Source organism: Podarcis filfolensis, assembly GCF_964270895.1.
Source record: "Podarcis filfolensis genome assembly, chromosome: 7".
In the NCBI taxonomy this organism is placed as follows: Eukaryota; Metazoa; Chordata; class Lepidosauria; order Squamata; family Lacertidae; genus Podarcis; species Podarcis filfolensis.
The window spans coordinates 26,967,483-27,111,661 of record NC_139603.1 but is presented as its reverse complement, the minus strand read 5'-3'; the positions used below and the strand labels follow the sequence as shown (position 1 = coordinate 27,111,661).

Sequence of the window (144,179 nt, the reverse complement as noted above, 5' to 3'; positions counted from 1 at the left end):
TTAAAATAAAATCAACATCCCTGTGCACTGTACTTCTTTCAGGCACAAATAGAACACCACAGCATGAATCGCCACACTTTTGCCACGACAACTGCCTTGCGGGGGAAAAATATGACACCTTCAACTAAAGCCTAAAATGACAGAGACAAAGAGATTGACTCATGCTGGCAGATGGTTTAGATTTGTATTTGCAACCATGAAAAGGTTGTAATAATTCAGTTTGTGTGTTTTGTGCTGTCATCTTGAATGAGTTTGCTACTTCTTTTTTGCACTTGCACTTTTTGACTTTGCTCCAGAGTAGTTCTTCCTTGCTCTCTCCTCCTTCAGTGAGGAGGTTGCCACAGCCTTTACAGGGGCGGTTTTGTTTGTGAATGAGAGAGCAATTTAGCCTTTTGTAATTACCACTTTGTGCAGGATAAGGACGAATCATGAGGACGCAAAATCAAACACACAGGCTGAAATTGGTACTTCCAAAACAACTGAGGATGTAATGGATCGATGTCGGAGGAAGAGAGCAAGAGTGCAGTAGACCTGGGATAACATTTAACCTAATCATGCACTGGGGCTCCATTTCTAGAATTTCCCCCCACCACATGGTGGGAGTGCCACTAGTGAAAAAATACTGTTTGTCAGTCTTCAACCAATAGTGGCTCCTGCCACCAACTGAAGACCAAAGCAACAGCAGCTTCTGTCTCACTTTCACAGAATGCAAGATCAATAACGCGAAGACCAGCCCTATGAATGTCCACTCAGGAGCTGCTCAAATTGAACTGAGTGAGACTTAGTCTCAAGTACAGACCTAAAGGACTGAAGAAGAAGAAGAGTTTGGATTTGATATCCCGCTTTATCACTACCCTAAGGAGTCTCAAAGCGGCTAACATTCTCCTTTCCCTCCCTCCCCCACAACAAACACTCTGTGAGGTGAGTGGGGCTGAGAGACTTCAAAGAAGTGTGACTGGCCCAAGATCACCCAGCAGCTGCATGTGGAGGAGCGGAGACGCGAACCCAGTTCCCCAGATTACGAGTCCACCGCTCTTAACCACTACACCACAGTGCAGCGTTCATGGTTACTTAAGACTCACTTCTGAATATACAGTGGTACCTCGGGTTACATACGCTTCAGGTTACATACGCTTCAGGTTACAGATTCCACTAACCCAGAAATAGTAACCTCGGGCTAAGAACTTTACTTCAGGATGAGAACAGAAATCGCGTGGCGGCAGCAGGAGACCCCATTAGCTAAAGTGGTACCTCAGGTTAAGAACAGTTTCAGGTTAAGAACAGACCTCTAGAACGAATTAAGTTCTTAACCCAAGGTACCACTGTACAAGCAATCAGATTGATTTAGGACATACGCAGGAGGAGAAATATTTTAATCCAGTACTGCAGTGTGCGCCCAGTAAGGTTTTATTCAGAAGCTCTACCTTCCAACAGCATTACTGAAACATCTGCTGAAGAATAAGAGAGCTGTCATCTCAACCTCTCTGGCTCCTGCAATGTGCTGGGAATGTCTGTGCCAGCTCTACTGCCTTTGCGCACAGAGCCTCCTTCTGTGTCCCTTACCTTTCCCTCCCTCAAAGATCAGGCCACAGAATGCTTTGTTTCCCTATTGAGCTTTGTGCAGAAAGAAAAAAGCCACCCAGTGCGGCAGACATGGGGAAAGAATGAAGCCTGTTGATAACGGAGGAGGCATGTGGGGCTCTTCTGATCGGCTGTCTGGTCTAGTGGATTGCATCTGAGCTGTGCCCTTCAGTTTGACACCCCGCTGGGCCATGCGCCTTCCCCCAGATCATGGTGAGCAGGGGGCCCTCCAGAAAGTCCTCTTTAATGCACATTCATTATGATTTGTGCTCATTATGTTGTCAAGGCGGCCATATTGAGCAAGCTTGTTTTCTCCTGCTCTGGAGGGTAATTTATTATTATTATTATTATTATTATTATTATTATTATTAATTTATTTATACCCCGCCCATCTGGCTGAGTTTCCCCAGCCACTCTGGGCGGCTCCCAATTGAGTGATAAAAACAACACAGCATTAAATATTAAAAACTTCCCTAAACTGGGCTGCCCTCAGATGTCTTTTAAAAATAAGATAGCTGCTTATTTCCTTGATATCTGTTGGGAGGGCGTTCCACAGGGCGGGCACCACTACTGAGAAGGCCCTCTCTGTCTGGTTCCCTGTAACCTCACTTCTCGCAATGAGGGAACCACCAGAAGGCCCTCAGCGCTGGATCTCAGTGTCCAGGCTGAACGATGGGGGTAGAGACGCTCCTTCAGGTATACAGGACTGAGGCCGTTTAGGACTTTCAAGGTCAGCACCAATACTTTGAATTGTGCTCGGAAACATACTGGGAGCCAATGCAGATCTCTCAGGACTGGTGTTATGTGGTCCCAGTGGCCACTCCCAGTCACCAGTCTAGCTACTGCATTCTGGATTAATTGCAATTTCTGGCTCACCTTCAAAGGTAGCCCCACGTAGAGCGCATTGCAGTAGTCCAAGCGGGTAGGACTTGAACCAACGGCTTCATGTTACAAGAAAGGAGATTCTGACTAAACATCAGGGAAGAACTTTCAGACAGGAAGAGCTGTACGACAGTTGAATTGTCTCCCTTGGGCACTGGCGGAGGAAGGGGGTGGGGTGAGCGGTCTGCTCCGGGTACCATCCCAGGTGGGGTGCCATCGCGCCTGCCCCCCGGACATGCACCGTGCACCACTGGGACGTGTGCCAGGCACCACGCCCCGCGAGCAGCACACCGTGCCCTGCGGGCAGCATGCCAACCACGCCCCTGCCTGTTCTCTGCTCCCAGTGCCAGATCATGCAGCTCTGCCACTGCCCTCAGGAGGTCATGGACTCTCCTTCCTTGGAGATTTTTAAGCAGAGGTTGGATGGCCATCTGTCATGGAAGCTTTAGCTGAGATTCCTGAGTTGCAGGGGGTTGGACTAGATGACCGTTGGGGTCCCTTCCAATTCTACAATTCTATGATTCTATTATATGTGGTTCTGTCTACAATGCTATTTCAGCCTGCAGAAGTTGCAGGCCAGTCATACGGCTTCTTTTCCAATCATTGCTTATCTTGTAACTGCCTACTGAAATCATGTAATTTTCTCAGGGGTGCGTATGCATGCACTACAGCAGGGGTCAGCAAACTTACCATGCCTTGGGCCGGTGTCTCCAGCGCCGATTGCGCAGCGGGCCAGAGGGCAGGGGAGCGTGTGCCCATATGTGTGCACATACGCTATTTCCAGCGCACTTCCAGGTCAGAGGAGCACCGGAAATAGCTTGTGCGCATGTGCATGGGCCTTCTCCGACCTGGATGTGCACCAGAAATAACACTTGTGCATGCGCAAATAATGCTTGCGCATGCGCACAAGCTATTTCTGATGCTCCTCCGACCCAGAAGTGGGCAGCTGCGCAGCACAGCACTGGTAACAGTGGGCAGCGGGGGTCGCTGCGGGCCTTAGTTTGGGGACCCCTGCACTACATCACATCCGGACAGCCTTTCCGGACAGCAGTAGTATGGTAACATTGGAACTGCATTGCATCTCCAACCAACAAGACAAAGAATCAATAAAACAGAATGAATCCACCACTAATGCACTATTATTGCATCAATAATAGTAAACCTCTACTCTGGAGGGACCCAAAGCTTGATTTGTTTGCAGAGAGATTAGATGAGCTCGGCTTTTTAACGAGCATTCTTCCTGATTTCTTTGTGAGGAGATCAGATGGCATTGTGTCAAGCAACTGCAGTTCCACACTGTCCAGGGCATTTCCCTGTCACTTTCCTTACAGCAAAAATAAAAATAAAAATCTTTGGGGGAAGCAAGAGTGCTTTGCTGCAGCTCCAGTTCAGTCTGCTTGAATTGTGTAGCCTGGGTTTGTCCAAAATAGGGAGAGTCTGGAAGCATGATGGCATGCTGCAGGGAAAACCCGAGGAAAACACCAGCCTGGAGCGGTGCCAAGTTACAGGCTCAGCTCTAGCTCCTGCAATTTGCCGCGTTCAGCTTTCTAAGCTGCCTGCGACAAACTTGAGCAGATGAAAACAATATAGATGGTGGGTCAAATTACACATGACACATAGCCGTGCAATTCCCTTCCCCCCTCCAAACACTTTTTATAAAACACTTTTTATGAACTTTGAAGAATGGGATTGAGAGTGGGAAGTGACTAGAGGAAGGAGTTTAATTCTTCCTGTTATTTGGCTGCTCAAAATGTCCCACTCCCCATTTTCCTACCCCTGCAAGGTGGGGGGAGATACAGCCAGAGGGCAGGAAAGTTGCTTGCATGCTTATTAAATTTTGTGTAGACATGAGGTGGGAAGGAAAAGTATGAGGCGACCCCTTTCCCTTAGTGTCTCATTATGCTCTCAACAGCAGCCTCCAGGACTGCTTTGCAGTTTTAAAAAACTTGGGAAGACTCACACGACTCAGCACCCCACAAGTAGCTTTAATTGCAAAATTCAATGTATGCCAGATTAATGTATCTATACCAGCCTGGTGGTGGCTTCTGGCTGTTTTGGAATACGACTCCCATCAGTCTGTCCAAAACATCTGGTGGGTACCGTATTGGAGAAGGCTGAATTATGATTCATGACATCTCTGCCTGTTCAGATTCAATGAACAATAAATAACTGTTGGCTATTGGTCTTTGGAAACTTAGACTGTACTAAAATATAACATTTAACCACATTACCTGAAATTGGTTTGGGAATTAATATTACTGAGATGCCTAGCGAAATATTTTCTAAATGTGCATATGGCTTCTTCTTCTTTTATTTGCATGTATGCTCATCTTAGAATATAATATTGCTTCTTGACTTAAAAGTATTCAATATCCATCCTGATTCACTTGCACAAAACTTAGTGCTGGATCGACTATGCCTGGTATTTCCTGAGCATTTGTTTACAGGGCACTTATCTGACACTGAGCAATCATCTTGATTTGCTCGCAGGGCATTTATATAACTTTTTGTTGATCTTTCATTCATCCCATACTTTTAAATGCATTTCCCCACCACTTTCTGAACCAGAAAAAGTATGCTTTGTTTGTTTTAAGTGGGTTTATTCTGCTAGGTGACAGAGCACTTCAATCCACTTTAAATGTGCAAACCTGAAGGTCTGGTATGTGCTTGATTCCATCCAGCAAAATACAGACAGCTTGGAGGCACTGCCAAACTACTCTGATTTCAGAAAGAGGGAGAAGAAACACATCCTGTTTCCATGGCTTAGGCCCTTAGCCTATGCAACAGCAGCCAGACAAGTATGGTTAGTGTAACCCACAGAACAGGATCCCTACATTTACAGCTGATGCATCCCCCCAAAATTCATAGATGCTTAGAACTGTAGTGTTGGAAGGGATCACCTCGTAGTCCAAACTCCTTGCAATGCAGGAATATGTAGGTGGCCCATGTTTGGATTGAACACACGACCTTGGCGTTATCAGCACCCTGCTCTAATCAACTGAGCTAACCCCATAATACTTCCCATAGGAAATCAAAATGCTTGTTTACAAAGCTGTTGTACCACCAACCTTACTGCATGCTTGTGAAACATGGACCACTTATAAATACCATCTCCAACTCCTCGAAAGATTCCATCAATGGTGTCTCCAAACATTTTTACACATCACTTGGGAAGACAGACAAACTAATGCCAGTGTATTGGAAAAAGCAAATATCACCAGTGTCGAAGCAATGATTCTTCAACATTAACTTCGTTGGACCGGTCATGTTGTGCGGATACCTGATTATTGTCTTCCAAAGCAACTACTTTATTCCGAACTTATAAATGGAAAGCATAAAGCTGGTGATCAACAAAAGAGGTTTAAAGACTGTCTCAAGGCAAATCTAAAAAAATGTAGTATAAACACCGACAACTGGGAAACACTGGCCTGTGAGCGCTCCAATTGGAGAACAGCCTTTACCGAAGGTGTCATGGGCTTTGAAGACACTTGAATGCAGGACGAAAGGAAGAAACGTGCTAAGAGGAAGGCACGCTTGACAAATCCACACCGTGATCAGCTCCTGCCCGGAAACCAATGTCCCCACTGTGGAAGGACATGTGGGTCCAGAATTGGCCTCCACAGTCACTTAAGGACTTACTGTTAAGACTGTGTTCATGGAAGACAATCTTACTCGGCTACGAGTAATCGCCAAAGAAGAAGAACTTCCCAAGTTGCCAGTTGTGTGCTACCATGCTGAACCAGAAGCATAGGATGCCAGGTCTTAGTTATCTCTTTTTGCTCTCCAGGATCCAACCTTGGAACTTGCTGAGGCAGAGGTTTCAGGGTGTCAGAGCAATGGGAGTTTTTTGGTACCTGTCATTAGACACTGCTTTGTCAGCACCGCCGTTTTCCTGCTCTGCTGACTCTTACTCCTATTATTAGATATCTTTTTCTACCCGGCGTCCTTTCAGAGAGAAATATCAAAGAGGTATTTGTCTCCCTGGGGTGTATAGCATATCTTGTTGTTGTACCACAGACAGTTGGCTAAGTTCACAGCCTCAGCAGAATTGTACAATTACACTGACTCTTAAGTTAATTTATCTGAAGCCTCGTTGAAATTAACAGGGCACTGGGCAAGTCAATCATCATGACTTCACCTAAATCCCATTGGAACTAAGGGCAACTAAGTCTGGATCCAACCCAAAGGTTTGTGTTTTTTTGTCCCGTCCCCCCAAGTTTCAAAAAGAAAAAACTATTTTTTTACACACACACACACACACACACACACACACAAAACCAGACTTGTTTACATTAAACCATAGTCCATTTCAGTACATTTATGGGGTTCTCTAAACCCCTGGACTTCCCTCCCCCCCTCCCAGGTTCCAAAATTTATCTTCCTTTTTAAACTGCATCTGATTGCATTTATCCAAATTATTGTACTTCAGTCTTATCCTTTGCTATTATAAATTACAAGCGCTATGTCAATCCTGCTAACGTTTTTAAGATTTTTACAGTGTTCTTTAATATACTCTATAAAATTATGCCATTCTCTATTAAATTTGTTATCCTCTTGGTGCCTGATCTTCCTGGCCAGCCTTGCCATCTCCGCATAGTCCATCATCTTCATTATCCATTCTTCTTTTGATGGGGCTCTTTCTTCTTTCCATCCCTGGGCAAATGGATCCAACCCAAAGTTAATACTCTGCTCTTCTCCCTCTGCCCAAAGTTTTGAACTCTGCATAAGAAGCAAAATTAGTTTCTGGCAACTCTTAACTTTCAGCAACCTGTGGTTGCAAACAAAATACTGAGTTGGTGCCTCCCAAATTCTGGATGGCTGCACCACCGTTTGCTGTATTTTCTCTCTCCCAAGGGGCAGAGAATACTGCAAAGAGGCAGTGGCATGAGAAGGCAAAACTGTAGAAAGGGCATCAAGCCCCTTGACGGTTGTCTTGAATTCAATTTAGTCTGCATTTAAAGGCAAACCTACCTAGATTGCATTTTCCAAAACAATGTACAAACCAAAACACAGCCCCCCTTTGAAATCTGCACTTCTCCGAGATTTGTAATGCAGTCCTCCAGCTGAGTAATGCGTACAAAAATGCATATACTAGGGTAGAGTGTGCTACACTTGACACTAATTATTTTTGCTTACAGTCTTACTGACAGCAACCCTGACACTCTCATGGCAACAACTTCTAAAGAACTTCATGCCGTGGATAGATTGCTGAAACCGGGTTCATCTTCTCCGTCGCTATCGCTAGGGAAGAGATCAGGAAATTGCACAGGTGTCTTTCTTTGAGATGAAGGGCTATTGGCAAATCCACACCATGATCACCTGCTGCCCAGAAACCAATGTCCCCACTGTGGAAGGAAGTGTGGATCCAGAATTGGCCTCCACCGTCACTTATGGACTCATTGTTAAAACTGTGTTTATGGAAGACAATCTTACTCGGCTACAAGAGATCTCCAAAGAAGAAGCAGCAGGTGGGAGGACTTTGGTAATCTTTCAGAATATGGTGCCCTTCGTGAGGGCAAAATTTGGCACCCCCAAATGGATCTTCTCAATCATGTATCTTCTCAGTTTTGCACCCCCTTGGCTCAGCACCCTGTCCAGGGGAACGGCCCTCCATCAGGTGCTGAGTATTATTGTGTCAGGGACATGGGTGGCGCTGTGGGTTAAACCACAGAGCCTAGGACTTGCCGATCAGAAGGTCGGTGGTTCGAATCCCCGCGACAGAGTGAGCTCCCGTTGCTCGGTCCCTGCTCCTGCCCACCTAGCAGTTTGAAAGCACGTCAAAGTGCAAGTAGATTAATAGGTACCGGTGCAGCAGGAAGGTAAACGGCGTTTCCGTGTGCTGCTCTGGTTCGCCAGAAGCAGCTTAGTTATGCTGGCCACATGACCCGGAAGCTGTACGCCAGATCCCTTGGCCTATAAAGCGAGATGAGCGCTGCAAGCCCAGAGTCAGCCACGACTGGACCTAATGGTCAGGGGTCCCTTTACCTTTACCTTACTATTGTGTCAGGGACTGGCTGGATGAGGAAGAGTGGTGAGAGCCGTCTGCCCAAGAGGGCACAGAAGACAACAACTTAGATCCCGGATCCTGGTGGTGGGACACAGAACAGCAGTCTGCAGAAGAGATGAGCTGGGAGATGCTAGAAGCAGAGGGTTTGAGCGATCAAGAGTCAGGAGTAGGGGGCCTTTCCCGGACATTGTTAAAGGTTGAGAGTCACAGTGTGAATGCAGATTCAGACAGAGAGGAGTCAGAGTTTGCCCTGGCTACCCAGCAGCAGGCCAGTCCCAGTCCTGCTGGCTCTCCTCCCCCTCTGTCACCCCACTCGAGGAGAGTCCTGCACATTGCTGAGCCAGACAGGCCCAGAGGAGGAGCTCACCACTTCGACACAGCCTTCATCTGCTTCGGGAGATCCGCTTCGAGAGATCTGCTTCATCTGCTTCGAGAGATCCAGAGTGAAAGAGTATAGGGGAAGGGGAAGAGCTAGTAGCTTCAGCAGTGTCTCAGCTGGCTTAAGACGGACCAGAGAACTCTCCTGTGTTATTTTCTGTGAATAAAGAGCTAACTGCGTTCTGTGCCATGTGTGCATGTGTGTGTGTGCCTGCCCTGTGGTTGTCCTGGCTTGCTTGACAGCTCCTTGACATACTGGCATGAGTGGGACCTGTTTCCAAAGCTTGCTGCAGTGCCCACAGGGTGGTTCACAATGCAAATGCAGAGGAAAGGATTAATTGTTTATTGCTGAATAAAGACAAAAATTATGACATAATTGCAAGTGATGCAATTAGCATATTGCTCAGTTAGGCCGTGTGCATGTGTGCATGTGTGTTGCCCTGACTAAACTCCTGGTTCCCAGCTTACTTCTGGCAGCTGGCCAGGGTTTCCCCTTGGCACTGTTCTGCCACCCTATTCTTCGGCAGGCATAAACCACACCTGACCTACATTACGTCCCTGCCTATTAGGCTGGTTCAGCTGCCTAGCTGGGCTGGGAACAGCAGCAGGAGATGACAGGAAGAACAGGAATTCTGCAGATAGGAGATCTGCCTGGCCCTGGACAGAATGATACAAGTATGCAGCAGCTGTTGTACAAGACTTCACTTTGCAAATGTGCCATATGGATCTTAACAGGGTGTAGGTTCCTGGCGTAACAGCTGGCTAAACTCTCTGTCATTTAAGCTGCAGTAGGATAGAGCACTTCCCCTCCCTCCTGCTCCATGGCTTTGTACACAAGTACCTCTAAAGCACATTTGCAACTAACTAACCCCAGTTTGTTAAAGGTTGCTGGGAATTGTAACTCTGTGAGGGGTAAAATTCTTTGAGGGAAGGAATGTGCTTTGAATGTGCTTTAGAGGTATACCATGTACACAGCCAGATCGTGAAGCTGAGGCTCCAATACTTTGGCCACCTCATGAGAAGAGAAGACTCCCTGGAAAAGACCCTGCTGTTGGGAAAGATTGAGGGCACAAGGAGAAGGGGACGACAGAGGACGAGAAGGTTGGACAGTGTTCTCGAAGCTACGAACATGAGTTTGACCAAACTGTGGGAGGCAGTGGAAGACAGGAGTGCCTGGCGTGCTCTGGTCCATGGGGTCACGAAGAGTCGGACACGACTAAACAACTAAACAACAACAGCATGTACACAGTCCTTCTCTGAAAGCTATGCAGACTTTCTCTACCCTCTTAATCCTTTCACATTTGACCAGAATGTCTTGCAAGCCACTTGCTGCTGCTCAGAGGTCACCATCTCCCTGGTCAGCTCAGGACTATTATTATGGAACAGTGTTCCCCAGCATCAAGGTTTCATCTGTTGTGTGTTGCCTTCACAATGTATTAGCGATTCATGTTCCATAGACATAAAACTCTGTGTGTCTTTCCGTTGTGTGCCTAATTAAGGTGTCCGTAACACCCTGTGCTTTCAGCAGAGTTGGTTCCACTTTTGTGTTCCTTGTATTCTTTGCTTCCTTTGTATTGTTCCAGCCAGTTGCTCGGAACATTTCAGCAGGCTGCCACTGTTTACCTTCACTTGCATCCCTTGTTTATATTACATTCTCAGACTGTTCCCTTCATTGTGCCATTTGAATACCACAACACCCAACTGTTCACGTTATTGTCTTCACAATTACATTTTCAGCATTGCTCTGTGCATGCAGGTGCAGACCTCCCCTCCCTCTCTTGCTGTGTATTTATTTGAACAGCGATGATCGAAAGAGCAGGGCTCAATCCTGTGTACAGTAACCAAAGTAAACGGGAATGTAGGGCTCCCTGCTGCTATGCAATTCTCTGACAGAGCCCTATGGCGAAAGGAACAGCTGCATCTGCCTCTCTTGCTTCTTTAAAATTCTCTACAGCTGACAATGTGAAAAATTGCACTTTTTAAAATCGAAAAGGTAGAAGATCGTTGGCCGTATCCTGTAGCAGTCCCAGCACAGATGAAAGAAGCTAATACTTCTTTCTTATACTTAACGTATGCTTCTTTTTTCCATTTTTTAAAATTAATTTTCCAAATTTATATCAAACATAAAAGAAAAACATTACAATATAAAACAAACAAACATTTATCCTAACTGTTAAAATCCCAATTTTATTATCATTGTTGGGTGACTTCCTCAAATCCCCCTAGCTGAATTTCCATGTAAGTCATTGTAGCAGTTTTCCAATACTTCTTTCAGATGAAATAAACTTAGTCAATTAACATCTTTCTTTCTTTTCATATTATCCTGTATCCATAATATTATACAATTTAACATATTTAACTCCTAGGCCAATTTGGTACTTACAAATAATTCTACTTATCTTATCTTAGCATGTTTAACTAAATAATCCTTAAATTTCTTCCATTCTTCTTGGTGCTCCTCCTCTTTCTGTTCGCAGATTTTTCAAGTCAGGTCGGCCAGCTCCAGAAAGTCCATCATCTTCATCTGCCATTCCTCCACTGTAGGCATTTTTTGTAGTTTCCAATTTTTGGCTAACAAAATTCTTGCTGCAGTTGTGGCATACAAAAACAATCTAACGTCTTTCTTGGGCAATTCCAAACCAATTATTCCAAGTAGAAAGGCCTCTGTTTTTTTTATAAATGTATATTTCAACATCTTTTTCAGCTCGTTATAAATCTTTTCCCAGAAGTCTTTCACCTTGGGACACGTCCACCACATATGATAAAATACTTTACTTATACTTCTTGATCTAGCCTAGAGTAGATCTATTGTCTACTCTGACTGTAGTGAATTTTCAGAGCTAAAGCTGAGAAAGTCTCTGGTGACTGGCGGGGAGGGGCGATGCTGTGTACCTGACCTCCCAGCAGTGGGGTAAAATGGCAGCCCTGTTTGGGCACAATGTCAGGGACACTGGATTGGCTCAGCCAGTGCATCTGCACAGCAGTGACATCCCCACTGCGTGACCCCTCTCCTTCCTGGTAAATAGCAGAGACTCTGCTGTTGGGAGGTCAGGTGTGTGGTGCAACTACTGGTTCCAATCCTTTTAACTGGGGTTGAACTTGAAACCTTCTGCACTCAAGGCACCTGCTCCAACACTGAACTACTGTCCTCCCCCAGTGAATGACCATTGGCTTTGCGTGATGATGTGTTTCCAGTAGACCTCTTCCTCTGCATGGGTCTATTTGAGCCAATGGGTTTGCCTGTTTGTACGCTGCCAGAAAAGTTGCAATGGCCTATCTGTTTATCTGCTCCTGGTCCTGATCACCTGCCCCAACAGAAATGATGCACTGAAATAGGCTGTTATGTCATATTGGTGCACTGACCCTTCACCAGCTTACGAAGGTGCAAGATCAGGCCTTAACCTTTAGAAATAAGAAGCGGTGAAGGTTTTGAACCCAGAGAGACTACTCACGAATGTTCACAATCATTAAAGGAATGGTTCAATGCCATAAGAAACAAAGAGTTTTTCATTTAATAAGAGCCGTTTGGCTGCACAAGCGTGCTTGCTGGGCATTCAGTTCTTCAGTCATGCTTCAGAATGTAAAATCCCTACTGGATCAGACCAATGCACCATCTATTATACTAAAGCACCCTCATTTCCACGGTGGCCAGTACAACGCCAGAAGAAACCCATAAGCAGAACATGAAGGAAACACAACCCTCTTGTGTTCAGCCCAACAACAGAATACACTTGTAAATAAATGGAACACCTAGACCTGGGTCTAGGATATTTTTAAATGAAAATTAGCTGACTTAGTTCTTCAGCAGAGCTGTGGATAAGGCTGAAGATGGGGGGGGGGGCCAAGAAAGAAAAGGCAGTGACTAATGGAAATGTCAAATGAACAAGAATATTAGCTGATAATCCTTTCTGTCTGTCCTAATCTTGTGTTCTTTCTGCTCTCCTGATTTTGGCCTGAGCAACTCCTCCCCATTAAGTGTAAAGCGAAGCCAAGATGGCTTTGAGTAAAATGAGAAGAGAAAGGTCATGTGGTGTCATTATTTTTTCGAACCGCTTTCTGCCGCACAGTTCCCTATGCAGGGCAGAACTTCTGAAAGCGGCTGCGTTTGATGTCCATTCAATAGCCACGTTGCCCAAGCCACCAACAGCTCGATATGCAAAATGTCCATAAAAGAGATTGAATCTCTTCCTTCCCCCTTCCTTTGCCCTGCTTCTGATTCACCTCTTCTCAAGTGTTTTGCTCTTTCACCATCACGCAGGAAGTCTCTACCCATCAGAGCTGTTCTGCAACAGAGTAGAAGTAAAAAAATAAAAAAGCTGTGCTTCTTTGAGGTTCTTGTCTTTGTTGTAAGGCTCCATTTTGAAAACATCCGCTGCCATCAGAACGGAGATTGTAGAAAGGGGCCTCTCCTGAGATGTCTCCTCTGACTCCCAGTCTCTTCTGTGAAATTTACAGAAGGGATTTTGTGGCTAGCATATTTTATATATATATATATTCAGAGGAGGAAATTTCTGGAGCCTGGGTCTGAATTTGATCTTCCAAACTGTTCATTGCCTCCCTGCATTTGTGCAATCCAGCTTGAAATAAATTAAAATTAAACTGCGAGATACCCTGCTGGAGAAACAAGATTCCATGCTTCTGGAAGCGAGAGCATTCTGAGCAATTCAAAGACTACTCTGTGTGTGTGTTTCCTTTCAGTCAGTGAAAAACTCGTTGGCTGAGGAGTGATGAAAAATTGGACAGCTCTCTGAGGGAAGAACCCCTACGATTTCCATTTCCTTTCTGACTAAATTAGGTAAGATTAAACGGCTATCATTGCTTGGAGTTAGTCTGCCACTTTTGCAGAGCGAAAAGATTTGGATTGAAATGTTAATTTGCTGCAGATAGGAGCTTTCTAATCAGCATCAAACTATTGTAATGCTAGGGGTAGATGCATTAATTGGGTGTTTGTCTATATGCATGGCTGAAAGCGCACGCCTGAGGTCACAAAGTTAGGATTTTAGAATATCAAAAGCATGTTGATCATATTAATGGAAAAATGAGTGATTGATATATACATATATATGCACCACCTGTGTCCGTTATCATTTAAGGGACTCTCTGGTCCAAGTCCAGATCTTTGTGAAAATGCCCTTTCAAATTCAGGACAACAACACCTGAAGAGCCATAGGTTTTCCCCACCCCTGCTCTAACCACTACACCACTGGCCTGAGGCTCTGCTTGCATGTGGATGCACCAGCTTGCCTCTTCAAGAGGCAAAGTGGACCCTCAGATCCTCAGGGAGTGGGGCATTTACATTTGCACAGTGCTCAAAAATTTGTACCAGCTCAAGGGAGAATGTGAAATGAAAATAAATGCCACAGGGTAATGAAAAGACTGGCACACAGATCTAGGCATGAACTGTGGAAATCAGCAGCAAATTATAGAAGAAACTGTACAAGCTCTTTTAAGGAACATTTCCTTTGTTTGCTTTCAGTAGCTGTTGACTTTCTTTCACCCAAAGCTATGCACACACACCTTCTCCCTTCCTCTCCCAAGGTGAACTTTGTACTTTCCTTGATTGTCATAATGATGGGTGAAATTATCCTCTACTCTGTTAGAATGCTAGCAGAACAATTCGCTAGGCAATTCCCACGTGAGTAAGGGCATACTAAAGCTGGCTGGTGTAATCCAGGCTGGTGATCCAGGTGATCCCTCCCAAGAACAAAGGGAAATTGTCCCAGACAGTGAGTGAGAACAGAACAAGGTGCAGTGCCTCCAGCTCACAGGCCAAATCTGGCCCAGTATGAAGTGAAGGACATGAGGCAGGAGTTGATAATGCAGGTAAGCTGCGCACAGGTGAGCTGCAAGCAAGCTGCCGGCCAGCTCTGTGGAGGCTCCTTTTATTGACACAATATGCAAGCCCAGATACATTTTGGGCTGTGACCTTTACACATCTTCCAGTCCCGAGATCATGGGGTGGTACAAAGCTATTTTGGCACCTGTTTGCACCACGTCATTTTCCCCTTGCACAGTGTATGATGAAAGAGACAAAGGTCTCAGAGACAAAGGTTACAGACAGGACACCGCAGACTACTGAGACCGCAAAGGTCAGACAGAGGGCAAGATGTTCAGACAGCTGTGGCTTTATCTGTGAGGGGGAGTGTGCCCCGCACCCCAAGGTCACGCGTGCAGGCAGCTGAGGTTGCCTGCGGGTGGGGAGTGTGCTCCGCACCCAGCGATCATTCCTACACCAGTATAGTCCCAATTTATCTGCACATTTCCCGCAAACTACTGCTCTATAACTGATGTCATACATGGTGTCAGGTAAGGGGCAGGTAGAGATATGTCTGAAAGTTCACCATAGGGAACTCAATCACATGGATGTTCCCTGCAGAAAGCAGGACTGAAGTCACACTGCGAAGAAGGCTCCAAGATGCCACCTGAAGGAGTTCACATCAGCTACCTACATTGCAGAGCTGGCCCAGAGGAACCCCTGTCTTGCTAGCCTTGCTGTCATGTATGAAAACTATACTGTATAGCAGGAGTGGAGAAATTTTTTGGCCTGGCTGGGTGGATCACACTGTGGGCCAACTTTGAAAGATGGGCAGGGTGGCCTACCTGTCAGTCATCAGAGGTGACTGACAGCTGTCAAGGTTGACCCATGTGGTGGGATGGTGAGAAAGTTCAAAGGGCTTGCTGAGCCTAATCACAGCTCTTCACAAACTCCCAACAAGCAGCTTTGCAAGCCCTGTAGTCTAAAACAACAACCCAACTTAAACACACATACACACACAATGCTCTTCAAATACTTCTTCAAGCCTTGATTCCTCAGCAAAGCTTTTTGCAATCCACTCTGCCTCAACTTTCCACTGACAACTTATCCTCTGATCCACTGTGGTAAAGAGATGGGAAGATAGGTGTTCAGGTTGCAGAAGAATACAGTGGTACCTCGGGTTAAGAACTTAATTCATTCTGGAGGTCTGCTGTTAACCTGAAACTGTTCTTAACCTGAAGCACCACTTTAGCTAATGGGGCCTCCTGCTGCTGCCGTGCTGCCACTGTGCGATTTCTGTTCTCATCCTGAAGCAAAGTTCTTAACCTGAGGTACCTTTTCTGGGTTAGCAGAATCTGTAACCTGAAGCATCTGTAACCTGAGGTACCACTGTACTGAGCTGCCAAATGACTGAACAGGTTTGCAATGGAAAATGCGGCATCTCCCTGTATGATGTTGCTGACAAAGTGGGACTCTATGAGAGATGTGCTAGGTCTTTTCAGGTGCTATTGCTCGATGGCCTGCCAAGATCACTTCCAGCTTTATAGTGCTTCTTAGATGAGATGGCCATAATGCAAAGTACAACGCTAGATTTTTAAAAATTTTATTAATTCTATTCGTCAAGGCTAGGTTAGTTCACAGATTCCTCTGGAAACTCCAGGTCCACAGCTACTCCTTAGCAAGCAGACTACAGCTGGATCAAAATGCCAGGGCACTTGAGCTGGCACAGGAAAGCAACTGAGCCAGACATTTCTGCGACTGAGATAAGTGATAATAGAAAGGTTCGTCTAATTAAATTTCTGCTTGAGATTGCAAGGATAAGAGCACAGGAACCTAACTTATTGGGGCATTCCTTCATCAGGTTGCAAAGGTTGGGGTTATTTTGACTTGGGGTAAATTGATATCTGCCCCTATTAGCAGCTAGTTTTGCATACGTAGAGAAAGAAAGAGGGAGGGAGGGTGAGTTAAACAGCCCTGCCCTTAAAAATGAATCTGCTAAATCCCATTTCCATAGAGGCAACTCTTCCAACCCCTTTTATTTCTGCTAATGTATTTAGGGGGCCAAATAAGAAATGTGGCCCAGGGTCTCGCAGTTGCTGATCCTAGTAATATGTGAACATGCCTTACAGTTTTTAGGCAAAGGTAAAGGGACTCCTGACCATTTAGCATGACTAAGCCACTTCTGGCGAACCAGAGCAGTGCACGGAAATGCTGTTTACCTTCCCACTGGAGCAGTACCTATTTATCTACCTGCACTTTGACGTGCTTTTGAACTGCTAGGTTGGCAGGAGCAGGGACCGAGAGATGGGAGCTCACCCCGTTACAGGGATTCGAACCGCCAACCTTCTGATCGGCAAGTCCTAGGCTCTGTGGTTTAACCCAGAGTGCCACCTGCATCCCTTACAGTTTTTAGGAAGCTTTTAATCCCCAGCCACCGCCACCCCTTATTTTGATTGATTGATTGATTGATTGATTGATTGGACTAGAACATAGACCAGTCCCTAATACATTGAAGCCTTTACTGAGCTAATCACCCAAAGGCGATTTTTATTTTTATTCGAACCTGCCAGCTGCCCTGGGAATCCCAGTCTCGTAGTTCCACCTCTGCTTCACTGCAGCATGAAACTGCAGTGTCTTCATCCCCAGATTTCTCAACCTTAAACTGCTGAACAAAACTGGCACAGGAGGAGAAGGAAAACGAGGCAGCTCATGTCATTATCAGGGCACGGCGTAGGTAAGAAATTATGCACATGACACGTCTGCTGCTTTGCTCAAGTTTCTGCACAGCAGGGCAGAGTCGAAGCCAGCCATGCCCGATGTGTGATTTAGGAAGGTTGTAAGGGAAATGAATGAGTGTGGCAATCTGCTTCCCATACAGATTAGGATGCTGAGCGCTGGCTGGTCTCCCAGTGCACACAGACACAAAGCAGGGCTCTTCTCGCTGCAGCCAATCAGGAGGCTCTCCTGTCCTGGGTTGCTGGGTAGCACTAACCATTCAAAAGCTGAATGATTTGGACTGGGAGGCAGGGATTGGCACTGTATTTTCCTGGCTGGCACAAAATAGGTTCTACTGCAGCACTTTCTCATTCATCCAAGACCTTAGATGCATTTCCCGCTTCCTTTGGGTAGAAACACAGTATTATGAGAGTGGGGTGTTGAAAAACTAAATTTTGACAGAGGATGCATATTATTATTTTTCCCGCAGCAGTAGCAGCCCCAGAGGACTTCAGACTGGAAGTTGGTAACATTAGCAGAATGTTGGATAACAAGCAGCAAGTGGGGTGGGGGGTGGGATGGTGGGGGACCAGGGGGAATTTTGGAGTGAAGAGAACAGCCCATCTCTTCCTAGAAACTGCAGGAAGCTCTTTACGAACTGCAGCTTCTCCGACTGCCACCAATATTTCTTCTCAGATTGCTGAAACTCAGGAAGCTTTTAACAGCAGCAGTGGAGTGGGGTGGGATGTGGGGCGTAATGAAGCTTTTCTCATCACTGCGTTTCCCTGCCAGGAAAAGTCTCACCTCCTTTGTTGTAAAGGGTAAAGGGACCCCTGACCATTAGGTCCAGTCGTGACCAACTCTGGGGTTGCGGCGCTCATCTCGCTTTATTGGCCGAGGGAGCCGGTGTACAGCTTCCGGGTCATGTGTCCAGCATGACTAAGCTGCTTCTGGCGAACCAGAGCAGTGCACGGAAATGCCGTTTACCTTCCCTCCAGAGTGGTACCTATTTATCTACTTGCACTCTGAAGTACATTTGAACTGCTAGGTTGGCAGGAGCAGGGACCAAGCAACGGGAGCTCACCCCGTCGCGGGGATTCGAACCGCCAACCTTCTGATCAGCAAGTTCTAGGCTCTGTGGTTTAACCCACAGCGCCACCCACATCCCTCTCCTTTGTTGTACAATTTGGTAAAGAAAGAAACTGAACCCCTATCTGTAAAATGGGAGCAATTCTGGGAGGAAAACAATGGAAATTTTGTAGAGGACTTGCTGCAATAAGGAAGTGTATTATGCTGAGTGATCTATATAGTGATTCCCCACCCCCCTCTTTTGCAAGTAGTTAAAAGAGCAGTGACAAGCATGCTGAAGGAAATCCCAGGAGCTGCCAGCTTCTAAACTGGACCCTGTAGCCATCCTCTTAACATCACTTTGATTTGCAATGAATGAGTCAGTGGTCATTATTCAGTGCCATGTTACGAAAGGCTTTGCCTGCTTATTTCTGTATAAAAAGTACAGCTCTCCGGGTAGGAATAATTGCCTCTTATAAGTTGTTTCTGCAAAGCTCAAGAAGTCTTGCAAATGGCCTTTCATTGGGGGTGAAACTCCATTTGTCTAGTGAAATCCATAGCTGCCAACATTTATTGATTTTTTAAAATTGTGGTGTATATGTGGTGCCCATGACAGGTTCTCCAGTTTGCAAATGTGTCTTCAAAAGGTTGGCTGCCTTTGCTTTACAAGTCCTTATAAAACAAAAATAAAAACCCAAAACTGTATGTGTATATAAGTACCGTAATCAATCATAAACCCAGAATCCTTTATCTTTCCACACTATCCTGAATTACCTGTTGGAACTGCCCTGTTTTATTATATATCCCAGAGTTCGCAGGCCAGCTTGCAGGTGTAACCAGTTTATGGTTGAGAGAGTGGCTATGTTCCTATGCCTTCCATCGGGCACAACCATCTCTAAAATGAGGGGTGAGGATTCAGTCAGTGAAGACATGCTGAGTTATTACTACTCCCCCCCACCAGAAAAAATAATAATCCAGGGCTCCCGTAAACATCCATATGATGTTCCCCCAATATGAAGATGCATTGAAGGCTGAAATCCTAGCAGTTATCTGTCTATTTCTTATACTTCTGTTAAACGTGGGATGTGGGTGGTGCTGTGGGTTAAACCACAGAGCCTAGGACTTGCCGATCAGAAGGTCAGCGGTTCCAATCCCCCCAATGGAGTGAGCTCCTGTTGCTCGGTCCCTGCTCCTGCCCACCTAGCAGTTCGAAAGCATGTCAAAGTGCAAGTAGATAAATAGGTACCACTCCAGCGGGAAGGTAAACGGCATTCCCATGCACTGCTCTGGTTTGCCAGAAGTGGCTTAGTCATGCTGGCCACATGACCCGGAAGCTGTACGCCGGCTCCCTCGGCCAATAAAGCGAGATGAGCACCGCAACCCCAGAGTCGGCCATGACTGGACCTAATGGTCAGGGGTCCCTTTACCTTTACCTTTTACTGTAAAAGAGAGGGGTACCCTGGAGCTGTCCACCTGAAGTTTTTCTTGCAACCTACTACCCCTTCAGCACTGTAGGCTAGGAAAGGCTTCATTTACCATGTTTCTACTTTTCACACATCTGTTAAAAACACAAGGGCTCTACCTGGGAAAAAATATATGTTGGCGTTCATCCCTGGCAGCTGTGCACAAACAACTCCCCCATTTTCCTTCCTGCCCAGTTAGCCTTTCCCACCCATTGCAGTGCCTCCATGCTAACAAGAAGCATGGGCTTCCATGGAATAATTAGATTGCAGATTGGGAAAGTGTTGCTGCAAAAGACCCGGTGCTCTTCCTTAAGGGAAACCTAAGCTGTGGCAACAACCACAGTTGGGTTCCTTTGCTGGCCCATTTTATTATATAAGGCTCAGTGAAAAGTTCTCTTTGCCACCAATTACTCTATAATGTGGCCACCAGAAGAATTTTTTAAAAAAGTATACTCTATTTAATACTACAACAAAAACTAGTATGGAGAAAATAAAGTAAAATAAAATGCTAAGTAAGGAACCCCCATCATTCTGCCCAGACACTGTGATCCAGCGCCGAGGGCCTTCTGGTGGTTCCCTCACCACGAGAAGCCAAGTTACAGGGAACCAGGCAGAGGGCCTTCTCGGTAGTGGCACCCGCCCTGTGGAACGCCCTCCCACCAGATGTCAAAGAGAAGAACAACTACCAGACTTTTAGAAGACATCTGAAGACAGCCCTGTTTAGGGAAGCTTTTAATGTTTAACAGACAATTGTATTTTAATACTTTCTTGGAAGCCACCCAGAGTGGCTGGGGAAACCCAGCCAGATGGGCAGGGTATAAATAATAAATTGTTGTTGTTGTTGTTGTTGTTGTTATTATTATGAAGACTTGGTAATTCAAAAGAGAGATAAATGGTCTGTGTATACCCGATAGGTAAGAACAACTGATTGTTTTGTAGGCTGCTATGCAAAATTTTGCAACTAATGCTGTAATCTCTGGTTTTCTGTCTTCTAGATGTAAACTGGACTTTGAAGATATATTTACTTAGCAGAAAAGCCGGTGACCTAAAGAAATGTGTCCAACAGCAGTGACAATGCCTGTGAATCATCTTCCAAATGCACCAAGCATAGCACTATGCATTTAGTAACAATATTGATATACTGAACAGATAGATACCTTGCCTTTCCTAGCAGCTAAAGGGGGCTAACAATAATCATGCCGTAGAAAGATAATAAAGATTCGGGTTTTTTTACTCATTGGCATTAGACGGTTAAAAATCTTCTGTGCTAATTCCCCCCTATTCATGTATCTAACCTACAGTAAATTCAGAATGTTTCCTGATTCATATCACCACAACACTCTGTGCCATGTTTTTTTTTTATTCCTATCCACTATGTTCCTATGCCAACGGTCTGACCTTGCTTACTCAACCAACGGCAGATTTATAAGTACGTACAGTATTGCAGAATTATGGGACCATGCCACTGGCTGTGCGGGGGGTGGGGTGGGGGAGCAAGTTATTTGTATACAATTTTTAACTGAGAGGATACCTTTGAAAAATGATTGCAAATAATGAATTGCCATAGTTGAGTCTTAGCAATTTAATTTGTTGTGTTTTTCCACTCTTCATTTCTCCTAGTTCCTGATTAAAGTCAGTGGAGGCTGGTCCATTAAGTCAATCAGGTCCTAGCCCTACCAAGTGAAATGCCAAGCAGTTTATAGATGATAGACAGATAGATAGATAGATGATAGATAGATATAGATAGATAGACAGACAGATAGATAGATGATAGATGATAGATAGAGATAGATAGAGATAGATAGAGATAGATAGTATTAAGTATTGGTGAAGGCAGATTTCAGGAATAGACTTCAATCTTTGTTCAACCTCAGAAATCTAGCTAGACTAGCTTATCAAGCAAAAAAAAAAGTGACTGGTAGGAATTAAACACTTAGATATTCATATTATCAGTAGACTACAAAGTGCATGGCAGCTTCTTTTTTTAAGGAACTGCTCCTGTGCCTTTAATGATAACCTAATCATGCGGGTGGTGCTGTAGGTTAAACCACAGAGCCTAGGGCTTGCCAATCAGAAGGTCGGCGGTTTGAATCCCCGCAACGGGGTGAGCTCCCGTTGCTCAGTCCCTGCTCCTGCCAACCTAGCAGTTCGAAAGCACATCAAAGTGCAAGTAGATAAATAGGTACCGCTCCGGCGGGAAGGTAAATGGCATTTCCGTGCGCTGCTCTGGTTCGCCAGAAGTTGCTTAGTCATGCTGGCCACATGACCCGGAAGCTGTACGCCGGCTCCCTCGGCCAATAAAGCGAGATGAGCACCGCAACCCCAGAGTCATCCGCAACTGGACCTAAGGACAAGGGTCCCTTTACCTTTAATCATGCAGCAGTTTGGGAGGCATCCCCCCCCCAAGTAGACAAGTGGGGGGGAGTGTCAGCAGTCAAATTTCAGCGAGTCTGGCTGCTGTTAAACGCACAGAAGCAAGTTGTATGATGATGATGAGAAAAAGTTTATCACCTACCCTTCACAAAAGGTCCCAGGGCAGCTTAGATCACAATAAAAAAGTAAAATGCAGTACATAAATAATGACGCACTTAGGAAACACCAATGGCACAGCCAGTAAAATCATTAACAGAGGATGAACAGTGATCAAATATTTATAAAAGTCTGGATAAAAAAAGGCTTCTTTTTAACTGTCTTCTGAATATCCACAAAGTTGGAGCCAAGAGGCACACATCCAGAGGCAGGGGGAGGGAGGAAGAAAACACAGGTGATCCAACAGGAATCCAGCGTTTGTCCACAGACAGCTTTCCGAGTCATGTGGCCAGCATGACTAAACCGTTTCTGGCACAACGGGACACCGTGACGGAAGCCAGAGCACAAGGAAACGCCATTTACCTTCCCGCTGCAGCGGTACCTATTTATCTACTTGCACTGGTGTGCTTTCGAACTGCTACATTAGCAAAAGCTGAGACAGAGCAACAGGAGCTCACCCCGTCATGGGGATTCGAACCACCAACCTTCCGATCGGCAAGCCCAAGAGGTTTAGACCACAGCGCCACCCACTCCAAAAGAAGTTAAAAAGTAATCACACGGTTGTAGTGTGTGGCATTTGAGCATTGTGTTTATTCCATCCTCCTCCTGGTAGTGTGTTGGCAAACAAATGAAGGGTATTCACCAATTGTGGGGGGAAATGCTGCAATCTAAATAATAAAAATACCTGAACCTGCAGAAGGGCCATAGCTCAGTGGCAAAGCATGTGCTTTGAATTCGGAAGGTCCCAGGTTCCAATGTGTGGTACCTTCAGGTAGGGCTGAGCATGTCTTCTATCTGAACCCATGAAGAGATGTTGCCAATCAGTGTGGACAATATGTACCAATCTAGCTGGGCCTGGGGTTCAACTCAGTTCAAGGCAGTTTCCTGTGAATATGAAAGAGCATAGAGCATAACACTCATTGCTGCCAGTTAAAGGAATCGCTGCAGTCACTGCTGGGTGGGCATGGAGTGGACGGTGAGGGTAAAAAACATAAATTAACAGATACAACAAGATAAAAGAAATAGCAGAAGGACGGTTGAGTGTTTAAATCTTGCTTCAAGTGGCTTTGCATTCCAAGGAGATAATAATTCAGAAGACATCTGAAGGCAGCCCTGTTTAGGGAAGCTTTTATTGTTCGATGCATTACTGTATTTTAATATTTTGTTGGAAGCCAGATGGTCGGGGTATAAATAAATTATTATTATTATTATTATTATTTGGTTGGCAGCCCACACAATGACAACTTTCTTTGAACCTTTCAATTAATAGCTCATTCTGAAAGCATCACTTTGCGATCAGTTGGCTAAAGTGAAGCAGAAGCAAAAGGAGGGCAGAACAATGGCTGCTTATCACTCATGGGGGGAGTCACAATGTGTTTATTGACTTACGTGGCAACAATATGCAGCAGAAAGCCATCCTTGCAGGGAATGAAAAGGGCACACATACACACACAATCTTATCCTACTGCTGATGTCTCCCACCAGGAAAAATGTGAGTTGATACTGCAATTTGTAATTAATACAATGGTACATTTCTGAGTTCATAAACTTTTGAGTTTTTTTATAGGGGAAAGTGGGAAGCTGAAATGCTAACTGAAAGGTTGGCACGTCAAGGCATTCCTCTTGACAACTGTAGAGGTCAAGGATTTGATAATGGCTTCAATACATCAGAGGAAATAAAAGGTGTTCGTGTCAAAAAACTAATTTGCTGTGTATGCTCCATGTGCTTCCCATTCACTAAATCTTCTGGGAGTTATTACTGCAGTAGCCTGCGTGAGCCGACATTTTGTGTTTTTCAGTCCTGGCCCTGTGTGTTGGAAGATTGTAACAGATAAGATATGTGGCTCATTCCATTCTCAGTCTGACACATGCTAAAGCTGCCTGTCCACTAACACACGGTCTTCCAGGTATTCTGGAAGCACTAGTGCATGCTTTTGAAGTAAATATGACACACTAATCTTAATCACAAGCAACTGTAGTCTTTGTGATGGTGAGCCCAACCTCCGGAGATAAGCATTGCTTCAGCTGATGTCAGGAGGCTGGCCCCACCCACCACATGGGCTGCTATTACCTGCGAGTAAGGTAGGACCTTGGCAACGTTGAGGTTTCGTGGACACACTAGAGAAAACACTGGATTGGTTGCCGCTGATAACATATGTAAGCACCGAAAAGTTAATTTTCAAACCTTTTATTGTCTAAGTTCTGGTCCAAAGTTCTTTCAAGCATTATATATGACAGGTACAAACTTTTACAAACCAGAAGAATATTTCTCGAATCAGAGTAAACTCACACTGCTGGTATTGTTGAAGAATGAAAACAACTCAGAGATTGATGGCCCCAAATTCTGCAGGAAACATGTCTTGCAGCAGAGGTTATTGGGGGCTTTGGCACAATTTCCAAAGAAAAGAAGTAAGAAATAGCCTGAGGAGTCATGTTCTGCCACTACCCCTGAAAATGAACAAGAATCTTAATTCAGAAAGAATATTTCTGAAGCAACTTTGAACAATTCTACCTTTGACTTAGAGCAAAGATTTAAAGGAACAAAGGACAGTTGCTTTATATTCTGTTGAGCCCTAAAAAAAAAAAAAATATGCTGGAGCCTGAGGAATTAGAAGAACCTACAGATCACTCAGGAAAAAATTCCTTGTGAAATGTTTCACCTGAAAAAGATGAAATCTTCCCAAAGTTTACTTTTGAAAAGGAATGTGAACTGCCACCATTTATCTTATTTAATGAGATTTACAAAAACGACTGTAACTAAGTTTCATTGAAGCCTGCATAGCCTTATGGATTTTTTGCACACTGTCTGTGATGGTGGCAGAAACTGAACAAAATTTCAGCAGGCTAGCACTCATGCAATGAAATTTGGGTTTGTTTAAAGGGATGTGTTTAAAGCAGGAGAGGCTTAGCCACCATAAACAGGAACTGAGCAGGAAAAGCAAACAGCCTCTCGTGTATTGTGTATTTATGGGGAGATATTTACTGAGACCTTTTGCACATGCCATAGCAGGTACCAGCAGGACCACTGGCACCCATGGATGCCATGTTGGTCACCCCTGACTTAACATGATGACTGAAATGATTTGGCATGATGACTGGGAGTGGTGGGCAAACTAATCCAAAACCATTGTATGAAGTGGGTTTGCAAAACATGGTTTCTGCTAATGGTGGTTTGCTGTAGGTGTCTACAGTCCTACATTCACTTACCTGGGAGAAACTCCCACTGAGCTCAAAGGGTCATAGTTTTGAACAGATATGTATAGGATCACACAGGAAATTGACAAACCATAGTTATGGCTATTATTACATTGTCAGTTTACAACCTTGCTGAGAGGGTGTAAATCAAAAGTAGAGAAGTACTTCGCAACTATGTATGGCTTTTGTACATTTGGAAACTCAAATCATGATTAACACAAATTAGGGTTCAACATGATGTCATAATACAGCTATTGATTTCACCAGAGATATTCAAACTACCGTATTTTTCACTCTATGAGACGCACCAGACCATAAGACACACCTAGTTTTTGGAGGAGGAAAACAAGAAAAAAAACATTCTGAATCTCAGAAGCCAGAACAGCAAGAGGGATCGCTGCGCAGCAAAAGCAGCGATCCCTCTTGCTGTTCTGGCTTCTGGGATAGCTGCGCAGCCTGCATTCGCTCCATAAGATGCACACACATTTCCCCTTACTTTTTAGGAGGGAAAAAGTGAGTCTTATAGAGCAGAAAATACAGTATGTTGCCTCTTATTATTACTAATGAGGAACAGACAGACCTTTACGCTGAGAACCAAATGATCTGCTAGCTCATGATACCAATTGTAAGTAAAGTTTAAACTTTATTCAGTTTTGATGCAGGGCGATGGAAGCAGGCAAGTCTATATGCACACCAGCTCACAATTGTGAGCCCCAAACTCTTTGGCTTCAGTTGAACTAATTTTCTCTTCATTTTGATTTGTATACTTACCTAATTGACACTCAAGTTGCTAAGACATGTTCTGCTTGGCAAATGCTTGTAGATGTAATGCCATGCGGCAAAGTTCACAATTGTGTTAGATAATTTACCGTGATCTAAGAGTTTGCATTTTAGTGCATAAAGAACGAGATGAAGGTAAGGTTGAACTTTTAACATTGATTTTTGAAAGATTGATTTCTTAACCACAATGCTCTATTGGATAGCACTTTTGTTTGTGGGAAAGAAATTACAGTTCTTATGTTTTATGCATGTGTAATTAATCTAAAATAGTTTTACTTTCAGAGAATTTTGTATGGGAATAGTTTAATCTGTTTTTCTAGGGTGAAAAGGGAAATAAGTTAGATAAAGCATTCGAGTCCAGAATATTGTCCTCTGTGATACAGGCAAAGCAAAATATTGTTTCAGTGTCATCATCCCTCTCTTACAATATTTCAGAACGAGTGAGAATCAGAACAAATGGGACCTATAACAGTGTATCCTCTCTACAGTCGTCTATTCAAAATAGGGCATCCCACCCCCACCATAAACGGGAGTTTGTGATTTCTCTAACTCTGAGCTTATTTCAGCCCCAAAAGAATTTGCTCCCCTCGCCATTGCCTATGCAGTTAAAACCCATCCGCATTATACTCATATTGCAGGGGCAGCAGCTGTGGCTCAGAGCACATGGGCTATACCAGCCATGTAAAGTAACCCTATACTATTGTAACCATTTTACTGGGAAGAAGTAATAGTAGTATAGTGGTACCTCGGGTTACATACGCTTCAGGTTACATACGCTTCAGGTTACATACGCTTCAGGTTACATACGCTTCAGGTTACAGACTCTGCTAACCTGGAAATAGGGGACTTTGCTTCAGGATGAGAACAGAAATTGTGCTCCGGCGGCGCGGCAGCAGCAGGAGGCCCCATTAGCTAAAGTGGTGCTTCAGGTTAAGAACAGTTTCAGGTTAAGAACAGACCCCCGGAACGAATTAAGTACTTAACCAGAGGTACCACTGTATAGGCCAGCTCTGAAGTTTAGTCCTGTGAAATATACTTGGAGTCGAGAATGGATTTCATGCTCTTTATTCAGCTCATAGTAGTGAGGAATGAAAGTTCCCCCATAATAGCTGTTTTATATACATTATTTACACAATGGGCTGCACGTGATAGGCTAATTCCGGGATTCTCCTGTAGGCCAATCAGGTTGCAGATTCACTTCCACCTGGAGCTGGATTGGGTGGCTCCTGCGGACCAATCATACTGTTGCATTGTCCTAGGACCAATCAGACTGCTGCATTTTGGATCCTATTCAACTCAGTACATAACATCCTGTGTTGTTTATCCTGGGGTGTGGGTGTGTGCACTTTAGGGAAATTGGGGAGGGGTGGCTGTGAAGCTTATTGTTGCAGCAATGCAAGTGACAACAGGTCGAAAGAACTGAGCCTTTCAGCTGCTGATGGAGCAAGATTGTCTAGATGCCAAGTCTATGGATGAACAGCTGTTCATACCTGTTGAGAAACATTGGAGAGCTACACCTGCAATATTAGCTTCTCAGCAGCTAGGGCCACCCAGGCCCCATGGCCCATCAATCACCAGATCCACCTGACATGATGGACCAGTTATCTGCTGCTAGGAACATATTGTTGCACACCACCTGAATCTCTGTGCGGTGCAAGATTACAGGGGTTCCAGGCGCTTACCCAGGGTTCATGTTTCCTTTGGAATGAGGTACAGCAGAGGTGTCTTCAGGATATATGGTGTATTTACATATATATATACAACTTGAGCCTATGATGGAGGGGTTCACAGCATTAACACCCCAAGAGGATATTGCTTCTGCCTGGATTCAAATCAGAGATGCATCGCTCTGTCTTTCTCGCTTCCCAGCCTGCTACATGCAGCTTTTAGCCTGCTGGCTCACATAACTCAAACTCTCCACTCCGGTGGTTTTTCTAACTACCAATCATTTGAGGGAGCCCATTTGCTATCTGGCATAGATCCACTTCCTTTGCTCCCTTAATGGCCCATTACCTAGGCTATCACCTCACCAGGAAGCTATTCCAGGAAGTTGAATCCTTCCTTATATTTTAACACTTGCTGGATCCAAGGATTAGTAGGGTCTTAGCATACAGTCTACTCTCCCCCCCCCCGCCCCAACTCATAACACTATGTATGCTTGTTTTTTGGTAGTAATTACTTCGTCTTCCAACTCCCGGGGGGGGGGCAGGGTGGAATCCTGCTGCCACCAATGCTTCTGTGAAAATGTACATATGAATGCACTGTTATGATCTGGAGTCTTTTACTTTATTTCTGTTCCAATGCTATTTTTGTACCTTTTTTAATAAAAGAAATTCATTGTTATTCTCATGTTTCTATTCTCAGCTTCCCTGAAAGGGTTTTTTTTTTTTTTTTGGTTAATCTAAACAATGAAACATTGCAAGAAACAAAAAAAAAAAATACATTGTACCAAATCCTCTGGCGGTTCTGTGTTTTAAGTGGCATGCTCCTTCATATGTTCTGGTCTTGCTGTATGGAGCAGAGAGATCGAACCAATTCCATTTTCATTGTAATAACCTGTCCCAGGAGAATGCAGACTCTCAACGTAGCATATATGTGCCATATAAAATATGAGCTGCAGGTTTGGTTATGGTTGTTTGTTTTAACTGATGCAGTGGAACAGCAGAGGAACTGACATACACCCACTAACAAATCATCTACTACTGTTTTATGAGGGTTGGCATACTGAAACAAACAGTTTCATAGTCTAATTATATCCTCCCTCAAGGAATAAACCTACAGGATAGGATCACATCTATTGGCCCTTGTGACAGCATGGCGAAATTAGCCATCAATTCAGAAGGGCATAGGAGTTGGGACATTGCAGCTGGGCCAGTATGATTATGCAGAACAAGGCTCAGAAATAAATAATAAGGTGCAAAGCGTGAGACGGGTACAGGTATGCCAACATTCATCACAAATCTTAACCGTGTATTGTCAGCATCACAATCCCTCTTCAGTGTGGATCCCTCCATTATCCACAGATACTCCCTGTAGAAATGTAATGCAAAGGGAGGTAGACTCACATAGGCAAATGGGTTCCATATATTTGCCGTGCTAGAAAAGCACAATGTTGACAAATCCTCCATTAGTCAACAACTCCAAGCACAGAGTGAAGGACAGGGTAAGGCTGGACTACAGAATCACAACTGCATCCTGGCTCAATACCACGTCGTATTGGCATTACCAGTGATGTCATGGACATAGCCTGATGCAGTCACCCTAAATTTCAAAAAAGTCTATGTATCAAGATGCACAGTGTGAGACTGAAAACTTATGCTCCCGCATAATATAAAGCAAGACATAAAAGAGAAAATGACAGAACGTTAGCAACGGAAAATAGGTCGCATGCACAAGAATCTAGGCTGGGAACAGGGTTTGTAGTTCTTTAACAGTAGTAACCTTTTTTCCTGATAATGATTTGTAATCTTTTTAGACTTGTGTGCATGTGGTTTTGTATATTTCTACTTTTCAAAAAAAACAAATAAATAAACTGCGGACAGGGAAACATTAAGCATGCAACAAAAACAAAGTAAAAAAATAAGCTCTGAGGACATCAGACTCAGAGAAGAGATACAAGGGTTTTGAAATAAGCACACGTTGAGATATAGACGGAGTACAAGAACAAAGACAAGTAAAAAGAGGTGGGGGGAGAGGTAGGCTAGCCCAGAAAATCCAACATGTCCAAATCAGTTATCTTAGACCTAGAGTTAAGTCCACCAAGAACAGGGTTGCTTATGTGAAACTTTAGAAAGTAAGTGGCCACAAAATGCCCCTTGGGAAGACTTGAGACAACGTGTTGTGGGTGGGAGAGTGGTGACATCAGCACTAAGTCCCTTTCCAGAAATTTCCAAATCCGCCCCCCCAAAAAACGCAATTGGGGCAGCCCACAACAGTAGCAGTCAGGGATACGATCATGGCTGAACTTTGGGGAGCAGAGGTCCAGGGCCACCCTAGTAGGCAGGATGAGAAGGGGAATCTTCAAGCACGGCAGGGCTGTCTGTCTAGCTAGCTAGCTAGTGAAGAAGCACACATTACTATCTAAAGCATCATAATTGCTACTTTTCTAACTGCACCACTGGTTATAGCCTCACACAGATTTCTGTTAGTCAGTCACTAGCACATGTATGCTAAACCTGATTCAGATGTGACTTACGTTAACTAAACTGGTGCTACTTAAAAGTGGTACAGTGGTACCTTGGGTTAAGTACTTAATTCATTCTGGAGGTCTGTTCTTAACCTGAAACTGTTCTTAACCTGAAGCACCACTTTAGCTAATGGGGCTTCCTGCTGCCGCCACACCGCCAGAGCACGATTTCTGTTCTCCTCCTGAAGCAAAGTTCTTAACCCGAGATACTATTTCTGGGTTAGCGGAGTCTGTAACCTGAAGCGTATGTAACCTGAAGCATCTGTAACCCGAGGTACCACTGTACAGCAACCACTAAGAAAGAAAGCCTCAAGCCCCAATTTACAAAAACAAGGGGAGAAGAGGAACAGCAAAACCAGTCAATCTTACAAGCAGCACAAACTTGGGGCCAGTGCTCTTCAGGAATTAGGTGATCACTTGACCTTTTCAAAACTGGCCCAACCAGTTAATTAATAAACTTTCAGCAGGAAGTGGGTGAGGTGCACCTGCCAAGGTTGGTTTTCCAAAGCAGAGCCTCAGGCTACAGCCACACTATCCATTCAAAGCACACAGCTTCCCCCCAAAGATCCTGGGAACTGTGGGTTGTTAAGGGTGCTGAGAATTGTAGCTCTGCGTATGTGTGTGAAAACTACATTTCCCAGGCTTCTTTGGGGGGGAAGCCATGTTCTTAAAATGTTTGGTGCTGATAAAAAAAAACCTCAGACTGTGCCACAATCCTAGTATGCGCGCTGACTTACCTGAGAGCGAGTTCCACTTATTACAGTGGGAATTACTTCAGAGTAATAGGATTGCAGTGCCAGTGACATTTGTACAGCACAATCCTCTGTGTGTCCACTTGGAAGCAAAGTGGCTTAAACTAGTCAGAGGTTTGCTGTGGAATCGGTGCTGCTCGTGCACACAAGTTTCTCACACTGTTCACATGACATAATTGTCACCAAAAAGCCACTTTGTACTTAGAAAAGTAGAAGTTAACACAGATTTCCCTTTGGGATTGAAAATAAGTGGCATTAGCAACAAAGTTAATAAGAATATGCAAAAATGAATTGATAATGGATGAAAATACAGAGTTATAATATGGTAAGATACAGAGTTAAGATAAACGAAAGAGGGTAAGGATTTGCTGATTTGATTATTTAAATGGGAATACAAAAAGGGGAGGTGTGAGGAGGCCAAGGAAATAAGCTAATGAGTTCAAAGTTACAAAAAATGGATTTGTTTTTAATTCTTTTTTAGCTATTTGTCTTTTGTATTTTGTATTTTTATTCCTCTTTTTTCTTTTTCATGTATTTTTCTATGTTCTCTTTTTTGTATCTTTTTCTTTTTATATGACCTTTTTCATTTTGTAAACTTATGTTTTTGTAAAACTTCAATAAATATCTTTTAAAAAAAACCCACAGATTTCCCTTTGCAGTGGAAAATCCATTTAAAGTAAAAACAAAAGCCTGTTTTGCATGCATGTTCACTGCTGTCATAGAAGCTCTCTCTCTTTCTCCTTTTCTTTTGGTGGACAGTTTATCATGTGTGTGATGATGCTTTGGGAGGTAGTCCCTGTTGGTTCACCCTTGCTTCTGTTTGCTCCTCACCTGAGCAGGACTAAGCCGTTTTTGCTTCCAGCAGCCCAAACAATACAGCTACAGTAGTTCTTTAATCGTATGATGCAGCACAAATGAGCATCTGCTGGTTTATTATTTTCCTTACGGGAGATGAGGTTTCCCAGAAAATAATGGTAGAAAGAATTGTAAAAAGAGATGTGGCCATATTAGTACATCTTGCATAAATAGCACCTGACTCGAAGATACTAATTAGATTTGTAAAAAAAATTAAATTAAATTAAAAACCACATTTCTGTGCCTTGCCTCTAAATGGTGCAAGGCAGTCAGGTTGTTATATCTTAATTCAAACATGTCAGGGCCTTTTGAAAAAAAAATAAATGCTCATCTAAGAACAATCAGGATACACACCAAACACAATGCCTCTGATTTCCATTGGGCTTCCCTTATAATCTATCCACAGCCCCGTTCTAACTGAAAGCACCTGAGATACCAGCAATATCAGCCACAGAACAAAAGGTTAGACTTGCACTGCGGTAATATTACGTTGGCACTGCAGGCAGGCAGGCAGCTAGGCTGGTGCAAAGGTACAGGGCTGGGTGCTGCAGGACAGCTCACGTCTGTTCTCAGACGTACTGAATTCAATGGGATTTACTCGAGGTTGACTGAGCGTGCGCAGGACTGCAGCTTAAGACAGGAGAACACCCCTCTCTATATTCTCACAGGAGACTCCGCTCGGTTCTCCGGCTGGGACATACGCAGAGACGCTCAGCGGGTAAACAGACGCTGGGTTTGCGTTGGCTGCGACCTACACGACCTATTCCCCCACGCCCCACGAGAAGTCCCCTCGCGAACCGCCCGCCCGCCCGCCCACCCCTCCCCCGGGCGCTCGCGCCAAGGCTGCCCGCCACTTCTGGGGCGCAATTCGCGCCGCTCGCTCCCTCAGGGGTCGAGGGGGCGGGGCCGTCCCGGGCGTCCCCTGCAGGGGGAGCCGGGTGGTCGCGTCGGGTTAGTCCCGCGGCAGCGGCGGCGGCGGCAGCAGCAGGTGCTGCGGCGGAGCAGCCCTCGTTACCTTTACCTCAGGGAGAGGCGGAGCCGTAGGCGGGCTGTGGGTCAGGGGGCTGGGCTTTCAGGTTGCGAGGCGAGCGCTGGAAGAAAGGGCGAGACGAGCGAGGCCTCCCCACTCACCCCACCCCCTTCCCGAGAAAGGGAAGCCGGCCGCCTCCTGAGGAGAGCTGAGGCGACGCGCCACCGAAGAAGGAGAAGGCGCCGCCGCCGCCGCCGCCGCTGCGCAAGGGATTCGTCTCCTTCGGACCCTCCTCGCCGGGCGAGGGGGAAAACGCCGCCCCCCGGGCCGAAGGAGCCTGATGTGCGGCAACCGGGGCTGGCGAGAGCCCGCGAGGAGCCAGGCGCCGGGTCCTTCCGCGAGCTGCAGCCGCAGTGACCTGAAAGGGACCTTTTAACAAATAATAGTTCGGATAACCCTGGGCTCCAGGCCGCCCAGCAGAGTCTTGGTGGCCGGCGTGTGTGTGTGTAGGGAGGAGGTCGACGGAGACGCGCGAAGGTTATCTGGGGAGGAAAGAAAGGCGGGCTGGGAGTGGCGGAGGATGGGCGCGCCTTGACGCGCGGGGAGGCAAAGGCGGGAGAGACCACCGCCGCCGTCTCCGCGGCGAACCGGACCCCTATGTGCGTGTTGGCGGAGACTCCTGACGGGAAAGCCGCCTCCTCGGATCGCGCCGATCGCCACAGGTTTGCCGGCCATTGGATCGCAGCCGTCGCCGGTACGCGCGGCGCGCCGCCGCCTCCACCAGCAGCAACAGCACCGGCCCCGATCTTCTCTATGTGAGCTTCTCCGGATGGCGATAGACCGGCGACGAGAGGAGGGCGGCGGAGGTGGAGGAGGAGGAGGGCGGCAGCTACCCGAGGAGAACGGCTCTTTGCCGGCCGGGGAGGCGGACCCTGCGGCTGCTGCTGCGGCGACGGCCGCCCCTCCTGCCGGGGGTCTGGCGGCGGAGATCCAGAGCCTGCCTCCGCCTCCTTCCGGGTCGTGCAACCCGCTGCTCTTGGATTACGATGGCTCGGTGCTGCCTCTCCTGGGCGGGCTGGGCGGCGGGCACCAGAAGACCCTCATCCTGCTCACCTGGATCCCGGCCCTGTTCATCGGCTTCAGCCAGTTCTCGGACAGCTTCCTCCTGGTGCAGCCTGTCTCTTGGTGCAAGGGCACGGATGGGCAGGGCAACTGGACGGGGCACCCGCACCTGCCCGCTGCTGCTCGGGGCCTCGCCACCAGCCCCAGCTACAACCACAGCAGCAGCTACAGCAGGGGGATGCTGGCGGCGCCAGAACTGCCCACCCCCGAGGGGAAGAACGACAGTTACTGTGACTGTAGCGAGAGGTATCACCGGATCTCGGCTGGCCTTCAGCAGAACATAGTCAGCAAGGTAAGCACTCATAATGTACATGCAGACGTCTGAAGCTGCCTTAAACTGCCCAGTGGCAGCTGGGTCAGGACTGAGACGTTTGTTCGTCCCAGCCCTGGCACCTGTGACCCTTTTAACTGGGAGTGAACCTGGCACCTGCTGCATGCAGTCTCTTTGCCCTGCAACTGAGCTGTGCGCTGGAATGAGGCAAGAGGGTACAGTTTCAATTGCAGAACTGCAAAGGACTCCGAAGAGGGCATCTGGTGCAGGGATCAGTTTATGCCCAGGTCTCAGTCCCTGAGTTGTGTTGTCATGCAAAGCCACCTGGTTTAGATTGCAAAAAGTTGCCTTCTGCGTGGAGGAGGCAATGTTTGGGCCAATGAGTGTCCAACAGCATGCAAAGTATGTAGTCCAGCCCCTCTGCTGAAATGCCAGCCCTAGTGGGCATGCCAAATAACTGTGTGGCGCTGGGGAGAAGGACTTGTAAATGTTATGCTACTTGGGGAGAAGGCGTTTTGGCAGTATCTTGTGTGGCCAACGCTGCCTTCTAAACTGGCCTTTGAATATGGGAAGCAATGAAGGGGAAAGGACCTCAGATCAGATGTCCGGTCTCTCTCTTTCAATGCAGCTCATCTCTTTGTGCTGAGGATTGAAGTTCTTTGATAGTGTGTGTGAGAGTGTGGTGGAGATGATGTTGGGGTTGAGCAGCAGCGTGAATCAAGTGGAACCCATGAGTATAAACTTATTCTGAAGGGTGTGTTGTAAGGGTTGGAATGCAGGAATATCTTTCCCTAGTGCATTCAGTGATGTCATGTAAGGACATCCCAGGGGTATCGTCTGGTCTTGCTAGAGAAAAAGCAGGCCTAATCTTTATTGTCTCCAGACCATAAAAAGGTAAAGGTAAAGGTACCCCTGCCCGTTCGGGCCAGTCTTGCCAGACTCTAGGGTTGTGTGCTCATCTCACTCTATAGGCCGGGAGCCAGCGCTGTCCGCAGACACTTCCGGGTCATGTGGCCAGCGTAACAAGCTGCATCTGGCGAGCCAGCGCAGCACACGGAACGCCGTTTACCTTCCCGTTAGTAAGCGGTCCCTATTTATCTACTTGCACCCGGGGGGGCTTTCAAACTGCTAAGTTGGCAGGCGCTGGGACCGAACGATGGGAGCGCACCCCGCCGCGGGGATTCGAACCGCCGACCATGCGATCGGCAAGTCCTAGGCGCTGAGGTTTTACCCACAGTGCCACCCACGTCCCCTCCAGACCATAAGATACTGCATTTGTTTTCATGGTCCTTTACAACTCCCAGTGACCCAATTTTAATACAAGTGGTTACAACACTCTGCTTTTGAACAGCAACTGTGTTGGGTAAATGTTTTGCCCCCTGTGATAAAGTGTCTGTATTCTTACCCTCTGAATCACATGCTACTGAAACATTCTTTTGCACTGCCTGTACAAGTGTGTCTAGATGTGGATTCCATTGTGTACATTTCTCAGTCAGGAGCTGCGGCCGTTGCTGACACCCATGATATTTCTGTAATGAATTACTCACAACAAATAGAGCATCCCTATACAGTAATGTGACTTGAGGCATTTGCCAGTGGGAGGCAAGTTGGAACAAGGTTAGCTTACAATGTGAGGCAATTCAGTCCAGTAGGTCTTTCTTATGAGTAAATCTGCTTAGGATTGTACTATATTGAGACAACTTGCTATCCACAGTGTATGATAAGAAAGCACTGGAGCTTTAGGGGTACTAAAATAACTCTTTTCTAGTTATGGCTGTAGCTATATTTGCATGTAACACTAAACCATAGTTGGGTTTGTGCACTTATACTCTCACCCCCTTATCTTCTGATGTGCTCATGTGAAGAAAATTGGAAGCTTTCACTTCTATTTTCAGCTAAATATGATAACTCATTCTCCCCAAATCTGGATAAACTGTGGTTAGTGTTATCTAGTTTCACTGCTCTATAGTCAACTTCAAACCATGGTTACTGATTCTGGCTTCTTTTGCTAACCACCATTTCTTTCTTTCTTTTTTAATTAAAGTAATTTTCCAATATTTACCCAATATTACCACAGTTTTGTCAATTATACAGATTCCAATTAACATCAAAATAATTTCAGTTAATTCAAAATTTATACAATTTAATCAAAGTGGTTTCCCGCACTCCTTGATCAGTGTTTTTTGTCCAGTTCTTATATGGCTGCGGTTCATATTTTTTTATTAACATCTGATTACATTTCAGTTGGTATATTAATCATTAAGATAACAGCTGCATTTTTAGCAATTACTATGTGTGTTAATGCCTTATCTATCTTTCCAAAGGATTTCAAATGAGGTGCTCTAATCATTTTCCTTTTCTCTGTGTGTTTCCGTCTGAATATGTTCAGTTATAAAGTCCTTGGCCTTTGTCTGCTGTCCAGTTCTTAAAATTCCTCCAGTTGCTGTTGTCTTTCAGCGTAGCTGGGATGGGGCTATAATCCTGGAGAATCCTCAAAATATCTCATTAGCTCCCTCCCATCATGCTCTCATCTCACTGCTTGGTGCTTCCAGACAAGAACATACTCCAACAGTCCACTCTTTCTCACTACTCAGTCAACATCTAGAAATTCCCACAGCCTGAGAAAAAGGCATCCAACTTCTGCCGCAAGGGATCATTTCTATTCTAGACATAACAAGAAACCACCATTAGTTTAAAAGTGAGCTGAAAACTTCCAATCTCTTTGTGGCTGTGGCAGAGCGAGGATGGGGGAAGCTCATGCATTTAACACTAAACCATGGCTTGGCGGTGTGTGCAAGTCAGGCCTATCATCTGAAAATTGCTAGGCGCTGTGAGAACTCCTCTGCAGTATGCACACATTTCTTTTGTATTTCTGTTTTTATTTCTTTTTGTCTTACATTTATATACCACTTGATTCCCCCAAGGAGTTCAAGGTGGTGTTTATAGTTCTCCCCTACTCACTTTCTCTTCACAACAACCCTGTGAAGCAAGTCAAGCTGAGAGACAGTGACTGGCCCAAGGTTACCCAGTGAGGTTCATGGCTGAGTGGGAATTCAAACCTTGGTCTTCCGGGTTGTAATCAAACACTCTAACCGTTGCACCACACTGGCCCTAGTCGAACAGGTGTTGCAGCATTTCTAAAACAATACCAAAAACCTGTTTATCAGAGCTGGAATGAGGATTAATGTTCTACACACCATGAGCAATAACTTCTCTTTCAATGACTTCTGTAACTCTCTGAGGCTGTAAGCTGGTGCTTTCGATGGTAGTATGTCCCACTGGACTCTATGCGGCTTACTAATAAGTAGACTTCTGCAGGATTACACTGTGAATAAAATATCCTATTCTCTCATTTAAATGTATGTTAAACAGGTTGCTGTTTCATAAAGGTCACCAGCTGTAAAGCTCTGAGGTGAATAAACTGAAATTATCAGATGCATCATTCCCTCTAACTTGGCTGGTTCTGTATGTAATTATGTAATCAAATGGGGTTTGTCCAAAAACAGGATGGGAGCTTTTGCATACTTGGAGAACTCATTGGAAGTGCATTACTTTTTGTGTTTGCCAAAGACCTATGCTGAGTGACTTTCAGGACATACAGAATAGTTCATGGTGCCTGAACCATGAATTATTGAAGGTGTTAGTTTTGGGGGTGGGGTTGAGATGAGGCCTGCTTGAACCCCTAATAGTTTACAATATCCTGGAGGAGGGGACTAGGTTCTGAGGGATGACATGATATTATGGCCACTTTCAAGAAGGGGTTGAAGAAAAGGACATCTTTTTCATTTCCACTTTCCAGAAACCTCACCCGACCTCTATAGCAAATTTTTCAGGGTCATAGCTGGTGCCTGGTCCTTCTACAGCAGATGGAAGTTTCAGGAAGGTGTGAAAGAAAGCTTTCCCCTTCTCTCCCATCTCGCTTCCTCCCACCCCACCCCACCCACACCCGCTCCTAGCCCTGAACAGCATTGCATGGTTCCTGTTGTAGGATGACTGGACAGGAAGAGCATTATTGCCAAGGCTGGAGGATACGCTGCAAGATTTTGTTGCAGATCCCCACTTGTATTTTCCATATTTACTAATTAGTGTGGGTGCCGGATCGCCCTTTGCCTTTGCAGACAACTCATTTGCCCTAATAATAGGTTTGGAGGGTACTTACCTACTGCCTTCCCAGTGTTACTGTAGTAAACAACTGCAGTGTAAAATGAAACTGTTACATCATCATCATCATGGTAGTTCCCTTAATCCCAAACACCCAAAGCTCAGCAAAACTCATTCCTCCTGGAAACTCTGCGTTCGGATTAACTGTGCTGTGAACTAGGTATGCAGTAATCAAGTGACTACGGTCTTGCTTTCTCTTGCCACCGACACTGGCTGAAAACCGTTTCAGCTTCCCTTTAAAGCCTGTGAAGGGTCCATCATACCTGCTTTTAAAACAAAGGGTGTGTGTGGAAATGTGTGCATTGAGTAAGGCATCTTGATGTTGTTACAGCCGCAATGTTTCCAAATGCTGTAATTGGCAGACGCCACATTCCTGCTAATCCTGCTAAACACTTTGCTAAACCAAGTAATGATGCTGTTGTCTCCATTGGCTAAACCATTAAAAAATCACAGATGTGGTGCTTGCCAGCACAGTCATGGCAGAAAAAGATGGTTCCTTATTGACTCTTATACTTATTATAAGGGGTCCCCTCAAAGCCTTCATCAAATCACTGGTCACCTCTCTGTACACAGGTGTAAGAACATAAGAGCCTGCTGGATCAGGCCAAAGCTCTATCTACTCCAGCATCCATATTACAGGGTTGTAGCCAACCAAGTCATACTCATAGTAGACTCGTTGAAATTAATAGATAGGTAATAATAACAATAATAATAAATCTCATCCCGGGGGGCAGAGTGAGGAAATGGCGCCTAGACATTCTCTTGTGGTGACCATAACCTAGTTTAAGGTGCCATTAGGCAATTAGCTTACATATCTGAGTTTCTAGCACTGTGTGGATAAGACAATCCTAAAGTAGCTTAACAAATACCCTGACTTGATATAAGACAGCTTTCTATGTTCTTAGCTTTTATAGCAAGGGTGAGGTGGTTGGGGGCACAAGCAGTTTTAGAAGATCCCTCTGTTCTGAGATCTTCCCTATCATCCTAATCCCAGATAAGGCTCTCTGACTGTGGTTACACTTTCTCCTTTGTCATCCCTCACCTATTTTAGGACTGCACCCAGGCATTCAGAACAGGTTCTTGAAGATGAGCCCTCCCACAAATTAAATTGTCACCTGCAGTCATTAGGGATTGAGCATGATTAAGAAACACACCAAGTTACTTTGTAGAACTCAAACAAATACATAGAAAAAGAGCTGACAATATGGTTTGGAACTGTCAATGGGTTTATTTAATCACAGGTCCAGGTTGAAGTCCTGACACTGCGTTATAACTCAAAGCTTGTAATGCGATGTGGCAGTAAATCTCTTGCTCTAGATTAATCTTGTCTGTATTTCTTTAAAGAAACATTTAATTGTGTTTGGAATTACTTCTGAAACGTCATACCTTCCCTTCGGCATTATATTCTTGGCCGAGGTAATGTGCTCATGGGGCATTGAAGGTCCTGGCTGTTGAGCTACGCCTTTGGTTTGTAACCCGCTTTGATCAGTATTAGAAAATGAGATGTATAAGCTAATTGCCAAATGGGCACCTTAAACTTAGGTTATGGTCACCACAACGAAATGTTCTAGGCACTTTATTTCTTCTTGTTATTTGGATTTCATCTTTATACCACTTTATATTTTAAAGGCAACACCTCAAAGCAGTTTACAACACAATAAAACAAAATACAGAATAAAACAAATTCAAGCTTCAAGGAAAATAAGTGACATTTTGCTTTTCCTATATGAAATATACTTGGAGTCGAGTGTGGATTTCATGCTCTTTATTCAGCTCATAGTAGTGAGGAATGAAAGTTCCCCCAAAATATCTGCTTTATATACATTATTTACATAATGGGTCGCACATGATTGGCTAATTCTGGGATTCTCCTGTAGGCCAATCAGGTTGCGGATTCACTTCCACCTGGAGCTGGATTGGGTGGCTCCTGTGGACCAATCATACTGCTGCATTGTTCTAGGACCAATCAGACTGCAGCATTCTGAATCCTATTGTTCTAGGACCAATCAGACTTCTGCTTTTTGGATCCTATTCAACTCAGTACATAACACTATATTTATTTATCTACTTAATTTATATAACTTATTTACCTACTTAATTTATATAGCAGAAGTACTCTTGGAAGCCACTTAAGTCACAGCCACTTATGCTACCTCACAGGGTCGTTGTAGAGATTAGCAGGTGGGATATAATTGCAGTAATAAGCTCTTCTGCTTACCTGCTTAAGAAGGCTGGAGAGGGTAGCCAGATGGAGATGTCAGTCAATTGGACCCATGCCAGTAGCAAAACACATTTAGTGCCTGTCTAATTTCTAACACTGAGATTCATTTGAATGAAAAGTGACATAGAAAAGCAATAAATCAAATCAACTCTCAGAGACAAATTGTGTATTCATTAGAGCTAGCTATCCCACACAGGATTGTGGATTGATATCTTAGAGCAATGTAGAGGAAAGAGATGCTGTTATTTCTTCACTAGGAGTGAAATAGAATGACATAGGAAATATAACTGTGAAGAGATAGCAATCCATTGCTGTTGCTGTTCTACTTCTCAAGTCCAAATGTCTAGTGAGCCTAAGCTGTAGTCTATATACACTTAGCTGGGAGTATGTCCCATTCAGTTCAGTAGGAGATACTTCTGAGTGATGTATAGAACTCCAGTGTGAGACCCACTGGGCATTATTATTACAGCCATGTATTTAAGCATTACCCTGGTCAAGGTAAAGGGACCCCTGACCATTCGGTCCAGTCGTGACCGACTCTGGGGTTGCGGTGCTCATCTCGCTTTATTGGCTAAGGGAGCTGGCGTACAGCTTCCGGGTCATGTGGCCAGCATGACTAAGACGCTTCTGGCGAACCAGAGCAGCGCACGGAAGCACCGTTTACCTTTCCTCCGGAATGGTACCTATTTATCTACTTACACTTTGATGTGCTTTCGAACTACTAGGTTGGCAGGAGCAGGCACCGAGCAACAGGAGCTCACCCCACCGTGGGGATTCAAACCACCAACCTTCTGATTGGCAAGTCCTGGGCTCTGTGGTTTAACCCACAGTAGCCATAGGCAAAAGAGAACTTGTATGAGTGAGTAGGGTGGTGGAGGAGCGATGGCACAATCTGGCCCTCTTCTGTGCCCAGCATAGAAACCAAGCTGCCTGCCTGAGGAGGAGATGTAGTGATCTTCTTCAGGAGGGATGTAGCTCTCTGTCCCATATCTTCCAGGAATCAGTAGACTAGTGAACTTTACTTTTGCAGGCAGGCAACATTTTTTATTTTTGCTTATTTATAGGGCCTTATTAGATCACCAACAACAACTCTTAACATCCGTGTATCCCATTAATGTCCTTCATCAAATGAACTACTGTATGGATCGTTGAGGTCCTAGTACCGTTCAGTGGGGTTAAATATATCAATCTATATTTTACAGGGTTGAAAATAATTTGGCATTGGGTACAGAAAGAAGATCTCTTCCTGCAGAACTTGCTGTCAGTCAGGGCAGCTGTTTAGAAGAATTGCACTTAAAAACAACAATAACCCGAAGAAGAATTGCATTAAAACAACAACAACCCCAAAATCCACTATTAAACATTTATTGAGTTCCAAGAGTACACTGGTTATTTCACAGATCATAGAATGACATGGTTCCTATCCAGTGGGTTTACAATCTGAGCAACTACTCTATCATGATTGCAAGACGGTGGTCGTCTTCTTCCTTCCCATAAATATTTATGGGAGAATAGGGGATTCTAATTAATTTAGAGCAACGGCATCCATTACTGCAAAATTACAGTTTTATCCTATGCAAAGTAGGATTATAGATTAAGCAAATGGCTAATGACCATGATGATAACAAGTCATATCTGTGTTGCTTTTTTTTAAACAAAAGATTCTAAGAATTTTCCAGGTTTTACATGTATATGTTTATTGGCATGACAATAAGATGTATCAGTCTGAAGACATGGATTTACTGAGCCCCCCTGAACACTTTGTTTTACCGTATTTGGTTCATTTCAGTCTTATTGACAGCGGGGAGCTACATGAAAGTTCATTTTATTTCAAGGGTGCTTACAGAGCTGGCACTAACTCTTTCAGGACCAAGTGCATATCAAAATATGTAATCTGTCATGCTTTCCATAGCACACATTCTAATGACTCAGTCCACAACTCAATTAAGCCACAGTCCTGGGAATTAAACCTGTTTGCAGCACTCTGCTGACTACATTTATTTGAAAGTCTCATTTATTACATTCTTTTCAGTCTTTTTTTTTTAAGCTAACATATAGTGCAATGGTCCTCAAACTTTAAACCTGCAGAGGACTCTGGCCATGTAGATTAGCTGGCCAAAGAAACCTTGTGTATTATTGCAGAGGATTCTGGGGTGTGTTCTACAGCAGTGCTGTTCAATCTTGGGTCCCCGGATGTTATTGAACTACAACTCCCATCAGCCTTGGCCATTGACTAAGCTGACTGGTGATGATGAGAGCTGTAGTTCTCCAACAATGGGGAACCCAAGGTGGAAGAATGCTGTTCAACAGCATTCTCAGTTTATGTAGGACAGTGGCAAGACAATAGTGAGCTTCACAGGTGTGAATGAGCCTTGGAACCCACCCAATATTTTCCGGTAGTTATACCTTGCAGGAGAAGAAAAGCAGCGATGGAAGAAGCTTTTGTTCAGGAGATTACTGGAGGAGTAATGTGAGAGCATTACCAAGCATGCTTAAGATAATAGCCCTAGTTATGTGGAAGTACATAGGTAGACAGAAATAAAACAGAATCCAGCATATGGTTCTCTTGAACAAGCCATCTTGAAGCTAATGGGAGATGGCCAACTTCTGTTCACTGAAATCACGTTTTGCATAGAGCAGGTGTTCATTCAGTCGCCTCCATTAGAGTAAAGAGAAGAAGAAGAGTTTGGATTTGATATCCCGCTTTATCACTGCCCGAAGGAGTCTCAAAGCGGCTAACATTCTCCTTCTCAGATAGCATAGTGTATCTTACATCAACCCTGTGACATAGGCCAGTTCTACCATCACTCCTGTTTGTGAGTGATTTGGGAGCCTCCCCCCACAACAGATGCTTAGCTGAGATTTGGACCAGAGACTTGGACCAACATGTAACCTCTAATGTATAACCAGTTCTAGTTCAGATAGAACCATCTCCTTGTGTAAGTCTTGTTTCAGTGATTGGGAGTATGGAACCAATTGAGTGATAGTTTTGTCAGCACATTCAAGAACTGATAAGTCTTTTGGGCCAGTCACAGTCACTGTATATTTCAGGTTTCATGACTCCTAGAATCGTAGGATTGGAAGGGACTGCAGGGTTCATGAGCATGAGTTTAAGAGTCTCATGCTCTACCAACTGAGTTATCATTTCTATCTTGGCTTCTGAAAATTAGCTATGAATACCAAAGGAAAATTAAAGTAGATATCCCATGTACGCTTTGGAGTGATTCGAATTCCTATGAGTTCACTGAGACCTACTTATGAGTAGACATACCAGATGGTTGTGCTGTAAAATGGCTTAAACTTGTCTGTCCCAGGATTACACAAAGCAGAAATCTCATAATTGGATTTCTCAAGTTATTAGACCCTAACTAGCCTGAAAGAACCAATTCTCACCCAGTTTTACTAAAGCTTCCCCTTTCTGGTCCCCTGGAAGCAATATGTTACTCATCACAGGTCACCAGGCAGCTAGCCATTTCAAAACCTGGACTGACTAGATAGGGCTATACCCATGATGGAGAGCTACCTACGGATCCAGTTAATTCTGCACCTTCCACTGTTGCAGGAACATTGTTTGCTTGTCAGGGTACAAACATTTAGTGCAATCAAATGTTTAATGTTTTGTCTTTGTACCGGAATGTGCCCAGGCAACTGCTCAGAAAGCATTTAATTTCTGTGTAATTCAGTGGTCAGTCTTTTCCTCCTTCCTTTAATGAGGTCAGATTGTAAATATAGTGCTGGGTGATACAGCAGTATGGGGTTTTTTTTAAGTGCAGTGTATGCGATGCAGCAATTATCACCCGTCTTCTTAAAATAGCCTTTTCTATTTCAGCTTGCACTTTGTATAAAGGTTTTGAGGAAAGACAGCAATTTTATCTCTTCCAAAACGTTCCTAAATAGGATCTAAATTTAGAAAATGTTGGAGTAAATGCCATTTTTTGGTCTTCAGCTTGTCCTTTTACCCTCATTTCTGGCTGCTTGGCTATAGCCTTTTGAAACAGTACTCTGTTCGCCCCCACTCCCCCCAGTACAGTACATATGAACTCAATAATCATTTGTTGCAGGAGATTAAGGAATTTTAATACAAATGCAGCACTTCTGTTTTGGAAAAATCACATTTTTCTAGCACTCAAAAGTATATTTATACTATGCCAGGGGTCAGCAAACTTTTTCAGCAGGGGGCTGGTCCACTGTCCCTCAGACCTTGTGGGGGGCCAGAATCTATTTTTTTTGGGGGGGGGGGAATGAATGAATTCCTATGCCCCACAAATAACCCAGAGATGCATTTTACATAAAATCACACATTCTACTCCTGTAAAAACACGCTGATTCCCAGACTGTCCGCAGGCCAGATTTAGAAGGTGATTGGGCCACATCTGGCCCCCGGGTCTTAGTTTGTCTACCCATGTACTATGCTAACCTGTTGTCCTTTACGCCCCAATAACAATCAAATGTTTATTGTTTTCAGCCAACGCTTAAAGAAAGGACAAACTGTTAAAAATAATAATCACAACCTCAGAAGAAGAAAAAGTGACAGGTTAAAAGCAGGCAACCATAGCAGGTCAAGGAGATATTACAGCATTCAGATATATCACCACCTGTTCAGTAATGGATTGGTTAGACCCCTTGTGGAAGATATTTAAAAGCGGTCCCCAATGATCGACTAGGGACTACCTCATGGGGGGGGGTAATTTATGCATTTTCTGACCCCTTGAAAGAATTTGCAGTTTAAAAACAGCAGTAACACATGGGAGACTGTTTCAGGCTTTAAATTATTACAAGAACAGCACCTATCCTTGAAGGAAACTTTTGCAAAACTGCCACCTAGGATCTTGGAGGGTAAAATTATTCTTATCTGGGATGGCTTGAAAAGACGACTAGACAAATTCACAGAGAATAAGGCTAGCAAAGGCTACTAGCCACAAAGGATATATGCCACCTCTGTGGTTGAAGGCAGCAGTGCTTCTGAATACCAGTTGCTTGAAAACCGAGGAAGGGAGAATACTCTTATATTTGAGTTTTCCATAGGCTTCTGGTTGGCCACTGAGAAGATGGTGCTGGACTAGAAGGGTCATTATCCTGAGCCAGCAGCCTCCGTGTTCTTAAAACTCTATAAAGCATGCCAGCAAGACTGTTCTTCTGTACTTGGGTATTGGCAGCTGTGTAGCAACCCCCTCCAGCACCTGGGGCAGATCAAATTTTTTTTTTAAGGACAGCCACTGATTTTAGAGGCGGGAAGTGGCTCCACCCCCCTGCAGCGCCCGAAACACCCAGCAACTGCCATACTGCCCTCAAGCTCTCCTGCTGCCCAGGATCCCAACCCTTGATGCACAACAGCCACTGTGCTGCAGTACAGACCCCTGTGGTGCCCTACAGCCCCCACCACAGTGTGGAAGGTGCCCCTGCCCCACTCCTGGCTAGCTACACTGCTCGGTATTGGGTAGATATGGTTGACATTTATTAGAGGCCAGCCAAGCCAGGCCCAGCAAGTGCAGTGAACATGGCCCAGATTGCACACCTAGCATGAGTTCTGTGGGCTGTATAAATGTTGCAGGTCAAGTGGAATAGTGCCTATGAAACGACTTCCACAGAAAAAAGAAGATCCTCAGTCCCACTGCTGTTTTTTCAACTTGGGGTTTGTTTTTTTGCATTTGAAGGTTGAGCACGATTCTGCACAGGAGAACTTGGATAATACTCAAAGCAAGCCCCAGCATGCTCACTGTACCCTGCCCAGGGACAGTAGTTCTACCCATGCCATTTTGGGTTGGCTTTACCTTTTTCCAAAAATAAATAAATAATCTAGTTATTTGAAGGCTCTGCTTTTTCTTTTGTTTTAAAATCCCATTATTTGAAGGCTCTTGCTTTCTGTTTTTTTTAAAATGTATATTAAAAAAAAACCAGTTATTTGAATGCTCTCCATCTGCCATACCTGTATTCACTGTTTTGTTTTGTTGTTTGTTTTGTTGTTTAAAAAGCAGCCAGTGGTGTTTTATCTGCCACTTCAAACATTAAGCCTTCCCCCACTCCATTGTGTAGGGATAGGATATTGTGTTACTGGAGCTGGAGGCATGCCAGGAAGAGAATGGAGACAATTATACTTATTTTTTTAAAAAAAATGACTGGAAGGACTTTTTTTCCTCTTTTGTTTGCTTGCTTCACTCCATTATGTGTTCCGTCCTTGGCACAATTGTTCTCTGCTGCACACAAAATTGTTCCTTCCTTTCCCCCCCTGCGCGAAACTGCATGGTTAATTAAACTTGTTAGTTTTCTGATTTCCAAAATATATCTGCAGTGAGCCTTGCTATATGCAGTTGGGAACTAAGAGAAGGGCTGGGAGAAAACTCTGATAAAAACTTGTTCCTATGGAGGAGAGGCTGCTTGCCACCCAATGGTGGATCACAGGGTCATTTCTGGTAGGCAGCCAATGACTTGCTGATTGCTAGGATTCTTATAAAGGCTGCTCATTTATTAGTTACATTAGGTAAGGTAAAAACTAAAAGACCCCTGGATGGTTAAGTCCAGTCAAAGGCGACTATGGGGTTGTGGTGCTCGTTTCAGGTCAAGGGAGCTGGATTTGTCCACAGACAGCTTTCTAGGTCATGTGGCCAGCATGACTAAACCGCTTCTGGTGCAATGGGGCACTGTGATGGAAACCAGAGAGCATGAAAACGCCATTTACCTTCCTGCCACAGTGGTACCTATTTATCTACTTGCACTGGCATGCTTTTGAACTGCTAGGTTAGCAGGAATTGGGACAGAGCAATGGGAGCTCACCCCGCCACACGGATTCAAACCGCTGACCTTCTGATGAGCAAGCTCAGTAGGCTCAGTGGTTTAGAACACAGTGCCACCCGCTCCCTCTATTAGTTACATTACATTGCATTCCACCTTTCCTCTCAAAGGAGGATATGTTGGACGAGGTGTACCTTGATCTGATCTAGTAGGGCACTTGTGTTCTTGAGGAAGAGTGCATGCTGAGGATAACTGAACACAGATCTCTAAACTCTTAAGGCAGTGTAGGGAAACTTTATCCTCTGTCTGGGCCTAGGACTCTCCTTAGGACAGGCCCACTCTCTGCAGGCCACACCCCTCATTGACCTTTTACATCACACTTCTGAGTGGTTTTTGCCTGGCTGTGATGTGTCTTTGAACTCTAATGCCTCTTTACTTGTCTGGATGGAGGCGGGATGATTTGGGATTATCGTGAATGGATTTTGATGTGGAAGGGCTGTAAGACCAGCTCAGTTCTGGTGCTCCAAAGCTGCGCTCCATCAGGGGTGGCCCAGGACATTTTGCTGCCTCCCACTTATAAATATGGGGCCCTCCTGCACCCACGCTGCCATGCCCCCCCGACTGCACTATTGTCTGCAATTGCACTCACACTGTTGCCACGATGCAGCAGCAAGGGTACAGCATGAGTGGGAAGGGAATGGGCCATGTGACAGCAATGCCAGTGGTGCGGGCAAAGCCGCAGTGTGGCTGGCAGTGGAACAGTGGCTGGGATGAGGAGGCAGTTGGATCTGCCGCCTGAGCATAGCTGTCAACTTACAGATTTGAAAATAAGGGACCAGCAGCCTCAAAAATAAGAGATCAGCAGCCAAAATAAGGGATTTTAGTCAACCAGCTGAAATACGAAGTTAAAAGGGACCAGATAATTTGGGAGAGCAGCACCGGTTTTTAGCCCTTCGTTTCCAGAGGTTGCTGCTCAAGACACCAGCTGATGAAACACTGCAATTAAATAACTACAAGCAGCAGCTACTTTTCGCGCAAAACGAAGTCCAAGCTACGAAGATACTGCTGCAGTTCTTTTCTCTCATGCTCCATCTGCAGCTCTCAGTTCCATCAAGCGGGGCGGGAGGAAGAGGGGGGGTGGAATAGCGCCCGAAGTAAACCCGCAGATCAGACCATCTATGCTAGTATACCACTACAAATCTAAGGGAGAAGCGCTTGCAGTCCTTCCTCTGCTTTCCCCCCTATGGTTAGCCCTTGGAACACCTGCCCGCACCTCCACCTCCTCTCTCTGAACTGCTTTCTCTATGGTTGCCCTCGTTCTCCTCTCAAGGCTCCTCAGCAATTCATAGGCCGCGTCAGGCTGCCCATCTCATCCGGGTCCTTCGGTGGCGTAGCCGCAGTACGGCCTAGCGGGAGCGGCGGTGGTGGTGACGGGCAGAGGGGAGGCCCCAGGCAGAGACGCTCAGTTCAGCGGCCGTGAGGAGGATGGCAGCGGAAGGGCCCGAGGCTCCTGCCAGTCCCGGCAGGGAGGGGCTCCTGGGGGCCGAGGCTGGTGAAAGGAGACCGGAGGGGGGCAGGCCGGGGAGCCAAGCAACACAGTTGGAGCTTCCCTCCTCCCTGGCTGGCAGGGAGGGAGAGGAGCTGCTTCCTTTGAAACCCGGGAAATTTAAGGGACATTATCAATAAGGGACAGCAGCGGGACACGGTGCTGGGATAAGGGAGTTTCCCGCCAAATAAGGGACAGTTGACAGCTATGCGCCTGAGGCAAATTGCTTCACCTCGCCTCATTGAAGACTCCAGAGCTGCTCAGAGGCACAATGTTCTTGGATTCCGACCATATGTCTTTTTGTCATATGTCCCAGTTAGAGATTTTCTTGAAACACAAAGGAGAGCCTGCCAGTCTGAACTCTGCCCTTCCTTTAAGGTGGCACCATGTTGCTTAGAATGGTGCCACCCTTGATCATATTAGGGTGGTTGACATACTTAGGATACCTGACACCAACCTGGAGGTGTGCCGCTACTGCCAGAGCGGGCTAGTCAGCTATGGGGATGCCAGATCAGCTTCAGCCTTTTTGCCTCTGGTGAAACGGCTGGGGTTAACCATGTTTCTGGAATTTATTCAGCATATGCTTCCTTATATTGCCAAATGCAAGGAGTAAAGCCAACATCGGAGCTGGGAAAAGTGTGACTTTGCCTACTACTGGAGTACACAAATTGGTGGGGCTTGCAGCTTTGCTAAGGCTGTGTTGTGTATCCTTCCCCACCCCCACCCCCACCCCCACCCCCACCCCCGTGTCCACAGGAGAGAGACTCAAAATCTGCTGTAGATTGGCTGTGTGGCATTTAAATTGCTGAAACTTTGTGGCCAGGGGGGAATTCCATCGGTTACAATGTTATGAACTGTAACAAGAAGTAATATTATTAGGGCTGACAGAATGCCAAAGGGGCAGGTTATCTCATTAAATTAGTCTGCACATTTCTCTGCTGTGGCAAATAAACAAGTAAATTGAGATGGCAAATGACTTGAATTTCCGCTGTGCCTTTTTTTATATATAAAAAACCCCCACATACAACCCACTAGTAACAATGTCAAACAAATAAATATTATTTTAAAATATCTGGGAGGGTTTTCTTAAAAGGTGGGGGGGGATTTTTACAGCTTTCTCCTCCCAGGCAATATAAAAATGCCTTTTTATATTGTTCTGTGATAGCTGAATCTCTATTCTAACTTAATTAGATTTACAGTCAAATCACCTTTACTTCGAAATATGTCTCATTATGTTCAGTGGAGTTTACTGCTACTAGTAAGTGTGTTCTGATATTCCAGGAACTAACATTCAACTTAAATCCAACTTTGCACAAGGCAGTCTTTCTATGGGTGCAGTAGGTCTTTCACAGTCCAAGGCAGCCAGAGATCACCAGAGTGGCAAAGGCTAGCGTAGAAAGAAGAAAGCCTTGTTTATGGTTGCATCATAGCTCAGATCATGTTCTCCCTGGGCTGACTGATTGCAGGTCTATGTGGGTGTTGTTGGCAGGACATTTTGAGAAGCCTTCAAGTTTCAAAGGTGAGATAGGAACGCTTTTGGAATAGCCTACTCAGCTCCATGAGTTTGGAGGGGTTATGATTGGAACAGAGGGAGCTTCTGAATAAGCACAGCCACTTGGGGTGGATGAGAAAAAATATAGCAGTAGAACCTTAGGAATGAGCTGCTTATAAACTCAAAGTTGGAATTTCAAAATGGAACCTGAGAGATTTGGACCAATGTGCCTAGTAATCCCCAGACTAGCGAGTCCTGCTTCAGATGGACTTCCCAGCGGGGACATGCAATTAAGCTTCATTCAGAGGCAGAACCCACAGACACAACAAAGAAGCGACAGCAGAGAGTGAAAATATTTCTCATTGAAACTAAGCTTTTGTCCTGTGTGCTGCTATGTACATAGTGGTACGTGATTGGAAAATATTGAATGTAGGACAGCATGTGGCCATGAATCTGTTTCCTTTAAATAAAACCACACAAAGAAGGAAAGAAAGAAAGCTCTGCCTCATAGCTTTGCATTTCAAAATATTATTCAGTGGAGTAGCCTAGAGGGAAATGAGCAACTGTGCTATGTTGTGATGGGAATGGCACCTGGCTGTTTTTGAGGGAATGAATGTGATATTGTGCCCTCTGTTAAGGGCGGAAGCTAACAGGTCCCATGACACATGCAAGGCTTCGTTAAGGGGTTCCCTTTCAGGGTACAGGCTGGCGAGTTTGGGAATTTGGTTTGTGTTAATTGTGTACAGAACTAGGAGGCGTTAGATGCTCTGTCTGCACGGTCTCCCCTGGCTGCTTTGCTAGCATTCAATTCAGACATTTTTTAATAGCCACCTTGGGGAAAGCCATTTACCTGGAGGCAGCTGCTGACAGTTCCAGAAAGGGCATTAATGGTGGCAGGAGCAGCCAATGTAGGAAGCGATCTTTTGCAACCTACTTTTTGCTGAGTGCCAGCCAACACCCTGATGAGCTAAGGCAGACATGGGAAGCTTTTTTCTCTTTGGAGGGTAACATTTGCTTGGCGGGGGCCAGAACAGGGTTAGGCACCCCATTTTCTTCCTTCCTTCCTCTCTTTCTGCCACCTACTTTCCCTCTACAACAGCTGGAGTTTCTGAACCTTTTTCAGAGGCAGCCCCATGTATAACGCATTGCAGCAATGTAACTTGGAGGTTACCAGAGCATAGATGGCAGAAGTTGAGCTATCCCTGTCCAGATAGGGGCACATCAGCTGGGAAGCTGATGGAAGGCACTCCACACCACCAAGGCCACAAGTACCCTCCAGGCTGTGCACCCGCTCCTTCAGAGGGAGCATAATGCCATCAAGAGGCAGGCAACCAACCACCCATCCTGTCTAGGGAGCCACCCACTCACAGTGTCTCAGGTCCTTTTTAGATTGAGCTTCAGTTTATTGGCTCTCCTCCAGTTCATTACCGAGGCAAGTATGAGCTAGGAAAGTAACAAATGTCAGAAGTAATGCTCTCTCAGAAAAAAAAGCAAGGTATAGCCCCCATACTTGGAAATGTCCTTTGTAGCAGAATGCTGCAGCAGTAGCCAGAATGCTGTAGCTTCTATAGCAGGAGTCTGCAAACTTTTTCAGTCGTGGGCCAGTGCACCGTCCCTCAGACCATGTGGTGGGCTGGACTATATTTTGAAAAAAATATATGAACGAATTCCTACAAATAACCCAGAGATGCATTTTAAATAAAAGGACACATTCTACTCATGTAAAAACACCAGGCAGGCCCCACAAATAACCCAGAGATGCATTTTAAATAAAAGGACACATTCTAATCATGTAAAAACACGCTGATTCCCAGACCATCCGCGGGCCACAATGAGAAAGCGATTGGGCCGCATCCGGCCCCTGGGCCTTAGGTTGCCTACCCCTGTTCTACAGGTACCTGATGTCTTCTTTCTATGTAATGTCTTGTTCAGAGATTTCCTATGTGAATCGGGCTAAATATGCCTCATATAATCATGCATGAATCATGCTGAAGCTTTTTTCATAAGTAGCTACCTAGCAACTCAGATCTACCTCTGACTACCTCTGAGGTTATATACGTAGTCCTCCTTTGATCTTCCAGCTCAGGTTCTGAAAACTGTATCTGGGGAGGCCACATCAGGTTCCCCCATCTTTTTCATGTAGTTTGACTGTATGCACGGAGTTCAGAATCTCTTGTCATTTGCAGACCTCCTCATGCAGAAAACTGTGGTCAGGCTGTTCTTCTGTCATGAGAAGAGCTTTTGTGGAGAAACCCAGGGAAATCCTGTTAATGTGGTTTAGCCACTGTGCCTTGTGATACAGCAACTATGTGTTCCACATGCCTTCCAGCTAACATTTAGGCCTGGGAAAACGTTATCTCAGCTGTTTGAAGGCAGCAGAGGAACAGACACCCTGGTGCCGTATCCTGTTCATTCCCACTCTTGCAAAAACAAACAACAACAACAAAAAACCCTTAAAATAGCTTGTTGAGCAGGTTTGGATGATGAGGCTGAATATCAGCCGAGTTTTCCTATCCTGCGTCATCTGTCCAAAACCTTTCTCAGAAAGTGTGATGCTCTGGTGATTATGCTTTTTAGCAGGATCTATAAAAAAGTGTTATTTATATAAGAACTTAAGAAGCCGCCTTTATACTGAATCAAGCTATGAGCCCGTCTGTATTCCAATATGTCTCCTGCTATTCCAACCTGGAGCAGACCTCCTGGGTTTCAATGAGAGGTCTTCCCCAACCCAACTACCTGAGAACCTTTGAACTGAAGGTGTTGTGGATCGAATCTGCATGTAAAGCAATGGCCCCTCAGACAGCACCATGGTTTTTCATGGTGGTTTGTCTTCAGCACTGGCTGTGGAAGAGGAGTGCAAGGGGAGTGCACTGCCCCCAGCAGCGCGGTCCTGGTGGGTTGCCATCACGGCTGCTCCCCAGGATGCACGCCACGCTCCTGCGGGTGGCGCCCCATGCCAGCCCTGCCCCCGCCTTCTCTGTGCCCCACCCGGTGCCGGCACATGAAGCTCAGCCACTGGTCTTCAGAAGCACTTGTTGCAAATTAGAGATGGGGACAACACTCTTGTGCTCAAGTCCTGCTTATGGGCTTCCAATAGCATCTGACCAGCCACTGTGAGAAAAGTATACAATTTATTTAAATAATGATGACAACAACAAGAACAACAACAATTACCGTATTTTTCGCTCTATAACACGCACCTGACCATAACACGCACATAGTTTTTAGAGGAGGAAAACAAGAAAAAAAATATTCTAAACAAAATAGTGGGTGTATGGTTTTTGTGGTTCATGCTGTGGCCACAGACATGTGATCTGACAGTGAGTTTGGAGTAGCCCAATGCAAAAATCCTGAGGATCCATGCTTTGTAACCACGTTTTTGCACCACTGTGGCCCGAGGCAACAGTGGGTGCGTGATTTTTTTGGTGCAAGATGTAGCCATGGACATGCTATGTGATCTGACGGTGAATTTGGGGTGACCCAGTGCAAAAATCCTGAGGATCCATGTGGATCCGTGCTTTGTAACCACGTTTTAAGTGGGGAGGGAAGGAAAAGCACTCAAGGGACAAGGAGCACGCATGGGGTGTGTGGAGAAGGATGCTGCTAATAATGAAGAAGAGGGGTATAAGGGGAGAAGGCTCCTCTCCTCTCCCACTTTGCTCCTTTAAAGCAAGCAGGCTTAGCGATCTGAAAAACTTTGCTGCTATTTAGCGAGCTGAGTGGGGAGGAGAGAGGGACAGAGAGCCTGCTTGCTTTAAAGGAACCAACCGGACAGGAGCCGCTTACACTCGTGTAAGCGGCTCCTCTCCTCTCCCGCTTTGCTCCTTTAAAGAAGCAGGCTCTCTGTCCCTCTCTCCTCCCCACTCAGCGGCTCTTCTCCTGCTTTGCTGTTTCAAAGTGAACCACGGAGGAGGGAAGGAAGGGGAACCATGGATCCTCTGCTCACGACTGCAGTAGATCTCCCCCCCCCCCCGCCGCCACCCATAGGCATTCGCTCCATAACACGCAAAGACATTTCCCCTTACTTTCTAGGAGGATAAAAGTGAGTGTTATGGTGCAAAAAAATACGGTAGTTAGCCTTTGACCTAAACCAGCAGGTCTCTTCTTTTGATAAAACAAAGCTTGCTTAAGAGCAGGGTGGATAAAAAATCAATTTTTTTAAAATTTAAATCAGGGTGTTGTTTTTTAATAATTGGATTTTAAAAATAAAATTCTTTTGGAGGAAAAATCTTTCTAAAGATAGTTTTCTATTTAAGTTACATTATAGTGAGAGGCAGGACTGAGACCTGGAGTTGTTTTGACATTCAGACCGTGGGAAGTCGCAAAAATTAGAATTAAATTGGGAAGACAATTAGATTTTTTTTATTGGATTATGATTTGATATGCTAATTGGATGTTTTTATTGGAAAATTAATAAACACTCTAACAAAAAAATAAAGGTACATTATAGTCCAAAGGCTAGTCATCAGGAAATAAGGATTTGTTTAAGTTTTTCATGTGTGCTAAAGCTCAGTCTAGGGTGTTTGTTTTTTTTAAAAAAATTGTTTAACCACATCAGTTAACAAACATGAATACATATGCTATAATGTTAATGTTTTAGTTAATAAATTGTTTAAGTTGTTATTAAGGAAATGATTATTTTTCTCCTTCCAATAAACTATAGCAGAAAAGATGTCCAAATATAAACAGTTAACTTACTAAACCTCACAATAATTTCATAATTATCGGTCTATGTATTTCTAATAGTATAACCAAACCAGTAATTTTTGATATAATTGTAAAAACAACTCTGAAAATTTATTATGCCAAAAATGAAACCTTTATCTGGTTGTAAATATTAAGATTATACCAGCAAGAATGAGTCTTTCTGTAAAAAAGAAAGAAAGAAAGATTTAAATCAAGTCTTACTGACTAGTGATTTAAATCATGATTTATATTGTGATTTAAATCGATTTGATTTAAATCACATCCACCCTGCTTAGGAGGGAGGCGGGAGTTAAATTGGGTTTGAAAATCATGAATTAGTTCACAGCCCTAGCTTCAATTTTAGGGCAGAATTCATTTTGTTAACTGCTAGATTAAAAGTAGCCACTGACACCTATTGCAGAAGGCATTTTATTGGAACAGCTTATGATAGTAAGTGCATGCAAACTTTCCAGAACTTAAGTAAACCCAGCTTTTCTGAACAGATGATTACAGGTGACCAAGCCCTGGTATATAATCTGGTATTCACAGCTACGTATGAAAAATACTCTGGAAAGGTTCTTTAAAAGCTTGCTCTCCAGATGTTGTGGGGCTCCAAGCTTCATCATATCCAGCCATCAGGGATGATGAGTGTTTTGCCCTCCTCTGATGGGTAGCTCACCAGCTACCCATGCTATAAGTAATTCTGTTCAGGTGTATGAGTGCACATTTTAAATGCATCTTGTTTTCTTCTTCTTTTCTAGTGGGATCTTGTTTGTGATTCTGCCTGGAAAGTCCACATCGCAAAATTCTCCCTGCTTGTAGGATTAATCTTTGGCTACCTAATAACAGGATGTATAGCTGACTGGTAAGTGCAAATTCACACGGAGATTAAAAGCGATAAATATGTCTCTCTAAAGCATTATGAAACTGCTTTTCTCTCCCCCAGTCCCCCTTGCATGCTATTACCTCTTCCTTGGCATTCCACTTCAATGCGTGTGTCACAAGTGCAGCGCATTTCACAACTGATGGATATTGTTGTTGTGGAAAACGAAGTCATTTTAAATTTTTAAAGAAGGTGCTTGAGATAACATGGGTGGCTTAACCTGATGTACTTGCACTAAAGCTGGCTGGCAGCCCAATTTTATTAAACTGCGGTAGCCTTGCAGAGGTGGCTGGACCAGCTTTCGGTCACTATGTAACAACATTTTTTTTAAAAAAGGGAAGAAGATGGAGAGAGCAAGGAAAACAAAAGTGCTACTTAATCTGAAATGATACGCAGTATTTCCCCAGTACAAAGATGTAATTCCTCCAGAGACACATAAATTTATTCCTGCCCAATCATGTAAGAGAAGAGAACGCTGACGTACAAATTATATACAAATCTGAATAGAAAAAAATAGTTGTTTCTAATACTAATAAAAATTGCATTTTTATTTTTTATTTTTTGAAATTCTTGTGTTTTCAAAATGAGCTCTTCCTTCTTGCATCCCAATCCAAATTTAATTGTGCTTCAAAACAAAGTATTTTTACATGACCAGTTATGCAAGTATGCAGATGGAGATGTGTGTTCCATATAGAATTCCCACTCTCTGATGAGCATACCAGCGTGCATCAGATATGTGCCTCCAGTACGTGATTCTGCAAGTGATGCACATGGAAACTGAAGATGCACATGGACCTACATAGTCAGGCATGTTTCATGATCAGTAAAATGAAAGGCTAACAACCTCTGACACTACTGAATGCCCTGAACTTTATTTAAATAAAAAAGCCTTCCCAAATACATTGCATATTGGAAGTGAGCGCATAGTTTTTCTTGCAACTTGTTGATACAGCTGAGAATCTTCCTAGCAGGTCTAGTTCCATGGAGAACAAAAAGAGTGAGGCAGTGGGTGGGAGGAGATGCAAAACACTGACTCTATGCTGCAGTCAGAAAAAATACATCTCTTGGTCTTCAAACAAACAAATAAAACAAAAAAAGCTATGGTGGAAAATATTTCTCCAAATGGTCTTACATACATGTAAATAGACCAAACTAAGAAATCCCTTGTTAGACCCCTGCTAGACCATCTTCCTGTTGCTTGGCAACCAGCAGAAACCAAGACTATGCTTTATTAAACATGTTTGCTACTTGAGGCTGGATTAGCTGTTAGGACTTTGATCTCATCTGGATAATGGCTGCAATCTATGGCACAGCGGTCATAGATAGCATCTCCACCAGCTTCTGCTTTGCTGGTTGGAAATAGTCATCCACACAGCAGGATCCTTAAGGAGTAAGACACGTTATATACATACTTTGAAGGCTTTCTGTGTAGGGTTTTTGATTTCAAGGGGTGTTTCCTTTTAGCTGCATCTATTTGCTTTGTGGACTGAGAACTGGTGCGCAAGATGTGAATGGCACTAGAACAATTGTGTGTGTTGTGAGAGATCTTTATTCCGAGATGTCTTGGAAAAGAACAGCTCCAGTGTGTACCTTTGGCCATTTGAAAGGTATCAATGTGAAGTAATAGCAATTTCAAGAAATTCAACTTTAAGTAGGTGCTGTCAGTGGCGGAGCTTAATGCTCCGGCACCAGGGGGCGGAGAGCAGATGGGAGTGGGGCTGGCACGCCGCCTGTGGGGGCGTGGCGCCCAGCGGAGGCAGGGGGCAGCCATGATGGCACCCCACTGGGATCGCGCTGCCGAGGGCGGTGCGCTCCCCCCGAACTCCTCTTCCTCTGCCACTGGGTGCTGTGCATTTTGCTAGATAATGACAGCAAAATGTTTGTGAATGAAAAAGGGTATGCTTTTATTCTCGCCCCCAAACCACCCTTCAAAACCAAATACTGATGAAACTACTGAGTCTACAGTCAGGATTGAAATATAAGAAATTAAAAAAGAACTCTAGAGAGCTTTCCGACACACCCAGTGGGTCTTTGTCCCCACCCCCCACCCCACTGGAAAGCAGATCCTGATGCCTCGTGACAGGAGTGGGGGACCTGAGGCTCTCTGTGTTGTTGGACTGCAACTCCCATCAGTGCAGCCAGTACATTGTATAGCCAATGATTATGTTTGGTGGGAATTGTAGTCCAATAACATATAGATCCGTGTTTGCCAAACTTGGGTCTCCAGCTGTTTTTGGACATCAAATCCCATCATCCCTAGCCACCAAGCGCTGTGGTCAGGGATGATGGGAATTGTAGTCCGAAAACAGCTGGAGACCCAAGTTTGGGGAACACTGGTAGATTGTCACAGGCCCCCTGCCCCTGACTTATAAGAAACTGGCTTTGTTTATGGAGACAATTCAAGGAGCTGGCAAAGCCGTATTCAGCTTGGCACCAAGGTTTCTGAAGGATCAGCTGCTCCCATATGAGCCTTATCACTCATCAATATTGTTATTGGAGACTCTTCTCTGGGTGCCCATTCTACAACGAACTTCACGTCTCCTTTCTATTCACCCTTTAACCCATGAAGAAACATGAACGGTATTAGGCCATCTGAGAGGAGTAGGTGGCATTTGGAGGTGGGCACCCTGGTTGTAGCACCCCCCTCCCTAAGAACACCTGAGTGGAGCCTGCTGTTCTAAAAACATAGGCATATTATTTCAAAATGCAAGACATATTGCTTACAGACCTACTGTGTGATATTCCTCCTTAAGTATCTCCATAGAGAAATTTAAGAATCAAAGTTATAGGGGGATGAGGAATGTTGCATCCAGTGCAGAACTCTCATTTGAAAAATGGAGTGTGGAATTTGAAATACATTTGGCCTTGTTCCTCTTTTTATTTCTGTAGGGTTGGTCGTCGGCCAGTGCTGCTCTTCTCTGTTCTATTCATTTTGATATTTGGACTATCTGTGGCCCTCTCCGTGAATGTGACCATGTTCAGCACACTCAGGTTTTTCGAAGGGTTTTGCCTGGCTGGAATAATCCTTTCGTTGTACGCACTGAGTAAGTATTGCTTTTGTAATGCATCCTGCCTACCTTAAGAAACGTATCTTCTTCCGTATGCCAGAATTTGTTGCAGACTGTGTTTCAACGTTATGCAGAAAAAAGAGAGATGAAATGTTAATTCAGCATGTGTTTTCTTGTGTCGTGTTGTTGGGGAAACTAGACAGAATGCCTTGCATCTAGTGCGTAACCACAGTATCAAGACAGAAGCAGTAGTAATGCAGTGCTTTCTTACTGAAATCTGTACCCCTCTATAAGAACATCAGCAGAACTCTGCTGGATCACTCCAAAGGTCCACCCAGGCCAACAGTGTGTCTCCACTTATGGCCGGTCATGTGCCTCTGGAAGTTCACAGATAACGGCATAATTATTTGTTTCCAGCATTCAATCATCTATGGTACCCTGTATCTAATCATGAAGGCTTTCTTTGACTTCTCAGAAACTGATATACATTGAGAGAGACATTTTCCATGAATTTGCTAATGTTGTTTTGTTTTTAAATGGCTGAGATCAGTGAGACCTCAATTAAAGTGAAAGCTGTGTGTTGATGCATTGGTTCATTATAAGGAGTTTCTGGTAATAATTTAGTACTGCTTTTTTATCCGTATCTCCAGGAGGCCCTGAGTTGAAAAAGAAAGCCTCAGTATCAGTAGAGTGCAGGATTCTGCAATTATTAGCATGCAGTTAATATTATTTTACCCTACATGGTAAACCATCATCCTTAATACAGTTTTACATGTTGTTGCAGGAAATGGGTGATTTGCATCATTTGGATGTAACACTAAACTGTGGTTTAGCATTACCTGAACAAGCCCCAGGCTTGTGAGCTCCCTTACCCCTCCTCTAGTACAGACACATTAAAGAAACAACCAGAATGCAACACTCTTTCGCTTGGTTAGAAATCACTCTTGTAAGTGGAGGAGGCTTTTTGCTAGTGGAAGGGCATCTTTGGAACCAAGCCAATGTCAATAAAGTATGGGATATTTGCTTGTCTGTTTAAATATGCATACACTGCTTTTCCACCATAAAAGCCCTCAAGGCAGCTTGCAGAAACAATATTACACCATGCTCAAAGCATTATAGCATTTATCCAGAGATCTAATGTATTGCGCTTACCAAGTTGAATAGAAAGGGATGGGGGTGGGGAAGAAATATTCCACCAAACAAGAATAATGCAGTTAATTTACAGTGCTGATACAAAATGCAATTGTGAAATTATATTATCTTTTATATTTAATCACCTGACACTGTAGCATTTCAATTTCCTTCACCATTTTGGTGAATCTGACAATTTTATAAGCTTAAGACCTATAATCTCCACTCAAGAGAAATTGAAACTGAAATCTCATGGACTAATTGGTAGGATCCATATTTTGAGCCTTGTGTTTCTTCAGTGGCAGTCCCTTAATCACATGGCAAACCCATTCAGAAAATCAGCAGAGAGTTTTTTTGTTTGACAGGTTTTTTGTTCGCATTTAGATCCTCTCCACTTCCTTTGAACGCTTATGAACATCAAGTCTAAATTTGTATCTCTTAACATCAACATGCATTGTTGCTGTGAATGCATTTTTGCTCTACATTCACTTACCTCTCAGTGCCACTGAAGTCAATGTAGCGTTCTTCTGACTAGACTCTTATAGGCTTTTGCTTACTGTCACTCAAATGGCATGCAGTATACCATACAAACATTGATGCCCAATAGTGATTGGAGACAATAACATTTGATGATGGCTAATGCTTTCAGAAAGAAAATCTTAATCTTTACTGCCATCATAAAGAACAGGATTGAGAATCCTTTGTAAAGATACTCCGTTCGAGAAGAGTCAAGGCCAAATTAGTGAGCACCAGGGAGTTAGAACTGTCAAATCAGCCTTAAATCTGACAAGCAAGCATCCTCTGACTATGGGAGCCCTTGAGTCAAGGCTCAGCCAGTGGAAGAACTAATTGTGAAGAGTGTATCTAAGCATGGGCAGATGCCTTTTTGCTCATTACCTAATGGCTAATGTGTCATATTTTCTTCTTGGAAGACAAGGAAGGTTCTCTCTCCCTTCTTCTTTCTTGTTTTTTAAAACTTCTAACAGGATCACCTAAGGACAGCAATAGTTCTTAGCGAAATGGTGAAGTGTATAAATCTATGCAAGTGGAAATAATTTTCCATTTTTCAGGTACATGCTCTTGTCATTTTTAACACCTACCTCGTTAAAATGCTGTGGTCCACCTCTATGACGACCTTAACCTTAGAGCACAAAAGCATATACGCAGTGGCACAGATCTGCACACAGTTGCGGCATGTTCAGTAATTTCATGGATGGTCGAGCTAAAAATCATCTTGCAAAATTAGGAAGTGTAGGTGGCTGGCCTCTGAAAATAATCTTGTTGTAGTAGAGAATTAAGTCGCCGTGTCTATTGAAAATGCTGTCGGGCTGCTTTAAAATGCGGCGAAGGAAAAATACGACGACAAAGTAACCTCTGCTGCAATTGAAACAGAGGTTTTCGCATTATGATAAACAGTCTGCTGAGAAGAGCTCTCACCGAGTTCGAAGATGGGGAGGGGGGCTGCCACAGGTCTCCCTGCTACCACCGTGGTCTGTGTGTGCAGGGGGCAGGGGAAGATGCAGAAAGCCCCCCCTGAAAAGCAAATAGTTTTAGTAGAGCAACTGTCATGGGCTGGCAGAGTCAGGAGAGGATGGGCCCGGAGGGGGGGAGTGCACAATGGGGAGAGGATGAACCTGGGGGGGACCTAGTGGGTTGTGGGGTCAGGTAAAGGTAAAGGTACCCCTGCCCGTACGGGCTAGTCGTGTCCGACTCTGGGGTTGCGCGCCCATCTCGCTTAAGAGGCTGGGGGCCAGCGCTGTCCCAAGGCACTTCCGGGTCACATGGCCAGCGTGACAAGCTGCATCTGGCGAGCCAGCGCAGCACACGGAAACGGCGTTTACCTTCCCGCTAGTAAGCGGTCCCTATTTATCTACTTGCACCCGGGGGTGCTTTCGAACTGCTAGGTTGGCAGGCGCTGGGACCGAGCAACGGGAGTGCACCCCCCCACGGGGATTCGAACCACCGACCTGACGATCGGCAAGTCCTAGGCGCTGAGGTTTTACCCACAGCGCCACCCGCATCCCTTGGGTAATCGTGTTTAAATGAATGTGTTCTTTATATAATTGACTTTAAAGGATTGCTCAGTTCCTCCCCCCACCTACGTCTGCTCAATTGAATTGGACCTTCACCTTTCCCACTCATAGCAGCTATGAGGGGCAACAGAACACAGTATCAATGATGGTGTGGGAAGCAGTGGTTTTAATAGCCCTAGTAGGAGTTATCTGTCCAGAAACAGCCTCTCTTTGAAGAATGGGTGTGTTAGGTTGGGAAAAGAACTGTACGTTTCTCTCCTCTCCCCCACAGCTGCTGAACCTCACGGACCTTTAGCCAGAATAGAATAAACACAGGGGGTACAGTGCTATCTGGGGCCAAGGTCAAGGTTTTCAGGCTTGTTCAGTTTGTACAATTGATCTCTGCCATCTGCTGAGTCTCTAGAGCTTTGGCATTGCTGCTGCAAGAGGAGGAAAACAAAGGCGCTCCGCTGTGGTTGGACCAGAGCTCCAGACAGTAACACACACACCCCTGGAAAAAAAGAAAGAAAACTTAAATTCCCCAGAGTGGGTCCAAGGATACTCTGAGAACTGAAGACGGCAGGTGCAGTTGTTTGGGCCCTGCTTCTAGTAGCCTCCCACTTGATCTATACAGAGTTGAAAAGAGAAGTTGTGATTCTGCTTACCTGGTAAAGGGGAAGAGAGGGAGCAGGAAGAGAGAGAGAGAAATGGGAATGGAGGAGAGAAGAGGCAGGTGGAAGCAGCTGTCTGAGGAGGGAATGGAAGAGGTCGCTTTCCGATGTGAAGTGGTCTAGAGCACCCAACCACCTCTAAAAGAAATACAGAAAAAGAATGAGAAAGGGACGTTTCATTCCCGTCTCTCTGCTTGGTAAGAAGGGGATAGAGGAATGGGTCCCTTTTTCTTTCACTGGTGGGGGGTGGGGAAGAGAAATAAAAAAGGGACCCATTCTTATCAAACAGCCAGTGAGCAAGGAAGGGAACGGATAGGCCCCTTGTCTCTCTCGCATTCTCTCTCCTCCCCCACTCCCCACACAGTGAAAGAAGGGACCCTTTTATTCCCTTCCTGCCACTAAGATGATAAATGGGAGGACGGAGGAGCAAACAACCAGGCTAGTGTAAGGGGGGGGGGAGAAAATGGTACAGAGAGTGTCCTGGAGAGCATCTTGCCTGAAGCCCCCACAAACCCGGCAGCACCATTGGCCTCATGTGCCAACCCTTCTGGTGGATCTCAATGTAGGTCCAGTCTCAGGTCTTGGAAAGGTTTGTGTAGGTATAGGTGGTCCTGAAGGTAACCTGGCCTCAAACTATTTAGAGCAGCCTTCCCTAACCTTGTGCCCTTCAGGACTCCCCCCAGTCCCAGCCAGCAAGGACAAAGAGCATAAGAGTGCGCTGGATCACACCAGTGATGCATCGAATCCATCTTTGTGTTCTCATAGTAGCCAACCAGATGCTTGTGGGAAACCTGGAAGCATGACTTAAGTGCAAGAACACCCCCCCCCACCTGTGGCTTCCAGGAAACTGGCATTCAGAAGCATCACTGAGAGCCATGAGAGCCAGTGTGGTGTAGTGGTTAAGAGTGGTAGACTCGTAATCTGGTGAACCAGGTTCGCTTCCCTGCTCCTCCACATGCAGCTGCTGGGTGACCTTGGGCTAGTCACACTTCTCAGAAGTCTCTCAGCCCCACTCACCTCACAGAGTGTTTGTTGTGGGGGAGGAAGGGAAAGGAGAATGTTAGCCGCTTTGAGACTCCTTAGGGTAGTGATAAAGCGGGATATCAAATCCAAACTCCTCCTCCTCCTCCTCCTCCTCCTCCTCCTCCTCCTCCTCCTCCTCCTCTTCTTCTTCTTCTTCTTCTTCTTCTTCTTCTTCTTCTTCTTCTTCTTCTACACTGCCTCCAACTGTGGAGGCAGAGCATAACCATCATGGCTAGTAGCCTTTGATAGCCCTCCTCCATGAATTTCTTTGCTCTCTCCTGCATCTTCCAACATTCAGCTTCATTGGACACCCATGAGTTCTAGTGTTTTGATGGGAGCTGTAGTCTCAAAATACGCATCGCACCATGTTGGGGGAGGCTGATTTAAGGACTTTAAAGGTGCTTTACAGAGCCTAGGACTTGCCAATCAGAAGGTCGGCGGTTCAAATCCCCGCGACGGGGTGAGCTCCCGTCGCTCGGTCCCTGCTCCTGCCAACCTAACAGTTCGAAAGAATGTCAAAATGCAAGTAGACAAATAGGTACCGCTCTGGCGGGAAGGTAAACAGCGTTTCCGTGCACTGCTCTGGTTCGCCAGAAGCGGCTTGGTCATGCTGGCCACATGACCCGGAAGCTGTACGCCGGCTCCCTCGGCCAATAAAGCGAGATGACCCCAGAGTCAGCCATGACTGGACCTAATGGTCAGGGGTCCCTTTACCTTTACTTTACCAGAATTGTGATAGTAGCCACTGCTGCCAGTAGAAAATAGTTGTTGTATGTGCCAACCAGTTGCCCTCCATGAGCAGCAGGGCTGCCACAACCTGCAGCAGTTGAAGCTTCCAAACCACCTTCAAAAGCAGTCCCGTGTAGAGCATGTTGCAGTAGTCTAATCTAGATGAAACCAGAACATGAATTACTGTGAGCAGGTCCCAGATAGGGTCACAACCGATGAATAAGCCATCTCAAGAAGACTATTCTTATGCTCTTACAAAGGCTTAGGTGAAAAAGAAGGAGAAGAAACCCACCAAAGGACAGTTGACAAATGTCTAATTCACTTTGCTTTTTGCCCTAATCTTGCTTGATGAGGTACTTTACCAAACATAATTCCTAGATTTGGCATAGCTGCTAGCAGGCAGACCCTCCTGCCAGGATGTCTGCTCAGCAGATGGTAGCTTGGGTAGCAATGAATTAATCTGGCAGATTTGGTTTCGCTCAGTTTTCTAATCTTAATGTTCGATTCAACCCACTAAAAAAAAAAAAGTCTGCCCAAAAACATTTGTACACATTTTGATGTGGATTTAATTTTCCATAATAGTTTTGTATGCTATTTTCATCAATGTGCACATTTCTGTATGCGTTGCTGTTGAACTGTGTTGCAAAATTCAGAGCAATACAAATTTCAAACCATAGCAGTGTTTGCTTTAGGAAGCATGAGCTAATTTCATCTCTATACCTCATCCTGGTTGCATCTACCTCATCAAGCCAGGCTGTGCTGAGGTAGGGACAGATCCATCACTTTCAGTTCTCTCAGTTTCTCATCTTTCCAACCTTAAAGTCAGTTTTCCACATTTCTGCAACAATTTGCAATTTTCTTTTTTAAAAAAAAAATTACCAGCAAAATTCATCAACATTTTAGTGTGATTTTCTCCTAATAAACACATATTTTGCAAACTGTTTTCCCTAATATAATGCATTTTAATGAATATTCTTCAGCTGGAGAACTGTGTTACAAAATCCAGAGAACTGTGAATTTCAAAGGATGGCTGTGTTTTCAGTTTCTTGCATTGTTTTGAGAAGTGAAAATTAGGTAGGTTTGCTGTTAGATGTGAACTGAATTGATTTCTCTCCCTCCCCCCCAATCACCAGGGGAGAATACAGAAGAGGCAGAGTCTGTCCCCATTTAGGAAGTTTGCCTCTTGGTCAGAAATAGCAAAAAGCAGGAAGAACAAGCTCAGCATGCAGCTCCATTGACAGAGATAAATGAACCAACCCTGATCCTCATTCTAAATCAGGAGTGGTTAAACTTCAGCCATGGACCATAGCCTCCCACCCAAAGGTTTTCTGTGCCCACCACTCCAAAATTTGTTGTTTTATTTATTATTTATTAGTTTTTAATTATTGACTGCTTCTTTGTGGTGCCAAAAGGTTTTTGGTTTTTGGGGAACTCCCTCCGCAGGCCCCCTGTCAAAATCATAATGACAGCTATCAGGAAAATACATATCTGAACAAATCTAGAAATCCAATAGATGTATTAGGGGTTTTTTCCCCCATAGCCCCAGCAGTATTCTTTACAAGAAACTAGGTGCAGAAGGAGTAACTTTTGAAACCGCGAAGATGACTTTCCCTGTATGTTACAGAATATAAATTAGCAGCGTAGTCATAACTCCTACATATCTGTGGCTACAGCCTCTTTCCAAAGGAAACAGTTGTTTCCATCCTGAATATCCTGTCAGTTACCAAGATTAGGAGCTTGGAACTGAGCAAGGTACATAAATTCCTAATGCCACAGGACACACTAGATCATCTCACTTGATTCTTTTGTCAAAGTTTTCCTGTAGCCGTTTTGTAAAGAGGTTTCCTCAAGAGCCATAAAGTGTCTGCAAGCAGCTTTTGTCAGTGTCTAATGCAACACACAAATCTGTCCTATGTGTGTTTACTCAGAAGTACATCTGACTAGGTTCCATGGGGCTTATTCCCAAGAAGTGTGTGTGCATAGGCTAGCAGGTATAACACTGTGACTGTTTTCCCCCCTGTTGTCATTTGATGTCTTCTTTAACAGCTGCCATGCTAAACTGTCTTACTGAGATGTTTATATCATTAGCTGCCTGTTAATCAGTGTGATTAAGAGGGGGGAATATGAATACCTTAAATAAAATTGTCAGCGTTTTGTTTTTCAAATTTGTTTGCTGCTTGTGAGTTCCTGCACAGATCTAGAGTCAAATTGCTGTTACTCAGTTTTGCCTGGTCTATGTGAATCTTCCACTCCTCTTTATTTGAATGGCCAGTTACTTAACTACTTTAACCCATCACCGAGGCCATTTGGAAATGAACATGCGTATGGGCTGTAGACCAGAAGATTATAGATATATAAAGCTGCTCAAAATAATCACAGAAAAACTGTAACTCACTTTTTGGAGAGGGGGAGAGTTGTGTATGCCACCTTAAGCTCCTCAGAGAAATGGTGGGAAATAATAATAATAGCACTAGTAATAGGGCTAGTTCACTAGTAAAATGTCCTTCTTAGTATCTCATCCCTGTGCCAGTGCTCCATGGAAACACTCTTACTGTTTGCATAATTCAAAAAAACTGCTGGAAGTGCTGTTTTGATAATGGAAATATAAAAATAAAGATAACGGATTTGGTAACACTGGGTATTTGTTACATGGGATCCAGGGATAGCTGGGAGGTTTCATGTAGTGGCCATTTGTCTCTCTGAACTTGCTGCACTGCAAATTTAAAACATTGCTGTTTTTTATCATTTCAGTTGATCAACTTTTCATTGGATTCTTATGCACTCGTTGCAATTTTCTACTCTGTAAGCGTTATGTTTTTGACAAAGGCATGTCAGACTTTGGCATGGGAAATCTTCTAACTCAGAGGCTGGGGGTTGAGATATAATACTTAAACGTCAAGTGCTAGCAGTTGGGACTGTGCACAGAGAAGATATTTACTGGTGAATCAGTAGAAGTTTCTGTTTAGAAATACAAAGGCAGTTTGGGCTCCAAGGTAGAGGTTCAGCTGCAAGGTGCACCGGCCTCCTGGGTGAACACTGGGCTCAGGAGGAAGCTGAACAGCTAGCTGTGGCTCTGAGATCCCAAGGCTCTTTTTCAAGCAGTTTTCAGATCTAAAATCCTTTTTTTTTCTAATGGCAATTGGGGATTTCCCAAGTGGAGCATTCAGAACCCTGCCTTTGAAGACTAAAATATCATTGTGCTATTCCAGTGCATTCATAAAAGACTTGTGTTTTTCCCTAGTTGATTTTATGTTCTCTCTGCTTGTTGCCTTTCCCTTCTCTTTGGACATATCTATGCTACACACAGAGACACACACATACAAACTGGATATTATAGTTTGGTGAAGTGCTCAGTTTTGTTTGATAACAATTCCTTACATCCAAAAAGTAGCTTCCTATTTTCCTAAGTTGCTTACAGCTGTCGCCTTTTTTGGTTTGCAACTAATCTATTCTAAAGAGAAATAACCTTGTGTATGTGACACAAGAAATCCTGTTACGGTGTGCCATACAAAAGTTCCAGTTCTCCCTTAGCAGTGTAGGTCATGTCTTCATAGGTCTTCTGGCTGAGGACAGTGAGAGGACCTTGATAATGTTGACCGAAAGTAACAGGACATATTTTCTAAGATATCTGAAATATGAGACTAGTTTGTATATCATACACTGTTGATGATCTCTTATTACCTTGGATGAGCTCACAGCTCCTTTATTCCCAGAAGTGCTGAGCTGATTGACGGCTGAAGAAATTCAAGACGGGTGTGACTAACCTTTCTTAACCCAGGTTTCCCTAGCTGTGAAATGTGATCATGCTGTGAAAAGTTAGGGCAATTGAAGTAGTGATCCAAGCCTAATGAGAAACGGTTAAGGGAATTGCGTGTGTTTAGCCTGGTAAAGAGGAGATTGAGAGGAAAGAGATCTTCAAATATCCAAAGGGCTTTCACCTGGAGGATGGGGCAAGCTTGTTTTCTCCTGCTCCAGAGGCTAGGACCAGAACCAGTGGATTCAAGTTACAAGAAAATCGATTCCAATTCAACACCAGACAGAACTTTTTGACAGTAGGAGCTGTTCAACAGCAGAACAGACTCTCATGAGAGGTTATGGACTCTCCTTCCACGGAGGTTTTTAAGCTGATGTTGAATGGCCATTTGTCATATGTGATCAAGTTGAGATTCCTACATTGCAGGGGATTGGACTAGATGATCCTCAGAGCCCCTTCTAACTCTACAATACTCTACAATTCTATGATTGTAGGGATGGCATACAAAAGGCAAATTCATTCACATTTATACCTGCCTACACAGTTTATTAGGGACGCGGGTGGCGGTGTGGGTTAAACCACAGAGCCTAGTTCTTGCCGATCAGAAGGTCGGCGGTTCAAATCCCTGTGACGGTGTGAGCTCCCGTTGCTTGGTCCCTGGTCCTGCCAACCTAGCAGTTCAAAAGCACGTCAAAGTACAAGTAGATAAATAGGTACCGCTCCGGCGGGAAGGTAAATGGTGTTTCTGTGCGCTGCTCTGGTTCGCCAGAAGTGGCTTAGTCATGCTGGCCACATGACCCGGAAGCTGTACGCTGGCTCCCTTGGCCAATAAAGTGAGATGAGTGCCACAACCCCAGAGTCAGCCATGACTGGACCTAATGGTCAGGGGTCCCTTTACCTTTACCTTTACACAGTTTATTGGGAAAGGGAAACAAGCAGTGATGTGAACATACTGGAAGTAGATGGCTTTGGCAAATCTCAGTGATCCAGTCTCTCTTCCAACTCAAGTTTAGCTGGCCCAGAACAAAGGTCATTTCAATAACATTTAGCAGATGTGTATTCTACTTACTATGGGTCAGCTTGGAGATTTATCTGAAAATTCGTAGGTTGTATAGTTACAGAACATAATGTCATTGAAAATGTATAATCCATATTTGAATTTATGAAATAAGACATTTAAACACAGAGGTCATCATCATCAACCTTTTATTCGACCGTCAGTCAGAAAAAAGTACATTTGTCAATACACAGTTAAAACAGAACACAGAGGTCTCATTCCAGCAAAAGTGAGCTGTTGCTAAGTCCTATTGAAAGAAATCAAACTTGCATTAGACATTAGTAACTGATTCCATTGCTTTCAAAGGATTGTGCTGTGCTCTCATATTCCTATGTAATTGGAAGTAAGTCCTGCTGAGTTCAGTAGGGTTTACTCAAAGCTTAGTGTGCACAGCAGCCTTAGTTGCTTCTAATGCTCACTCAGTTGGAGACAGAAAATAGAAAAGTTAACAGGTTGCAGATTTATTTATTTATTTATTGTAAGATTTTAGTAATTTGGCTTTCTTAATAAAAAGTTCAGACTGGTTGTATAGCAATATATTTTTTTAGAAAATTAACGTTCTATTTTTGTTAAGAAAAGAGATCTATTGGTAATGACATGCCAATTGAAAACAACTTAGGAGAGATAAAGTAAAGTGTGTAGTCGAAAATGTAATTTAGGAACAACAATGGAGTGATTACAAGTCATGTTGGAATTAGTTATGTACGAATCTAAATTTTTTTGTAATATGTATCCATTTTGGATTGTTTTTGTTGACTGTTTTGTTTCATTTTTAAAATCAATATAGCATTTTTTTAAAAGAAAAAGAAAATTTTCTGTCTTGAATGGTCTCACAAATGAATGGTTTCACTGGGAAACTAACAGGACCGTTCTTCAAAACTGCATGAAGAAAGAAAGGCTTTGTGCTATGTTTGCACTACAAAGCTTATTTGAGAACTTGTATCTGAGTAGTTGGTCCAGTTGACTGTAACTGTTTAACAACAACACACAGCCCCCTTTCCATTTAATCAAGTGAGCATTTCTAAAGCATATAAAAACATAGATCTATCCACTCCAAGACCCTCTCTGTATTTTGAGCAAACAAGTAAGGATTTCTGCTGGTTTTCAATTTGTGCTGAAATTTGATTGTATATTGGCTCATCAGATGCTGCACTTTTTCTTCAGCTGGAACCTTTTCCTCTTATCAGTTCTCCTACATTTATAATTCCGCTTAAGCAATTCTTTTGGTGAACTGCTTTGATCAATATCTGGAACTTTTTGAAAAGGAGCAAAGGGGTACAGAATGTATTGATGCACATGCACCAAGCAATAGCATTAAAGGCAGGACAACGAACAGCCAAATTTTGATGTAATGATGTGGATTGTTGTTACGACTTTCTGCTAAAGTAGAATGTGCTGATAATGTGTATTTTGATTCCATTAATTTAACAAGCAAGGGCAGGAGGCGAGTTGGTCATGATGAAAGTTTCTGCAAACTGAACAGTGAATCTCTTGGTTTGGTTTACAAGGTCGTAAGCGTGTACACTTATGGGTTGATCAAAGAGTAAATTTCATCATGTGGATTAAAATGTGTCCTAAGACATCTTGTATCTGAAATTGGTAACACTAGGTGTTCTGCGCTGCAAATACAGCACCATCTTCAGTTGACCAGTTCAAATATTCACTCCCTGAATTTTTAGAAGCGTTTGAAATTTCCCCCTATATAAAATAACACATCATGTCAAAATGCACTGCTTTGGAGAGAAGTTTTGGAAAGCATTCTTGTATTTGAAGTGGTTAGTTTAATTAGAGTCACTTTCAAACAGTTGGGATTTCCCACATAGAAACTGTGATGTGTTACAGTTCTGTACGAGGGACTGCACTACCTTGGACAGCAAATGTTTAAACAGACGGTCATTAAAAAGAATGATAGTCCTTTTAATAGACTATCATTTAGTTTAACACACTTGAGTTCTCCAAATGAGAAGACTATATCCAAGGGCTTTATATCTCCCCACTTGCCCCTCACCCCAGTTTGGTCTTTGAACTATTATTAGAGAACCAATGTGACCAGTTCTCAATTACTGGACTGTAGTCTGACTTTGTCACAAACAGTAAGCTTTTGTTAACAGCATTTCAGGAGACGCGGCCGAAAATAAATAGAAGCCTGCAGAGAGCAGATGCCAGTAAATAATCTGGGCCTTGGAGTAAGGCATTTTGTCCAGGGATCTGGCAGTCACTCTATCCTCAGGAAGGGAAATATAAACCATCAGTTTAGCATTACAGCACTGAAGGAACACTGTGTTGATCAGGAGATTACAGTGTGGCTTCATTGCAGTTCTGTACCTTCACTTCTCTTGGGCTTATGCATTAGGAGAGAGCTAATGTTGCAGATGTGCAAATGTACATTTAATAAAAAGCACAAGATCGGTGGTTTCTGCATTCTCACAGCAAAAGACAGGCCCAGAGGCAGATTAAATGCAGGGCCTATAGTCACAGTCTCCACCTCCTCAGAGTCTTATAGCTTGCATGATGGTATGCAGAAAATGAGTGCTACTAGGTTTCTTTAATGGGACAGTAAAAATGTTAATCTGATTTTCAGTTAAATGTAGCTCTGTGGTGTTTATACTGCTGTGCAGTGGGGAGAAAGTATATAATGTTGAGATACTTGAATTGGAAAGAATTTCCATTGGTTCAAGTTTAGATGGGCCACAGGCTTATTAGCTGATACTCTGTGATGTAATGGTGTTGTCTTTTAGTACTTCCTGGAACCACAGAAACCTATCTATGAAATGTGGTAATTGATTAAGGCTTCTCCACCCCTCCCTGTATCCCTTACACAATGTGCTTGCTTAAGATAGTCAACAGACCTAGTAAATCAAACATTTGTATTTCAGAACTCCAGTAATGTGGTCCAGGCAGTGTTTTCATTACATGCTCAGACATTTGGTCTGCGTTTTGAAATGCCTTCAAGCTATAGTGCTTTTAATTTTCCATTAAAGCTTTCCTGACCCTCTGTCAAATCGAGTACTGTATAAAAGTATTTTGCCCCTGCAGATTGCGTTCTGCTGTATAGCAGCAAAGTGCCCTGGCGTTGCAAATGCTGCTGTGTTAACATTCGTTCTTTGCCAAGCACAACAGTCATGGCTCATAAATTCAGGCAGTCTTGATATACCAATTGTGTTAAGTACACCAGGTCCTTGAAACAAAGGGTGAGTAGTGTGGCGATAAGCTTAAATGTCGTTGCATTTGGGGGTTCAGCTGGGGGTCAAAGACATTTCAGTGGAGGGGTGGCAAAATGCACAGCAAGCTTCAGAAGCTTCATCTTGGATATATTCAAAATTAAAGAGCGAAGTATATTATGATAATAATTATACCTTATTAATAACTGTAGGTATTAGTGTTTCTGAGGAACAATCATGTCTGGTCTTAAAATAGTCCCTTCTCCCACTCAACTACTCAGCTCCCTCTGATAGTGCCCTGATACAAAGAGTGCTTCTTTGTGCATGTTTATGTATTTGCTTAGTTGCACATTTCTTTCTTATCCACCCTTTACCATAAGGTTCCATGGTGGGTTGCCGTAATACAGTTGTGCAATTGAAGCAAGTAAAACAATGCCAAACAAAAGCAGCACAGGATAGGTTAAACAAAACAGAAGAGTTAGGGCCCATTAAAATACATTTACTGTCAAAGGCCAGGTAAGGAAGTATGTCTTCAGTATTTGGTGGAAGCTGTATAATGAAGGTGCTAGGTGCACTTCTGTGCGGAAGAAGTTCCACAATTTAGGGACTGTCTCCTGGATTGCATCATGATCCTATATTGTCTCGTGGACCTGAAGATACTTTTCTGAAAAGGAGTAAGAAGAGTTATGTAAAAGTGATCCTAAAATAATTAGAAGCATGTGACAGTCAGTTCCCAATGTTGATCTTTCTTCCCCCCTTGTTCCTGAGCTACAACTTCCCTGGTGGGGAAGCGGGGAAGGGCGCCATTTTGGTTTCCGCCTCAGGTGCCGAAATGTATCGGGTTTGTCTTGGCCTGTTGAACACAACTTGTGTAGACTATTGTTTTAAACAAATGCTGATTATCTGAATACTTATATATATAGACTGAAGTGCACTTCAGTCAATGCAACTATGCAGTTACGATATTAAACTTAATGAATGTGTCCTTTGAGATTTCCAGAGGAAATGGTTGATAATGGTTGCTGGTCCATTTTGTGTGTGTGGCGCATTGGCAGTGATTTCCAGATGACTTTACTCGGCTGTCTTCCATTTGCTTCAGCTAGGAAGTAATCTATAAATTTATAGAATTAACTTGGAGTGACCTTTGTGAAACGCTGCATATCAATATGACCTTTTCAAAGAACGGCATTGGGAGGGATGGAAATGGCACCTAGCCAACCTTCTCTAGTATTTTGCTCCCACCAACCCTTGAGAAATCAGTGTATGCAGTCTAGATCACAGTGATCCATAAATAGGGAACAGGTGCACACAGTAAGTGGCATCTGGAGTGATCTGCTCAGCAAGACCCAAGCGAACTTTGAGAGACCTCCTACCAAATTAAAAACCAAAACAAATCTCCATCTCCTTCAAAACACTATATCTTTAAATAAATGGGTGCATTAATTCTAATTCAAAACATTCCCTTGAATGGTGGCACTGTCATTAGCAAAGCTCCTTGGCTTTGTTTATTTGGCACAATTTATTCAATAAAAATCTGATGGATGGTTGGTTGTTTGCCATCATGTTTGCTGTCTGGTCTGGCAGGAGTACTCCCCAGTGATGAAGATGCTCCAGACCGAAGAGAAATCTAATTGAAATGACAGATAATAAGCAGAGAGAGCTTGACAGTCCTATCAGGATGTGTGCTCAATGTTTTTTGTGTGTGAAACTTTAAAGGGAAAAAATAACAATAGAGACTGACACAGGAGTGATTAATTTTTAATTATTATTTTTTGAAGTTCTGATCCATTAAGTAAGAAACCAGCTCTCTGATAACAAGCAATTTCACTTGCTTTTGGGACAGAAGTTGCCCTGGTTGGTCCCCAGGACCTGGACAAAGGCAGTGCATCCCTATTGGCTTGGTTTTTGATGCTATTGACAATATCTTTCTGGGTTGCCTGGCCAAGATGGGCCCTGGAAGCATCAATCTACCATGGTACTGGTTCTTCCTGGGAGATCTGTTTAAGAAGGATGTCCTTAACACTCTGAGAGGTCATCCAGAGACTGGGTTGTGTTGTGAACAAGCCACAAGAATAAACCGTGATTTCTTTGGAGAGAAACAAACCATGAGCACTGGTTTGCATGCAGTCGTAAGCCAGAAATATAGAATCATGGAATTGTAGAGTTGGACAGGATCCCAAGGGTCATTGAGTCCAACCCCATGCAATGCAGGAATCTTCTTCCATTGTGCAAAGTTGATTGAGCTCTGAAATCTTTTGAGACGTGGCTACTTCGATGGGGTTCAGCTCTGTGCTTGATTGGCAAATGGCTGTGTGACTTGAACAACACATACCAGCACACTTATTTATTCCCAGTATAAGCCATGGTTTCTTTACTGTTGTTTGGACCAGACCAAGGGTTCCCAAACATTTTTTTCTCTCAGTTAAAATGGAAGGTGTGATTCACTCTGTTCTCCATCCTCTCTCTCTCTCTCTCTCTCTCTCTCTCTCTCTCTCTCTCTCTCTCTCTATTGGCTCCCAGGACAGTGTCTCAAAGGTGGGACTTTACTTTTTGAACAAGGGCGGTGACCCTGAGATTTCCCCAAGCCAATAACAGCCATAGTGGGGGCTTCTTTGGGGCATCTCAAAGGCTTATTCATCTGTCCTTCAGGATGATGTTCTTACCAATATATTAAAAGAGGACAGATCTGCTTGGGCCTCTGTTAAAGAGGAGCATGGAGAGTCGGATGCCTTCAACAGAATTGCTTAATTTATGAAGGGACACTTTGTCCCCTCTGACAGCACACTGGTGGGCCCTTGACACACAATTTGGGCATTCCTGCCCCAGCAGCCTGTCTTTCGTTGAGCCTTGTTGTGCAGTTGGATAGAAGCTCACCCTGTGTGACTTTCATGCCTGCTTTAGTGTATTCCCTCATCCTCTTTAGGACCAAGTAAAGCTTTCTGTTCCTCCTCACACGAGTGCTGTTTATTCATTCAGGCACACACAGCAGCTGTCATGCCTGAGTCTGAGGCACTGTAATTTTTGTGTCACGTTAAGCCTGAATGACAAAGCCCCGCTCCTCAGTTTCTCAGGGCAGGGTGGCCCTGAATTATGAAACAAGCAGCTAGTTAAAGGCTGTAATGTTACTCAAACACTGTGTGGGGTCCTAATAAACAAGCAGCCCTGGGTCTATGGAATTAATTGCAGCAGGTCAGGGAAGGGGTGGGAGGATCTTGCTGCAAGCTGTGGAGGTTGGTTGTTAGCTTCTTTCTGAGAAGCAGTTTCTGTTCCTGCTTTTCTGATGCTTTCTAAGTGTTCCTGCTGGGAACTATGCCTGAGTAGCTCATCCCCAATACCATGAAAATACTAATCTCGTGTACTTCTGAACATGGTTTGTTTCAGTAAAGTGTTGCTTTGTTTGCTTTCTTGCACATCTTAACATTTGAGGAGGGGGAAGATACTGATGATTAATGGCTGGAAAAGCCAGAAAATGCCACTTTGAAATATCAGGAATGTTTTGACTTTTTATAACTTGTGGCATGCAAAACGTCCATTCCTGGTAAATGTTGGAAATTAGTGGAAATAAGTTTCTTTCAGTCCACTTGTAACATGAACTGTGTGAGCAACCTTCAAGTGCTTTATTTTCTGCTAACCTTTTTTATTTATATATGCTTAAAATATAACGTGGAAAACCCCCAAACCACACTGTTATGTGCCATGTTACAATCAGAACAGCTTCAGGTGATGATAAAGTTCAGTTCAAATTACTAAAGCCAGTTTCATACATTAAACCCGAGATAACAGAAGTCAGTACAGTGGTACCTCAGGTTAAGAACTTAACTCGTTCTGGAGGTCCATTCTTAACCTGAAACTGTTTTTAACCTGAAGCACCACTTTAGCTAATGGGGCCTCCTGCTGCCGCCACACCGCCAGAGCATGATTTCTGTTCTCATCCTGAAGCAAAGTTCTTAACCTGAAGCACTATTTCTGGGTTAGTGGAGTCTGTAACCTGAAGCATACGTAACCCGAGGCACCACTGTACAGATAAAAGTTAGCCACACCAATGTATAAATTTATTTAAAGAACTAAATACAAAATAGTGATCTAGGACTGTACCGCATACAAAAAGCTTGACAGAATCCAATTTTGCTTTTGGATGTTAAATGATTAAGAGCATTATTAATTTTGCTTGAAAGATGCATGTGCTCAATAAATATATGTTTTTCTGCTCTTCACTCACTCTCCTTTTCCAAAGTGACATAAGGCATACGGCTGCGATATCTGTTGGGACTAGAAAAGGCAAAATGGTGCCAGGCAACAACCATTTTCATGGTTGCTGTGTGAGGCCAAGACAGCTGTGATTGCTTCTGGCTTGTCTGTACCTTTTGAATATATGTAGGCATGTGGTTCAGAGCCACTTTACACTTTGTTCATTTATATAAAGTATTTTTACCATGCTTTTCAGCCAAAAAACAAAGGATTGCAATCTAAAAGACACGTCGCAAAAGGAAAAGCAGTTGGGAAGGAGGAGGATAAAAAGCAAGCTCAAGCACTCATTTTTAGTTCCAGAGTTCTTTTAACAACCAGATGGAATTGGAAAAGTTTAAGGAGGGGAGGAACCAAAGGTTTCTGCATCTCAGCTGAGCCCTACAGCCCTGTCCCTCCCTCTACTATAGCCAGGTGGAATGGCTCCGAGTTTGCCACAGTGTACTCTCAACAGGGAGCTACAACCAGTAGTACTAATTTGTAATTTGTTTCCTAATGGATCAAAAATAAAGGAGGAGGCATGGAGCAGAGATAAGCTACATGTTGGTTATTTTGGGGGAATATATATATATATATATATATATATATATATATATATATATGAATGATTGGGGGAAATCAAGTGTTAAAGCAATAAAAATCTTTTTAAGTAGGATTTTTTAAAAAATCAATAAAATCCCACTTGCAAACTCACCTGCAAATGTATGCCAAAATGCCAGTTGCATCCTATACAGTGGTACCTCCGGTTACAAACACCTCAGGTTACAAACACTTCAGGTTACACACTCCGCTAACCCAGAAGTAGTACCTCAGGTTAAGAACTTTACCTCAGGATGAGAACAGAAATTGTGCGGTGGTGGCGCGGCAACAGTGGGAGGCCCCGTTAGCTAAAGGTTAAGAATGGACCTCCAAAACGAATTAAGTTCGTAACCAGAGGTACCACTGTAATTCACAACTATAATTTGCAGCAGAGTGGTTGTACCCTGAGTTTAAACAGGCGAGGTGAAGAAGCCTAGCTTGAAAACATTTCTCAGATACGGTTTTCTCCCCTATAAGCAAAATGTTGCTGTCTGACAAAGGAGCAATATTGAAAGGAGACAAGAATGTTTATGAACTGAGCTGAATTATTTATCAGAATATTAAGACAGAAGCATGCGCAAAAGGAAGTGTAGCTGGTGCTTCCTAGGGTTGTTTGCTATGGTCTAAAAATAGGTCTCCAGTTGCTGGGAAAGACCATAGAATGTTAATTAGCTCATCATTTTGAGTGGGTTCAATGTATGTCAGCCGTTCTCCACAGAGGTGATGCTAACCACTCTCCAGGATTACACTAATTTCAGTGGGGAGAAACAAAACAACATTGGCTCTGCTTCAGACGAACGTCACATGAAAGTGAGTCATTTGGGCCGCACACTTTAAAAGTGCATTTGCAGCAGGTATAAAACAGAAGATCTCAGTCATTACTTATTGCATTACCCCCACAAGCAGAGGAAGTTTGGTTGTTAGGAACATTTTCTTTTAATTAGGACACTGGCAAACGCTGACCATGCTTCAGAAAATTAAACATTTACTGGGGTGTAACTTGGACATAATTAGTTCAGCAGTGGGCTTGTGTAATTTACCATGCCTTTCTGTAATCTGTGCTCAAGGCAGTTTTATGATCCATAATGAAATGGTTTGAAAATCAGTTGATTCAACCAGCCTGCTACTTGGAATTTTTGTCCAGCTTCCAATCAGCGATAGATTCTTTTTCTTCTTCTTTTTCCTGATTGCAATTTAGCTTCATAGCTTAAAAATTTCAAACACTCTCAATAGTTAGCTAGCTTCTCATTTAGACTGCCTACAAGCCCATTAAGGAATATAATTAGTGAGTTTCCTTTTTACCTTTCCCCTTAATTAGTGATTTATTGTTTTGCAGTGTTCTTGCTTTTCATTGCCTAGATCTTCAGTGTCGTTTCAAAATAAATTTATTTGCTGAAAACATTTTTTTAAAATCCAACAAAAAGTATCAGTGATGAAGCCAGCTAAATAGGCTTGGAAAATAAAACAGTATTTATTTGAGACCCAGATAGGACAGACCTGAAAGGCATTCTACAAAAGCAGAAAATAATTAGGTATCCTATAGGGATGGGTGAATCTGTCAATTTTGGTTTTCTACTTTTCCAATCTTAAGTTCAGTTTACCACATTTCTGCATTAGTCCATGATTCCTTTTTTTTTTTTAAGGCCTCATGAAAATTCTTCAGTCTTTTAGTATGCATTTTTCCTTTTAAAAAAGAAATAAAATTTTTGCAAGGAATTTTCCCTAATGCAATGCCCTTTTGTATTTTATTTCACAAATAAATGCACTTTTAGGCGCACTTTCCCCTAACGTAGACTTTTTAAAAAATTGATGGTACTTGACTCCCTATCTCCCGAGTACAATCCCAGAGGCTTCGTATAGATGGGAGACAAGATAGAGCCCTGTGGCATGTGATCTAGCAACAGGACCTTGTGGGTTACTATGTCCTGAAATAATTGATTAGCAATGCTGCAATAAATGGGGATGGGTTCCTTGCAAGCCACAAGCATAGAGAATGTGGGAGGAGGTTCCTTAGAACTGCCACACACTTTTTTTTTGTTGATTGAGAAATTGGGAGAGGTGCAAATTTCAAAGATGCTTGCATATCAGTTTGGGGAGGGGCAAATTAGGTAAAGGTAAAGGGACCCCTGACCATTAGGTCCAGTCGTGACCGACTCTGGGGTTGCGGTGCTCATCTCACTTTATTGGCCGAGGGAGCCGGCATACAGCTTCCGGGTCAGCATGACTAAGCCGCTTCTGGCGAACCAGAGCAGCGCACGGAAACACCGTTTACCTTCCCGCTGGAGTGGTACCTATTTATCTACTTGCACTTTGATGTGCTTTTGAACTGCTAGGTTGGCAGGAGCAGGGACCGAGCAACGGGAGCTCACCCCGTTGCGGGGATTTGAACCGCCGACCTTCTGATCGGCAAGAACTAGGCTCTGTGGTTTAACCCACAGCGCCACCCGCATCCCGCAAATTAGGTAGGATCATATTAAAATGCAAAGTGAACCATGTTTCTTCACCTAGTGCCAAAAGTCAACGTTTCTGGGGAGGGTGTGCTTTGAATTCAGAAAAATATGTGTTGGGATTTATTCTCAGTAAGTGACTAGATCTGTACATTAGTTATAATGGCTAGCAAGTTAGAACTGTGCATTGCAACAATAAACATGCTTGTTCAGCTACTGCCACTGCTTGTAGCTGGAACATTATTCTCTCCATGTCCATATTTAAAAATAAATAAAATAGAGGTAAGAAGATCCCCACCCTCGCCAAAGTGACCACAATAACTGGATGTTATCCACTGAATATAGAACAAACGTATCTTTACATGGCGAGAGTTTAAGGAATAAGCAGCCAAAGATATCTCAGTTTAAAAAACAATAATTGTTGCTATGTAAAGGAGGAGACACAGCAAACAGAATTTCTGATTTAATTTTGCTGTTTTCCCATCTCAGTGTGAGGCAGGGATGGCAGAGTCTATGAATCTAAAATGAATGAATAAATACAAGGCTTTAATTGTGTAAACAAAGTTCCCACACTCCTATTTCCCCAAGTTTTTAAATAATTGAGGGCCAGCGCCATCACTCAGGCAAGCTGGGAAGCAGCCAAGGGCTGGAGAAACAAATCTTGAATTGATTTATGCTGGGACTTGCACTCCCCTCTTTCTTTATAGGCTGCTCAGAGGCATTTGGACAAAAGGCAATTATTGCTGGTATGTAAGGCTGAGCCAAAAAAGGAGAAAGCATATCTCACAAACATTTTCACCTCCATGAAGAGTGTCCCTATTTCAGCAAGGGTGTGTGTGTGCAAACAAGGGCAAAAGTGCTTGTGGCTCTTTTCCTAGTCTCAGTGCTTTTTGTCCTCACTCTGAATGGTCTTATGCTTTCATCGTATAGCCAGTTCTGATTGGATAAGCTGCTTTGTCACATATCCATTTCAGGTCAGGTAACATTGCTCTCAGTTTGAATTGCTTAAATGCTGTTAACCCAGAACCAAATTTTGCCAAGCAGCTTTGTGACATCACTTTAACCACATGTTCATCAATCATCTGGTACCATGACTGGAGGAACAGGAAGAAGCACTTAAGCAGCAGCAGTAGAGAGGCATTGCAAATACTAGTGAGCAGGTGTTAAAAGGATTAAATATGGAAAGATTTATGGTAACGTTTCAACTCCACGAAAGCTTCCTTTTTGTGCAGACAGTATTCACATGAGAATATCCAGTGCAGCCTTACTAGTATTTAATTGAATCTTGCCCGAGGCCCAGTGCATTATTATAGGGGCTTTCCTATAATCAGTGCCTAAGTGGTTCTTAATACAATATTAATAAATAGACGACGTGCCGGAAGATTTGTGGTTCCGAATACAATTCAGAGTTGTTTTCCCAGCAATAATTGAAACTTGTTAATTTGTTGGAGCCATTTAAGTTGTGCTTGTAAAAAATCAAAGACTGAATCAATTTAATACTTCAATTTAATACCTCAGCTTTTTGTGCTTCAGGCTGCAATCCTATATACACTTACCTGAGAGTAGGCCATGTCAAACTTGGTGTGGCTTACTTCTGAGCATACCAATTGCACTGTCAGGTCTGCAATATCTTGTTTTGTTCTGGCTCTTTCCCCCTCTACCCAATTCACATTTACGCTTGCAGTCTTGTATAGCATATTTTAAATGTTCACAAATACACAAGCAAAGGTTAAGTTAGGACTGAAAAGATAAACGGGCAGTAAGTAAGTTCTTCATGGAAGTAGCAGTAGTGTGGTGTAGCTGTGCTAGTGTTCTGGACTGTGTTGCATATAAAGAAACCGAGAAGATGTGGACTGTTACGGCAGTCTGCATTAATCATTAAACTAAGTATGCTGTAAGTCCCAGCCAAATGGTGACTCCTGTTGTAGTATAACTTTGCAGAGTAGTTTACAGCGGAGATGGGGGAATCTGTTCTCTTCCGTATGATGTTGTACTCCAGCTTCCATCAGCCCCAATCAGGATGGCCAGGGATGAGGGATGATGAGGATTGCAGGATCTGGTCACATTTCAGTACAAAGACTACCCATGGGCCAAACCACTAGGAAGCACCAGAAAAGAAGTCCATGATTCAGGCAACAGTTTCTGGATCTCACTCAGTGGCCAACATTTTTTTTAATTAAAAGAAACCGTTGCAAGCTTGAATGGCGAATGCAAGCTATTAAACTGATTGGATAGAAACTGAAGCCATTGTAAATGGAAAATGATAGATATGGTTGTGCTTCTTTCAGGCTCTGATTTGTTGCTAAGGAGGTACATCCTGTTTGTTAAGAGAGACAAAGATCAGCTGATGTGGATGCTTGTGGGGCTAACCTTTGTCTTCTCTAGCATCCCAGGTCCTCTTCCTTGAATGGTTGGGGCCTGGGAAGCTGAGGGACAACTCAAAACCTCTGTGACTTGCACTTGAATACTGCTCCCCCACCATGATGCTAAGATGTATGAAATGTCCTTTTACCTGAGCACGAGGAACCCATATGTACTTCGGACAGTGCCTGTATCAGTGAGGTCTCTCTTGAGTATTTAGTGTGGTGTTTATTGCACACGAATCAGCACTGCCATTGTTCTGTCTGACCTTGGGTGTTTTCCTTTGGTGATTCAGGTATTGGCTGTTGATAAGGTATCTTAAATGTCTCAAGGCTTTACGCTATCGTGTCTATCCCTTGATCCATGCCCATCTTGGCTAGTGGTTGCTTGCATCTATAAGATCAATAATGCTTGCTTTTGTGAGGACATCTTGCGCATAGCTCAGTGGTAAAACTTCTGCTTTGCATCCAAAAGGTCCCTGGTTTGATCCCTGGCATCTCCAGATGGGATTAGGAAAGATTTTTGCCTGAAATCTTGGACAGTCTCTGCCTGTCATAGTAGACATACCCAGCTAAATGGATTCAGTATAATTACTTTTTTATTATTTTATTAGGATTTATATGCCACTTATTCAACAAAACATATAAGCTGTTTACATAAAACACACAAGACAGCTTCCTATGTTCATTTGCATGTTAATTGCTTTCTGATTCCATGTCCATTGCTATATGGGTTCTCCTGGAATCCAGTGCTATATAATAGCCATATGAAGCTGCTGGGAAAGTTTGTCTAAAGAGATGGATAATGTTTCCTCTGTATACTGAAAAATGCAGCTAAATTTCTCCTTTCCATCAGATCCAGCTTTTGTAATGAAGTCTCTGAGAGCTTGCCTAGAGTTGATAATGGATCAGAAGAGGAGGATGAACTGGCTTTAAACTCCAATAAGATGGAGTTAACTTACAATGCAAGGCTAAGGATTCACCTGCCATATAGGAGGTCATGCTAAAGGGCAAGACTTGCAGCTTCACAGTGCTCTTGGATAATGCTTTGTATCAAGGCTATCTGATGGAAGCTTTGGCATGATCCCCCCCCCCCCGCCCGTTTTCAGCTGTGCTCCTTTTCTGGTTAACAAATATCATCTCACTGTGCTCCAGGCTCCGGCTACTTTTCAACAACTACTTAGTGCATTCTACATGGGATACAACTGTAGTATTAGAAGGGACCACAGTAGTGGTCATCTTGTCCAGCCCCTTGCAGTGCAGGAATCTTTTTGCCCACCATGGTGCTGGAACCCACAACCCTGAGATTAAGACTTTACCAACTGAGCTATCCCAGCAGAGCTAAGACAGTTTAGGGTATTCACTGGTCTAGAATGTGAAAGTGTGGCTTCTCATCTTTCTACAGGGAACATATCATACCAGTTCATGAGCGCTTCCAGTTGATTTCTGGGCTAAATTCCAATTGACCGTTTAAGGCCCTAAACAGTTTGGCTCCTCTATGGCCCCAACTCCTAAATTAAGGCCTGGGTCAGATATTCTATTATGCGACATCCCTGTTAGAGGTAAGGCCAGCCTTCTCCAGCCTAGTGCCTTTTAGGTGTTTTTGTACCACAATTTCTATCATCCTTGACCACTGGGCATGTTGGAAGGGGCTTATTGGAATTGTAGTCCAAAATCTATGGAGAGTACCATGTTGACAAAGGGTCAGGTGGCATTGGACATCTTTTGGTGGACTTTTGTGAGGACATCTGTTGGACATCCATTGGACATCCACAAGACACATGTCACTGTCCCTTTAGAAGGTCAGCTAAGATTTCATAGGTTTTGTTTATTGTTCCTTCAGGGTTTCATTTTGTTTTTAGTCCTGAGAGAATTATATTATCTCTTCCGAGTTATGATTTCACTGATCATTGTATTTAGTAAGAGTTTTTTAATTGATCTGAGCTCATGTTCCTTCGCTGATCATAGGGCGTGAGCTGATCATATGGGAAACCTGAACAATCCTTCCATTTTCTACAATGATGGGGAGGGGGAGGGAAAGTGAGCTCTGTTACAGGGTTTCCCCCTTATGCAGTTGCTGTTCCTGGGGTGGATTGGATCAGACTCCTAGTGTTTAGCTGTCTCTTATTCAGCTTTCAACTTTCCCAGGCAAATAGGCCGTCAGCAAATATATCAGCCTTTGATCCCATAATTAGGTGAAAGGTATCTGGATTTTGCAATGGGAAACAGGGTGTTTTGGGAACACAAAAGAGTGATCTCAGTTTCTGGAGAAGATTAGAAGCTTTCAGAAAGATGAATGTGGGTTTTCCCCCTCAGGAGGCGTGTTTAAATCTATACTGTGGTGGGTATTAGCCTAGCAATTGTAATCTTAGATCCAGTTGAAGCAGTTTTCATGAGCCAGCTTTGTTCATTCGGAGGTGTGAAGTTGTTGTAATTTGTTTGTTTGTTTGAATATGCCTTGACTGCCAACACTCTGCTTATGACTCGGCATGCCTGTAAAGGTAAGCTGGTTAAGATGGAGAATGTACAAGTTCCCAGGCAGAGAATACGTATAATAATAATAATAATAATAATAATAATAATAATAATAATAATAAATTTTATTTATATCCCGCCCTCCCCAGCCGAAGCCGGGCTCAGGGCGGCTAACAACAATCAAATAATCAAACAATCAAATAATCCAACATTATAAAAATATTTCATTATAAAAATTAATTAAAATCAAGTTGATGGCAACCATTAAGCAAAATTCTGTGCAGGTTGCCAGAGGAGGGAGTCAGGCTGCGCCCTGACCAAAGGCCTGGTGGAACAACTCTGTCTTGCAGGCCCTGCGGAAAGATGTCAGGTCCCGCAGGGCCCTAGTCTCTTGTGACAGAGCGTTCCACCAGATTGGAGCCGCAGCCGAGAAGGCCCTGGCTCTAGTTGAGGCTGTTATACTATGGACAAGATTCTATAATTCAGCACCTCCATGCATTTGGCTAAGTCTCTCCTCCCTCTCACTCTCTTTCATCCTTGTGCCAACTTCTCCAGAACTAGGGAAACACCTCCTCCAACTTACCTGCTCTTGGAGTGTAGGTTTTCAGAGGACAGTTTCTCCATAATGTAAGCTGCTTCTCTGAGTAAAATTCTTGCGTTTTCCTTGTGGTTGAGAAACCTGGATATTATTCTTATTGCTGTTATCTTACCTCTTCATTTTATGGATTTATATCCTGCAGAAAACACTTCTAGGCTGTTTTACAAGCCAGTAATATGTTACGTGGGTGGTGCTGTGGGTAAAACCTCAGCGCCTAGGACTTGCCGATCGCATGGTCGGCGGTTCGAATCCCCGCGGCGGGGTGCACTCCCATCGTTCAGTCCCAGCGCCTGCCAACCTAGCAGTTCGAAAGCACCCCCGGGTGCAAGTAGATAAATAGGGACCACTTACCAGCGGGAAGGTAAATGGCGTTCCGTGTGCTGCGCTGGCTCGCCAGATGCAGCTTGTCACGCTGGCCACGTGACCCGGAAGTGTCTGCGGACAGCGCTGGCTCCCGGCCTATAGAGTGAGATGAGCATACAACCCTAAAGTCTGTCAAGACTGGCCCGTACGGGCAGGGGTACCTTTACCTTTACCTTTTTAAAACAGCCTAGAAATATAGAAAGAGGACACCTTATTTGCCTGATGCAATGTGGATTTATTTGAAGCTTGGTGTCTCAGTCTGATTTGCAATAGGCATTGGACTTCTTCTTGAGATATTTTGTAAATCAGATTGAGACACGAAGCTTCCGATAAATGCACATTGCATCAGGCACATAAGGTGCCTCCTTCTATATATCATGGTTTTTCTGTTCAGATTACTCACAAGTGTGGGCCTATCTGTTCCTGTTTGCAGCTTGTGAGTATTTTAGAGTGAAAAAGCTGCAGTTTATACACGTTAACATTTCTTTGTACCGGCACAGTGTTTGCCCTACACTCAGATATCTGTGCCTTAAGGCCCAATGCTGACCCAAGGCATTTCTCTGCCTGAGGTAGAGCAGGATATCCTGAGCCTCATCAGGATATATAGCACTTGGTGTTAGTCAAGGTATTTTGGCTTTCACAAGTTTCTCTTGTGAAGAGCCAGTGTGGTGTAGTGGTTAAGAGCGGTAGTCTCGTAATCTGGGGAACCGGGTTCGTGTCTCCGCTCCTCCACCTCCAGCTGCTGGGTGACCTTGGGCTGGTCACACTTCTTTGAAGTCTCTCAGCCCCACTCACCTCACAGAGTGTTTGTTGTGGGGGAGGAAGGGAAAGGAGAATATTAGCCGCTTTGAGACTCCTGAAGGGGAGTGAAAGGCGGGATATCAAGTCCAAACTCTTCTTCTTCTTCTTCCTCTCCCTCTTCCCTGGCACTAAGAGCACAATAATGAATAGCAATTTGCTGCCCTTTCATGACAACCCAAATTAGCTGGTTGAGGTGGCTGCTTCACCCTGCCTAATGGTAGACCCGGTATGCTTGGACCTTCTTATCTGGGATTAAGCCATATCTTAATGGGACTTACTTCTGAGTAGACATATCTCTCCTGATATGAATAATTTTTTAAAAAAAAAAAACCCTGTCAAATGCTCATATTGGTTGTGCATTACCTTTTAGCATGCCTCACATTTCTTTGGATGTGAGGTCCATGTTCTTGCAGATATATTTACCTTTTTTTAAATGGAAGGAACTTGGCAGTGGATGTGGGGCTTTTCTTGACTTAATATAACAGTGGGCAGCACAGCAGTGGTCGCTTGTTGCAAATAAAGCCTAGAACTGTTGTTCATTGATACAGCTCGATCAGGCTTCTTTCTGCTTTTCCAGCTTCTGTTGCCAGGAATTCAAGCAGCTGCAAGCTGAGCTCCCCATTCCTGTTTTGATTCGGCATGCATACAGGAATAGAGCCTAGAGAAGCCTGAAGCAGGTTGAGCACAATTGTACCAGATGGTGTGGAAGGCGAATAAACTGACAGCTCCCATCTCGGGAAGTCTGTAATCAAAATGATTGGGGAACAATCACAAAACACAGTTTTCTCAGACAAGGTTTCAGTCAAAGTCCTTTTGTATATCCTACATCTAGGGAGCATTTGGTATGTTTTTCTTCTTCTTCCATGTATATCTTTCCTCTTCTAGCAACAATGTATTTCATAAACAGGGGATCTTGGCTGCAAGCCAAGCTAAGATACCATGTTAAAAGGCTCCTTCAGGTTTGTCAGCCACAGGCCAAAGGAAAAACCATATTATAAAGTGTTGCTTAGTTAAAACAGTATCAGAACTTGTAACATTTTAGAGACAATGGTAACAAAGCTTTTCCTCTAGGAAAAAAACAAAATTAGGGGCAAAATTGTCATTTTCAGTGTGGATGGAGGGATGTATGTGTGTGATTAAAACAGAAACATTTGAGAAGATGCTGAATAAATTATGTTCGTACTCAAGCCACAACTAATGCAACAGATGCTATCTGATAAACTACTATTTATATTATAATAAATGCAGAAATAAAGAGGCAGGTACAGTACTCCCAAAATCATAGTGTCTGCTTATGCCTTTCACATCACTGATTTCCAATTTTTGTTTTCACCCATAGGATCTAGCAATATAAATATTAATATAATATAATATAATAGCCACTTCTTAACATTGCTTCCCCTCACAAATAAACTAAGTCCTTCATTGTCTTCCTGGGCTACATAGGCTCCAACAGCAGGGAGGCAAGGACGTCATAAGCAATTCACCACACAGAGCAGAGATGTTTCTCTTGCCTTTCAAGCCACTGTGGTACCCTCAAAACATTGCACCTGTGCTCATATCTTCTCCACAAGGAACTGAGGAAATTGCAGTTTGTGCTAAAATTCTGTCAGCTGGTTAGTCCCTTTCTGAATTAGAATTCTCGGCACTCTCATAGCTGTGTGCACACGAGAGAGAAATGGTCATTGGTTCCAGTACAGATCAGTGTTAGCATTCAGTGTCAACAGTGTAATGTTGGCAATATGGCTAACCTGATCCAAAATACCCATCCACCCCACTCACACACGAAAACAAAGATCACCACAGCCAACCACAAACAAACAACCACACCCTAGGCCAACCCCAACCTCTCTCACCACCAAAGGAACACAAGTGAACAGCAGAGAACCTCCACAAGCAACGCTGACACCAAACCCTACATACATTAAGCAAAATAGAAACATCGCCACCTGACACCCCCACCCCATCTCCCCCCTCCACCCGTTCCCCCCCCCCCAATGTCTCAACAAATGAAACTGATTTGTAAAAATGTTACATGGAAAAAATATGAGAGACATTACACATACTTCTGTAAAACAAGAAAATCTTTAATAATAATAATAAAATGTTTAGGGATTGAAATATACACATATGTATATACATACACACACACACACACACACACACACATATATATATATATATATATATATATATATATATATATATATACAGTGTAGGGCAAGGTGGTCCAACATGCAGCCTGAGGGCCAAATGCACCCTTCAATGTCTTTTCGGTGGCCTTTGGCAACATCTGATGCCCCCCTCCCTCTCACTGCTTTCCCAAAGCTGGGTAAGCAAGGCTTTGGGAATGAGACATGATGCTCTGACAGGGTCCTAGAGTCCTCCCACCTCCTTCTCGAAACCTAGTTAGCGCTTTCCCTGCCAGAGCCTTGCACCTCATTCCCAAACCCTAGTGCCTTACTTAGCCAGCTTTGGGAAAGCAGTGTGAGGGCTGGGAAGGGGTATCAAATTTTGGCCCCGCTCCGTAACCCCCTGCACAACAAGGTAGTGTGTGGCCCACGGGTTCTGTGTCAAAGTACTCTTGCAGCCCACTTGGTATGAAAAGTTGGACCGCCCTAGTATAGGACCTTAACTGCTCTGTAAAGACCAAAGAGACGTTCAGCCCACTCAATTCTTAGCTTGTAGAAAAGTGGAAAAGAAAATTCTGCCTGCTGCAGGAGGATCTTCACACAAACGGGTTACTTCATTCTTTCCCCTCTCAAGGTGTTTTGTGCTTTGGCTGAGGGTCCTCTCACATAACTTGAGAACCTAAATAAGTGTTCAACAGCAGGATATTTGTTTTAGAGCATTTTGTTAAGATGACTGTGGAGGGAGAGGAATCCTTCACAGATGGGTGAGGAATCAAAACTAAACTGGATTTAGAATAGAAGCTGAAACAGATGGCTTTATTTCTCATCAAATTTTATTAATATTCATGGAACATCACATCTCTATTTGTGGAGACACTGAGTTTTCCTTCCGTAGATTCCTTAGTTACCTGATCTGCAAAACATTCCCAGCTCTGGGTGCTTAGCTAACTTGATATAGCAGGCCTTTTTTCCCCTTTCTTTTTAAGAAGATACTCTTGAGAAATTATACCTGTTGAATTGAGACCATGATCCGATATATGCTTGCTTGAAAATACCGTATTTTTCGCTCTATAACACGCAACCGACCATAACACGCACGTAGTTTTTAGAGGAGGAAAATCCGTAGGCATGCCACCCGTAGGCATTCCCTCCATAACACACACAGACATTTCCCCTTACTTTTTAGGAGGAAAAAAGTGAGTGTTATGGTGCAAAAAATATGGTAAGTTTCATTGAACTCATTTCATTGAACTTTACTACTGAATAAGCATACTTAGGACTGAGCTGATATGGTTAAGAAACAAATGTCCCTATATTCTTTGAGTTTATCTATTGCATTTGTATGTACAATAAGAAAGGGTCCTGTAAATGAAGGATAGTCAGAAACCCAAGTGGAGGAATAACATTCTGTGTGCAGTGCCTTTTCCAAGGCTAAGTTGTTGTGACTCTTTAACAGTGAGGTTTTTTGAGAGCAGTGGTGAAGCTAGCTTAGAGATTCTCAAAATTTTGCTAACAGAAACTACTTCAGGTCAAAAGCAAGCCCCAAATGACTGACATTGGGACACATGGGCAGACCGTGTGTGTGTGTTTTATAGAACTACTAATTCTTATGAGCTTGTTAACAAGGGTGCGGTTACTGTGAACCGGTGCAAAAATTGAGGGGCTGTTTACACAGGCTATATCCAGATATTATGGAAAAGCTGAAGGGAAGAGCCCACCCTGAGCCTCCTAATTAAATCATTACAAAAATGAGGAAAGTAAAGGAAGGAACATGCTCCTCCTGAAGCACAGAAGGAGACATCTGTGTTTTGACCATCGATCCCATATGGTGCTGATAACACCAAGGTTGCAGGTTCGATCCCCAGGTGGGACAGCAGCATATTCCTGCATTGTAGGGGGTTGGACTAGGTTGGACACCCTCAGGATCCCTTAAAGGTAAAGGTAAAGGGACCCCTGACCATTAGGTCCAGTCGTGACCGACTCTGGGGTTGCAGTGCTCATCTCGCTTTATTGGCCAAGGGAGCCGGCGTACAACTTCTGGGTCATGTGACCAGCATGACTAAGCCGCTTCTGGTGAACCGGAGCAGCACACGGAAACGGCGTTTACCTTCCCGCCAGAGTGGTACCTATTTATCTACTTGCACTTTGACGTGCTTTCGAACTGCTAGGTTGGCAGGAGCAGGGACCGAGCAACAGGAGCTCACCGCGTCGCGGGGATTTGAACCACCGACCTTCTGATCAGCAAGCCCTAGGCTCTGTGGTTTAACCCACAGTGCCACCCGCGTCCCTTGCAACTCTACAATTCAATGATTCTGTGCTGATACAGCCACCACAGTACAGACTTCTTCTGTCGGAAGATCATCTAAAGTCAGAGGGAGTTGGATAGGGATTGTGATGTCCATTTGTTATCTACTGACTTTTCTACATCAGGGGGGGAAAGTGGGGTCTGGAAATCCACTCTGGCTTGATGGCTTAAGCACTGGATCCACATAGGATATGCTGCAGTTGATAAAAAACAAAACAAAACCCTGGACACTAAGCTTGAGGAATTAAGCCTCTGTAGCTCATATTCCCTTAGGGTGACTAATCTAAGGAAGACATCACCTGCACACTACTTAATACCTTGTTAAGAATGCAAAGGGCAAGAAGGGGAATAGCGAGGACATTCCAAATGAAGGTGTGGGCAAGGAAGGAGCCAGAGGGTGGGGAGTGTTCAAGCTGTCTTGTTACACGAAGAGTTGGAGCTGGCTCTCTGCAGATGCCTTCAGAGTTACCTTCAGAAGTTGCTAGAGAGCATGGGTTATATCCAACTTAAGTTTTATGCAGGGTAGGCTCAATGAAAATAATGGGCCCGACTTAGTCATGTTATTAGTTTCAATCGGTTGACTCTGAACAGGGCTGGCGTTGGCTGCAGCCCTATATTTCTAGTTTGCTGGCATTTTCTCCTTCGAAGTGCCATGTGTAGTCTGAGCTCTGTATGTGTGACTGACAGATTGAATCTGGAAGCCTATCCGCCAGTCAGTTATCTCGGGATTTTTTGTAGCCTCTTTCCACCTGCCAAAGCATTTGCAGTGTGTATGTTGAGAGGGATTGTCAAACTTTGCTGTAGAGAGAGCTTTCCTTAAAGGTTAATTTAAATAAATCCCTGCGTTCAGATGTCAGCAAGGAGGTTAGGCTGCAATTCGTCTTCCAGACAGCAAGTTTTCTATGTGGACGTATATATTTTCCCCTATTTTTATGGAGAAAAAATTATTTTATGCAAGTTCCTACCTGCAGCCCAAAGTAGTTCAGGCCCCAGGCACTGGCTTACCATCTCAACGCGAACTAGGTCTGTCACAGGTCAGAGGAGAGGCAGATTAAAGACATGGAGGAAGCCTACATGATGATTTATAAAGTCCACAAGAGATATATTTAGGAAAGTGAAAAGGTGGGTGTAAGTGGGAAAGGATACCCTCTTTTTCCTTTAGTAATATCAAACACTGTAACAAGTAGAGCAGTATATAATCCGTAAGATGTCCATCAGCTTGTTCAAAACCAATGCATGTGTGTTGGACTAATGGGAAGTTCACTTTCCCTTGCAGCTCATGCCTCACCTAAGAATTCCTTATTTTATATTAATAGTTATGGGCCTATAGTATTTGCAAAGCCAGTTGTCATCACTTTTATGAGAAACTTAAATTATAATTGAATGTCTTCTGTCTCCTTTTCATAGTCAGGACTTTTGAAATATACTACCTTTAATAGAGCCCTTTTCACAGCATAACTACTGCAAAGGATTCTGGGGGATTTGCTAGGCTACATGTGGCACTGGCCTGGCATGTTTGTAGTTTATAGTTAGCGAAACCTTGAATATGCCCAACCTGTAGCTACATATATCTGGGGGAGAAGATAAATGGGAAGTTGTCGCTTTAAACAGAACAGTGATTTTGGCACTGGGAGCTGCTGCAAAGACCACAGCAAGCAAAGCATCATGACCTATAGTGAGCTTTTTGCAAATCACTATATATTCCATTCTCAGATGCCCCAACTCTGCATCCCTGGGAGAATGACTCTGCTGCTGTTTCCAGGGCTAGTTTTGCCGAGACAAAACAAAAGCCAAATCAAGAGCCTGTAATTATCCTGAACGCTCCTATTGCTTTCAGCTCTCTTCTGATCAACACGCTGTGAATGCATAATCAAATTATATTGAGGAAGATTATGGAGCTAGTGACTTGGGATAATTGGTTGTGTAAACAATATATTGTTTTTACGAAACCCATTTATTATTACCTGCTTTCACGTGGCTCTCCCACAGAACTCCATATTGAACAGAGATATGGTTGTGATTACGACATCTTTCCTAATGTCCTGTTATTTCACTCCTAGAATATGGAAGGGAATCATGTGCAGTAGTAACAGTCATGCCCCCACCAACCCTGAGCCTCAACCTCCATGCATTGAAGGCAGCTTCTTAGTACTCTTGGCTGAATGCTCTTGGAAGCTTCCCTGCCACCAGAAACTCCACAACATGAGGGTTTCCAGTTGTAAGGAAAGGTTCCCTTCAGACCTTTCTACTCAATGTGGGGAGACTGGGGGTGCAGCAGGTGGAGATGGCATGCACCCCTCTTGATGCCCCCACAGATTCCTTAAAAAACACACACACAAATCCACAGGTTCCTTGAACATAGAGCTTGTTGCTACTTGGGTAGCTTGCAGAGTTCAGTGATGGGAAGCAGCCAGCACCCTCCCACATTATTTACTTATTTTCTTCCCGGTTTCGTGGACTCCCTGTGGCATTTCCACAGCAAAAGCTGCTTGTAGACAATCAAACGCACAAGAGCATGGCCCATTTTGAAACCATGGCAGAGTTGCTGTTGCCATTGCTGCCCAGGTATTAGCAAACATTATTTCCTGTCAAGAGTCACTGGAGCTTGGAAAACCAGGAACCTTAGGCTTACCTGTGGTGGTTTGGAACCACTTCCTGTCAGTGAAGTATTTTCAGGCTCTAGCCCCAACCACCCAGATTGACTATTGGGTAGTTCTAGATTGTTATTGTTTAGTCATTTAGTCATGTCCGACTCTTTGTGGCCCCATGGACCAGAACACACCAGGCACTCCTGTCTTCCACTGCCTCCCGCAGTTTGGTCAAACTCATGCTGGTAGCTTTGAGAACACTGTCCAACCATCTCGTCCTCTGTCGTCCCCTTCTCCTTGTGCCTTCAATCTTTCCCAACATCAGGGTCTTTTCCAGGGAGTCTTCTCTTCTCATGAGGTGGCCAAAGTATTGGAGCCTCAGCTTCAGGATCTGTCCTTCCAGTGAGCACTCAGGGCTAATTTCCTTCAGAATGGATCAGTTTGATCTTCTTGCAGTCCATGGGACTCTCAAGAGTCTCCTCCAGCACCATAATTCAAAAGTATCAATTCTTCAGCAATCAGCCTTCTTGATGGTCCAGCTCTCACTTCCATACATCAATACTGGGAAAACCATAACTTTCTATGAAATACTTTTGTGTGATCAAAAACAAGATAGCTCAGCCAGTAGAGCATGAGACTCTTAATCTCATGAGTTTGAGCCCCATGTTGGGGAAAGATTACTGCATTGCAGGGGGTTGGACTAGATGACCCTCATGGTCCCTTTCAACCCTTTGATTCCATTATTCTAACACTCTTCCTTGCTCTGGTGTGTGATTTTGGCTCAGCCTTTGGTTCTAACTTCCCAGTGCAACTCTTGCCTCCTGGTTTCCAGCTCCCAGATGCTGGCTCCCTACTGACAGCTGTCTATAGCTAAGCCCTTGGGCTTCCTTGCCATTTGAAACTAAGTTCAATTTCTTTGTACATATTTAGCTCCTCAAACCAGAGATTTCTAGTGCCACAAGGCTTTAACCTACCGGTGTACAAATACTTCATTATGAACTGAAGGATAAGTCTGTCAGTGGTTACTAGTGATGGCGACTATATTATGTGGCTTCTGAAAACCAGTTTCTGGGGAAGTTTAGTGGGGAAATCTCTGTTGCACTCGTGTCCTGCTTGTGGACTTCCCAGAGGCATCTGCTTGTCTGTCATGAGAAAAAAATGCTGTACTAGATAGGCCTTTGATCTGATCCAGCTGGGTCCTTCTTATGTTCTTAATCAGGCATAGGCAATCTCCGGCCCTCCAGGTGTTTGGGACTACAATTCCCATCACCCCTAGCTAACAGGACCTGTGGTCAGGGATGATGGGAATTGTAGTCCCAAACATCTGGAGGGCCGGAGTTTGCCTATGCCTGTTCTTAACTCTGCACTACTGCAGCATTTTTGTCTTCGCCTATTAGTATTGACGCAATCCGACAGAACAAAGGTGAGTGCACACAGAAGGCAACAGGCAATATTTATGCTGTCAGGATCCCAGTATTCTCTTGCCTTTTCAGCACACACTTATTCTGACACATTCAAGGACCTTCTGAAGAAATAATTGCACCTGCAAGGTGGTCAAATGTGAACTCGTCTTGAGCCGCTTATGCTTAAATGAGTGTTTAGTAATTCAACTAGACAGCTTGATGCCATCAACTGCACAGGAGTGGATCAGTCTCTTCAGCTCAAGCACAATGCCTTGATATGTGAAGCAAGCCTGAAATTGAAGTCATATGCCTCATCCCAGTTATTCCTTCCATATGATCAGATACAGCTTCTGATGCCATTTTCAGAATACAAGACATGGTGCTGAATAATTTCGATCTTTCCATTTCTATTATTCATTTCTTATTGGCAGTGTTTTGCACTATTCGTAATGTTATTTGAGGAGGGGAATTAGCGTTTGCTAAAGAAAACACATTACCACTGTCAGCTAGCCATCCCCAAAGGAAAAATCAAATTGTCTGTGTGCACACATGTACACATATGCATGTACTCTCTCTGTCTCCCTCTCTCTCTCTCTCTCTCTCCTTTGTTTTCATGGAAATTGATGAATACCAACCAATTTCTTACATACATTTCAAAACTATTCTGTGCTGCAGTAGTAGGGTGTTGTTTTTTGCCTTCCCTTCCTTGTAGAGGTTCCTCCATTTTTACCCCATGCGTCAAATAGCAGATTCGGATGAAGGAGGGGGGAGGAGAGGTTTTAATGGGAAAGCATGTATGAGGGGAAAACTTAAACCTCCATTCCATTTATTTGGTTACAGATTACCTTCACCCCCTCCAATTCAGCTGGTATTACCTGTGACAATATCCTTGTTATGTATCTTTACTATCATGTACTGTAAGTTTTTTTGGGACACGGGTGGTGCTGTGGGTTAAACCACAGAGCCTAGGACTTGCCGATCTCCCTCGGCCAATAAAGCGAGATGAGTGCCGCAACCCCAGAGTCAGTCACGACTGGACCTAATGGTCAGGGGTCCCTTTACCTTTACTGTATGTTTATTGTCTGTGGGTGCACATCAGAGCAGGGAAATGCTTTTCTCCCATAGACCTCTTGAAAATGGCTGAGGGTTGTTGTGGATCACTTAATGGTTTTTTCCCCACCTGTGCATCAGCATTATGATCAAAACAAACACCATATATTGAAAAATGATGGGTCCTAGGCCAGGCCACTTGGAAGGGCTCTTTTAGCTGACAAAATTTTAAGGGGAAATTAGTCAGCTGTACCAATGACGTGTTGTGAAAATCACAGACCGTAGGCCAAGAGGGGCTTGTTAGTAAATTACAAAAATGGTATTGATCTCCATTGTCATTTGGGAAAGGGCCATAGCTCAGTGATAGAGCATCTGCGATGAAACTGCTAGCACATTTGCAAAGCTAAGCAGGGTCCGGTATGGTTTCAGATTGGATGGGGGACCACATGTTGAGATTCTTTCATTGCAAGGGGTTGGACTAGAGGGCCCTCAGGGTCCTTTCCCAACTCTACAATTCTACGATTCAATAAACCTTACTTCATCCTTCTCTTAGTAACCTTCAGATATTATTGCCCTGAAACTGTCACCAGCCTCGGTCAGCATGGCCAATGGAATCAGGGCTGATGGAATCTGACAACATATGGTGGGAATCTGGTTGCAGGCTGAATATTTTACAGCAGAATCAACCCCTCTTGTCTCATGTTTGCCAGCAAATTAGTAATCCTATTGGGGGAGTTTGAGCCACAAACCTATTAAAACTTATCCCATAAGTGCACTTGCTTCTTGAATAGACTTGATGCCCAGAGACACTAACTGTCACAATTTTTTTTATAGCCCCACCAGCAGGCGAGAGGCAATCTCTCATTCAAAGATAGTTTGGAAATGCTTAACAGACCTGAAACAGGTTGATGGTGGTGGTGAAAAGCATGCCATCTGGCTGAAGGCATATGCGTCCCTTTCTCTTTTCTTTCCGTGTGCAACTTGCTGGAACAGAAAGTGACAGTAATTGAAATACACAGAGGAGGACTGATGGGGAGTGACACTTCTTGTTGAAGGAACACCAAATTGCCATGCAGATTTCATAGCTTGTGCGACCTCTGCTTCTTCCACCATGTTAGGTTATTACTAAATTAAACATGCCGCTGTCTAAAAAGGACCACCTCTTTCTATCAACATTTTTGCCCTTATAACTAAGGTCCTGCTGAAACAGAAACTGGGAGCATTACCAAAATGTTTAGTGTTTGGTTTTATTTTACTTTTTTTAGCTTGTAAACACCTGCTTGTAACGAGGCAAGGAAACATTCTGAATGTTGTGACACAAAGAAGTTGAATTTGTGTGCCAGGCAACTGGCCTTAGGAGGGAAAATACCATGGACTAGTAACTTGTGTAGATTTATTTGGCAAGGTAGTTCTGCAGGTAAGGCTGTTTTACAGATGCACTTTTAAAGTTATGCCCACGTAAAGCATTTTATGCGTGCACCTGGAGATGTAATGTGAGTGTGCCACAACGTATTTTCAGCGTTAACTTTTCATTCCAATACGTGCCATGGGGTCAACAGATGCAGCGCATTTCATAATGGCCACAATTTGAAAACAAACCTGGTGGACCCAATAGCCCCTGGAGGTGATAGTGGTAGAGACACAGCAAGCGACAGGGAGGAATCAAACTCCCCTTCACGCAGGTAGGAGCATAGGGCAAGAGCTGCCTCTAAACCCTTGAATCAAACTCCTACCTACCCCCTGAACAGCCTGATTTCAGAACCAATTAACTCTGCCCTCCCAAATGAAGTCTTTCATTCTTCTCTCTTGGCAATTGAAATTCTCTCTCTAGGGGGAGGGATTTAACTGGCTGACTCCCTTGTGATTTTTGGGAGGTATTTTGGTGATCAAAGTGGAGAAGATATGGTGGTTGTCACCACCACTTAAAAAGTGGAGAAACTTCAGAGAAGCTTGTGAAAAATGGGGGTCACTGTGGCATCTGCGAGTGATCTTTTCCATGAGCTCCCTTAGGTACATGCCTGTGTATTCTGCTTTGTTTATTGCACTGCTCTGGTTCTCTTTTGGGTCCTGCTGGCAACAGAGGGGACTGAATGAGTATTCTGCTTAAATTTCGCCAGGGATAAATGCAGATAAGCTGACTCAAAAGTTGTGCTCATTGCAGAGAAATAATAATGCAGCCTGACTGATAACATCCAGAGCAACTGTCTGGATTTGTGTCTGTGACCTGGTTTTAGAAACATCTTGTAAATAAACCAATTTTAATCTAGTTCAGCCATTCACTGTGTCAGTGGGACAGGTCATCAAGGACTTTATTGTGACCTCACTGTGTTCAAATGGATATTTCGCAGTTTAAAGCAAACTTTCATTTTCTGTGATGGCTACAAACAAAGAAATAATTTGTTTGCCTCTGGTTCTAGTGCAATTGGATGCAAACATAGTTAGTCATAACCTAAGTCCCATTGAAAACAATGAGTTAGTTGTTGCGTTTAACTGGTTTTGATAGGATTTACAGTGCAATCCCATATGTATCTACTCAGCTAAGTCCCATTCAGTTCAATGTGGCTGAACCAGAGGGTCAAACGGTATACAGTAGCATTTAGTCACGACTTGCTTTCATTGGATTGCATTTATTTGCATTTATTTGCAGTGAATAATGGAACCACATTAAACACAAGTAGGTTTAAGTTACTCCCTTTTCTGTTTTAATTGCTGAGAAACTAGGCACCATGCCATCCCCTCAGGTGTGTAATCTTCCTAATTTTAGGTTCTGTTCTGTGGTTTGTGGAGAAAATGAAAAACCCTTCTCACACAGTGGATGTACCATATTGGCCTGAATATAAACCTCACTCCCCCCCCCCCCGAATTCCAATCGTGAAAAGATAAAGTGCTACCTTACAGTATGTAGCCAGGAGCATGGGGCAAACAGTGCCAGGAGTGCGGCAAAGTGGGGCCTGCCCCATGAGTAGTCCCCAGTTCTCTCCCCCAAGGCCAGGAAGGGAGAGAGCAAGGAAGGGGAAAGGCCGCTGGCAATGCAGCACAGCTTCCCCCTCCCACCGCCCCCACCCCCAGTATGCAGCCAGGAACAGTGAGGAATGGTGTGGCTTATATTCGGGGGGGTTCTCCCCCCTCCAATTTTAAAGGCTTATATTCAGGTGTGGCTTATATTTGGGCTAATACAGTATATTTAAGTATATGACTGTCAGGAGAGAACTAATAAAATAGAGGAGTGTTGTTAATGTAGACATGGCAATGGTTTGCATGACTATTTTAAACCATACCTGTGGAATAATATATTTTTTTTCTAATGTCTTACGATGTGTGTGCCCTATTAAATAATTCACAGGATTATCACTATTATCATCTGAAGTTTCATAAGCAACCAAGAACAGCAATTCCAAAGAGAACTTACTTGAATCCTTTCCCCTTTCATCATTACTTATTTCACTCTCACCTCTTTTTTTAATTTTTCAGGAATAGAACTCTGTCCTCCTGGTCACCGTTTCATGATAACGATGGTGGCGAGTTTTGTAGCAATGGCGGGGCAGTTCCTCATGCCGGGTTTGGCTGCCCTCTGCCGGGACTGGCAAGTTCTCCAAGCTGTCATCATCTGCCCCTTCCTGCTGATGTTGTTGTACTGGTTGTAAGTATTTGCCATTTCTCATTTTTCAGAAATATTTACTGATAAAGCTGGACATGTTGGGCCAAACATGGGTTCCCAATGCCACGATTCCCTTGTACTACTAATGTGGTGACTCAGGACATTTGCATAGGATAATTACTAGGCAGGAGTAGGTACTTAACCCTTTTCCTAATTGCTGCTTCTCCCCTGCAAATATCCCCTATGGCAGGAGAGGCTCCAAAATGGGGCATGAGTAAGACAGACTTAGTGGGAAGGGAATCAGCTGGCAGAGGGGATGTTCTGTTTATGGAGTCTCCTTTGTGAATGCCCCCTATCCCTTGCACCTCCCTTTATCTCAGCAGACATGGGATTGAGACCGTATATTTGCCACATGGGCCTAAGGCTGACCTGCAACTTATGAATGCACAGTGCAGTCACACCTTGGGTTACAGATGCTTCAGGTGCAACATTTTTGGGTTGCACACTGGGTTTCGGCATTCACGCATGCACAGAAGCATTAAATCACGCTTTGCACATGCACAGAAGCACCGAATTGTGACCCGTGCGTGCGCAGATGCGGCGCTGCAGGTTGCGAACGTGCCTGCTGCACGGATCACATTTGCAACCCGAGCGTGCTTTGGAGGCATTTATTTGTGGGTGCCTACCAGTTGCCGTATTTTTCCATCTATAAGACGCCCCCATGTATAAGACACCCCCTATTTTGGGGGACTCCAATTTAAGAAAATGGGGGGGATCTATCCGTGTATAAGATGCCCCCAAATTTTGGACATTATTTTTTAGGGGGGAAACCTAGTCTTATACATGGAAAAATATAGTAATTGCCATGTGTTACATTGGTCACATTATATTGGCCACAGGCAATGTAACATATGTTAGAAAACTGTGTGTTCCCCACTCCCCTGGTTTCCAATAAACATTATCAAAAGTTTGACTTGTTGTTAATTATTATCAAAATTTCTATACCACCTGTCAGCTGTAGATCTCAGGGTGGTTCACAACATAAAAATATAAAACAGTTGCCAGTGAAACATTAACTCTTTACGCATATTGTTGCAGATGGATTTTTTTATTGATACTTTTAGAGAAAACAATTCTCTTAAGTTACAGATGAATTCTTGAGGATGCAAAACTTGTTACATCTTTTAAAGAAAAAGCATTTAAACTACCAGTGGCATCATCCTTGATTATTTTGGAGGAAAGATCAATCCAGTAAGCAAACGGTTTAATGTTATTTGGAGTTTAAATAACAAAAACAAGGAAGCTTACAACGGCTATATTGGCCGCTACAGAATTACTTGGTAGCATTTATCTCAGAAAGAAGTCGCAACCCAGATTTAGTATGGCTTTTATATCTTTTTTTAAAAAGGAAATGTAAAAATGACCGTACTTTAGAAACAATATGTTAGTGTGCCTATTACCCCTTTAGATTTCACACACACACACACACACACACACACACACACCTGGAATAATAATATGGCATGTACTGAGTGCCCCTTCCCCTTCATCTCCATCCCCCATCACTGTTACTTCTGGAGTGAATCAACAAATTCTGCCCTTAAAGATAACAGCTAAAAGATAAGAATATCTGTTGAGATTGCTGGGGGAGGTACCTGTTTGTTCCTTCTGAAAAGGATTGGGGGCGGGGAATCAAAGTAATTTTAGTATGGCTCCAGCTTGCGATTTTCTAAAGTAGAGGTACCTGATGATTTTGTGTATTCAAAGCACATTTTCCTTTCTTTATCTGCATTTCTCTTCCCATTTGCATTGCATATTCTTCATTCCACTTCTCCTGTATGTTTATGTCAGGTCAGCACTCTCCATTGGGTTTCTATTGCCATGTCTTGCTGCTGCTGATAACAAAGTTAAAAGGGCGTATATCCCTCGCTTCTCTTCTCATGTTGATCATCAGCAAATCTGGAAGGTCAAGAAAGAGATAAAATTGACTTACAGGGGTATATCTCCAGAAGTTTCCTCCACTCATAAGACTGGCCAAATAGAGTATTCTGGCATCAGTCTATAAAAGCAAGGAGTTTCCATGGATAAGGATGGATTTTTTTGTCATTTCTGGATGTGGGTGTGTGGCTGCACATAGAGATTTTGCAAGCACACACTGTCCAAGCTGTGGGTATTTCAGCATAGGAAATCTATGGAAACAATTTTAGAATACACACTGGCCACATCTACATATTTATTTTGGTTTTCTGCCAATCTAATTATTGTGATGTCCCCCAAACCCAAGAATCCTGGGTGTTTTTGTTTTGGTCAAGGCACTTCAAAACTTGGTTGGCTACCTCTAGTCCTCTTCCTTCACTCTCAACCTAGAGTTCCCAGGGCTCTCTTTGGGAAAGAGAGTTTTGTCTGTGGTGTAAATCATGGCCACTGATATTCCTACCTCTTTGGTGGCATCTGTCTCACCACTTTGGTCTGAAAAATCTACCCTGATTACTTATTCTTCCCTGCTATCATTCCCCACTTGAATAATGCCAAAAGCACTATTGGAACTGGTTCTGATGCCACATGCATTGAAGCTCAAATATTGGTTCCTTGGCTTAAAATAAAGTACAGCAAACTTCCCTGAGAGTGTCTGATTTCATGCAGGAAATGTGCATATCAGCTTCATTATTGTACTAGCAATCACTAGCTGGATATACAGTTTAGCTTAGGGGTGGTCCTCCTTATTGGACTACAACTCACATCACCCAGACCGCTGACCCTGCTAACTGGAGATGATGGGTGTTGGAGTCCAACAACAACAACTGGAGGAACATAGGTTTCCCAACCTTGCTTTAGTTCCTGCTTGCTTTAGTTCTTTGTAAGCCTCCACTAACACATTTTTTCATCTCTAAAGTGTTTTCCCAGAATCCCTTCGGTGGCTGATGGCCACCCAACAGTTCGAAGCTGCAAAGAAGCTCATCCTTCACATCACTCACAAGGACAGGACAAGCACGGAATGTGATATCAAAGGAGTCTTGCCCGGTGAGTGTTTGTCCCTGTGACAGGCTATGAAAATACAAAGATATGAATGGTTTCTATGCTACCTAATAGAACCTTTGGACTTCAACAGAGTGAAAAATTGTGTTCTTTGGCTTGCTTTGCTTTTGGGACGGTAACTTATTTCACTCTAGCTTACGAATGCGTTCTCATGATTTCATTGGAAGTTTAGGCTTTTCTGCAGTTGGACTTCAGAATGTCCACGGAACAAATACAAAGGAGTGAGGGAAATAATGATTTAGTCCCTCCTTTGAAGTTTTGCTTGAGAGATAAGGTATCATTTCTGAATAAGAGGGATCTGCTTCCCCTATTCTGGTGACATTTCCCTTGATTTTACATTGTTACCGTTGTTGATGTTACTACTACTACTACTACTACTACTTTTTTAATTATACGCTGTCCATCTGACTGGGTTGCCCCAGCCACTCTGTGTGGCACCCAACAGAATATTAGAAACACAATAAAACATCAAACATTAAAACCTTTTCAATACAGGACTGCCTAAGGAAGCCAGGCCTGTTAACTCCCACATACAGGAATATTGGCTCACTTCTCAGTGCTTTGTGCTTAATCTTCTTCTACAGGAATGCAAAGCATCCCATATATATGCTTCTACGTTGCTAGTTGCAATTATTTTTTGTTGAGTTACTGTTAGGAAACAGGACACATCTGTTTCTGTATTCTTGCTGAAGCCAATTGTGCTTGTTCTTTCCCTCCACCTCCAATTGATTAGACCATCTCAGTAACCCCATATATTAAGCATTTTCCTGTCTGCCCTGCTGTGGGAATTTATTGGCAGGGTGGGGGGAGGCATGACAGGTGAACATAGTAGTGCAATGGGCAACAAGCATATTGGATTTCCCCCCCACCCCCAAGTTTGCTAAAGTGAGTACTGCACCATCTCATATGAGGAGAGGACAATGACTAATCGCTGAAAGCACATGCTGACTTAAATGTAGATGGCAGTGCATCGCTTAGAAAATAGGAAATAACATTTCTGTTCAATGTACGAAGTAGAAATGTAATATAATGGAGGGGGAAAGTGCTTGCCCACAAAAGGATGGGAAGAAAATGATGACTTCAATGCAGGGGAAAAAATGCATAATTGCAAATCACTCTATATTCTTTACACTTTAGCAATTTAATAAGTAATCACTTGACTCACTATTGAGCTCACCTTCAGCTCCCAAATGGTGTGTTAAACTGAAGAGTACTGCATATTCACTAGTGCAAATTGATCAAGCGCCATCTTTTCCAAAGCAGAAATGTGTACCCCTTTAGCTTCTCTTACAAAACAACCTTACACACCCCAAACAGCTTCTGACACATTTTTATCAAATTTGAAGCCAATTTCCACTGCCCTCATTGGTATGATGACTTGTTCTGCATTGTAGTTTAGCCACAGTGAGGTGGCTTTGAGAGTAAAACTCCCATCACAAGCAATTCACTCATATTTTGGGTCCGGCTATGAATTGAGTTACCATGTGTATGTTGCTGGAGCCATGTTGGAACATTTAGGTGGTCTGTAATAATCCACAACTCTCCTCACTGAAAGTGATTGTGTGAATTGCCAATTGGTCTGATGTGGTAGACTTGGATAATGCAGCTGAAATGTTGGATCGGTGGCAGAACTTAAGTAAGCTGCTACCCTCAACAGCACCTGTTTGTTTTGCTTATCAGTTACGTTTGTACTCAGCCCTTCCTGCCAGGGCACTCAAAGTGGTATTTTGGGTGTTCCAGAGATGGCAGCAGATCACATGCCTTCATGTGATTATTTGAGTCCATAAATAACTTCCTAGAATCCAGATAATTTTAAATAAGTTCTTAGCCTTTGTGGTTGTAGAGAGAAACTGAGTAAGTCACAGTAGCTTGGTAGAGAGAAGATAAGATAAGGATGACTCAGCTCACAGCCTTGCAATCCAAGGAACTAGCAGGGTGTCAACATAGTTTGTGTACTTGGATGTCCTAGGGTCCGTGGGACTGGATGCATTGAGTTGGAGGGGGAGGCAAAACAAAGTGGCCTAGATGAACATGGCTTAGGTAGGAATGTGCATGCTGCTTCTATTGTTTTCTGGCAGGCTGTGACAATGCTGCTAAGCCTTTGCTGACACCTCTCCCTCACTTATTTGACCAAGCTCCATTTACCTGTTTGGTTGGCTCCCCATCACAGGCCAGAAATGGTTCCTCATGCCAGGAAGTGACGAACAGGACAACCCGTCACAGAGCGCTAATGGCTTTGGTATCAGGGCGTTCCAGATTGGGGATGAGGGAAGCAGCCAGGCTGGAGGTAATGTATAAGCCCATGTTCTCCAGGCTGCAAGATTACAGAAGTTCTACAAAAGCCCTAGAGGAGCTCACCCTCAAACCCAGGCTTCATGATCAGCAGTCTCACTTGATTCGTTTGTGAATCAGCTGTATCTCTTCAGGCTGCACCGGAGGTAGGGATCAAATGATTGAAAGCTCCCCTGTGTCAAAGGACATATCCTGCACATGCAGATGGAAATGTGATGAAATTAGAGTTACATGAAAATACCCTTATGTGCTAGACTGGAAATTTGTTCCATCGCTTGCTAACTTTTGTATGTGGAGGGGATGTTTTCTATATAGGGAAGGGAGCACTCAAATATTTGATCCCTTACCTGCAATAAGAAGAAGAAACAGTTCAGCAATCAATCAGGCTGCTTGGCAAAGGAGGGGGAGTGGTTCCTCGTTTGCCTCTAAGGCTGAATTGTCTGATCCACTGATACATCCTCCATGTACAAACACATGTGCACAGGAGAGGGCTGTGGGCATCTTTTTGAACAAGCTGCCTCTCTGGCTACATTGATGTGCCCTTTGTTGATATATTTTTCATCTGTGCTCCGTAAAATCACAGTTGCCTTCGGTTTCAGTCCCACTGGCATCGACGGATACTTCCCCTGCAGATTGTGATGTTTATAATATCAGAGGCACTGTAGGAATTCCTCACCTGCTGGCTCTTGCGATGCCTGCCTGTTCTTATCTCCAAACGAGAATCTGATCTGGCAAGACATTGCTAACATTCCAAGAAGCAAACTGGAAATAACTTAGAAAATGATATTGGTGTGTAAGCAACCTTCAGAGCAGCTTGCTGAATAAATATTGAAAAGAGGCAGGTGGAATGGGTTAGGCAGCCAACAAGGTGTGTCCATACTTCATGTAGATATAATGGAGGCATGCTCTTTAATTGTCCATTCTTTAACCTGTGGATGCATTGCGTCCACTGTCTCTGACTGCGGATGCTATGGAATACCAGTTTCTGGAATCACAGGTGAGAGTGCTGATGTCTCAGGTTTTGCTGGCAGGTTTCCCACTGGCATCTGATTGTCCACTGTGGGATCCAGCGGGTTCTTCTTATGTTCTTAAGCAATTCAGCACATATAAATACATTTTAGCATCAGTCTAGGTAAAGCTCGGGCTCTAAACCTTTGTAGAGGCTAGACAAGCCTCCTTGACTTGTGACAGCACAAGACCAGTGTCTCAAATGCAGGCAAACAACAATACAAGAAGAGTTCTATGCACGTCTCTTTAACAGTGAAGCTTTCCTCTGGAACCATTCAACTTCTGGAGCTCTTCAGATTGTACAAGTTTGGTTGTGAAATGGATAAATTAAGGGATATAGGCAGTGCTTTTTTTCTTTAAAAAATGTTTAAGGGTACTCTCATTTTCCGACTCATATTGAAATACTGCCCCTCAATGAGGCCAAACTTAGATTCACAAAATGTTTAGGAGTATGCGTATCCCTGCATACCCCCCCCCAGAAAACAACAACACTGGATATAGGAACAACACATCTGGAGGCACAAGTTTTAAGCTTTTGATGAGCCTTGCCAGGTGATATGTAATGTCCAACATCTCCAAAAAGGGAAATAATAGAACAATTAACAAATTGCACTGGAAGTGGGGTTGTTCAAAACATTATAAATTTAAAAGTAGAGGTGTTTTTTTTAAAAAAGCCTCCCCTTCTGCAATTCCAGTTTGCTCGGTTGTTTTGCTAATATAATCATACCTAGCTATGCCTTAACAGCAGTCGATCATGAGAAATCCAGTGGTGACTCCTCTAAGACTCAGCTGAATTTTATATTTTATGTTTACAAGGCCTTAAACAGTGGAAGGAATCTGATGAGGTGTGCTTGACAATTAGAGATGCACTTCTTTGTTTATGTTGATGATAAGACCTCCATTGTACTAGTAGAATGAATCTACTGTACTGCATGGCCTGAGCCTCCATGATGAAACAGTCTTGCCGAAGCTAAGCAAGTCTAAGTCTGGGGTGTGGGTGGTGCTGTGTTCTAAACCACTGAGCCTCTTGGGCTTGCCAATCAGAAGGTTGGCGGTTCGAATCCCTGCGACACAGTGAACTCCCGTTGCTCTGTCCCAGCTCCTGCCAACCTAGCAGTTCGAAAGCACACCAGTGCAAGTAGATAAATAGGTAGTGCTGTGGCAGGAAGGTAAATGGCATTTCCATGTGCTCTGGTTTCTGTCACGGTGTTCCATTGTGCCAGAAGTGGTTTAGTCATGCTGGCCACATGACCCAGAAAGCTGTCTGTGGACAAACGCCAGCTCCTTCTGCCTGAAAGTGACATGAGCACCGCAACCCCATAGTTGCTTTTGACTGGACTTAACCATCCAGGGGTCCTTTACCTTTACCTTTAAGTCTGGTCAGTGCCTGGATAGAAGACTGTTGGTGGAAACCTCTGTATGTTGCCCTGAGCCCCACAATGCAGCAAAGCAGTGTAAATGTAACAAACAGATAATATAATAGCAACACAGGCAACATACACAGGAATCCTGATCTTATTATTTTGCCCCTATGCCTGCCATTGTTTTACACTCTGGTTACGAGAACATCGTCCTCCTGTAGTCTATTTGACACCGGGTCCCCCACCCCACAATATATTTGAGTGTTTTTAAGATAACTCTTCTACAAACTCTGTTACGGCACCTCCTACTTACTCATAGAAATTCTGGACGCAACCCTTTGAGGGTAACAGGGAAAGTTGCTTGTTTGCTTATAAAACGAGCTTTCTTTGCCCTACACTTCCACAGCAGTAAAGAAAAAGAATAGGTGCATGCGTGTACTGATGACTCCTATGCTATTTGGGGCTTCTTATTTTGCAGCAAATGGTATGGTTTATCTGTATGATAGTTTTCCAGCCGCGTCCTCGAATTTGTGAGGTTACAGAGAATGAGGCCTGCGGTGTACAGGAAAGCCTCCAATAAAGTTTGCAAGAAGATGAGTAAAACATATTTTTTCCCTTTGGGGCTTTTCCTCACATCACGTGAAGGGGAAATGTCAAATGGAATTTCCTGTGTTTGTAGTGGGGTAGTGGAATTTGACTAATTTACTCTGAGAGAGGCTCGTCTTCCTACGTGTTACAAATGTCAAGGGGAAAAATGCACAGGGACCGTAAAGCAATATATTTCACAGGACCAATCAGTCAATAAGCTTTGGGGTTATGTTTCTGCGTAAGGGCATGGTGTTAAGCTGACTTTGCAGTTGTATCAGACTTAGGGCAATAATGGCAAATCCTAGGCATGCTAATTTTAATATAGTGCAAAAGAACTCTGGTTACACCAGCCTTCCCCAACTTGCAAATCACTTTTCATATATTAAACAATCTGAGTTACTGTAAACAATTATAAAGCCAAGATAGAAGCTGAAGACAAAAATTGGGCATCCGTTTGCTAAGGTGCTTTAAATCAATTTCCCTCAATCTGGTGTTCCCCACACCCCAGACGTAGTTGGACTACAAATCCTATCAGCCTCGGCCAACATGACTGATCGGACTTGTTGTCTGAAACACCTGGAAGGCACCAGGCTAGGGAAAGCTGGGTTACACAAAGGGATCCTAGGAGAATTTTTGAGACATCTGCATTTCAAGATAGAAAAAAAAATACCCTCTCCAAAAATAATAATAGTCCAATTCCATTGGACTTTCTTAAAATAATTTGAAAAGATAAAATCAGGCTCTGGTTCCTTTTACTCCCATGTAAGTCACTGCACAGGGGGGGGGAATCACACTGTTTCGGGTGTTTTCCTACCTATATTTTATGGGATCAGAATGTCATTTCTTTTCACCACAGTGAAAGGGGACGAGCAATTACATGTATCTTAATTGAATCAGGTCTGCTTGCCCATCCACAAACTTGTATTTCTCACTGCAAAGAAACCATTTATTGTGTATTATTGCTTAAGGTAAAAGCACAGGTGTTGAGAATGTATTGCGAATAGGTTAAGATTTCTACGTAAATATCTCTACTTGAGATGAAACCTGAGATGAAACTGCATCTGTTTTGTTTGTTTTTTTGTTTTGTTTTTTTGATTTCATGCTCTTTATTCAGCTCATAGTGGTGAGGAGGAATGGAAGTTCCCCCAGAATGTCTGTTTTATATACATTATTTACACAATCGGCCTCACGTGATTGGCTAATTGCAGGATTCTCCTGTAGGCCAATCAGGTTGCTGATTCACTTCCAGCTGGAGCTGGATTGGGTGGCTCCTGTGGACCAATCAGACTGCTGTATTCTGGGTCCTATTGTTCTAGGACCAATCAGACTGCTGCATTCTGAATCCTATTGTTCTAGGACCAATCAGACTGCTGCATTTTGGATCCTATTGTTCTAGGACCAATCCGACTGCTGCATTCTGTTTTTTTTATATAAATATTTATTCAATTTTTCAATTTTATACAAACAAAAAAGAAAAAGAAAAAGAAAAATACTAAAAACAAATCAATTTCGATATCAATTTTTCAATAACATATTTCTTTGACTTCCTCATACCTCCCCTTCTTGTTTTCTAGTTCAAAATGATTATCCAGCAAAAGATGAAACTGCATCTGGTCAGGCCTCTTGTGAAGGTTACAACGTAGGTGGGCCTGGCAAAAAAAACCTTGGTTACAGTTACTAGGGAAGGAAACACCTCTGGCAGTTAGCAGTGCTGAAAGTGAATGTCACTGATATAGTTGCACTGATCAGGGGCCTTTAGAAAGGACTAATATGGTTGGAGTACTGAGCGTTGCTCAAAAGTCCATACTAGTCTTTGGGTATTTGGGTAAAGACCCTTAAAAGGGGATCCTGCAAGCTGTCCACATATTGGTGGTCAGACACAATAGCCAGCAGAGTAAAAGACCAGACAGAGCACTGTTGGGAGTCAACTGAAGCTTGAGTCAGGCAGAGAAGAGGCTTGCAGGTAGAAAGTTGACAGCCTGAACAACCAAAACAAAACACTTGTCTACCTTCTCTCTCGTACAGAAGCCCTTAAAGTCAGGGGAGGATACAAAATTGTCTCCTGGAGGCAATTCTAAACGTTCAACAAGGCAACTGGGTATTTACAAGCATACTCTAGTTCTTAATTCCTCACTTATTTCCAATTCTTATACATGCCTACATGCCTGTGCAAAATATAATGAGAGAGAGAGCATCTAATCCTCAAGTTCTGTGAGACTGTAGCTATGAGGACATGGGGGGTACAATTAACTAAGAGTGCAGTCATCGGATCAAGATTAAAGGAGACATACCAAACTCTTCTTTATATTGCACAATCGCCAGACCTGAGAGGTCTATAAGAACTCGAATAGAGTTCACCGTATTATGGAACTTGGAAGGAAGTGATGAAGAATCCATATTGCTGGGTTGCTCTGCCTCATTTCAAAATTAATGATTATTTTCCCCCTGAAAAAGTAAATTGTTACTTTTGTTTCAGAATTGGAGAGAGAACTTGGCAGGAGGCCGAAGAAGGTCTGCATTGTTAAAGTGGTGGGAACCAGGAACCTGTGGAAAAACATCGTTGTGCTGTGTGTTAATTCGTAAGTGCAACCATATTCCTGTACAGTGTATAACGTATTGGTGCCCATGGGGCAATGAGGAGAAGGTGGAGAATGCTTTGCCTTTTAGCACACAAACCCAGTGGGTGATCTCCAACTTAGAGTAGTCCTATTGAAATCAATGGACTTACTCATTTCTATGAATCTTCTTGGAGTATGGCTAAAAATGGGTATCTCCTACTGTCTTGGATTTGAGCTCTGGAAGTGAAAATATGGTTGCTCTTCATTCTCCCAAGTGGTTAGTTTGCCCTTGGATCAGACTCAAAAAAGAACTGAATGTTAACACCTGCAGTTGTCGCCACTGGAATGGGATGTTTTGCAACCATTCAGAAGAAGCCCTTTCCCTGCCTTCTGTTTTTGCTTTCCAACTCCCTCTCCACCAACTGCTTTCTCCCACCGTTCCATGTTTGTGGTGGGAACACTGGAATACAACCCTAACTGGGGGAAAGCAGCTTTGCGGGAGGGTTTAATCCACCCTTCCACTGTCTCCAGGTTACATGCTTCCAATACTGCTTCGTGGTGGAGAGGCAACAGGAGGGGTGTTATGGCAGATTCACACTGGGACCTTTTCCAGTGCATTTTCTGGCGGTTTGTGTTATTTGTTAGCAAGTATCACAAAGCAATTTTTAGTGTGTGAAAAACACCGTACATGCAGTGCTGTTAAGGTGAACAGCGCATGATACAAAAAATCAATGGATGTCTCAAGCGGGCAGAGGGAGGGAGTACAAAACATCCAGATCTTCTTGTTAAGAGTGAAGACATCTGTGGGAAATGTTCACCATGACTAAAAGCATTCAAGTTTGCCAGAAGTCTTTGTCACCTGCAACTGGAGCAAAACATTTTGAAATAAAGCAGAGAAATCTCTCATCTCCTCTGGAATTAAAAATTAAAATTCCCATGCTACAGCAGTAAACTAGCTTAGGGGCTGCAGGGCAGACCACGTGGTACACCTTTCTAGCCACTTTCCACCACTCAGGATTTGCCACCTGAGACAGCTGTCCCACTCTGCCTCATGGTAGGGCCAGCCCTGGCTTACACTCAGGGTTGTATGTATTCTGCAGTCTCATGGAAGTGCAGAAAATGAACTGTATTGGACACTGTGTGTTGAGTCTCTGCTTGCTTTTTTAAATGCGGGTGCCTTCCCCTATTTCGTTGAAGACTGGCTTCACGGTGATATAGTCAATGTCCAGTGAAATATTGCTGAAGAACAGGTCTAGGATTTCTTGTTTTCAGAGGACATGGCTTCAGTATCTTACATAGTTCCTTGTCCTTTGCACCAAACTAGTAAGACTGGATAAGCTGTGCAAAATCAAGCAATTATGTATAAAATAAATTTGTATACCATGTACAGGTCACATAATTGTGAAGCATAACATTTCACAGCCCTGATTAATATTTAACCTAGTACCAATGGTACATTTGATGTTGTATAGAACACAAAAGGTGATATCACCCTAGCTCTCTCATCAGTGGTTGCTAGTTGATATTGCAGCTGCCCTAACCATATGTATGGAACCTGAGCCACAGTAGCAAAACAGTTTCTGTGTAATGTATAAGCGACTCTTCAAGGCAGTGTCCACGTTTGCCTAGCTGTGGCAAGCTACTCTGACCCAGTGGTTTTCCTCTCCACACTCCACACTCATCACATGGATCTTTGAAGTTGCAGGGAAAGTTTATTCAGTGGCAGCGAATACTCTTTCGGGGATCTGTTACTGGCGTGGAATCTCTCCATGCAATACAGAAAATCCCCAGGGCAAGTCACGCTAGATGTTATGGCAGAGCCCTGACGGTAACTGCTTGGACGTGGTTTGCCACAGTAATGTGTAGACCAGAGATGGGAACCTATTGCCCTTCAGATGATGCTAGACTCCACTCCCAACAGCCCCAGCCAGCATGGCCAATCATAAGGAATAATGATAACAACTTGTGAAAGGTCATAGGTTCCTGATTCTTTATATAGACTCTTCCTAAAATCTGACGCTGGCATCTAGAGCAAATGGGAGGAAGAACCATGTTTATCAGATGACTGATAAATGTAACAATAAAATAAGGTAAAGGTAAAGGTACCCCGACCGTTAGGTCCAGTCGCGGACAACTCTGGGGTTGCATGCTCATCTCGCTCTATAGGCTGAGGGAGACAGCATTTGTCCACAGACAGCTTCTGGGTCATGTGGCCGGCATGACTAAGCCACTTCTGGCAAACCAGAGCAGCGCAAGGAAACGCCATTTACGTTCCCGCCAGAGTGGTACCTATTTATCTACTTGCACTTGATGTGCTTTTGAACTGCTAGGTGGGAAGGAGCAGGGAGCTCACCCTGTCACAGGGATTCGAACAGCCGACCTTCCGATCAGCAAGCCCTAGGCTCTGTGGTTTAGACCACAGCGCCACCCGCATCCCTAACAATAAAATAAATTGATGTGGAATTCAGATTTTCTCCCTCTACTTTTTGTAAGAGCAAAGCATTTGGGACTAACCTTTCCCCCTCCCTGCATTCCAGCTTTGGGTTGTATGTCATTATCTAAGAGCGGTAGACTCGTAATCTGGTGAACCGGGTTCGATTCCCCGCTCCTCCACATGCAGCTGCTGGGTGACCTTGGGCTAGTCACACTTCTCTGAAGTCTCTCAGCCCCACTCACCTAACAGAGTGTTTGTTGTGGGGGCGGAAGGGAAAGGAGAATGTTAGCCGCTTTGAGACTCCTTCGGGTAGTGATAAAGCGGGATATCAAATCCAAATCCAAACTCTTCTGTTCATCCTTGTGTTTTGTCTCCCAAAGGCTGACTGGCTATGGGATACACCACTGCTTTGCAAAGAGTATGATGGGTCACGAAGATAAGATGTCACTCACCAACAATTTCTATGCGGACTACTATACCATGGCAGGGATAACGCTGGCATCCTGCCTAGCCATGTGCCCTGTGGTCGGATTCCTTGGGCGAAGAGGGGGATTGCTGCTCTTCATGATCCTCACTGCTCTGGCTTCACTTTTACAACTAGGTCTTCTCAACTGTGAGTGCAGGCATCCAACTACCGTCTCCCTTCTACGTGCCTTGGGTTCGCTTTGCAAAGCACTGTGTTTCTGATTTGTACAAGGTTTCAAGCCTGCTGCTATTCTCAGCTGTAGGTGGGGAATTCACTTGTAGGGAAGTATTAAAAAAACCCAAAAAAACTAGCTGTGCCAATCTGATTTGGAGAGAGTGAAGTCCTAAACAGGGAACAATGAAAACAAAAATACATGTTGGCCCTTTGTTCCTTTTCCCCCCTTAGGGTTGGTTTGTCCACATTCCAGCTTTTTCATTGCTGCTGATTGTCATCCTCTCCATTTTAATTGGCACTGATTTGCCATGTGATTCTCACCTATTTCATGGAGCGTTTACTCAGCCCTGGAACTCTGAGCATCCAGTATTGCTGAAGAAACTGTCTGTGTGATGAAAAAGTGTCATGCGGTAACTGGCACTAGAAAATCCAGCACCTTGAGGTGCAGATATCGTATTGACTCATCCTTGTTCCAATAAAACTAATGGCTATAGCAAGGGCCTTTACATTGTTCCATTTTCTTTGCTTGCTTCCTATTGCAAATACATTCATATTGACAAAGCTCAGAGTTCATCAGGTTTGTTTGAGTGGTTTCTTTTTTAAAAGCAAATTACTATCTGGCAATCCAATAAATTATTGGTATTGATTAACTTCAGTGCAAGCATCCTAGAACCTTTCTCCTTTGATTCAAGGCCATCGCTCTCTACATTTGAACTGCACAGTTTGACTGTATTCACATATCAAATTAAAGCCATAGTTAATGTTTACAATGGTTTAATACAAATGAATGCCATACTAGTGCACGGTGCATAGACGCCCCCACTTGGCTGCACTCTTGCTCCTCAGCATGTTGGAACCAACAAACAAAACCCTTCGTTTGCCATGTGATCTGAAATAGTGCTCTTGACTTTCCACTCATTGTTTCTTTAGGGGGAATGAACTGCAAGCCTGAATTTGAATGTTTTGTTGCTTCTGGTGCAGGGAGCGGCAGAGTGAGGACTTTGCAGCAGCATGCGCCAGCACCTGCTCATTCACATTCAAACATAGTCATAAGAAGCTGGGATAGCTCAGTCAGTTGAGACTCTTAATCTAAGGGTCATAAGTTCAAGCCCCAGGTTAGGCAAAAGATTCTTGCATTCTGTGATTCTATGGAACGTGTATTGTGGTTAAACATGAACCACAAAATTGACCTTTGTTTCTACAAAGGTCTGTACACTCTAGACTAGGCAGAGTCAGTGTAGGAAAAGGAGTCCAGTTCTTTAAACTTAAAAGTTCTAAGGGTTGCACAAAGAAGAGAAGGTTGGCTGGTGTGCCTTTTTTCCAGCACTGCAAGTAGAGCTCTCCCAAGTCCTGAGGATTCTGCTGCTGCCGGAGTAGGTTGCATCAACCAACTATAGGAAAGGAGAACACCCCTGGGCCATTTGAATGCCACCCATAAGGATTGGATCCAGAGGCAATTTCTCTTCCCAGAGTACAAAAAGCACCACTGGGAGCAAACTACTACCAGACTCCTTTTCCTATGTTCCCTACCTTTAGCCTAACACTCTCTCCCTTTCAGATGCTAAAAGTGCATCAACTGTGCCTATGGAAGTTCCCTTTGGCAGCAGTTCAAGAGAAATCTGATCGCATGATACTTGTGGATGAGGCAGGTCTTCCCAAATGACTGCATGTCTCATGGAGCTTCCTATAGTGTGTCAAATGCATTTTCTTAAGCACAGCTCTTTACATGATTAGCTTATGCAGTACACATACAGGCTAAAAGACATCTAAAAGCTAAAAGCAGCGATGGGGACCCTGTGGCCCTCCATGTGTTGTTGGACTCTGCTCCCAGCATCCCCTCTGGCCCGGCCAATGGTCAGAGATCATCGTTCAGCAACACCTGGAGCCCCAGAGATTCCCCACCCCTGCTTCCAAGTCTTTTATCTGCTCATTGTGTACATTAACAGTTCGTATGGAAATTGCTCAAACATGCCGAAAATGGAGGGAAAGGCACGGAGAGGAGGATCTCAGTTTATGATCATCACAAAGTTTCGAATCCTGAGATTTACAGTACGACTTCCAAGTGGGAACTTTTGAAATTCTGTTATGTAAAAGTTTTCAGAGTTCCTGGGTGCCAGGCTTATGCAAAAATTAAAGTTCCATTCATTGTTCATATTGGATGTGCGTACACACTTAAATAGCTTATGAATAGTGTTTCAATCTGTTCACTCATGGTTGAGCTTTGGCACAGACAACTTAGTGGGAGGGGGCAAGATTCAGGGTTTTGCTTTCTAAGGAACCCCCTCTGAGAATTACAGCTAATTTTGACTCTCTTTAAAATTCTCCCTTCATTATCAACATAAAGGCCTTTGTTTGGTTTCTGCACTAATTTCAGGCCTAGAAAGCTTCAATAGCGTGCCTTCCATTGTTGTTATCTCTCATTAGAATTCAATCTTTCCATTGGGAATCGGACAGAAAATTGCATGTCATGTTGGGTGGGGAAAAGGGCTATTTTATGGTGTGATTTGCTTTTTACTTTTTAAATAACTGGCATTTAATTGTCATGTTTTTCTATGCATAATCTTGATGGTCCGTTTCTTTTTCTCTCTCCTATTTTAATACGTTTGTGCTTCTGAATCCAGTGATAGGAAAATACAGTCAACTTCCAGACTCAGGTATAGTTTTCAAGTCCATTTTCGAATGTGATTTATTTTTGTTGAGCCACGATATTCTGACATTACTTCCCTCCCAACCACAATTCATCTGCACCTCAGGCTCACACACTTCTTTCCTCCCCCCCCCCCCCCGCCCAGCTGAGTGTCTGAAGCAAGCAATCCCACATTTAGAGAACTGGAGGCACCTCACTAACACTGACAATTGAAACTGTTAGGAAATAATGTAAAATTCATTCATTGAAAAATAGTATGTTTTGAGGTTACAGAAGAAAATGCAAAAGAAATGTGTCTTGGATGTTTTTTTAAATCTATGATAGCAGATTTTCACACATGCCCCAGTCGATCCTGCAAATATCAAGCAATGGACATGGTTATGTGAAGCAGCCTTCCACATGCTTCTATATAGGCCAGTAGTATTCTTACACGGGTCTTAAGTGGTGGATAGGAATGAATCGGTCTATTTCCAGTCTGTGTTCACCCATAAGTCCATTTTACATTAATTTGCAAAAAGCAAAAAGACAAAAACCTGTTAAAAATGGCCCTGAAATTACATTCATATATAAATATTTAGTATTAGGCATGTTTTCTCTCAAAATATGCATGTTTAAATCATTTAGATACATTTTATAAGTTGAGAACTGCATTGGAACATTGGGAAAGTCTGGTGCATAGCCAAGTTCTGAGCCACACATTAGACTGGTTGATGCATCTGTAATTATGGCTGTGCTTCAGTTGGCTAAGGAAAATTGAATATAATATAAACAAAGCTACACCAAGGAAAACATTTCTCCTGCCGTTCTCCATCCCTGGGGAGGGCTAGGTCATCCAGTGGGAGGCAAGGTTTTGCCTTCCCTTCAAGAGTGTCCAAAAACGTGGCACTTTACCCTTCTCAATAGGAATGAATGGCTACAGTTTACTTATGTGAAATGGTGAAAAGGTTCACATAGGGAACCACTAGTATAATAGTTGAACCTGTTCTCTGCATTACTGTCTCCTGCATTGTTGTTCTGTGCTGCTGTTTCGTTTTGCCATTGGTTAGTTTTGTGTTTTTATACAGTGATTTTGTTGGAATTTGCATGGGTCGCCTCCAGTGCTTGTCCTACTCAGAACAGACTTACGGAAACTAATGAAACTAAGTAATATTCCTTAACTTCAGTAAGCTTGCTTTGAGCAGGACTAGCATAGGCTAGAACCGTATCTGTCTTAAATTGACATACTTTTGTAAACTGCCCTGAGACCAGCCAGTGATGGGAGAGCTATAACCAAAACTAATACTGTAACTAAATGGCTGGTTTTATTTGGACATAATAATAGCGTTTGGTGGAGGGGAGCAGCTTTAAAAGGCTACTACCTATTGATCATGAATGGGATGGAGATTAAGCTTTTTTTTGTGTCTCGTAGGTATGAGCGACACTGTAAAGGACAAATTCTCTACAGCGTTTTCCATCGTCGGTATGTTTTCATCACACGCAGTAGGAAGTCTCAGCGTTTTCTTCTGTGCAGAAATCACACCAACAGTTATCAGGTAGGGCCATGAAAAGCTCACTCAGGCTTGAGGAGACGTTCTGAGGTCTCTTGTTTTTGCACAAGGCAGTCCACTGGTACCTTTTTTGGGTAGTTTTTGGGGGTGGGCACTTTGGAACCAACTCCATTAAATGATACATTAAACCCTCCCCAATTAGCAGTACATGGTAGCTTTTGCAGGGAAGGTTCCATCAGTACTGCCGCATGGGACAAAAAGAGCTTTAAAGAAAAATATTTCAGGATGCACAGCTGAGTGGGAAAGATTTGGGCTAGTTGCTACCCTCCTATCCCAGGGTTGATATGAGGATGCAAAGGCAAATGGACCTTGGGCCCTGAACTCTTTGGACGCATGTTGGGATTCTGTTTTAAAATAACAAGAAATAAAATAAAGGTGGATTTGTATATTTTTGGCTAGACCACTAGTAAAGCAAGCCACTGATGGAATCATAGAATTGGAGAGTTGGAAGGGAGCTTCCTGCAGCCAATCAAAAGCCACACCTTGGTTTCCAAACATTTTGGAAGTCGAACGGACTTCCAGAATGGATTCCGTTTGACTTCCAAGGTACGACTGTACAGGGGCAGTAATAATAGTACTGTTCAGCCTTCTAAAATCGCTGCAAGGGTTGTCGAGATTGTGAATTGCTCTGAATATGAGAAAAAAGCACTACATCAGTAAAAACATAAATTAATTCACTTGCTTTTGTTTCATTTTTGTTGCTTGCCACCTTGAACTCTTAATAAGAAAAGGGTGATATATTAATAAATAAGTAGATTTTTCCCCCTCTGTATTAAATTAAGTTGTTCTTACAAAAATACATTATTGACCTTTAGGTTAATTTTGTGCATCAACTCAGTTGGATTTTTAAGAGTGTCGTAGCTCAAGATGAAATCAATAGAAGTCTTACCAACACACATAGTCTTTTCAAATAAAGCAAGAACAAAAAGAAAAAATGTAGAGGATGGAGGTCAGTCAATAGCATTTATTAGAACTTCTACTTTCTTTGTCACAAGCAAAAGTCTGGTTGTGGACAGCTCCAAATTCAAGCATCCAGAGTGTGTTTTGTCTCCCAAAAGCTACAACACTGAGAGCTGCAGAATGGAGGCTCCTTGATATAACAGCATTTAGTACGCTGATGCCTTAGTTTTGGTTGGTTCCTCTGGTCCCATGCTGCCAAGTACTTTAGGCATCATTGAAGACTTCTAATTCTTTATGCCAAGGAGTTCATTTGTAAAGCTTCTTTCGGGCACTTAACAAAATGAAACTCCTAACCCTGCCACAGTAAACTTGTTGACGAAACAGCTGTGTGTGTTCTTGCTGCTACAAAACGGGAGGCGTACGCTTCCCAGTCTCCAGATGCTGGGTTGAATGGCGAGAAGCTGCTGTCGGTTGCCATTCTGAGTTCCTTGTGTCCCGGAGCTGAAGCCTGGATACACGGTGCGAGGCAGCGGTGCGGCAGGTGGCGGTGCTGCGGTGCTGTGTGTGGCAGTCAGCTCAGCGGGATCCCATCCTCGTCGCCAGTGAAATATACTCAGAGTTGCAAAGTGATTTCATGCTCTTTATTCAGCTCATAGTGGTGAGGAGGAATGAATGAAAGTCCCCTCAAAGTATCTGCTTTATATACATTATTTACACAATGGGCTGCACATGATTGGCTAATTCCGGAATTCTACTGTAAGCCAATCAGGTTGTGGATTCACTTCTATCTGGAGCATGATTGGGTGGTTCCTGCCAACCAATCATACTGCTGCATTGTTCTAGGACCAATCAGACTGCTGCATTCTGAATCCTATTGTTCTAGGACCAATCAGACTGCTGCCTTTTGGATCCTATTGTTCTAGGACCAATCAGACTGCTGCAGTTTGGATCCTATTCAACTCAGTACATAACAGAATGAGAGGGTTTTTTTAATAGAACAGGTTAATTTAGGGAAGAGTGAACGAGCAGGGATGCAAGTTGGCAAAATGGTGGCGGTATTTTGGCTACCTAAGCAGTGTCACTCACAGCCTGAGCATTTGATAAGGATGTGAATGAGCCAAGGCAGCTAGCAAGAGATTGGGGGTGTGCCCTAAAATGCTCCCCACCCCTTTGTAAGTAAAGAGGAGGAGGTTTCTCAGGACTCCAGTCCTGGGAAGCAGGTGCAGGCCATGTACAGATGTGTACTGTGCCATTGTACATCACTTCTGGGGGCTGGCCAAGGGAGGCGAAGGCATACGCAGCCTTCATCCACCGCAGCCAGATGGTGAATGAAAAGATGGAAGAGGCCTGCTCTGTTCAGTGCTGGCACAACCTGCTATATTTATGCAAAGGCCTCCAGTCATCTGCATCAAACAGTGACATAATTGATTTACATTGGCAGCTCATTCTAGGGGCCGCTATTTGGACTCACTGCAGGGACCGAGTGCTTGTGATGAAGGCTTTGCTAAACGCAAGTCCTTCGTACTAGCAGTAGCACAGTGCTTACATCTGTGTATGCCAGTGGAACGGCAGCTCCCTGAATCTGCATTGGATAGCCATTCATGGCTGGACTCTCCTAACTGGGACCAGGACAGACAAGAACAGGATAGTGTAAAATAAATCTGGATGCAATTTTTATATCCGTAGGGATTTGCAAAGCGTGCAGGACTAAGCAGTCTTACGGCTCTGTCAGACGTCTGAGCCCACAGCAAAAAATAAAATGAAAAATGAAGTAGGCTTGAAATGCTCTTCTTGCAGAAAAGAAGGGTGGGTATGATGTTTGTGGGTCTGATTTCTGAGCACTGAAGTTTCTCTTGGCAGGATTGGCTGGTGGGAGGCGGAGGCAGTGCCATGCCTCCACTCTCCCAACAATGGTGTTGCTGCCATCTCTGTAACAGGAGGTGGTGGCATAGATAATAGTGAGGTTGGGCCTGCTTGGGTGTGCCAGCAGGAGCGTTGGGTTGGCTTTGCATAGCCCTGCCTTACCATCACCCTGCAACACCCCTGCACTATCCTGGTAAGCAGCCACCGCTCCTGATTGGATGGTATTTCATTGTTAGGTCTTCAGTTTTTAGTTGATTAATCGGAGGAATCAGCTGGGGAAAAAATAACAGCATTTAGAGAGAACCTGTTAGCATATTCAGAGCTTTTGACAAAGTTTATCTTTTAATCTATACAACCGTACTGCAAGGTCAAGATGAGCATAATAATAATAATAATAATGATAATAATAATTTATACCCGACCCATCCGGCTGGGTTTCCCCAGCCACTCTGGGCGGCTCTCAACAGAATACTAAAGACACAATAAAACATCAAACATTAAAAACTTCCCTAAACAGGGCTGCCTTCAGATGTCTTCTAAAATCAGACAGTTGTTTACTTCCTCAACATCTGATGGGAGGGCGTTCCACAGGGCGGGCGCCACTACCAAGAAGGCCCTCTGCCTGGTTCCCTGTAACCTCACATCTCGCAGTGAGAGAACTGCCAGAAGGCCCTCAGAAAGGGACCTCAGTGTCTGGGCTGAACGATGGGGGTGGAGACGCTCTTTCGGGTATACTGGGCCAAGGCAGTTTGTCCCCATATTGCCTATGGCCAGTGTTGCACCTGAGACAGTGGTTTCCCTGATGCCATCTAATGAATTTCTGACAGAAGTGATTCATACTGGGCACTTTTTGTAGATAAGATACAGCGCTGTACCAGCTCTTGGATTAATTGGGGAGAGATATTTTAAGCACTATATTCTTTTAAAAATGTGAAGCTACCCAAGCCATGGGTGGCAGGCCCCATCGTAGAATAGCATTCCTCCTTCTCACACATGCGATGGAATGGAATGCAGGATGGGGCCTGCCGTGACAGGAATTTGTATCATCTGAAAACAAAGTATGATTCCTTCATCTGTAAATGTGTGCAGATTTCATTAATCAACTAAAATTCATCCAATTGGTCAGCTGAGAGTTCTTTAATCTGATGGCACCCTGTTGGCTGACTGAACGACTAACTGACGGGAAGAGAAATATTCAGAATTTTAGAGAGGGAGAATGATAAAGAACAGTAACTAAAAAAATGTCTTTTTCAATCAGTGTGGTTCCTCATTATTTTTAAGTGGCTCTGTATAAATCTGAGGAAAGCCTGCTCCCTAGTGATGACAAAAGAGAATTTCACAAGTTAAGTTTCTTAGCGATCTGGAGATAGAAAGTAGACTCTCACTCATGAAAGCAACAGATGGGCAATTATGAGTGGTTGCCCTTTGTATATTATATCCTAGCATAAGTTTCCTCCTTTTCCATCATTGATGTTATTAAGCAGTGTTTGGTGAATTGCTGCAAATTTAAACTAGGCAACATATCCACACTAGTTTCACAATTATAAGACTTCATTGTCTCTGCTTATTTTTTAAATGGCCAGGGTTGGGTTGTGTGGGGTAATTTTTACTCAAAGCATGCAGAATTTGGATTTTCAAGGGCATAAAAATTGATCCTTCTGGATTTTTTCCCCCAACTGGGTCTGAAGGGTAGTAAATATCTGGGACAATTGAAATGGCCAGGCAAAATCTGAGTAAGATGATGGGGTATAATTGACATGAAATTAACTCTGGCAGAACTCTTAGTTTTTTCCTTCAAAAATACAGATAACTTTGAGGAGTACCAATCGAAATCTAACCCATTTTCATTCTTAGGTGCCTCTTGCTTTTATAGCCCACCCCTAGGAGCACTAGGGGTGCGGGGCACCCGGGCACCGGGCTCTCAGGGGCGCCAGGCTGAGCGTTGAGTGCAGGGGAAAAGCCCACCTGTCAGTCGGAGCGCCGCAGTAGGCTCTTCTGCTGCAGGCAGCTCTGCGCTGTGAGTTCAGGGGCCAGCGAGACGCTGAGGCGGCCAGTCAGCTCTGCCCTTCTGCACGCCTGGGACTGGGCAACCTGGGGGGGGCACCAGGCGGTTCTTTGCACCCTGGCACTGCATATGCTTAAGACAGCCCTGCCTAGGAGGAGGAGGAGACTAGCTGCTTAGTCCAAAATCTGAGCTATGTCCCATTGTGTGCCCCCCCACCTACTAAAGATGGGCAAAATACATTCACAGTAATAATTATATTAGGAATTGAAGGCGAAGAATGTTAAGGTTGGATTGCTGGGGAGCCTCCTTATTCCAAGAGGAAACTTTAATAATAATAATAATAATAATTAATTTATACCCCACCCATCTGGCTGGGTTTCCCCAGCCGCTCTGGGTGGCTTCCAATAGAATATTAAAATACAACAATCTATTAAACATTAAAAGCTTCCCTAAACAGGGCTGCCTTCAGATGTCTGAATCATTTGGGGCTACGAATTGCCATTTCTTGACACAGTTTAAGCTTGATTAAGTTGCCAGTGGGATTGCCCTTTCTCTATTGAAAGGATGGAGGAAGGAACTACTTTACGATGCTCCAGGAGAGAGAGCGTGATTCTGGAGTCTGGAGCAGCAGAAGGCACACAGCCAGGGACCCATTCCTGTGGAACTTGCTAGCACAGTAAAGTCGGACCTTTCTGCTTTTTGAGGTGCATTTAAAGACCTTTCAGAAGTATGCACTATGAAACATATAGAACTGTTGCTGTTGGTGTTTTAATTGCGGTGTTTTAATTGTTGCAAACTGCTTTGGGTTTCCTTATTAAAAAGAAGTTGGTGCATAAGCGAAGCGAATCGTTTCGAAGGCGACTCCGCCGTACGGGGAAGTACACATACAATTCTGATCCGTTTATGATGCAAACTGGTAAATCCGTAACCAAACTGATTTTTGTTACCCAAATATATATATCTCATGCTCATTTCCACAGGGGTGGTGGGCTTGGCCTCGTCCAGGCCAGCGCAGGCTTTGGCATGCTCACGGCGCCCATCATGGAGCTCCACAACCAGAAAGGCTACTTCCTCCACCATGTCATCTTTGCCTGCTGCACCCTCATCTGCATCATCTGTATCCTCCTCCTGCCCGAGAGCAAAAACCAGAACCTGCCGGAGAACATTCCAGACGGCGAACATTACACCCGCCAGCCCCTCCTGCCGCACAAGAAGGGGGAACAGCCTCTGCTTCTGACAAACTCCGAACTCAAGGATTACTCTGGCCTCCATGATTCGGCCGCCGTGAACGATGGAGTGACCGAGAGTGTCACGGCCAACGGGATGAAGGCGATGTAGCTGGCCGGCTGGAGGAGAAGGCACTTTTGGTGTGGCAGTGCTTTCCGCAAGAGGTTTACAGACCAGTCAAATTAAAGGGACAGATAAATGGGGGAATTGGACTCTGCTGCTAAAGCCACTTCTCGTAGGAATCTTTTGACTGGGGTGCAAATTGCTTTGGAACTAGTAATGGGAGGGGAATGCATCCGCAAAGCAACTGGCTGGAGACAAAACTGCCTGTCGGAACTTTTCTTTTCTTCCTGCCATGAAATGTTTCTATTTATTTTAATGATTTTCCCCGCCATGAAGCACTTTATTCCCTTTTCTCCTCTGTTGACCACAAACATGAAGCCGCGTTGTTCTCCGTAAGAGCAGACATTCCAAGATAGAAATCATGAGATTCCTTTTGCTTTTTATTGTCTCTGTGCTTTCGTTGGAGGAATGAAGCATCTCCTTGCTGCGACAAAGAACTCTTTGACTACTGATGTTTTAGGTTCAACCAATTTCCTTTGTCTCTCCAGATAATCCAGTCCTCCCTACCACCACCCCGTCTTGCAGTTTACCTACTGTATAAGTGTGCATACAAAGCTCTCACTTAAAATTCCAACTCCGTTCTAGGCAGCAGAAATAGAGTTTGGTTAGTGAGCTGTAGTCTGTTTTTTAAAAAGCTGTTTTCTAAACTTGAAAAGTTGCAGTTTCAAGCCTAAAAGAAACCACTGCACAAGCAAACTACGGTTTTTCCAATGGAGATCAGGCATGTGGATTTAAAAGAGGAACGTGTCTCTTTATAAGGAATTCTTACAAGTGTTTATTAATAATAATGATAAGAACAACAACAAGAAATTTCAAAATTTGGTACTCAGTGGTAAACAAGGCTTTACCTAAAGTAGTTCTGACCTAACAAAGGTTCTAGGGACTATAAGGTAGTGCTTTTTCTATGAGAATATTTCCAATTTGGGAAGGGAAAAAGATGGCCAGAAGGGTTTAAGACTTGAACATGCTTGGTCCAGAAGTGGCTAGACTGGAAAGTTCTGTCTATCCCAACACTGGCTTAGCTGCGAGCCTTCCCTGTCCCCCAAAGACTGATTTTTAACGGACTAATATGAGCGATAAGCTGTAAATGAAATGATATGATAAATTAATGCTTCAGATTAGTGGAAGAGGAGATGGGGAATAATAAACCAAACAGGCTCTTTGGAGGTTTAATGGAGACCAGAGTGGTTTCCTTATGAGATTTGTAATAGTGTTTTTCCAAGAATAGGTTTGCATATTATCAGCTGGCTGCCATTTTCCAACGTGAAAGCTTATGGGAAATGGACACTTGAAGTGCACCAAAATAAAAATCCCAAGTGCTCTTGTAGGATTTCTCCTCCCCTCCCCCCCCCCAAATGAACAAATGCATTGGCCCCATATGGTTCACTTGGCTGAAAACAGACGTCCCCTGATCCTAAATGTATTTAGACACTGAAATTCAACAGAGGTTGCTCCTGCTTAAAATGGGTTTAGGATCAGGATGTCAACGAAGCAAAAAAGAAAGAAAAAGAGCAACCCACCAACAGCCCTCTTCCTTCCTCTTCCACCAAAAGCTAGCAACGATTTAAATGTTCTTAACACAAACAGATGTTGGCTGCTCAAGCCGTGTTTGTTGCGCAAGAGCCTTGCAGAGCCAGCTTTGTGCAAGGATGTTCTGGAGTTGCAGCTACTTTGCTTATAGTTAACTATCCCCTTCCCTCCCCTTCCACTCAGACCATGCATTTGTGATTGCCCAGTGGTACAGCCATTTAAATGAGTGCAGCAGCCAGATGTGTGGTGACGTGTAGATCCATCCATTTGACTGTCACTTTGTTCGATGTACACCTTGCATTTGTGGGTGAAGGAAAGAGACTCTTTTCCCCCTCGTGTGCTTTCCTCCCTGCCGTGACCCTTCTTTGCTCTATATATTGTCTGTTAACTTGCTTGTGTTTCTTCTTCCTTCCTCTTGTCAGGCCGCCTTTTGCGTTCCTGCGACCAAGCCCACAAAGCGGCTTGTCACATAGCAAGTTGTGCAGCGTTTCAGTGCTGGCTTTTTGCTAGGAGGGCAAAATTGGCCTGATCTAAGAGGCAAGAATGTATGTACTTGAGAAGAAGAAAATGACGTTGTTGTAAAGCTGGTAACTTTCACACAGAGGATGAGACACTCGGGGAAATCTTACTCAAGCCCCGTTGAGGGAAAGAAAACAGCACTGAATAGTTCAGTGGTTTATATATATGTGTGTGTATAATTTCCCCCCAGAAGTGCCACTACTGCATTCACCCGAGTGGGACTTGAAAAAGTGCGAGCCCCCTCTTTCTTACACTCTAATAAACTGTCTGGCTTCAACCACAAAAAGGCCATTTCTTCCTCTCCATTCTTCTTTTATGTCGAGACTATTACAACCTCGCAGTGAAAAAATAAGGCCTCTTTGAATTGTGCAGTATTCATGTGCCAAATTTGTGTAATGCCTTTTATATGATGCTTGTTAGCAAGCGACCTATCAGGAACATCCTAGCATTTCAGTAAAATCTATGAAGTATAATAATTTTTCATTGTTTTTAAACTAGAGTGGGGCCCTGAAAAGCATTTGAGAGAGAGGCAGAGAGAGAATTTGGTTATGGACGTGCAAAAGTTCCAGGCCAACACATCGAGCACTTTTGCAATCCTTGTGGTACAAAACAGATTTTTAATTCCCCGTCTCTGTGCATATAGTCTTAGAATAGTGTAACGAATCATGTGGACCACATGCCAGCCTGTGGAGTTCATTGCATTTTAACGCCATTAAAGTCTTTGTTGTGCTCATTTCTTTCGCCTGCTGCGCTTTCTACTTTCCTGTTCTGATGTGATGCTCCTTAACTTTACAAACAAGCAAAAGCAAGAGAGAGGGAGTTTCTCAACATATTTAATGGACTGTGTAAGGTGATGGGAGCACTTGGTGTTTTTTTTTAAAAAAAAGAATTATATAAAAATTAATCTTTCGATTTTTCTCCCCTTTTACTTATATCGTTGGAAATCTCACTTTTTGAATCAGTACTTCACATTTTGTTTCCAGCTTATTTTACAGTTTTCCCTCGGTCCAAAAGCAAATGTTCATTTCCCTTCAGAATAGTACTTTTGCTGAAGATACCGTATTTTTTTCCTCTATAAGACTCATTTTTCCCTCCTAAAAAGTAAGGGGAAATATGTGTGCATCTTATGGAGCAAATGCAGGCTGCGCAGTTATCCCAGAAGCCAGAACAGCAAGAGGGATTGCTGCTTTCACTGCACAGCGATCCCTCTTGCTGTTCTGGCTTCTGAGATTCAGAATATTTTTTTTTTCTTGTTTTCCTCCTCCAAAAACTAGGTGCGTCTTGTGGTCTGCTGCGTCTTATAGAGCGAAAAATATGGTACTTTAAACATTATTTTGATAGCGTCCAGTACCTCACGGTGCTTAACAGATTCAAATCAGCTTTCGACGAAGAGACGAGATTAGCACTAACTTACCATCCAAACAAAGAGCACTACTGAATTTGCTGCACTACGGTCCTGTATAACTTATGAAAAGTACTTCTCCACTGTGCCCTGCCAGGTGCTCTGTTCTGGAAGTCTCAGGCAACCAAGGTTTCTGGAAGCCCCAATATCTCCATAGCATGTAGCTGAACACAGCTCACCACCTAAACTGGTTGCAAGTTGTTAAAGCCTTACCATAATGTGATGTTGACATATCCTTAGGAACCAGGGGTTCTGGACTGCCCCGTTGTTAGCTCCTCCTTCGCATATCCTTTGTGTCCTTAAAACAGGCCTGTCAGCTGCGTATCAAAGCTTGTCGGCCATTTGAGTTGGCTTTCTGTTTTCGCATCTAGCCCACAGTCCTCATTGTGTAGGCCTCTATATGCAACAAGCATGTGCACACTGACAGCGGGTTGGAAGTCTGACAAGCCCATCTTTGAGGAAACACTGGTTTCCAGTTCATTTTTTAAGGCTCTCCAACAGTGTACAAGGGAGGCAGGTGATGTTTTGTGGAAGGTTGTAGGGGCACCATTGACCATAGTGTGCACATTGTTCTGTGAACCGCCCCGAGACCTCCAGGTATAGGGCAGTAACTAAATTCAATTAATAATAATAATAATAATAATTCAGCCTGCAACCAGTAAGTTTTGCACTTACTGCAAACCTGTTTTGAGCAGAGATGAAAAGGAACAACTGTGTACATCACAAGCCTTGGCCGGGGAGGGTGGGGAATAAATAAATAAATCAAGCAAGCAAGCATCCTCTGTTGCACCATCTTCATCTCTGCTTAAAAACAATCTTCTACCTCCAGGCTGGTCCTGGTCAGTTCTTCCTTAGCAGAAAAAAGGCTGTTCAAAGATCGCCCTCATATGTGAGAGGGAACCAGATCATGCAACCATGCCTTCATTGGTAGTGTTTGCTGTTTGTTCCTTGTTCAGATAGTCCACAGAGTCAGTGATGACTCCATTAAAAGTAATAATTTGACAGTGGCCAGATATCTGGTGCCATGTCCCCCCCCCCCCCCGCTGGTAAACACAAGGGGAAAGTTCATGGGAAAAGGAAGACTGTAGCAGCCACTGCAGCCTCAGCCTGTAGCAGTTGTGGTTTTCAGTCGCCTCTACTGACTTCTAGCTGTGACTGAGGTGAAGGAGCTGAGTGCTTGAGGACATCTTGTGCTCAGGTCAGTTTCCACTATGCTACCACAAGCCATACTAAACATGTCAATGAGGCTGTACCAAAGGCTGATTCAGCATATAGCAATGCAACTTAAAGACCAGCTTTGGCACACAGGCTGGCTAAAGACCCATGGTTGCTGCAGGATGATGACTTAAAGTTGTTGATTGCCAGGTGATTCTAGATGGACACATAACATTCAGTACTCTTCATAGAAACCCATAGAGTGGAGGTCAAGAACCAAGGCAGCCAGTCATCCCAGTTAAGAAACCTCAAGTAGTTGCCAGGTCTGAAGATAACAGAAACCTCACTTTGCGTTCATCCTAATAGGGAAAGCACTAGTAATCAACTACCGTCATACCTTGGCTCTCAAACGCTTTAGTACACGTACATTTTGGCTCCCGAACGCCGAAAACCCAGAAGTATCCCGGTTTTCGAATGTTATTTGGAAGCCAAACGTCCGACACTGCTTCCACAGCTTCCACTTGAGTGCAGGAACAGACTCCCGAAACGGATTAAGTTCGACAACCAAGGTACCACTGTCTAGACTTCAGTCATTTCCCCATTTTTCTATGAGCCAAGATTGGTCAGTTTGTCTAGCTTTTTCATTTTTAAATTTAGCACTGAAATATTTTACTTAAAACCCATTTTAATAGCATTAATCAGGACTGGTTTTTATTTATTTATTTAGGTTTTCTGTATCCATTTCTGTTACCAAAACTCTATAAAGATGGGGTAGAATGCAGTTATAATGATGCATCCCCTATATGAGACGGGGATGTTTTGAGATACAGGCTGCTTTATTATTACTAATTGGAAGTATTTCATTTATGTTGCCAGTTCTGAAAGCCAAATAAAGTGGGGGGGGGGGGGAATCACCAAATTAAGAAGTGCCATTATAATGAATTCTGAATGTGATGTCAAGTTGCATCTGTAGCTGGGACAGAAAGAAACCAGTTAAGCGTGGCAGATCTTCCACACTTAATTTATAAAAAAAATGTTAACAAAACCTCATTTTTAAATGTACTGTGCGAAAACATTTTCTTGAGAATGGAGTAGTGTGCTTATGTCTGTAGTGGGTGAGATTTCCTCCCCCTTTCCCTCAGTTTGATGAAATTCTACTAACTTATCGTTGTTACTCTACTGTTGTTCTTTTTTTATTAAAATAAATCACGGGTGGTTTGGTGGTGCTTCATAGCACAAGCTTAAAAGTCAACTACTGAAGAACTGTCTTAAAAGCTAAATGTCTGCATGATGTCACATCTGTTGTACCTGCTGAACAACTTTGTATGTAAACGAACAGGAATAAAAGACATTGCCCCATTAGAAAAAAAACCCCACACTCGTCTGTCTTGCCAGTGGTACACTATCAACCTCTCTGCTCAAGAGCTCCTTTAGGCAGGTACCTGATTATTATTATTATTAACTGAAAGATTTAAATATACCTGTGTCTAGTGTCAAGGCAGCTTACAGGCATCCATAAAAGTGTGTTAAAACATAAAAAATCATGTCACACAGTAAGACCTGCTCTCCACTGGATCCATCCCATCAGTTTTAAGTGTTCCAGCTCACTAACCGAGTACATGCAACCCTGATCCAGTCTCCAGCATTTCAGGGATATGTCTGGGAAAGGGATCTAGTCTAAGAACCCACAGCCAGGCACTGAACACAATACTGAGCTAGATTGGCCCCACGGCTTGAATTGGTCGTAAGGCAACTTCTCATGTTCCTATCAGAGCCATAAGGCACTGCCATCACTGAGAAATGGCAACCTGTTAAACTTTTCAAACCGGGAGAGCCTTAGTCTTCATGACTAGTATCTCATTAAGCTCTTCTCCTGCATCCATGCTCACACAGGAGAACTTCCCCTTTGGGCTATGCACTTCTTGCATTATCCATTTATTTAAAGCAGCCTTCCCCCCTCAACCTGCTGACCTCTAGCTGTACCTGGGACTACAGTTCCCACCATCCTTGGCCACTGGCTATGATGGCAGCAGCTGGTGGAAGTCGTAGTCCAACTACAGGCCATTAGGCTAGAGGTGCATTTGAAGCATCTCTCCAAATACATGCTTCAGATTTACCTTCGTCAGGGGCACTGACTTGGGCCCCGGGTTCTGGGTGCCCAATGGCGCCCGGGACGTGTCGTGACATCATGACATTACGTGGCGGCGCAGCATCACTTACAAGGCCTTGCAGGGTCTCTCAGAGGTTATGTCCGAGGTCTTGTGAGGCCTCCCAAACGACTTACGGTTTCTACCAGAAGTTGCATTCAGAGGCCTGGCAGGGCCTCTGACGTCCTCTGGGAGATCGCGTTGGGGTTCCGACATGACTTCCAGTAGAAGCCGGAACTCGCAGGGACAAAGAATTATGAAGCGTTAAAATCGAGATGTGGAAAATATGGAAAAAACGAGGAGAAGCAGGACTAAGATGTGGAGATTTGCTTCAGAGATCCAGACCGTGGGGCGTTCCGAAAAATTAATAATTATAATTTGGTCTTTTTTATTTTAGTTTTTTATTTTAATTGAAGTATTATGATTGGATATATTAATTGGATGTTTCTTATTGGAAAATCAACATAAATGGTTTAAAAAAAGAAAAAGAAACCGGAACTTGTGTATGAGGTGCTAAGGTGCATCACATATGAGGTGCTAAGCACACACCCCCCCCCAAAAAATTGTGGGTGTTCTGGCACCCAAGGCCCCCTAGACCTGGTGCCTATGGACTTCATTTTATTAATACCCAGATGCCGTAGTAGCTCCAAGATTACCGCCCTCTCATTTAAAAACAAAACAAAACCCACAAAGAATAGGGAACTTGTTAACAGAATCACAGCAAGAAGCACTAAATGACTCCACTAGATTCATGCTAGCAGTACTTCCTCTTACAGATGCAACTCAATATATTTACTCCTTCCCTATTAAGACAGTGCTGTTTCTCGGCTGCAACAAATGCAGATGAAGCAGGAAACCTGTTATAGGCCATACCATTTAAGACTGCAGGGGAGGCTCACATGATTGAACGTTCTCCCTACAATAAAATGCGGTACCTCCTTGCACAGAGGAAACTGGCAGTCAGCCCTTCTCCTTGCCATGTGGTTTTTGATAGGAAGGGATTTGTTTTTTCTCAAGATAACTGGGTTTCCTGAGTCCCCCATGGTTGAAGTGGTACTGTCCTGGAACAAGTTAGCCTCATAATACACTAGAAGCGAGAAGGAAGCCATAATGGGAAGAACACAGAGATTGTGTTATGTGTGTAATTTCCAGCACATCCAGTAGATGGCACCCTCAGCCAAACTTTACAGCTTCTAGGACTGGTACAAAAAGCAAATGCATGTCTACAAAAGTTCACTCAGTGACGGGGAAAAAAAGCATGTCATCCCATTCATTATTTTAAAAACAAACAAACAAAAAACACAGAAACAAAAATGCAGGCAGGCCACAATGATGCAAAGCTAAAACTTGTCTGGAAATATTGTCATTTCCTCCTTGATTCGGTTTTCCACAAGTAGCGTGAAGCTGCTGTCTGTATTTTGAATATTATAGCTGACAAAAATCTGCTTTTTCGTCTTGCTGGCTGAAAGAAAAACAGATGCAAAGACTGAGCAAAAAAACGAAGGAGCTAATGTTGCAGCAGTAATGAAAAATACATTATTTTTTTGTTTAGTCGTGTCCGACTCTTTGTGACCCCATGGACCAGAGCAGTTCAAATCCCACAGGAGGGTCAGCAATTTTTAAGGGGAAGAGGAGAGAAAATAATCTAATGGTATCTGAAGTAAGCTACCTGCATTGATGGGGCATCCTACTGTCTCAAGAGGTGAGGTCAAACCGCTGTGTTAGCAGCACCAAAGTGACCTCCCTGGGGCGCATGTATATATGGAGGTCCTGGGCTGCCCAGGAGACAATACTTCTCTCTTGTCCTTACTGATGTGGTCCAAAGGAAAGAAGAACAATACATTTGGCACCAGCTTGGCTGCAAGAGTTGTCGGAAGGAGGCGTGTAAGGCGCCATCCAACCATCTTAGGGACTCCACTCCCGATTTGTGTAGGGTTTACTTCTTCGCCTTTTCTTCTCCCAAAGATGTCTTGCAAGGCAGCAGAGGTTTAGCATCAAGAGTTTTCCTTCTCCTAGATGGCTACCTTCCCAGGTGGATCTGCCCCTCGCTTCCCTCTACAGCACGTGCAGAAACTGCCTTCTTGACGGTTGGGACACAATATTGGTCTCATCCACTCAATTTGCAGGAGCCTGTCTTCGCATGCAGGGGATGTCCCTAACTCGCCGAAGGTTTGAGATCCATCGGCTGCCCTCACCAGGTTTAGCTGGACAGTCAAAGCTATTTCCTGGGAGTGTCCACTGTCGCATGCTGACAGCTTCTCAGAGCCACGGGTGAGAGCTGAGTGCAGGATGGGGACCAAAGGTGGGCAAACTACCCCAGAAGGAGCATGACGTGTCTCCCACCAGAGGTACTACCCCACCCTTCCCTTAACACCCCATACACCCCAAACTATCTGCATAACTCAGAATGAATACGATGTTTTAAAAAGAGCCCTACACTGCCATAGGCTTATTTCTCTTCGATTGTGCTCCTAGCCTGAGGGACACAGTCCCTTCTGGGGACCACATCCCTGTGCCAAAAGTGTAAAGGGACCCCTGACCATTAGGTCCAGTCGTGACCGACTCTGGGGTTGCAGCGCTCATCTCGCTTTATTGGCCGAAGGAGCCAGCGTACAACTTCCGGGTCATGTGGCCAGCATGACTAAGCCGCTTCTGGCGAACCAGAGCAGCGCAAGGAAACGCCGTTTACCTTCCCGCCAGAGCGGTACTTATTTATCTACTTGCACTTTGACGTGCTTTCAAACTGCTAGGTTTGCAGAAGCAGGGACCGAGCAACGGGAGCTCACCCCGTCGCGGGGATTCGAACCACTGACCTTCTGATCGGCAAGTGCTAGGCTCTGTGGTTTAACCCACAGCGCCACCCGCGTCCCTAAAGTGGATGGAGCAATGGATATAAATGTTAAGCTTTGGACAGTAAAATCGTTTCGACACATACCCCTCTATATCCTCCATCTAGGCAAGCAAGAAGCATAACCAGAGTCCAAAGACCCATTCCAGCCAGACAAATATACTCAAGGCGGTTGAAAAGCAGAGCTGGTGAAGGGTGAGACCTAGGCAGAGGGTGCATGCCTGCGAAGAGTCCCTAGGGAGGCCGGGGGGGGCACATTTGACCTCCACGCCTGCAGCTCCCTGCTCATGTGTCAGGGGCAGGCCAGCAATAAATCACACTGAGTAAGTGGAATTAACTCTTTATTCAGGGATGCAAGGTCTGCTCAGGAGTGCCAGGCCTAATGAGCACAGCAACTCTTCTCAGAAGGGCTTGCCCCTATGTGGCAGTTGCGGAGATTAAGGGTCCCCCCGCCTTTCCACAGCTCCTACCCAAGCAATCTGAGACTGCCTGCGTGAAGCTAACTTCTCCACCTTCGTGCCTCTCCTGGTTCTGGTGGACCAGGGGCAGGGGGACAGAGAGTGGAGCTGGTTACTGCAAGAGGGGAGACACATGACTCCAGCCAGACTCATCTTTGCCTCTTGGCTTCCCTCCTGTCCTGCTTCCGCCTCTGCCTCTGATTCTGGACCTCTCTCTGCCTCAGACTCTCCCAGCTCACTAAGCCCTGTTACCTCTTCAGCTTCCAACACTTCCTCCTGCTCCCAGTCTTCTCCCTCTGACCCACCACCAATCTCCAGGCTCTAAGCCTTTTTCCCTTAGGGGGGTTCCCCGGCTGGTGCCTCCCACCAGTCCTCTGCATCCAGCCAGACCACGGCAGGTTTAAAGGTGCACACAATTACGTACCTAATTTTTGGGCTAGTGAATTGGAGGTGCTGTTGGAGGAGTCGCCGAAGAGTAAGGTAGACGCTGGAATGGAGTCCTGGAAAGAAAGCAAAAAGGTGTGGTGAGTTTTTCTCCATCCTCCAGAAGTGACTCTCTTCTTATCTCATAAAGATACGAGAGAGAGCACAAGAGATACTTGGGTCATGGCAATTTAAAACAGATCACAGACACAAGTAGAGCCATCAGAGCCTGGCCTAGAAAAACGTTTCCATGCTTCTTAAACAGCTGCACAAGACAACTTTAAAAGTCTGTCCGATTACTGAGGTCCAGCTAGCAGAGAAACCAAGCCTGGTTTTGGAGGGAGGTATACAGAAGCATTTTACTCAGCGCTGCTGCGGGTTGAGATCCCGTTGCTCAGTCCCAGCTCCTGCCAACCTAGCAGTTCAAAAGCACGTCAAAGTGCAAGTAGATAAATAGGTACCAGTCCGGCAGGAAGGTAAATGGCGTTTCCGTGTGCTGCTCTGGTTCTCCAGAAGCGGCTTAGTCATGCTGGCCACATGACCTGGAAGCTGTACACCAGCTCCCTCGGTCAATAAAGCGAGATGAGCGCCGCAACCCCAGAGTCGGCCACGACTGGACCTAATGGTCAGGGGTCCCTTTACCTTATAATACATCCCTGGTCTTCAACCAGTGGCTTGCAGCTTGATCTAAGGTGTGTCATAACAGGAGCACTACCACCATGCAAATAAGAAGCAGGGCCCCAGGTGCATGTTTAGGTTAAAGTTGGGTCCTGTGTCTGAAAAGGCTGATGATACCTGCTATATATCATTAACCAGAATCCAACAGCAGCACCACAATATCCCTTTTGGGCTGGAGTTATGTCCCTTCTGTGCTACACCCGTCACACAAACCTGTTCAAGATTAGCCGGAGAAGGACTCATTCACTCCCTGGCTACGGAGTATTTTGCTTCGTATCCTACTTAAGGGAAGCTCAGCAAGCAGAATTCAAAATAAGCAGAGCTCCAGAGGAACAGAAAAAGGCCTGTGGCTCCCACATTAGCCAGAGAGAGAGAGAGAGAGAGAGAGAGAGAGAGAGAGAGAGATGCACTTGCTTGTAATTGACCCTGTAATGTCAGAAGAGAAACTTGCGGAAGAACCACTCAAGCAAACTTCACCTGCAAACTAGCTAAGGGTGTCTGACTGGACCCAGGAAATGAATCTGCCTTCAAATACGGTGAAAGGCACAAGCCATTACACATCTAAGAAAGGGAAGGGGAGCCATGCTGTTGCAAAAGCTCCTTGTTCTTTTTGCATTTCATATCGCTCTCACCTCCCCTACATCCTGCAGGTCCCACAGCTCACTCTGTGTGTGTGTGTGTGTACAGTGCTTTTTTCTGGGGGGACGCAGCGGTACGCATACCCTTAAACATCTTGTGAATCTAAGTTTGGTCTCATTGAGGGACAGTGTTTCAATATGAGTACAGTGGTACCTCAGGTTAAGTACTTAATTCGTTCCAGAGGTCTGTACTTAACCTGAAACTGTTCTTAACCTGAAGCACCACTTTAGCTAATGGGGCCTCCCGCTGCCGCTGCTGCACGATTTCTGTTCTCATCCTGAAGCAAAGTTCTTAACCTGAAGCACTAATTCTGGGTTAGCGGGGTCTGTAACCTGAAGTGTATGTAACCTGAAGCGTATGTAACCCGAGGTACCACTGTTGGAAAATGAGAGTACCCCTAAACTTTTTTTAAAAAAAAAATAGCACTGTGTATATATGTGTGTGTGTGTGTGTGTGTGTGTGTGTGTGTGTGTGTATGTGTATAATGAAGTGGACCATGAACCAGGAAAACTTATACCTTAATAAATTTGCAAACACCCCATGCATTTACAGCACCTGTCTTTCCCCAAAGGAACACTATAGTTTGTTAACTGTGCTGCGCTCTCTAGTTTGTTAACAGTGCTAGGAATTTTCCCTCTGAAAGGGTAAACTACAGCTCCCAGGATCCTTTGCGGTACGTGGAAGCGTCATCTGCTTTAAATGTCTAATGTGTCAGCAGCTGCGCTTTCCCGATCTTAAAACACTCCCATTAACTGATCCTATAAGGAGAATTCTCCGATGGTTGCGGACATCATCATCATCAAAGCCTCTGCATGCTTCTCCGGAGAGAGGGAGAAGTCCGATTTGAGCCCGGGGAGGCTTTTATCCGGGCGCGCACTCTCCAAATTGGGCTGCACCATGGCTCCCTTTCCGTCTCCAGCCTGCAAAGAGGGAGGCCAGTGGTGCGACGGCGGGACGTGGGAAGGAAGGAAGGAACGAATATTTAATCGCATCAGCCATAACAATGCGATATACAAAGAATAGAACTAAAAAGTCACATTATATAAAATACATTTGAGGGGGTCTGAATCCATAGTCAAATAGTGGGTCTGATTCTGATTGCCCCAGCTAAAAACCTTGCAACCTTTGCTGTCACCTCATCTTGACCTGCCAAGAGAAAAAGGACAGTGCGGCAGGGGCTGGGCGACCCGGAATGGACAATAAAAGAAGGGGAATAACCTCCATTCCTCAAGTCTTTTGTGCATGCGCCACCGATCCGCGACGGGGAAATGTGAAGTTGCAAGCAGCGCATCTTCCCCGGCCCCCCCGCCCCCCCTCTTCCAACACCGGGGTTCAGAGCATCCGAGAGAGAGGACTCACGCGCGGGGTGCACATGGCCACGGCCAGGTTGCCGAGTTGGGGCTCTTCCCCGACCCAGAGGAAGAGCGAATCCCGCAGGCGCATGGCGTGGAAGTGCACCAGCTGCTCCGACAGGCGCCCGCAGAAGTTGTGCACCGAGATCCGCTCGCCCGCCGCCCCCATAGCCGAGACCGGCTCGGCGGCCTCTTCGCCCGGTTCCGCCAGCTCCTCCATTGCTGCAGTTCAGCCGCCGCCGCCGCCGCCGCAGGCAGGCCAAAGCAAGCGATCCCCGAGCCCTTCCGGCAGGCTTTTCACTTTCAGTTTGTCAAAGGCGGCCAAGTTGGGCTCGACTCCCCTTTTATATATATATGTGTGCCCGTTCAGACGGCGCTGAAGGGCGGCTGTTTTTAGAGAGGAGATCAAGCCCAACCTCCTTTCCTTTTGTCGGAAGGCCGGGATAATGGGAGCTAAAAAGTATTCACTGTTTACAGGGCTGGATTTGGGTTTGATGCGGCCCTATGCTACTGAAGGCAATGGGGCCCTTTATATGTCCAGCTGTCCTTTGTCAACAGCAAATTGTCCCTGTTTTTTGTGTTGAATATATGCTGCATGGTAATTTATGGGCCTAACAGGTCCATACACAACATAAAACACTGTGTGTAGGTTTTATGTGATTTGTTTTTTTATCTTATATTTTGGAAATGTACATCCAGGTTTTGTTCCTTTAAATTTTTGTGGGGCCCCCAAGAGAGTGGGGCCCTAACCTATAGCTTGTTTAGCTTATACATACATCCGGCACTGACTTTTACTATTACAGTGGTACCTCGTGTTACATACCCTTCAGGTTACAGATGCTTCAGGTTACAGACTCCGCTAACCCAGAAATAGTGCTTCAGGTTAAGAACTTTGCTTCAGGATGAGAACAGAAATTGTGCTCCGGTGGCGCGGCAGCAGCGGGAGGCCCCATTAACTAAAGTGGTGCTTCAGGTTAAGAACAGTTTCATGTTAAAAACGGACCTCCGGAACGAATTAAGTACTTAACCCGAGGTACCACTGTATATCCTAATGGATTATTGCAGTGCTATATATATATATTCAGGAATACTCTAATTTTGACTCCAGAAAAATCACCATTTTATAGTTCAAAGTAGGGAAAATAAATACAGTACGTGGACAAAAGTACAAAGATTCATAAAATGTTTAGGGGTATGCGTACCCCTGTGTCTGCCCCCCCACCGAGAAAAAAGCACTGGATTATTGAATATTGCTTTATTTTAGGGGTGCACAACCTGACACCCTCCAGATGTTATTGGACTACATCTCCCATTATCCCTGATCACTGGCTATGCTGGCTGGGGCTGATGGGAGTTATAGTCCATAAACATCTGGAGGGCTGCAGGTTGTGCGTCTCTGCTTTATTTGATAAAAGTTGTTTATTTTAAAGTTATTGTGACTTGGGTCAGATTGTTATGTGCTGGAAGCCACCCAGAGTGGCTGGGGCTACCCAGTCAGATGGGCGGGGTACAAATAATAAAATTATTACTATTATTATTTCCAGTGGGGGAGGGGGGGTTGAGGCTTGCAACCATGTGAGGTCTCCAAAAACAAGGGAAGAAAGTGTGTTTGTGTCATAGGCTTTATGGACTTGCTAAAGTTCAGGTGCAAGCTTCGAGTTGCATATAACTCTCTTTCCAGGATATACCTGCTAAGCAAAACATGAAGATGAGATCATAGATTTCCTAAGTGTCTGGACTAGATGCAAATCCAGTAGTTAAATGTTCACAGGAAGGTCTAAACTGTGGTTCTGACTGTGCTGGCTGAGGGGTGTGTGCACTGCATTATTTTATGCAATGAGATCATCTGAACATAACCCTGTATGGAAAGTTTTAAATGTCTGGTGTTTCGTTATGTTTTTATATTCTGTTGGAAGCTGCCCAGAGTGGCTGGGGCAACCCAGTCAGATGGGCGGTGTATAAGTAATGAATCATCATCATCATTATTATCATCATCATCATCATCATCATCTCCAAAGGTGTTTTGCAGCAGAGTTCTAATTACACAAACAGTACAGGTAGTCATGTTGGTCCAGTTAAAGCAACAACAACTCAAAGCTGAATGCTTTTTATTAGACTAAGCCTAATGACCCATCTCATGAGCTGAAGGAAAAGTACTGGAGAACACAAAAGACTGCTCACAACTTTGTGACATTCTGGTTGGCCCTAATAGGGTATTACCCTATTGTGGTTTTTCAGTTTGTCCTAAGTCTGTTTTACTGAGAAGCTCAATGGCAGTTCAATGGGATTACTCCCTAGTAAGTGCAAAGCCCCTGTGTGCAAATACAGCCCTTTTCCTATACATAGTTAGAATACACCTAAGCCTTGTTACACAATCCGCTGCATAGGTGTGAGCTGGAAGTGTGCACGGGATTTCAGATCTTACAAGGAAGTAAGTTGTTCTGGGTTCAATGAGACTCACTTCCTGGAAAATTTGCATAGGATAACAGCTTTAATCTGGTAACTCGGCAGTAGCTTTTCACAAAGAATGGTCCCCCTCCCTTTTTTTATTAGCTATCGCCCATCAAAGAACTAGCAAAATATGGCTCTCTTTTTTAAGACCTCTTAGGCTATCCATGCTGTAGTTCAGACCACCTTGCAGCCTAACCTACCTCACAGGGTTGATGTGAGGATGAAATTGATTATTTGTCTGTTTGGGACACGGGTGGCGCTGTGGGTTAAACCACAGAGCCTGGGACTTGCCGATCAGAAGGTCGGCAGTTCGAATTCCTGCAACGGGGTGAGCTCCCGTTGCTCAGTCCCTGCTTCTGCCCACCTAGCAGTTCGAAAGCACGTCAAAGTGCAAGTAGATAAATAGGTACCACTCCAGCGGGAAGGTAAACGGCGTTTCCGTGCGCTGCTCTGATTCGCCAGAAGTGGCTTAGTCATGCTGGCCACATTACCCGGAAGCTGTATGCCGGCTCCCTCGGCCAATAAAGCGAGCTGAGCGCCGCAACCCCAGAGTCGGCCACGACTGGACCTAATGGTCAGGTGTGCCTTTACCTTTACCCTTAGGTTATCCATGCTGTAGTTCAGACCACCTTGCAGCCTAACCTACCTCACAGGGTTGATGTGAGGATGAAATTGATTATATATATAATCTGTTTGCTTACTCACCCACTGCTTTGCTTCCTTTCCTTCAAAAATAAAGGGGGGGAGAGAGATCTGCAACAAATCGATTGGTTCTGTGGAACATCTCAGAGTGTCAATGTCAGACACACACCAGCGACCTAGAAGAGTGATGCCTCATCTGACCACTAGATGGAGAATATTTCTTATTCCTGTCTGGGGTCTCTTGTCCATTATAAATATTAATGAGGCACCCAGGAGTTGCTGATTCAACTTTTTCTCTGTTCCTGTGTGCTGAATTTAAAGGGGAAACGTGTCTATTTAAAGATGTACCCTTGCTTGAAAGAACAATCTTGTAAAATTGGCACTACACAGACTTAACAGAAATAAGCAACAGTTATTTCTGCAATCTCCATCCTCCTTTTTCTAGCGGCTGTGGTTTTGAGGGCTGCCATCGTTCAGAAATTCACCTTGTTCATTGTGACTTTTTCTTTTTAATTGCAGGGATGTGCCTTTGTGTACGTTTGTGCAGAGAAAATAAACACAACTTGCATGTGTGAGATGTCCAGCGGCATGGGAGGCGAACAAGCTACTCTGCAGAACAGGGTGTAAACCCCTGAGTTGTGGGTGCTCTTCTAGCTGGCTAGTGGTCCAAACTAGAGGTCACCAGCCCTTCTCATATCCAGGGCACATTTGGAAGTCTAAGAAACTCAAAGACACCACAAAATACCTATTTCACCGAAGTAAAAAGCCGGGGAGACCCCCACCCCAAAAACACAAAAAACCAGGCAAAACATCAACACTCCCCCTAATAAATAAAGCTGACAAAAGGGAGCCCCTTCCTGCAAAAAAAACCTGTCTCAGACCCAACCAAAAACATACAACAAAAGCAGGGAGAGCTCATTTTGAACGAAACTAAAAATTTGAAAGCACGAGGAGTCTCGAGGGACACCAGGAGAGTATTTGAGGGTTCCATAGTGCCCATAGGCAGTGCTTCCCCCCCCACATGGGGGTACTCAATGGTACACAGTACCGGCACCCCCTTTTTCCAGAAGAAAAGTACTGCCCACAGGCACCAAGTTGGGGACCCAACCACTAAACCAAAACAGCTACGTGTTTTCCTCGCAGGGGAAAATGTTGAAAGCAATTTACATAGTTTAATAGCTACTGACTGAAAATTCCTGTTAAGCTGGGTTGGTCTCCTGATGGCTGGAGAACTCAGGTTTGAGAATGAGATACTCAGCAGAGCATGGAGAAGGTCACTCTTCGGACTTTGGGGGAAGGGAGCAGAGCAATTTGAATGGAGGGATGCAAATTAGTAGCTGAGTCCATTGTTTTTTGAGATTCTGCTGCTTGCTGTAAGTAGGGTGCCTGTTTGCTTCCACTTTGCTCTGCTTGCACATGTTTAAATAAAGCAAAGACCCCGCAAGTCCTCAGTGCTTTTTTCATCCTGGCTTGCTGGAACTTCACACCAAGTGGAAGTGGACGTCAATTCTGGAAAAGAAAGTTTGGGAGGCTATCCTTGCCACCCTTGTAGCAAACTAAGGCCCGGGGGGCGGGATCCGGCCCAATCACCTAAATCCGGCCCGTGGATGATCTGGGAAACATTGTGTTTTTACATGAGTAGAAGGTGTGCTTTTCTTTAAAATGCATCTCTGGGTTATTTGTGGGGCATAGGAATTCATTCATTTCCCCCCCAATAGATAGATAGATAGATAGATAGATAGATAGATAGATAGATGATAGATGATAGATGATAGATGATAGATGATAGATGATAGATGATAGATGATAGATGATAGATGATAATGATAGATAGATAGATAGATGATAGATATAGATAGATAGATATAGATAGATAGATAGATAGATAGATAGATAGATAGATAGATAGATAGATAGAGATAGAGAGATAGATGATAGATAGATGATAGATAGATAGATAGATAGATAGATGATAGATAGATAGATAGATAGATAGATAGATAGATAGATAGATAGATAGTCCGGTCCCCCACAAGGTCTGAGGGACAGTGGACCGGCCCCCTGCTGAAAAAGTTTGCTGACCCCTGGCTTAGCCCCACCAGTTCTTGCTGTTGTACTTTTGGCACATTTCTCAGTCTTGTGAATGAACCTATTTCTACAGAGAGGTCATTGTCTAAACCCAAAGAATCAGGAGGCTACACATGTTACAGCACTTGCGGTACCCACCCATCAACAGATGATGGCTGTTGCCATCTTTGATGTACTGGTCACCTGTTTTGTGGTCAGGAGAGGGGAATGGGGGACTGCTTTGAATTCAGCACCTGTTCCTCCCTTCCTCCAGCTGGTGATCAGTGCTGTTGTAAGGGGTACTAAGATAACCTGTGGAAAGGAAATAAAATGCTAATGGCACTATCCTATCAGAGACAAGTCATGCTGAGTTCAGTAAGGCTTGCTCCCAGGTACTGGTAAGTAGGTACAGTACAGGGTTTTTTATTTATTTTATTGAATTTATCTACCGCCCTATACCCAGAGGTCTCAGGGCAGTTCACAGAAAAGATCACGATATATAAAATCAAAATAAGAACACACACACAATGAGTCACATTTTAAAAGGGTATAGGATGTCCATCAGGTCAGCCAAAGGCCTAGTTTAACAAAAATGTTTTTACTTGGTTCCTAAAGGTGTAAAATGAAGGCGCCAGGCGAACTTCCCTGGGGAGAGCATTCCACAGGTGGGGAGCCACTGCAGAGAAGGCCCGTTCTCATGTTGTCACCCTCCAGATCTCTCAATGAGTTGCAGCATATGTAATACTGCTATTACTTAAGTCAGAAACCATTTTTATAATATATGTCCAGAGAATCTGTCAGTTCTGACTGACCTGGATAAAGGAATTTACACAATCCCCTTTGTGTCTGGTATTGCAGCCATGTGTGTGATGAGGAAAAGGCAGCAAAATTAATTTGGTCTGTAAGTTGATTTTAAGCCAACTTTCGAAGAGATGTCTTTTTTCAAAGTATGCGAGAAATAAGACAATTCTATATTCTTGGCATAGCAGCTAGTCTTCATATTCTCTGCTTTTAAGCAAGGGAAGAATGCAGCCAAGAATGAAAAGGTTACAGGGTGTTGGGTGGCAGAGATCCTGTTTTAAATGCAGTTTGTTTCCAAGACTAGGCTGGTTGCCTAGGAAACTGCAGAAGGTGGAATTTGATGGCCTGTATGGCCAGACTGAGTGTCAGAGCTGTGGGAAGAGTTTCAATGAAGGAAGGAGGGATGTCTCTGTGGAAGTAAAAGGAGACCTCGAAAAAGGAAAGTGGGACAAAAAATTGCAAACCGTAAAGATTTATTGCCCAACGGAATTTTTAAAATGTGCATTGGAGAAACAATATCAGTTTAAATTACGTATACAGTAAGACCCAGTGAAATATCTCTTTCAAGAACAATGAAGAAATCGGTATTGAATATGATGGTGCATCTTCTCAACATATATTTGGGAGTAGTGTTTAGTGTTTGTTTCCTTTAAAGAGCACATTCTGTTTCCAGTCACTTCCCCCAGAAATAGGGGGGAAATTAGGATCTTTTAAATGTCACTCTGCTGACGGCATTCGGAAAATTAAACCCACCTACTACAGCTGCATTGGCTTAGGAATACTGTGATTGTTGGGAGTATAGGGTGTTGGGGGAGGGGGGGACACGTTGTGCTCCTTCTGGGGTAGTTTGTCCACCTTTGGTTCCCATCCTGCACTCAGTTCTTACCTATAGCTCCTAGGAGCCGTCAGCACGTGACAATAGCCACACCCCAGGAAATGGCTTTGACTGGCCGGCTAAACTAGGTGAAGGTAGCCAATGGGTTTGAAACCCGCAGTTAGGGACATCCCCTGCACGCGAAGACCGGCTCCAGCAGATTGAGCAGACAAGACCATCAGTGGGTCCAACAGTCAAGAAGGCGGTTTCTGCACATGCTGCAGAAGGAAGTGAGGGGCAGACGGGG

The 144,179-nt window shown here is 44.0% G+C and overlaps 2 protein-coding genes and 1 long non-coding RNA gene across 8 annotated transcripts; 1 reads left to right on the top strand and 2 right to left on the bottom strand.

Annotated features, from left to right (window-relative positions):
* Nucleotides 1-32,037: 32,037 nt before the first annotated feature.
* On the top strand, nucleotides 32,038-141,084 carry SLC22A23 (solute carrier family 22 member 23). Of its 6 annotated transcripts, none has more exons than XM_083623861.1 (11): nucleotides 32,038-34,530; nucleotides 56,106-56,209; nucleotides 59,117-59,271; nucleotides 99,591-99,759; nucleotides 102,611-102,738; nucleotides 104,924-105,040; nucleotides 110,479-110,581; nucleotides 113,375-113,607; nucleotides 116,256-116,288; nucleotides 117,690-117,813; nucleotides 140,710-141,084. In XM_083623861.1, the coding sequence occupies exons 1-11, from the start codon at nucleotides 33,946-33,948 to the stop codon at nucleotides 140,744-140,746; spliced, it is 1,788 nt and encodes a 595-aa protein (XP_083479987.1). In that variant the 5' UTR covers nucleotides 32,038-33,945; the 3' UTR covers nucleotides 140,747-141,084. The 6 variants fall into 6 exon arrangements, with proteins under 6 accessions (XP_083479987.1, XP_083479984.1, XP_083479989.1 ...); XM_083623858.1 differs by lacking the exon at nucleotides 140,710-141,084 and adding an exon at nucleotides 123,577-126,728; XM_083623860.1 differs by lacking the exons at nucleotides 32,038-34,530; nucleotides 140,710-141,084 and adding exons at nucleotides 53,292-53,601; nucleotides 123,577-126,728.
* Nucleotides 36,742-53,105, bottom strand: LOC310767307. The gene is made up of 2 exons (XR_014550862.1): nucleotides 52,673-53,105; nucleotides 36,742-37,168 (listed from the first exon to the last, which is right to left on the bottom strand). It is a non-coding gene; the product is annotated as an uncharacterized lncRNA (long non-coding RNA).
* PSMG4 (proteasome assembly chaperone 4) lies at nucleotides 128,432-137,360 on the bottom strand. The gene is made up of 3 exons (XM_083624131.1): nucleotides 137,105-137,360; nucleotides 134,430-134,505; nucleotides 128,432-132,161 (listed from the first exon to the last, which is right to left on the bottom strand). The coding sequence occupies exons 1-3, from the start codon at nucleotides 137,315-137,317 to the stop codon at nucleotides 132,040-132,042; spliced, it is 411 nt and encodes a 136-aa protein (XP_083480257.1). The 5' UTR covers nucleotides 137,318-137,360; the 3' UTR covers nucleotides 128,432-132,039.
* Nucleotides 141,085-144,179: the final 3,095 nt, after the last annotated feature.

Excerpts from the sequence above, each read along its gene's own strand:
- SLC22A23 (XM_083623858.1), top strand. The coding sequence starts at position 33,946 with ATGGCGATAGACCGGCGACGAGAGGAGGGCGGCGGAGGTGGAGGAGGA. Across the intron at positions 59,272-99,590 it reads CCTTTCGTTGTACGCACTGA|GAATAGAACTCTGTCCTCCT; the intron begins GTAAGTATTGCT and ends TTAATTTTTCAG. Across the intron at positions 110,582-113,374 it reads GTTGTGCTGTGTGTTAATTC|GCTGACTGGCTATGGGATAC; the intron begins GTAAGTGCAACC and ends TGTCTCCCAAAG.
- PSMG4 (XM_083624131.1), bottom strand. The coding sequence starts at position 137,317 with ATGGAGGAGCTGGCGGAACCGGGCGAAGAGGCCGCCGAGCCGGTCTCG. Across the intron at positions 134,506-137,104 it reads TGGCCATGTGCACCCCGCGC|GACTCCATTCCAGCGTCTAC; the intron begins GTGAGTCCTCTC and ends CTTTCTTTCCAG. Across the intron at positions 132,162-134,429 it reads TTCACTAGCCCAAAAATTAG|CCAGCAAGACGAAAAAGCAG; the intron begins GTACGTAATTGT and ends TTTTTCTTTCAG.